Genomic DNA, 144,179 nt, shown 5'->3' on the forward strand with positions numbered 1-144,179 from the left:
TTTTTTGCGATATGGTGCTGCGTTACTTTGACAATTGCGAGGTCATACAAAGCTGCACCCAAATTAAATTTAAGTCCTTTTTTCCCCCACATAGAGCTTTCCTTCGGTGGTATTTGATTGCCCGTGCGCTTTTAATTTTTTTGCACTATAAACAAAAAAAGACCAAACAATTTAACCCCCCCCCCCCCAAAAAAAAAAACCAAACTACATTTTTTACTTTTTGCTATTAAAAAAAAAACCAAAAAACTAATTTCGTCATAAATTTAGGTGAAAATGTATTCTGCTACATGTCTTTGCTAAAAAAAAAAAAAATCCCAATACGTGTAAATGAATTGGTTTACGTGAAGGTCATAAATTACAAATGGCGGTACACACACACATGAATTATTTATTTTTTTAAAACTAGTAATGGCGGCGAGCAGTGACTTTTAGTGGGATTGTGGCGGGCATTCTGACAATAGGGGGGAACTGACTTGGTGTCACCGACATCTCTAGTGACACCAACAGTGATCAGTGCGAATAAAAAGCACTGACACTGTACTAATGGCACTGGGCAGGAAGGGGTTAATATATGAGGCATCCAAAGGGTTAACTGTGCGGTGTCACTGGGTGCGCTTTACACTTACGCTAAGCAGAGCCATACAAAGCAGTGTGCAGGAGCTAACAGGCAAGAGGTCTGTATCGTTTACATACGGGTCTCTCCCCCATCAGTAATACTCATATTTTGCAGTTCCAGGTAGGGGGCGTGAGCGCCCTACCTGTGCCACCATTCGCGGCTTTGGCTGTTAATCACAGAGTCCCCGCCGGTGATTCCCCGTTGGCACCCAGTGATTGACAGCGGAGGCCGCGAATGGTGGCGCGAGTGGGGCGCATCCCCTACCTGGAACTGCAAAAATCACACACGCCGACAGCCGCAAAGGATGTCGGTACTTGTAGTTTATTCACATAACTCTGAATGAATGATGCCGCCGTGTGGGCGGAGCCCCACACGGCCACGCTCTTTTCAAAAAGAGGTAGCTTGCATGGGGAGCTTCTCCCCTTACTGCTGTCACACAGAGGGTTTGGATCGCCAAGCCACTGCAGGAGCACATTACATGTTCCACCCTAAACACAGAATGTGAACTTAACCTTTAACCGCTTCCCCACTGCCCTATTGCAAAAATACTGCTACAAGGCGGCAGTGCTGTGCAAAATCATGTAAATATATATATACACACACACACACACACACACACACATATACGTAGACACATACATACACACGTGATTTGCATTTCTGGGTAGGGGGCAAGCGTGCCGCCCTACCTGCGCCTCCATTGACAGCTACAGATGTCGATCTCCAGGTCCTGGTGGGAGATTTCCCGTCGATTGCCGAGAAACAGTGACAGGAGAGACCTGTATTTAAAACACAGATACCTCTCCTGCCAGCAAGAACATGCTGCTTATTTCTCTGCACAGCAGAGAAATACACAGAAGCATGTTTCCCTAGTAAAACACACACAGCACATACAGTAAAACAGCACACAGTTAACCCTTTGATCACCCCAGATGTTAACCCCTTCCTGCACAGTGCCATTAGTACAGTGTCAGTGCTTTTTATTAGCACTGATCATTGTATTAGTGTCATTGGCAGTTATTTTCCACCCAGCGTCAGAATGCCCGCCGCAGTCCTACTATAAGTTACTGATCGCCACCATTACTAGTATATAAACATTTTTCTTTTTAGATTCCAGATGCAGACGCTATAACTTTCACGTAAACCAGTTTATTAACATGCATTGGGATTTTTTTATTTTTATTTTAGCAAAGACATGTAGCAGAATGCATTTTTGCCTAAATTTGATTTTTTTTTTACTGGGTGTTTTATAGCAAAAAGTCAAAAAAATTATTTTGTTTTCGAAATGGTTTTTTTTTTTGTAGTTCAAAAATAAAAAAATGCACAGGTGTTCAAATACCACCGAAAGAAAGCTCGTTTTGTGGGGGAAAAAAAAAAAAAGGACATACATTTAATTTATGTACAGTGTTGCATGACCGCGCAATTGTCAGTTAAAGTAATGCAGCACCGTATTGCAAAAAAAATAGGCTGGTCAGGAGGGGGGGGGGGGGTTAATCCTCTGGGAGGGCAAGTGGTTAAAGTGGAATTCCAGCTTATACCCAACTAGCCTTAAAACTGTCCCCTCCCTCCTCCTAACACCTATGCTACCTAGAGATGTATATACTTACAGAGTTTCAGGCCGCTCCAGATCCGGCTCTCTATTAGCCAATGCAGCTGCAAGGCAGAGGAGAAAGTGCTGACAACAGATGGAATAGAAGCCTATGGGTGATGACACTGCTCCAGGCTTGGGGTGTACTCATTTCTGTTGAGAACTGTATATGTAAGCTTCCTAAAATACCCTGTACAGCAGGCTGGGAGAGGAAGGTCAGTGTTTTTGGCTAAACAATTCTAGTATATGCATAGTGCTGTCAGCCTTAAAGGTTACAAGAGAGGCAAAAACAAAAGTGAGGTCATTAATGTGCTGCTGCCCCCTTTTTTTCAGTCACAGGCTGAGAGAGAAGTGGTGGCTAGAGAAGGTGAACTTCTGCCGACATTTTTCTTTTATTTGGACACCTTTTTAAAATAAATGAATACAGTTACCATGATCTCTTGGGAGTGAGTTTTTGAACTGTGAACAGGTGATACCTGCAGCTATAGTAAAGCAGGAAAACACATAGTGGAACATAGAACAGATCTCAAGCTTGCATTTTTAGCCTAGAGTTTTGATTTATGGCAAATTTGAATTACAGTGAAAATCATTTCAGAATTCTCCATCAACTGGGCTGACTTTAGTAAACTGAAATCCAATTACTGTAGTTAACACACTGTTCCACTCTGCACATTGCACACCGTTTTTTTTTTTGCATTTATTTCCAAAATGGAGAATTGTAGAAAATATTTCTAGGCTCCCAGAGCAAAATCACAAACACTTTGGTTCTCATTTTAAAGCATTCTAACATCAGTAAAATGCAGTAGTAAAATTGTTCAGAACTTACTTTGCAAGCTGTTTTGTAGTCATTGTTGTATTCCATACACCTTAAAAATCATGCAGCTACAAGAGAAAAAAAAAAAAAGTTTGGTTTTTTAACAACACAAAATATGGTCAAAGTTGAAAACTGCAACAACTATCGGCTTTGATCTGTTTCTGTTAGACAGATTGGAGCTCTGCAATCAGCAAAGTTTATACTTCCTGCTGAGTGGAGTGCTCTAGTGTCTAACTATGTCTCCATAGGGGACAAGATCAACCTCTGCAGAGAGACCACTGCTTCCACATAGAGAGCAAGGATTCTTCTATGCAGCATGCTGGCTGGGGACAGGCTTTTCTACTGCAGCATCCTGTAATGGAGTGAAAACCCAGCATGAGAATTAGAAACTGGCATGTTTAAAGCGGTATTAAACCCCAAACCAAGAATGTAATATATTGCAGCTTACCAATCATTAGATGTTGTGGCCACATTCTTTTTTTATTTTTAGGCTTTTCCCCCCATTCTGTTTTCACCTGGTAATCTAGCCAGTAACACCTGTATTACAGTGCCCCCACTCTGGATGAAGAAGCACAGGGGCACCTTGGGATGGCAGCATTGTCAGTCTGGACGGAGGGGAGTGTTAGATAGAACTGAAGCCAAACTCCAGCTCACACTTTTGAAGCAATTACAGCAACAGGTTTGTTTCTTTTGGGAAAAGGCTACATATGCATGGGCGACTAGAGCAGGTGCAAATGACTGCAGCAGGAATCTGCTGATTTCTGCAGCTGTTTCAGACATTTGTGAGTGGAAAGCCGTGACCCCCGAGCCCTGTACACTTCAATGACAGGTCAGTGGCAGCCACAGCTATCCATGGCAGTCTCCCCAGCCAGTGTTTACCTCCTATGATCGCTGCTGGAAGCACACAGTTTGCTCAGCAGTGATCATCACAGGTAATCACTTGCTGGGTGGACAGCCACAGATAGCTGTGGTTGCCGCTGCCCTGTCACTGAAGTGTACATGGCTCTGCGGCCTCTGCTAACCACTTACAGATGGCTGAAACAGCTGCAGGAATCAGGAGATACCTACCATTGATATTCACAGCAGCACTAGTCGCCTATGTGAATATAGCTTAAATGATTTACATAAATAAAAAAGCTGATCATTGTAAGAACCTGTCAGTTGTAAATATATTGTCTCAACTCTCTAACTGCTACATCTACAGGATAGCTTGTTCTGTTGAAAAACAATAGACTTACTGGCAGGATCACCAGGTGAAAAAAAAATAAAAAAGGAAACTAATGTAGCCATCACATCTAACAATTGGTAAGCTACAATATAAGAAGGATTTGATTTGGAGTTTAAAGAGAATGTAAAGCTTATTTTTTAAATAAAATAATACACATTATACTTACCTGCACTGTGCAATAACTGTACAGAGCACTCCCGAACCTCCTCTTCTTGGGCCCCCTGCTGGTACTCTAGGCTCCTCCCCTTCTTGGTATATCACCATAGGAAGCTGCTTCCTATGGGTGTGCACCTGCAGGCTCCATCCTGAGCCAAGCTGTGGGTGTCCATAGACACACACACAGTGTGACTAAGCCCTGCCCCCACTCCCTCATTACAGGATTTGATTGACAGCATCAGGAACAAAGGCTCCTGCTGCTCTCACTGAGTACTGCAAGGTGAGAAGAGAGAGAAATTCTGCTGTACTCGAGCACAGCGCTGGATCACGATAGGGCTCATGTAAGTATTTAGAACCAATAGGATGTTTTGTATCTTAATGCAGGGAACCTTGCCTTTAGAACCAATTAAAAATGTATTTGTAGGCAAATTTATTTATTTATTTTTCATGTTTTGCATAAAGTGGGGAAGGGTTAGACCCTCTATCAAGTGTTTATTGCTGTCTGTGTACCAGCTGGAGAGATGCACCCCTCTATGCATACTAGTGAAAAACATCACTGAGAAATAACTAGCGTAGTGTGTGATGGGACATGCCAAAAACATGGGTCATACTTTTACTGCCATTCTTTGTTAATGGCACACCAAGGTAGAGCCAGTTTTGTGCGCAAGAATGCACATAAAAACACGCAATCCTCAACAAGATACATGGGCTTCTTTGCCATATTTGTCATGTATACAGCAGTCCACTGAAATGATTGGGCTGGCCTAAGCACAAAGTATGACAAAACACACGTGTGACGCCTGGCGTCATGCTAGGGTAACGTGAATGGGGGCTTAGAGTTGTCCCCATAACAAGAAGCAATCTTTCAATGGGACACCTGTCCTTAGTTCCTGTATGCAGTACAAAGACGTGGAATGACTCAGTATATAGCTCACTGGACTACAGTCCCAGGTACAGATAGAGAGGAGTTTAGAGGAAGCAGAACGATTCTCTACCGCCTCAGTTGACGCAGTTTGAAATTTGAACACCCAATAACGCACCCATTGCGATAAGCTGCGCTTATGATGTGCTTTTAACACATTTGCTTTGTGTTATACAAGCTTTCCAGATGCCTCCTCTCTGTTGGTTTTTTATTGTATAGATTTTTGTACTATCATCTTGGCTAGTAATGCTTTCTTTTTACACTTGCCATTAAGAGATGGTAAAACCCTGCAATTGAGCAGTGTTTTTACTGCCCCCTCAACTGTTCCCCCTGTTGCTGCTGAGGCAGCGGCCTGAGAATGTACACATGCTGTGGCAGGAATTATACCCAGTCATGGTTGGTGGGTGATACAGCCTGCCAAATGTGATCCATTTAAGTGAATGGGGCTGCTCTGCAACTGCAGTAATTAGGGAGTTAAAAACCAGTGGTGAGGAGGTGATACAACCCCTCCCACATAAACAGTGATCTGAATGCGGACCCTGCTTCAGACAGCAAAGCAACTCTAAATGAGGCCTATAACACATCCTAAACGCGCTCTCTCTAATTTTTTTGATTTAATCAAATTTATTTTAATAAAATGCTTTAGGAGTAAAAATCTATCTAAAGATAGTTTTCTATTTAGAATACATTAATAATTTAGTTTATTCAGCATGAAATGGAGCTTCGTTATGTAGCATGAGGCTGTATATTCTGCAATATTTACATTTTTGGTAAACTCATTCAATGAATCCAAGCTGAGAAAACATGCACTGCATTGATGCATTCACACAATTTCACAGTAACCATGAGAAAAAACATGAATTAAAAGAATTTGCGTAGTTCTCCAGCTATGTGTGATTAACATAAAATCGGTTGTGATATCACTGTTTGACTAACCTGACAGCTTATTATTCTAAAAAGGAAACCTTCATTTGGTTTGCAAATATTAAAGATTGTAACTACCAGCAAGAATGAGTCAGATTCCTTACATTTAAAGAGCACCTGTGATTTTGAATCCATCATGGCAGCACCTGTTAGCGGGCATCCACTCACCTGCTGCCGCCACGTCCCGCACTTTGTTGTGTCACTGCCGCATCACCAGCCGTCCCATTAAAGTGAATGGGACTGTCAATGAGTCAACAGCCGATCAGAGGAGGAGCCACTGTGGGACAGAGATGACAGTTGCTCTTTAAAAATTATGATTTAAATCAAACCTTTTCACTAGTGATTTAACCACGCGAATACAGGGCACTTTTACCCCCTTCCTGCCCAGGCCAATTTTCAGCTTTCAGTGCTGTCGCACTTTAAATGACAATTGCGCAGTCATGCAACACTGTGTCCATATGAAATTATTTTTTTCACACAAATAGAGCTTTCTTTTGGTGGTATTTAATCACCAGAGTGGTTTTTATTTTTTTGCGAAATAAAACAAAAAACATCTGAAACTTTTGAAATAAAAAAAAAACGTACTTTTCTTTGTTTTGGTTATAAAATTTTGCAAATAAATAACATTTCTTCATAAATTTAGGTCAAAATGTATTCTCCTACATTGCTTTCGTGAAAATAATAATTCAATTTGTATTTTGTTTTCAAATGTTTCTATTTTTTTTCCTATTACATTTTTTCTTCTATTTTATTTTTCAGCACACTGTGACCAAAGCAATACAATGTTATCATAGTAACATTGAGCTACTCTGTGCAAGTGATCAGGATTTTTTTTTTTTAACACATTATGATTGCTAATACCGACGTATTTCATGTGATTAGCTGTGATTGGGCAAAGCTGATCACATGGTACAGATAGGCTGTGATTGGCCCTGTCTGTATCATGTGACTGCCTTGACCAGTCACAGCTAACACCATAATTGTATACAATGGATGGCATGAAAGGAAGCCATCCATTGTATACAATTGACATGTGATCTGCTGTGATTGGTTACAGCGGTCACATGACACTGGCAACAGGCCAGTGTAGTGATATGTCATCGGCTGTGCCACGTGGACACAGCTGGTGACAGATCGTGCCGCTGTGCTGCCCCGTGAGCAGCTCGTTTTGACAGGATGTCATAGGACGCCCAGTCACAATGAGGAGTGTCCCGCCCTGCCGCCAGTCTGCTATAGGCCGGGTGAGAAGGTGTTAAATCAAATGTACCCTGGTATATACATAGCGTTGAGTAAATTGACTTATATAGATCCGTCAATTTACGCAGCGCTTTACATATATATTGTACATTCACATCAGTCCCTAACCCTCAAGGGGCGTACAATCTAAGGTCCCTAACTCACATTCATACATACACATACTAGGGCCAATTTAGACAGGATCCAATTAACCTACCAGCATGTCTTTAGAGTGTGGGAGGAAACCGGAGTACCCGGAGGAAACCCATGCAGGCACAGGGAGAACATACAAACTCCAGGCAGGTGGTGCCATGGTTGGGATTTGAACCAACGACCCAAGTACTGCCAGGCGGAAGTGCTAACCATTTAGCCACTGTGCTGCCCCCATTGCTATACAAGTACCTGTAATAAATACAAGTTTACATCAATGCAAGTGTTTGGGGAGCAGTAAACACAGCCTAACTACACGCTGGTTGGCGCAATGCTTTGCAACACAACCATGTGAACAACACCATCCACTGCAATGCACATCATTTTGACAGATGTTTATGGGGCTTCAAAAACTCAGAGGAAATGCCTGCCTTTGATACCAATGCAAAAAAAAAAAATAAACCTCAATCTGTCAGGGATTTTAACCCTTCCACCGCCTATCCAAACATACAGACACATCCCCTTTAATAACAATGCTGACTCCCTCCATGCTGTCACACTAACGAAGCGTCCTGAGCCCAGTCCTCCGCTCCATGGAATGGCTGAGCCTGAGTTACAGCAGAGAAGCCCCAATGTCAGTGGAAGAGCTCCTCATACTCACCCCCTCCGGACGCAGACCGCCGACCCGAGGCTCTAGTAATTCAAATCCCCCGCTGCTATATCACTTCCGCTTTGTCAACTCTGTGCGACAATTAGGGAGTGGCTTGGAGTAGTGCGGCATACGGTGTGTGTGTGAAGGGGCTCTGACAGGCTGTGCAATCGATCGCGGCTGGAATGGATGTTGTCCAGAACACGTGCACATGCTTTGCGGAGTCTTCTTCCTTGTGTCAGTTCCTGATCTCGTGAGTGCCTCATCTATGATCGATGGGATATACAATCCTATCACCCCTCCCTGTGTGATCACAGTGACCTGGGTTATCAGAGAATGAGGGGGAAGACTATCAGGAACACAGAGAGGATCCCCAATGTTATGGGATGGCCATAGGAAACAGGCTTCGTGTCCAACCAGATAGGAAATGATACACATTATCCAGAAAAATCCAATTGCAATGACAAATCCTAAATGTGTCCCTTCCCCCTTCATGCAGGCAGTTCCATTCATGTCAGTTGGGGTGCAGAGGCTGCAGGCATACAATGGCTGCTCCCAATGTGACCCCAATGTGGGGGCATGTCTGGAGATGTCCACAGTCTGTGTTCAGGGCTGTGCATGCACATGGTTGTCAAACTGGGAGGGATGTAGATTGTAAACTCGAACCCCTTATGTATCGCATTGTATTGTTATCGTACTGTCGCATGTTCTGTCTCCCATTGTAATGTACAGCGCTGAGCGAACTGTTGGCGCTTTATAAATACTGTATAATAATAATGTACTAAACTGCATATTGGGATGATTGGATTATTGGCTGCAATGCTCAACATGCTCATTAGGGGTCAGTATATTTTCTCTCTCTCCCAAAGTATTGGGAAGCCTGCCTTTACATGCACATGAACTTTAACCACTTCCCGACCGGCCGTTGCATATAAACGGCCGGACGGTGGCACTGCAGGGTCGGGTGGCCGTTTATGAACGGCCTCCCCGCACCCTGCTTGTGCACGCTCCCTGGGAGCGCGCAGCACCGCGATCCGGTGCCCGCTGTGTCCTCCGGACACAGTGAAACACCGATCGTCGGACGGGACCTCTGTACGAGGTCCCGGTCATGTGATCGCTGATTGGCCAATCAGTGATCACATGCAAAGTAGTAAGCAAGATGTCACTTAAGGGGTTCTGATAAGAATCATCTTGTATAGTTATTTTTTTACATGGGGATTATGGGTGGAATTTCATGGTTAAATATGCCTAGGAACACATTTGATGTGTTTCTGATAAGAATATGAGATTAGTTATTTTCTTATGTGGGGATTATCGGTCAAATATTGTTGATGCACATTCCAGGAACCGTATTTTACCTGTTTCTGATAAGAATATGTGAATAGTTATTTTTCTACATGGGGTTATAGGTGGATTATTGTAGATACACATGTAAAGGACCATATTTGAGTGGTTTCTGATAAGAATATGAGAATAATTATTTTTCTACATGGGGATTATGGGTGAAATATTGTGGATACACATTGCAAGGACCATACTTGACCTTTTTTTGATAGGAATATGAGTATAATTATTTTTCTACATGAGGATTATGGGTGGAGTATCATGGTTACACATTCCAAGGAACATATTTAATCTGTTTCTAAGAAGAACATTGGTATAATTATTTTTCTTCATAGCGATTTATGGATGGAATATCATCGTTACACATCCCACGTAATGCATTTGACCTGTTTCTGATAAGAATATAGGTAAAGGTATTTTTCTACATGAAGATTATGGGTGGATTAGTGTGATTTAACATGCCTAGGAACATATTTGGCATTATTTTGAATATGAGAATAGCTATTTTTCTACACAAGGATTATGGGGGGAATATTGTGGATACAAATGCCAAAGACCATTTTTGACCTGTTTCTGATAAGATTATGAGTATAGTTATTTTTCTATATGGGGAGTATGGGTGGATTATTGTGGTTAAACATGCCTAGAAACACATTTGACTTTTTTCTAATAAGAATATGAGAATATTTTTTTTTCTACATAGGGATTATGAATGGACTTTCATGGTTAAACATGCCTAGGAACACATAGGACATGTTTCTGATAAGAATTTGCAAATAGTTATTTTTCTACTTGGGGTTATGGGTAGATTATTGTGGATATGCATGTAAAGGACCATATTTGACCTGTTTCTGGAAAGAATATTGGTATAATTATGTTTTCACATTGGGATTATGGGTTTAATATCATGACTACACTTAAAGTGTTACTAAACACAGGGCCCTGCATTCACTCTTTCTGGTCCCCCACAGTACCCACTACATGGAAATGCAATTTTAGTAAATATAAACTGCTAAATACATTTTTTCATCAGCAGTTAGATCAGTCTTGTGGCTTCTATCAGTGTTCAGCAGAGCACTTGTAAAAGCTTGTAGGAGGAGTTCTCTTTCTGCTCTAGAAGGATGCAGAACCCCTGACCTCTGTCTGTACAGTGGCGATTGGCCTTGTGCTGATCACATGCACTCTCCCAAGCAAAAAAAAAAAACCTCTCTAGCAATACAAACCAAACTGAGCATGTGCAGAGTGTCTCCACACAATATGTCTTATCAGGAGATAAGAGGGGGACACTGGAACAAGGGAACGATCATAGAAGTTAGGATCAAACAGCATTTTTACACAATGTAGAAGATTAACTCTTTAGGTTCCAGAGTAAGTATAAAAAGCATGCTTTACTGCATATACAGACTGATTTTACGGTTGTGGGTTTAGTAACACTTTAATAAGGAACATATTTAACCTATTTCTGATAAGAATATGCATATAGTTATTTTTTACATGGGGAATATCATGTTTACACATTCCAAGGAACATTTTTAACCTCTTTCTGAGAAGAATTTGGGTATAATTATTTTTCTTCATGGGGATTATGGGTTCAATATCATGGTTAAACATGCCTAGGAACGCATTTGTCCTGTTTCTGATACGAGTATGAGAATAGTTATTTTTGTACATAGGGATCATGAGTGGATTATTGTGGATAAAGGACAATATTTGTCCTGTTTCTGTTAAGAATATGAGAATAGTTATTTTTCTGTATGTGGATTATGGATGAAATATTGTGGATACACATGCCAAGAACCATATTCAACCTTTTTCTGATATGGATATAGTTATTTTTCTACATGGGGATTATGGGTGGAATATCATTTACACATTCCTAGGAACACATTTGACCTGTTTCTGATAATATGAGAATAGTGTTTTTTTTATTTAAGGATTATGGGGGGGGTTATGTCATAATTACACATCCTACATAATGTATGTGACCTGTTTTTGATTATGGAGGTATCCTCTACCTGGGGATTATGGCTGGCATGTCATGGTTATACCTAACAAGGAACATATTTCATCTGTTTCTGAGAAGAACATGGGTATATTTTTTTTTCTTTATGGGGATTATGGATGGAATATAATTGTTACACACCTGATGTAATGCATTTGACTTTTTGCTGATAATGTGGGTATATTTATTTTTTTACATGGGGATTATGGGTGTAATATCATGGTTAAACATGCCTAGGAACACATTTGACTTGTTTCTAATAGGAATATGAGAATAGTTATTTTTCTACATGGGGATTATGGGTGGATTTTTGTGGCTATAGATGCCAAATACCATATTTGACCTTTTATTGATAAAAACATGGGTATAGTTATTTATTATGGGGGAATATCATCATTCCACATCCTATGTAACATATTTGAAAATTTTCTGATAGGAATATGTGAATAATTATTTTTCTACATGGGGATTATGGATAGAATGTCATGGTTACACGTAACAAGGAACATATTACCTAGTTCTGATAAGAATATCCATATAATTATTTTTCTACATGGGGATTATGGGTGGAATATCATGGTTACACATTCCATGGAACATATTTAACCTGTTTCTGGGAAGAACATGGGTATAATTATTTTTCCACATGGGGATTATGGATGGAATATCATTGTTACACATCCCAAGTAATGCACTTGACCTGTTTCTGATAAGAATATAAGTATAATTATTTTTCTACACGGGGATTATGGGTAGAATATCATGGTTAAACATGGCTAGGAACACATTTGACTTATTTCCAATAAGAATATGAGTATTTATTTTTCTACATAAGGATTATGGGTGGATTATTGTGTTCTAACATGCCTTGGAAAACATTTGACCTTTTTCTGATAAGAATATGAGAATTATTGGTTTTCTGCATGTGGATTATGGGTGGATTATTGTGGATACACATGCCAAACACCATATCTGACCTGTTTTCGATAAGAATATGGATATAGTTATTTTTCTACATGGGGATTATGGGTGGAATATCATGGTTAAATGTGTAGGAACACATTTGACTTCATTCTGATAAGAATATCGGTATAGTTATTTTTCTGCATGGCGATTATGGGTGTATTATTGTGGAAACACATGCCAAAGACCATATTTGACCTATTTCGGAAAAGATTATGAGTTTAGTTTATTTTTGTACCTGGGGATTATGGGTGGAATATCATGGTTAAACATGCCTAGGAACCCATTGGATTTTTTCTGATGAGAATAGTTATTTTTCTACATGGGGATTATCGGTGGATTATTGTGGTTACACATGCCAAGGACCATATTTGACTTTTTTCTGATAAGAATATGGGTATAGTTATTTTTTTACAAGGGGATAATGTGGGGAATATCTTCATTACATATCCTACACAATGTATATGACCTGTTTTCTGAATATGGGTATAATTATTGAACTCCATGCGGATTATTGATGGAATATCATGGTTACACCTAACAAGGAACATCTTTACCTATTTCTGATAAAAATATGCATATAATGATTTATCTACATGGGGATTATGGGTGGGATATCATGGTTATACAGTCCAAGGAACATATTTAATCTATTTCTGATAAGAATTTGGGTATGATTGTTTTCTATATGATTATTATGGGGGAATATCATGGTTACACCTGACAAAATATTTAACGTACTTCCGAAAATATTTTGGCTTTAATTACTTTTTTTTACTGGGGATTATGGGTGGAAATTTATGGCTAAGCATGCCTAGGAACACTTTTGACCTATTTCTGATAAGAACATGGGTATCCTTATTTTTCTACAGATGGATTATTGGTGGAATGTTATGGATACACATCCTATGTAATGCATTTGACCTGTTTCGGTTAGGAATATTGCATTATTATTGTTCTTCGTGGGAATTATGGATGGAATATCATGGTTACACTTAACAGGAAACATACTGTATATTAAAACTATTTCTGATAGGAATATGCTTATAATTATTTTTCTGCAAGGGGATTATTCATTGAATATAATGATTACATATTCCAAGGAACAAATTTAAACTGTTTCTGATAAGAATATGGGTAACATTATTTTTCTACAAGAGGTTTATGGGGGAATATCATAATTACACATTACAAAAAATACACTTGACCTGTTTCTGATAAAAATATGGATAAAATTACTTTTATATATGGGGGAAATCTCATGCTTACATTTAACAGGGGACATAAGTATCCTATTTCTGAAAAGATTATGGGTATAATTTTTTTTACATGGGGATTATGGGTGCAATATCAAGGTTACACATGCAAAGGACAATACTCAACCTGTGTCTGATAAGAATATGAGTATAATTATTTTTCTTCAAGGGGATTTTGGGGATATCATCATTACACATTTTACATAAAGTATTTGACCTGTTTATTATAGGAATATGGGCATATTTGTTTTTACACATGATTATTATAGATATAATTATTATTCTATAGAAATCATGATATTCTATCTATTTCTGATAAGAATATGCATATAAATATTTTTCTTCATGGGGAACCAATTACCTTTAGAAGGTGCTCTGGTTAGATGAGACCAAAATTTTACTTTTTTTAACCATGATATTCCACCCATAATTCCCATGGAGAAAAATAACTATTTTAATATTCTTATCAGAAACAGGTCAAATATGGTCCTTGCCATGTTTAACCATGATATTCCACCCATAATCTCCATGTACAAAAATAACTATTCTCATATTATTATCAGAAACTTATCCAATGTGTTCCGAGGCATGTTTAACCATGATATTCCAGCCATAATTCCCATGTATAAAAATAACTATGCTCATATTCTTCTCAGAAATAGGTCAAATTAGGTCCTTGGCATGTGTATTCACAATATTCCACCCATAATCTACATATGGAACAATAACTATTCTCATGTTCTTATCAGAAAAAGGTCCAGTGTGTTCCTAGGCATGTTTAACTATGATATTCCAGCCATAATTCTCATGTAGAAAAATAACTATTCTTATATTCCTTGCAGAAACAGGTCAAATATGGTCCTTGCCATTTGTATCCACAATATTCCACCCATAATCCCCATGTGGAAAAATAATTATATACATTTGCTTACCTGAAATAGGTTAATTATATTCGTTATTAAGTGTAACCATGATAATTCCACCATAATCCCCATATACAAAAGAAATTTCTTATCTAAAAAGGTGAAATGTATTACGTTGGATGTGTAAGGATTATATTTCATCAATATTCCCCATGCAGATCAATAATAACCACATTGTTTTCCTTTGTGTTCATTTTTGAAACCTCTTTTTCCAGGTTCCTAATAAAACAGTTCAAAATGTAGTGCTGTACACATACATGTACTGTATAACATCAGTAAATCTGTTCCTAGAAATGTGTTGAGTAATGTTTCCATTATGTTTGTATAATTTACTATGATTCCATTGTACAGTTTCATATATATCAGCAAGTGAAGAATTAAACATTAGCCACTACTTCTTGCAACATAGTATCAAGCAGTGCAGAAAATAAAAACATATTTTAGTGTATATTTTATATATATATATATATATATATATATACAGTTGTGTCCAAAATTATTCAACCCCCACTGAAATTGAGTGTTTTGGCCAGTTTGACATTGCTTTTGATCATTCAGTCATCTTGCTTACATTTACATTAAAGAGGCACTTGTAGGTCAGACAAATATAACATAACAGTTATAATGAAATAACCACAAATGTCTTTTCTGTGCTCACAGCATTATCAGTTTTATTCAACCCCCAAGTGACATTCAATCTTAGTACTTAGTACAGCATCCTTTTACAGTTATAACAGCTTTTAAACGTGAAGCATAGCTTGACACAAGTGTCTTGCAGCGATCTACGGGTATCTTCGCCCATTCTTCATGGGCAAAGGCCTCCAGTTCAGTCACATTCTTAGGCTTGCGCACTGCAACTGCTTTCTTTAAGTCCCACCAGAGGTTCTCAATCGGATTTAAGTCTGGTGACTGCGATGGCCACTCCAAAATGTTCCAGCCTTTCCTCTGCAACCATGCTCTAGTGGACTTGGAGGTATGCTTGGGATCATTGTCCTGTTGAAAGGTCCAACGTCTCCCAAGCCTCAGGTGTGTGACGGACTGCATCACGTTTCCATCCAATATCTCCTGGTACTGAAGAGAATTCATGGTACCTTGCACACGCTGAAGCTTCCCTGTACCTGCAGAAGCAAAACAGCCCCAAAGCATGATTGACCCTCCACCATGCTTCACAGTAGGCAAGGTGTTCTTTTCATCATAGGCCTTGTTCTTCCTCCTCCAAACATAGCGTTGATCCATGGGCCCAAACAGTTCTAATTTTGTTTCATCAGTCCACAGAACACTATCCCACAACTTTTGTGGTTTGTCCACATGGCTTTTGGCATACTGCAGTCGACTCTTCTTATTCTTTGGAGACAGCAAGGGGGTACGCCTGGGAGTTCTGGCACGGAGGCCTTCATTACGCAGTGTGCGTCTTATTGTCTGGGCTGAAACTTCTGTACCCACATCTGACAAATCTTTTCTCAGTTCCTCAGCAGTCACACGGGGACTTCTCTCCACTCTACGCTTCAGGTAGCGCACAGCAGTCGAAGTCAGCATCTTCTTTCTGCCACGACCAGGTAGCGTTTCAACAGTGCCCTTTGCCTTGAATTTGCGAATGATGCTTCCTAAGGTGTCTCTTGGTATGTTTAACATCTTTGCAATCTTCTTATAGCCATTGCCCTTCCTGTGAAGAGAAATCACCTCTTCTCTTGTCTTCCTGGACCATTCTCTTGCCTTCACCATGTTTGTAACCACACCAGTAAATGTCTAGAAGGAGCTGAGTATCACAGTCATTTTAAAGCTGCCTAATTGGTGCTTATTATGCTTGATTGCTGCTCGGTGACATCCACAGGTGTTTTCAATACCTGATGGAAAGCACCTGTATGAACCTCTGTTCTTCAGAGTGGTAGTCTTTAAGGGGTTGAATAATTGTGGCAATGAAGAAACCACATAAGAACCATTTACTACTGTATTACATAAACAATTGATGTCATTTTAGTTGCATTTGGGTAGTTACAACGTCCTTGTAGGATTTGATTCTGAATACAATTCCAAATGTACACTATAGTCCCTAAACCCCTTTACAGCATTGGGGGTTGAATAATTTTGGACACAACTGTATATATATATATATATATATATTCAGAGTCATTACCATCTAGGTGTGTAAATATATACTGACACCTAATGAGAGTGTTGAGAATTGCAGCCAATAATCCAATCATCCCAATATGCAGATTAGTACGTCCCAATTGGGAGCACTAATCCCCCACCAACTCCCCTCCCAGCACAACTACCCCCCTCCTCAATTCCTCCTCCTAGCACAAACCCCCCTGCTCTGAAATCCCCACTCCTAGCACAATCCCCTGAATTCACCCTCCTAACACAAATCCCTCCAAGCACAACCCCCCTCCAAATTCCTCCTCCTCCTAGCACAACTCCCTCCCAAATCCCCCCTCCTAACACAAACCCCCCTGTTCACACATCCCCACACCTATCACAAATCCTGCTCCAATCCCCTCAAATCCAGCCTCCTCGATTAACACAAATTTGAGCTGTGCCCTATCCCCTCAAATCCCCCCTCTTAGCACAACACCCCTCCAGATCCCCTGGGGAAGGTGCCGCAAAGAGCCCTCAGGGGTGCTGCGGACACATCCTGGTCTGAGCGCTACTGTGTTAACTACCCTGTACTGCAACTCTGTGAGGAAAGAGGGAACACAGCCCCCACATGCCTCTCTCCTCCTACCTGCAGCTATGTATACTATTGCCGGCAAAGCAGAAAGCTATAGTGCCTCCTGCCATGTTCTTAACTGATGACATCATTGGTTGGTAGGACCCAGGCGGGCAGTCCGCACAGCCTTCTGCTTTACCGGCAATAGTACATGTAGCTGCAGGGAGGAGAAGAGAGCCGTGCAGGCTGTGCTCCCTCTCTCCTCGCAGAGTTGCAGTGCACAGGAGTTAACACAGCAGCATTCAGACTGGGATGTGTCTGCGGCATCCCTGAGGACTGTTTGCGGCACCCCACTTGAAAAACTTAGGAACGGTAAAACTACATTGAGTTTATTTTTTGCCATCTGTATCCTGTTGAGGAGATTACCCTTTACTTCCTTCCCTTTACAAAATTAAGGAAATTCCCTTCTTTTGGATAATTTACCTTCTCTTCTTTTCCTGGTCTCAGCAAATTTTTAGATTTTTCCCTTTTGTCACGGTGGCAAGGCTTTGGATATATTTTTTAACTAATTTGTATACTTTTCCAGCCATTACAATTCCATTACATTTGATAATCATTATTCTTTTTACAGGTCTGTAGCCTAAAATGAAGCAGGAAATTGTTAAGAAATATAAAAGGCCACACGGTGATGAAGAAAAACAGACAAGGAAGAAGAGAAAGATCCAACTAGAAACATCAGAAATGACCAACTTTGCCAAGGTACTCAATCAAAACATTTCCATTATATTAAAGCTGAACTCTGGGAGTCCAGTCACTTTGTACAGTGTGCTAGATTACTAGGGGTTAAGCCCAATGAGGTGCATGCCACCTTGTGGACTTATCTCTTTAACTTACAATTTAGGTTTTTACAGTCCCGAGAACATGGCTATCGCTATACTTCCAGCACTCTGAAGCTGAACCTTCTTTTCTTAGCTCAAGGATGTTGAATTTGTATTTGAATTCGCCCGATGCCTGGGACATGTAGTTACGGGCGTCGGGCAGGTAACTTTCCTTCAACCTTTAGCTCTGCTGGGGGCAAGCAGCAGGGCTCATCTGTCAGGTGGAAGCATTCGGTGTGTACCTCCCCCATGCTCGTTAAGTGTCCCTGGCTCCGATTGCCCATCTACAGGCCCAGGACTGGCTCTGTCACCAAAAAAATCATCACACGGGACTTTTTGCCCCCTATATGATGGGAAAAAAAAATGTTAAGTAGAAAAAAAATTTTTTTAATAGTAAAAAAAATCAGTTTGCACCCAATCACATAACAAGCCCTCAAAAAAAAAAATTGAGCACCCCCACATATATGCACGTACAAAATTAAAAGCACACGCCAGGGCGCCTACGCATGAAAACGACAATTGCGATTCACATGTTACATATCTCCTCGCACACCAGAATTAGAGCAATAATTCGAGCACCAGACCTCCTCCATAACGCTAAACTGATGACCTATAAGGGTCTTTAAAAGGGTCGCCTATAAAAAATATAGGGTACTGAAGTTTGTTGCCATTTCACGAGCGCACGCAAATTTAAGGTTTGACATGTTGGATATCTATTTACTCGGTGGAACCTCAACTTTTATATTTTACCAAAAAATAGGGTAATTTATTGCTTTTTTTGTGCCTTAAAATTAATTTTGTGTATTTTGTGGTAATATCATGCGACATAAAAAATTGTAACTACTGCTATCTTATTCTCTAGGGTCTCTGATTTCAGAAAATATATAATGTTTGGGGGTTTTGTGTAATCTTCAGGCCTAAAATGATTTTTTAAATGTGTGCAAAAAAACCGCAAAAACAGCTCTAGCGGCGAAAGGGATAAAGGATAAGCCCGACACTCCCCTTTCCTGACGAGCAGCCAATCAGTGCTCATTACACTGCACCGTCTCTCCCCTCCCTGCTAGTCCCCGGGAGACAGGCAGGGAGGAACAGAGGAGATAAACTGCGCAATTTAAAAAAAATTAAACGTTTAGGTCGCCATAAAGCCCCTTTTTGTTTCTAAAAGCCCCAGCCATTTCTAAAAGCACCTCAGATTTAAATATGGTTTTGTTTTGTTTTTTTTTTTTTGCATCAGGACAAGTAGATTGTCATGAGGGAGTAAATTGGGACACAGATTTAGTCCCTGGCTAAGTAGTTTTTTCTTCTGCAGCTGCAGAGTCACGCAGCCTTTTGCCCGCCCCCTCCCATTCTCCTGTCCAATTACAGAGTGTTTTGTATTATGTGAACACATTCACAAAATACAAAACCTTCTGTGAATGAACAGCAGAGGGGGAGGCGAGCAGAGCTGCTTCTGTATAAGAGAGCAGCATCTCTCCTGTCCGAGCCCTGGGAAAGTAAGGATAGTTGTACTCCCAGAGCTCCGTAAAACTGTCAGATATAAATAAAAGTGACCACAAGGTGCCATGCACGTCATTGGACCCAACTCATAGTTCCGTAAAACTTTAGTCATCCCTTCGTGTTCATGGAGGAGTAGGGGCAGTAGTTTATAATATAAAAATCAATAGCAATCTGAGTTCTAAATTTCAGGGTGTGAAGGTCCCAGAATAGATCAGAGTATTGAATACGACAATGTTGTTAGGCTTTAATGAAAGGAGGTGGAGCACCTTCCCGATCACGTGAGCGTTGTAATTAGATCTCACAGTGGTTACATGATCAGAAGTCCATTCTACCAGCTCCCAATAAGAATCTGTGACTAATGCCGGCCATACATGAGTCCATTTTCAAACGATTTTTCGTTTGAATATCTGACCTAAAAATAATCAGTCGATTTTTGCTTTAACTACATGCCGCCCAGCCACTGTATAAATACGGTGGCAGGGCGGCACGGCTGGGCAAAATCCTGTTTTAAAACGTGTGATTTGTAAACAGGTAGGGGGCGCGCGCGAGGCGCTCCGCCGCCCTACCTGTCCCGCCGATCACAGCCGCGGATGTCAGTCGCCGGGTCACAGCCAGTCGTTACCGGCTATGTCCCAGCGATCGGCGGCAATCGCTGACAGAGAGCTGCAGTAGCTGTGCTTTCTGTCAGTTCCCTGACAGCTCCAGGACAAGCTGATCGGGACAGAAGAGTTTATCTGTCCCGATCAGCGGTGTCCCGTGCAGTACACACCCCCGCCCCCTAGTAAAACACTCCCCTCACACAGTTAACCTTTCCCTGAAAAATAAACTTAACCCCTTCCTCCCCAGTGCCATTAGTACAGTGTCAGTGTTTTTTTTTTGCACTGATCACTGTATTGTTGTCACTGGGGATGTCAGTGACCCCAAGTCAGTACCCCCCAATGTCAGAATGTCCGCTGTAGTCCCACCATAAGTCGCTGATCGCCTCCATAAGTCACTGATCACCGCCATAAGTCGCTGATCGCCGCCATTATTAGTATAAAAAAACCCCAAAAAATCCCAGTATCTTTCCCGCCATTTGTAAACGCTATAACTTTCATGTAAACCAATTCATTTACACGTATTGTTTTTTTTTTTTCTAGCAAAGACATGTCGCAGAATGCATTTTGGCAGAAATTTATGACTAAATTTGATTTTTTAATTTTTTTTTACTGGACATGTTTTATAGCAAAAAGTCCAAAATATTGTTTTTTTTCCTCAAAATTGTCAGCCTTTTTTTTATAGCGCAAAAAATAAAAACCGCACAGGCGATCAAATACCACCGAAAGAAAGCTCAATTTGTGGAAAAAAAAAAGGATGTAAATTTCATTTATGTACCATATTGCATGACCGCGCAATTGTCCGTTAAACTACTCAGCGCTGTATAGCAAAACAAAAAATGGCGTAAATTGCAGTATCTATACCAGGGGTGGGCAAACTTTTTGACTTGAGGGCCGCAATGGGTTCATATATTGGACCCGGGGGCCGGACCAAGAGTAGATGAATTATGTGTATGTGTCATCCATAGTAAGTATAGTAATATTCCCCCATAGTAAGCATAGTAATTAATCCCCCATATAGTAATTCATCCCCCATATAGTAATTCATCCCCCATAGTAATTCATCCCCCCTATAGTAATTCATCCCCCCTATAGTAATTCATCCCCCCTATAGTAATTCATCCCCCCTATAGTAATTCATCCCCCATAGTAATTCATCCCCCATAGTAATTCATCCCCCATATAGTAATTCATCCCCCATATAGTAATTCATCCCCCATAGTAATTCATCCCCCATATAGTAATTCATCCCCCATATAGTAATTCATCCCCCATATAGTAATTCATCCCCCCTATAGTAATTCATCCCCCATATAGTAATTCATCCCCCATATAGTAATTCATCCCCCCTATAGTAATTCATCCCCCCTATAGTAATTCATCCCCCCTATAGTAATTCATCCCCCATATAGTAATTCATCCCCCATATAGTAATTCATCCCCCATATAGTAATTCATCCCCCATATAGTAATTCATCCTCCATATAGTAATTCATCCTCCATATAGTAATTCATCCCCCATATAGTAATTCATCCCCCATATAGTAATTCATCCCCCATAGTAATTCATCCCCCATAGTAATTCATCCCCCATAGTAATTCATCCCCCATATAGTAATTCGTCCCCCATAGTAATTCATCCCCCTTATAGTAATTCATCCCCCTTATAGTAATTCATCCCCCATAGTAATTCATCCCCCATATAGTAATTCATCCCCCATATAGTAATTCATTCTCCATATTAATTCATCCCCCCTATAGTAATTCATCCCCCCTATAGTAATTCATCCCCCATATAGTAATTCATCCCCCATATAGTAATTCATCCCCCATAGTAATACATCCCCCATATAGTAATTCATCCCCCCTATAGTAATTCATCCCCCCTATAGTAATTCATCCCCCCTATAGTAATTCATCCCCCATATAGTAATTCATCCCCCATATAGTAATTCATCCCCCCTATAGTAATTCATCCCCCCTATAGTAATTCATCCCCCATATAGTAATTCATCCCCCATATAGTAATTCATTCCCCATATTAATTCATCCCCCATATTAAGTCCCCAAGTCCCCCCTGTGTCAATTCACTTACCTTTGCTACGCGCGTTCCTCTCGCCGTGTCCCGCGCTGTTTCGGTGTAGCATGAAAATCTGTTTCCTAGGAGGATCTGTCCCCCTCGACGTATCTGCGCATGTGCCAGTTTCAGACATTAGCAGCCGATCGGCGATCTCCGGCACATGCGCAGATACGTCGAGGGGGACAGATCCTCATAGGAGACAGATTTTCATGCTACACCGGTCTTCAGGGCGGACTGTGAGAGGAGCCTAGCTCCGTGGGCCGGATTAAAAGGTCCGCCGGGCCGTATACGGCCCGCGGGCCGTAGTTTGCCCATTGCTGATCTATACCATAGTTTGTAGACGCTATAACTTTCACACAAAGCAATCAATATACACTTATTGGGATTTTTTTTACCAAAAACATGTAGCAGAATACATTTTGGCCTAAATTTATAACCAACTTTGAGTTTACTACATATTTTTTATAGCTGAAAGTAAAAAATATTGTTTTTCTTAAAAATTTTTGGCCTTTTTTTGTTTATAGCGTGAAAAATAAAAAGCGCACAGGTGATCAAATACCACCGAAAGAAAGCTCTATTTGTGTGAAAAAAAGGACGTAAATTTCGTTTGGGTGCAGCATTGCTTGATCACGCAATTATCAGTTGAATTAGTGCAGCGCCGAGTAGCAAAAAGTGGCCTGGTCATTAAGGGGGGTAAATCCTCTGGAGGTCAAGTGGTTAATGGGGCAATGGCACCGGCCGATTTTCGTGGTTCCTCCCCATTTCGTTTATTGGGCATGCTGGAAAATTTGTGAAAAACGAAGTCATTGTTGGCATCGGATTACAGAACGAATTATGTTTTCTTGCGATTTTCGATTACAAAAATCATTTGGAATTCGACCCATGTATGGCATGCTTAAGAGCTGCTGGAAACAACTTGGTCAGTGTGCTGAGTGAACTCTTAGCACATGACGTTAGATTACTGTGGACACATCGGCACTAAAGCCCACTTATCTTGCCACCACATATATGTGTTACAAAGTCAGAAAGAGGTTAAACAAACAAAAAAGGGAGAAAAAAGAGCTGGCCATACATGGGCCATTTTTTTCTCATGTAGCCAGAGGGCTGAAGGGAAAAAAATGAACAGACTCCTTCATCCACACACAAGATGTTGTATTCTGACTTTGGTATTTTCTGCAATCAAAATATAGTGATAAGCAGCTGAAGCCGCTGATTGCAAAGGTCTTTCAACAATCCAGTTTGACGAAAGTCGATCTAATGATCGACTTGAAGAACAGGAAATGGCCGCACATGAAGCGAAATTTGGCTGGTTCCTACTGAACTGGTCGAATTTTGATCCATCTATGGCCAACTTCAGAGAAGGTAATTTTTTTGGGTTTACGTACACTAAGGCACATCTAAAGGCTTCTGTTTGAGAGTCTAAACCTGTCCTAAATCTAGTTACTACATAATGCACAAGCCTTGTAAAGCAACAAAAGACTTTCTTGGCCTTCCCTGAAAGATCCAAATCCTTCTTCATTTGTGCCTTATGCGCTCCCCCTCTTAGAAACTGCAGCTCATAGTGGAAGGGTTTCAGCAGTAGAGACGGTGTTGTCAATCCAGAAAACAGTAGGCAGGAATAGGTGTGGCCAGGCGCAGATTGACAAATTGACAGATTGGCCAGGATTAATAAAGAGATTTTTTTTTCAGCCAGGTATACATGAAATAATGCATTTTAATACTTAGTCTTCTATCTAGCCAGTAGGTGGGGCTCTGGCCTCCTGCTAAGGTGGTCAGTAACATGATTACCTTTCAGCTGTGTTTTCAGAGTAGTGACTAATCCCTTATTAAACAGCTTAGTTTTCTTGAGACAAAGGGAGGTGAAAAGCATGCTCCACTGCTTGGCTGTCCCTTTAAATAACTTGTAGCTCCCTCGGACACAGCGGATCACCAATCACGGAAAGAGCCGAAGATGTCGGCTCGGTCATGTGATCAGCTGTGTCCAATCACAGCTGATCACATGTAAACGGAAATGCCGATTATCGGTATTTCTCTCCTCTTGAGCTGTCCTGCTGACAGCTCGAGAGGAGAGCTGGTAATCGGCTTTCTGCGGAGAGGACATGTACACTGATCATCAGGCCACTGAGGATCAGTGTGCCCTGATGATCAGTGTATCCCCAGCAGTGCCACCTGTCAGTGTCCATCAGTGCCTTATGTCAGTGCTCATCAGTGCCTTGTGCCAGTGCCCATCCGTGCCACATATCAGTGCCTACCAGTGCACATCAATACCACATAGTGCCCATCTGAGCTGCCTTTCAGTGTCACCCATCAGTGCCAGTCAGTGCCACCTATCAGTGCTGCCAATCAGTGCCACCTATCAGTGCCAGTCAGTGCTGCCTATCAGTGAGCATCAGTGCCGCCTATCAGTGCCTGTTAGTGCCGCCTAACAGTGCCAGTCAGTGTCGCCTATCAGTGCTGCCTATTAGTGCCAGTCAGTGCTGCCTATCAGTGCCCTGTATCAGTGCTGCCTTTCAGTGCCCATCAGTGATGCCTGTCAATGCCCATCAGTGCCACCTACCAGTGCCACCTCATCAGTGCCACCTATCAGTGTCCATCAGTGCAGCCTATCAATGCCCATCAGTGCAGCCTCATTAGCGCACATCAGTGAAGGAGAAAAATCACTTATTTATAAAATTTTATAACAAAAACTAAGAAAAAACGTTTTTTATTTCAAAATTTTCAGTGGTTTTTGGTTTGTTTAAGAAAAAATAAAAAACCCAGAGGTGATTAAATACCACCAAACGAAAGCTCTATCTGTCACAAAACAATTATAAAAATGTCATATGGGTACAGTGTTGTTTGATTGCGCAATTGTCATTCAAAGTGTGACAGCGCTGAAAGCTGGAAATTGGCCTGGGCAGGAAGGGTGTATAAGTGCCCTGTAGGCTACTGGTTAAAACATGCAGTTGAAATGCTTTTTAACCACCCCCCAAATGCTCCACCTTAAGCTGCAGACGGGGCTGTACACATGTTGCAACCACTATGCTTTGCTTATTGGCCACAGCAAGGACTAAAACCCCTGTTGCATTCAGTGGGCCAGTATTCAAGTGAATTGAGCTGCGATGCAATGCACATGGTTGCAGTGCTCTGGTGCAGGCTTTCAGGGGATAAAACAAGCGTTGAAGGACCCTCCTCAACACCTGTCAAACACCCTCTGAAGAATGATCCACTGTGGGCTTCTCAGGGTTGGAAGGATTACACAAGGTGTTGGATAAGATGTCTATCACTTCACAAAGCAGATGTTTGATAGCAACAATAATTTTCGTATACATTTTTTTAATAATGATATGTGTTTCAATTGTAGACAAACTTTGAATAAGGACTTACATCTAGATTATAGTTTGATATTTTTTCACTTATTTTTTTATTTAGTTCATTTTATGTAGTTAAGCACTGCCTAGATAGACAGACAGACAGACAGACAGACAGACAGATCATATTTTTTCTGTTGATTATTGAGGTGAGCTACTAACACACAGTCACTTAGATGTAGGTACTTACGCAGTGTTGGGATCTCACTTTAAATGTACAGTTAAAGAAAGGATACGTTTCAGCTATAGTTATGCTACAGACATACTAGGATTACTACAATATCTAGAGTTTGTGTTAAGATGATGGTTACAGGGTAATCATAATAAGTTCTGTCTTACGTGGTTCTGTTGGACTGCATTGGCTACTTCCTCCTGGCATAAAGCACTGCTAGAGACAGATCTTACACAACCCCAATAAAAAAAAAAAAACTCCAGTAAGTTCCATCCTGAACTCCCCAATCTCCTGACCCCAGTAAAATTCCTGTCAAATTTGTATTTGGAAGTTTGGATACAACTAAGGAATACTTCACAAGCTTGCCTAATAACCTACAGTGCACATAAAAAGTCTTCACACCCCTGTTAAAATGTCAGGTTTCTGTCATGTAAAAAATGAGACAAAGATAAATAATTTCAGAACTTTTTCCACGTTTAATGTAACCTATAAACTGTACAACTCAGTTGAACAACAAACTGAAATCTTTTAGGTAGAGGGAAATAAAAATAAAAACTAAAATAATATGGTTGCATAAGTGTGCACACCCTTCAACTAATTCTTTGTTGAAGCACCTTTTGATTTTATTACAGCTCTCAGTCTTTTTGCGTATGAGTCTATTATCATGACTCATCTTGACTTGGCAATATTTTCCCACTCTTCCTTGCAAAAGCACTCCAAATCTGTCAGATTGCGAGGGCATCTCCTGTGAACAGCCCTCTTCAGATCACCCCACAGATTTTCGATTGGATTCAGGTCAGGGCTCTGGCTGGGCCATTCCAAAAACTTTAATCTTCTTCTGGTAAAGCCATTCCTTTGTTGATCTGGATGTATGCTTAGGGCCGTCATGCTGACAGATGAAGTTCCTCTAAATGTTCAGCTTTTTAGCAGAAGTCTGAAGGTTTTGTACCAATATTGACTGGTATTTGGAACTGTTCATAATTCCCTCTACCTTGACTAAGGCCCCAGTTCTAGCTAAAGAAAAACTGCCTCAAAGCATGATGCAGCCACCACCATGCTTCACTGTGGGTATGGTGTTCTTTATGCTTTTGATGTGCAGTGCAGATTTTAGTTCCCAAGCATCGTATAAATAGCGTAGCACATTAGAATGGGAAGTAATGGCAGAGTCTAGCAATCGTTGATGCGGGTATGGACACGTTTAGAGCTTTGGACTTTTGAAGATTAACTTTAAAATTTGAACGTGTACCAAATTTTTACAATTCCAGCAGGAGGGAGGGCAGGGAAGTAAGGGGACTGGTAACATAAAAAAGCAAGTCGTCCGCTTAAGCCGCTACCTTATGATGGTAATCATTTGTGAGCGCACCTTGGACAGAACTATTGTATCCAATATGTTGAAGAAATGGCTCCAACTGTGAGGATGAACAATCAGGGAGATAGTGGACAGCCCTGTTTAGTTCCATTAGATATCCAAAATGGTTCCAAATTAAAACCATTTAAGCGGACAGAGGCGGACAGGTTATCGCAGGGGTTCTCAAACTTTTTAAACAGGGGGCCAGTTCACTGTCCCTCAGACTGTTGGAGGACTGGACTATAGTTTTAAAAAAAAAACTATGAACAAATGCGGACACAGTACATGAGATGACCAGAGACTGTGGACATAGTACATGAGATGACCAGAGACTGTGGACATACAACGGCGGCGGGAATACTGGGCCGGCCGCTCCATAAGACGCACAGACATTTCCCCCCAAGTGTGTCTTATGGAGCGAAATATACGGTAAATGCAGGACACCTTGTTGGGTCAGATCTGTGTACACTTCTCACACATCTGGGACCCCGGGCTGTCACCAGGATATGAAGGTGACTCCGGACTACACATCCATGGAGGGGGCATTCCATAGGAGGACCGACACACTCCTCATATATGGAGTCCATCCTCGTTATCAGTATTCACCCAAAACTCTCTGTGCTCTGCTTCATACATGGGGGGGTCAGTGTATATGGAATAGATGGGGGGAGAGGGGGGGGGTGTGTCAGTGTATATAGAATAGATGGGGTTATGGGGGGTCAGTGTATTTAGAATAGATGGGGGGGTCAGTGTATATAGAATAGATGGGGTCATGGGGGGGCCAGTGTATATAGTAGATGCTTGCTTTGTACTTCAGCAAGTTGTCTTCACCACGTCTAGATGCCTAAATGCATTGAGTTGCTGCCATGTGATTGGCTGATTAGCAATTTGTGTTACCAAGCAACTGAACGGGTGTACCTAATAAAGTGGCCGGTGAGTGTATATACAGTTAGGTCCATATATATTTGGACACAGGCACAATTTTAGTTTTTTTCAGGTATTTACCAAAACATATTCAAGCTATAGTTATATAATGGATATGGGCTGAAATGCACACTCTCATGTTTAGTTTGAGGGTATGTACATGCAAATTGGAGGAAGGGTTTAGGAATTCCAGCTCTTAAGAGTAGCCATCTCTCCTTTTTCAAGGGACCAAAAGTAATTGGACAAATGAATATAATCATAAATAAAATGTTCATTTTTAATATTTTGTTGAGAATCCTTTACTGGCAATCACTGCCTGAAGTCTGGAACCCATAGACATTACCAAAGACTGGGTTTCCTCCTTTCTGATGCTTTGCCAGGCTCTAACTGCAGCTGTCTTCAGTTGTTCTTTGTTTGTGGGTCTTTCTGCCTTTAGTTTTGCCTTCAGCAAGTGAAATGTATGCTCAATTGGGTGGAGATCAGGTGATTGACTCCGCCATTGCAGAATATTCCACTTGTTTTCCTTCAAAAGCTCCTGGGTTGCTTTTGCAGTGCGTTTTGGATCATTGTCCATCTGTACTGTGTTGCGCCGTCCAATTAACTTTGCTGCATTTGGCTCAATCTGGGCTGACAGTATAGCTCTAAACACTGCAGAATGCATCTGGCTGCTTCTATCTTCTGTCACATCATCAATAAATACCAATGACCCAGTACCACTGGAAGCCATGCATGCCCATGCCATCACACTGCCTCCACCATGTTTTACAGATGACATTGTGTGCTTTGGATCATGAGCTGTTCTAATCCTTCTCCACACTTTTTTTTTTCTTCCTGTCATTCTGGTACAGAGTAATATTCATTTCATCCGTCCAAAGAATGCTTTTCCAGAACTGGTCTGGCTTTTTTAGATTTTTTTTTGGCAAAGTCTAATCTGGCTTTTCTATTCAGGTTTATGAATGGTTTGCACCTTGTAGTGAACCCTCTGTATTTGCTCTCGTGAAGTCTTCTGTTGATTGTAGACTTTGACAATGATATGCCCACCTCCTGGAGAGTGTCTTTCACTTGTCTGGATGTTGTGAATGGGTTTTTCTTTACCTTAGAGAGGATCCTGCGATCATCCACCACTGTTGTCTTCTGTAGACGTCCATGCCTTTTTATGTTGCTGAGCTCACCAGTGCGTTCTTTCCTCAGAATGTACTTAACTGTTGATTTGGCCACTCCTAATGTTGCTGCTATCTCTCTGATGGATTGGTTTCGTTTTTGAAGCCTTACAATGGCCTGTTTCACTTGCATGGACCGCTCCTTTGAATGCTTGATGTAGGTTCACAGCAATAGATTCCAAATGCATATTCCACACTTAGAATCAACTCCAGACCTTTTACCTGCTTAATTGATGAAGAAATAACAAAAGAGTAGCCCACACCTGGCCATGAAACACTTTTTATTCAATTGTCCAATTACTTTTGGTCCCTTAAAAAAAGGGGGATTTCTTAAGAGCTGTAATTCCTAAATCCTTCCTCCAATTTGGATGTACATACCCTCAAATTTAAACCTGAGAGTGTGCTCTTTCAGCCCACATCCATTATATAACTATAGCTTGAATATGTTTTGTTAAATACCCGGAAAAAGTTAAATTGTGCCCGTGTCCAAATATAAATGGACCTAACTGTATTTTCTATATTGTCAGCACCACCTAGTGGTCATACTATTTTTTTCCCCGGAATGAGATATTTATGGGAAAAAAACAAACAAAAAAAAAACACAATTTCGCTACTAGTTGGTGGCACTGATGATATAGGAATGTTGATTGATCCGTCCAAAATCTTCTGAAATGCTCAAAGGTTTAATATTTTGTGTTATTTTCCAGAAAGCACCAAGATTATCCTCTGCACTGTTTAGTGATTCCTGTGAAATTCAGCATGGATCCTTGCACCAACTCATCAAATATGCAGTGCTGGGAAAAGAGCACACAACACAGGCAAGGTACATTAAGATGGATTTTGATGCTTGTGCTTAAACATTGTAGCAGTAACATTATTTTTATCATTTTATAATTAGGGCAATTCTGCCAGGACAGCTCACAGTAAGTGAAAGTGGAGAGACAGCTGCTATTTAAATATTATAACCCCAGTGCCCCATTGTTGAGCGTTTTTCAGATATGTTTCAGATATGCTAAAGTGTGAAATGTGGAGGATTGATCACACATAATAATGCACACACAAGCAGTATGTAATTGTCTCAGGCTATGTTTTTCTAAAGCATATGTAAACCCAAAAACAACCCTAATATATTGCAGATTACCAATCGATAAATGTGGTGCCTGCATTCGTTTTCTTTCTTTTAATTTTTTCCCCCTTTATTTTCACCTGCTGCTCCGGCTGTTAACTTACTTCCTGTATTAGGGTGGCTCCATTCTATGAAGAATGAGACCCTTAGATGGCAGCATTGTCAGTCTGTGGAAAGGGCAGTGTTAGATGTGAGAAAGAGAAAGTGCAGCGCTAAATCATTACAATAAAATATGGTACAAATATTGATATGAAAATCAGAAGGTGACTATAAATGTTCAATAATAATTATAGTGATCTGCAATTCTCCTTAGTTCGGTGCTGGTGCGATAAGATGTAGACAAAATGCGCACTCACCGGAACGCATATTTAAATGCGCATAAATATAAGTGAACTCCTGATGTCATCAGATGTCGTCCAAATTGGGGCAGGAATAGGGAGACCTTTATCCAAGTATGTGGGTCCTAGGATTTCTGATGCGGATCAAATGGAATGCCAGAGTCCCCTTTAAAGGGTGGATGGGTGCAGCTCCACAGGTATGACAGGAGGCTCCCTCTCTGGAGTCTGGAAGCTGTGTTATCTGTAAGTTAATACTCCCCAAGGGAGTTAAATAGAAGAAACCCCATGGTGTAGTATTTAAAGGTTTTAATGGGTAAAAATCAAGCAGCCAGAGTATAAGATCAAAATCCAGGTAATACGAAACACACTAACATTGGCATTCCCCTCAGAAGACATGCAGGTGCACGAAATGCGTCAGAGGGAGTCAATAACGCCGTGACCTCACGCCGCCGGAGCAACGTGGAGCTCCGGCGGCCATCTTAGACTGTGGACGGTCAGTCCCCGTTTTGTATGCTATACATTCAGTGTGTTTCGTATTACCTGGATTTTGATCTTATACTCTGGCTGCTTGATTTTTTACCCATTAAAACCTTTAAATACTACACCATGGGGTTTCTTCTATTTAACTCCCTTGGGGAGTATTAACTTACAGATAACACAGCTTCCAGACTCCAGAGAGGGAGCCTCCTGTCATACCTCTGGAGCTGCACCCATCCACCCTTTAAAGGAGACTCTGGCATTTCCATTTGATCCGCATCAGAAATCCGAGGACCCATATACTTGGATAAAGGTCTCCCCATTCCTGCCCCCATTTGGATGACATCTGATGACATCAGGAGTTCACTTATATTTATGCGCATTTAAATATGCGTTCCGGTGAGTGTTGTCTTGTGAGTTTTGTCTACATCTTATTGCACCAGCACCGAACTAAGGAGAATTGCGGATCACTATAATTATTATTGAACATTTATAGTCACCTTCTGATTTTCATATCAGTATTTGTACCATATTTTATTCTAATGATTTAGCGCTGCACTTTCTCTTTCTCACTGGTTATCTGAGGTTTGTTGGTTACCTTTAGTGCTTAGCTGCTGATATTACTTGATGTGCGCTCACTATTACTCACTTACTCATTCAGTGTTAGATGTACTAGCAGATTTAGATGGGGCTTATTAACAAATTGAAGCCAAACTCCTGCTAACAGCAGTCACTACTGTCTTTTCTTTCCTTTAGGGAAGGGTTGTACATAAAATGAATAAAAGCTGACAATTGTCAGTATGTAATGATTTTGTCTCAACCCTCTAACTGCCACTTTTGGTCTGTTAACCACTTGGTAGCTGCTCACCTACACTGCTGGCAAGTGGCTACTGTAGGCAAAACAATGTATGTCGCTGCTTACTTCCAGATTTAGGGCTTGCACATGCACGCCCCTTGCCCGGCTTCTGCTGTGATTGTACAAAGCAGGAGCCTGTCAGCAAGTCTCTACCAATGATTCATGGCCAGGACCTGCTGATCGGCTGTGTGCAATTACAGCTCAGAGCTCTGTGTTGCCGAACAACACAGAGCTCTGTACAGAGGGCGCAATCTTAATTTCTCATCCTTGCAGAGCAGGGATGAGAAACTGAGTGATCTAGTAGTAAATGCAACACACTTTACACACATTACACATAGTTAGGCATGCATTTAACCCCTGATCACCTTAGATGTTATTGCCTTCCCAGCCAATGTCATTAGTGCAGTGATAGGGTATAGTATTATCATTGATCACTGCATTAATACCACTGGTGATGTCATTGTCAGTTTTCCCCAGTGTCAGTTAGTGTTAGATTGTTTTTCGCGCTGTCACAGTCCTATTATAAGTCACTGATTTGTCTCCATTAGTATTTAAAAATAAAAAAAATCTAGTAAATATACCACAGTTTGTAGGAGCTGTAACGGTAACTCAAACCAATCAATATACACTTATTGGGATTTTTTTAATATCAAAAACATGTAGCAGGATACATTTTGGCCAAAATTTGATTTTTTTTTCTTTTTTTGTTGGACATGTTTTGTAGCAGAAAGTAAAAAATTGTGTGTGGTTTCTTTTTTTTTTTTTTTAAAATTTGAATTTTTGGTCTTTTTTTCATTCATATCGCAAAAAATAAAACACTCAGCGGTGATCAAATGCCAACAAAAGAAAGCTCTATTTGTGTGAAAAAAATTATATATGTTTTGTTTGGGTACAGTGTTGCATGACCACGCAATTGCCAGTTAAAGTAGCACAACGTTGTATAGCAAAAAAATTATTTGGTCATGAAGGGGGTAAAATCCTCTGGAGCTGAAGTGGTTAAAGGAAGTGGAAAAATAACAGACTTACTGGCAAGATCACCAGGTGAAAATATAGGAAAACAACATAAAAATAGAAAACAGATGCCGCAGTTTTATCTGTTTACCTGTCAAGTCTGTTATTTTTCAGCTTCCTTTAACAGATTAAGCTGTGAAGCAAAAGTGGCATTCAGAGGGTTGAGACAAACTTTTCAAAGCTCGACTGACCTGAAAATAAAGAAATGCGAATAGTCAGACTCATTATTGCAAAAGAGATAACTTCCCTGCCCATGCATGGATCAAAATTTGGATTTTGATCCTTGTATGGCTGGCCTAAGGTGAAAAAAGGAAGTGACTACTGTGGGTTTTTACTTAATGGCAACCTCCAGCAAGAACAAACCGCAATGCTGGAGGCATTTTATAGCACACACTCATTTTGGTAGCATAAATATTAATGTGGCATGTACAATATGTATGTTCTTTTGTGAAAGAATATTGTTACCAACCTAAAGTGATGCTTAAAGTTTAGTCACGTACCACTTTACTGCAATGGACAAAAGACCTTGGGAATCCACTGGATGTGCATTAATGCACATATCCTATTTTCTACATTACATTATTTGTCAAGATAAATATATTTAAACTAGTTTTCCTTTTCCCTTCTTCAAGCTGGTGCAGTATTCATCATCAAAAGCGTCTTCACGGTGTTGTTGTCATTGTGTTGGAGAACCTGAGTCAACATCACTTTTACCAGTTTTATATGCACTTTCATTGTCTCCGGAGACTGTTCCAGCATGTAAGTACACTGCTACAAAATATGGTAAAACTAAACTCCAGGCAAGCACATATACACTCTACAAACAGTATTTAGACATTGTTTAACTTGCCAAAGGATTTCTAATTCTTTTCAGTCAATTTCTTTACCTGGGTACCACTGCCAGGTATAACAGAGAGGCCCTCAACTACCACTACAGCAGCTGCACAGCTTGGTTAAAGCAACTCTGTTACCAATGAAAAAAAGTCCCTCTGTAAAAAATTTTTATAGTTTGCTGCAGATGGTGTAGTAAAGCTGTACTCCAGGATACCAATTATTTTGCACCATAACTTCCATCACATGTGTACTTTACATACGTGATGCTTTTTTTATTTTAAAACGTCCCCTGTAATGAGATGACTACCTTTTTGAAGTACATAAAGTCATAGTTTTAATTGAGAAAGAGTAGCTATGGCCAGGCACCCAGGGGAGGTTTCAAACAAGTGACTCCATCATTTCTATGTAGAAGCTACATTTCTCATTGTGCAATGGGAAGTTGTGAATAGCCTGTGGAGTTGGATATGTATATGATCTAAATCTAATCCTTATGTATACATCCACATTGCTGCACACTTAGCAGACGTGGGTGGGTCAGACTGGAAGTCCTTCTGAAATGAGTGGCAACACACGCTTCTTCTGATTGGGAATTTCTCAGTGGCTGAACATTTTTAGTGCAAAACATGAATAAATTGCTGAACGGTAAACAATGTCTGTTGCAGTGTGTTTAAACCTCTATAGAGTTCTGCTTTAAATCTTGGCTCCCATAAAGAGCTCTAGGAGCTGCTGCCATCTAATTAAATGTTTCTCTCCCTCCCCTTCTTTTCTGCTCTACCCCTTTCCCCCTATCTCCCCCTCTGTCCCTCTGCCTTTCCTTCTCTCCCCCTCTCGTCTGCTCTTCCCCTCTTCCTTTCCCCCCTTTCTCCCTTGCCCCCTTTTTCCTCTCTCCCCCTCTCCCTTTCCCTTTCCCCCTCTCTTCTGCTCTACCTCTTTCCTCCTCTCTCCCCCTCTTTCCTTCTCCTTTTCCCCCTCTCCCCCTTTCCCTCTTAATTCTTACTTTCACCCCCATGAATATGAAAATGCAGCACACTTTCTGCTGCGGGAAATTGCATGGGGCAATAGCAGCATATGATTTCCATGTGGCTGCCATTTTAAAAAAGCTGTGGGAAACTTTTTTCCTGCAATTCCTGTAGGTAGCACAGCCCATTCAAATGAATGGGCTCCTGTGCCCACGCAACTGCAAGCCACACTAATTGCATAGGTGTGAACCTAGTCTTATATTTGATTTGGTGGGAGTTATACCACCTACCAGTTTCCTTTGTATAGAAGATATGTCCAGGAGGACACATATTTCTAAGCCGCAAAAAGTTTTGCCAGGAGCAGAGGATCTCAGTCTTCACCAACAGTTTCGTACTGCATCTACCGACCAGACTGCTTGCTGCATCAGTTTATGATGAACCAAGGAGGTGATCCATGCTCACTCACTGTATATATGGAGCAGTATGGTTTCTGACTAGTGTAACACCTGTAACCTGAATTGTATTCAGTGCTGTGCATATTACATTTTTTTCTTTATGTTTATGTAAGAGTCTGTTGTACTCCTTTACACTTGCTGCTAACAATTTTCTTGGCACTGGGCGAAACTGAAAGAGAAACTACATCATTGTACAAGATATGGTATTATAAAATGAGATTAGAATAAAGTGCTCTCTCACATAAAATGACAAATATAACAAGAATAATCCAGTTATTTTACACTTTAATACATTGTTTCTGTTTTCTTTCCATTTGTATCGCCATAAAGAGGTTCAGCTTGCCGCCTCCTCCCAGTGACTTTATTGCTTTGCTTGTTGGGCTGGATCTTGATGACGACAAAGCCAGGACAGAAGAGCAGGCCAGTTCAAATGATTTCCATGGCAGGTTGAATGGTAAATGCTCTAATATTTCCAAACATTTTAAAAATGATCCTCTTCCAGGAGATTTGCATGCACAGGGCTAAGTATGTATACATATACAGTTGTGTTCAAACGTTTTGGAGAATTGGTAATATACCGTATGTACAGTTTTAAAGAAAACATAAGTGAGCAGGCAAAACACATTTTTTTTATTTCTTATGGGATTCATATTCAGCTGTAGGTCACAACAGAATGGTACAAACATAACACAAAACATGGTAACAAGTAAACAAATTAAATGACCCCTGTTCAAAAGTCTGCATACCCTGAGTTCCTAAAGTGTTACTAAAAGCAGAATTTTTTTTAATTAAAGTAACAAACATGTTATATTCAACTGCTCTCTGCAGTGGTATTGCACAGAGTGGCCCCAATCTTCTTCTCGGGTCCCTCATCGGCGATCCTGGCTCCTCTTTTTTTGTGTTTCCCCATAGCAAGCCGTTTGCTATGGGGACAAATGCTTCGTGCTCTCTCCCGACCTTTGTGTCTACAGAGGAGCCGCTCTCTATAGACAAACACAACAGGACTTGGCCCCTCCTCTCCTTCCTCTTCACTGCACTTGATTGACAGCAACAAGAACCAATGGCTCCTGCTGCTGTTCAAGTCCTTGTGTTATGAGGAAGCGAGAGGAGAATGGATGCAGACATGCTCAGCACTGATCTCTCCTCCTCTCTCTTCCCCTTCAAGCAGGGAATGGAGAGCACAGGAAACTCAAAAACGTTTTTTACCCTAATGCAAATAATGCATTAAGTTAAAAATGTTTTTAGGTTTAGTATCACTTCAATACTGTGTATTGCTCCTTTAGCATCAATGACTGCATGTAGTCTTTTGTAATATTATGAGGCTCCAATTTCTTACATAGTCTGGCTGAAAAAAGACCATCCAGTTCAACAGTTCAAAAAAAAAAGTTATAATTCTACACCCACATTTGATCTATAGGAAGGCAAAAAAAACCAGCAAAGCATGATCCAATTTGCTCCTGCAGGGGAAAAAATTCCCTCCTGATCCCCCGAGTGGCAATCGAATATTCCCTGGATCAAATGTACCTATAAATGTTAGTATCCAGTTATATGCTCTGTATCTTGGAAATAATCCAGGTCTTTTTTAAAGCAGTCCACTGAGCTGGCCAGAACCAACTCTTGAGGGAATCTATTTCACATTTTTGCAGCTCTTACTGTGAAGAAACCTTTCCATGTTTGAAGATTACATTTCTTTTCCCCCAGATGTAAAGAGTGCACTCTTGTCCTCTGTGATGACCTCAGGGTGAATAGCTCTACACCGAGTTCACTATTTGAACCACTGATGTCTTTATACATGTTGATCATATCCCCCTTAATCTCTTCTCAAGAGAGAATAAATTCAGTTCCTCCAATCTTTCCTCATAGCTGAGCTCCTCCATGCCTCTTTATCAATTTGGTTGCCCTTCTCTGTACTTTCTCCAGTTCCCCAATGTTCTTTTTGTGAATTGGTGCCCAAAACTGAACTGCATATTCCAGATGAGGTCTTACTAATGATATGTACAGGGGTAATATGATATCTCTCTCTGGAGTCTATACCTCTTTTAATACAAGAGAGGATTTTGCTCGCTTTAGAAGCTGCAGCTTGGCATTGCATGTCATTATTAAGCTTGTGATCTACCAGAACCACCAGATCCTTCTCCACCATTGATTCCCCCAGTTGCTTACAGGTGCTAAAATTTGCTCATTCCTTGTGGCAAAATGCCTCCAGGTCATGCAAAGTCTTTGGTCATCTTGCATGAACCCCACATTTGAGATCTCCCCAGAGTAGCTCAATGATATTAATCACTTGCCTAGTAGGCACTTTTACCCCCTTCGTGCCCAGGACAATTTTCAGCTTTCAGCTCTGTTGCACTTTGAATAACAATTGCGCGGTCATACAACACTGTACCCATATGAAATTTTTATAATTTGTTTCACACACACAGACCTTTCTTTTGGTGGTTTTTAATAATCACTGGGTGTTTTATTTTTTGCACTATTAACAAAAAAAAGGGCAAAACATTTGAAAAAAAAGTTTTTCTTTGTTTCTAGTATAAAATTTTGCAAACAGGTAATTTTTCTCCTTCGCTGATGTGCGAGGATGAGGCAGCACTGATGGGCACTAATAGGCTGCACTGATGAGGTGGCTCTGGTGGGCATTGAGGAGGCACTGATGATGTTGCACTGATAGGCGGTGCTGACTGGCGGCAGTGCTGGGTGGCACTGCTGGGCACTGATGGGGGTGGCACTGCTGGGCGGAACTGATGGAGGGCACTGATGGGGGGGCACTGCTGAGTGACACTGTTGGGCTCTGATCATCAGGGCACTGATGATCAGTGCCGATCTGTTCTGTGACATTTTCCAGTTATTGGCAGTACTTTCTTCACGCTGTGACAGTGTGAGGAAAGTGCTGTCAATAACCGGCAACTGTATTTACTCAGTGATCTGCTGTGTCATTAGGACACAGCGATCATAGAGCGCTGGTTGTGCACCGCTGGGGGTGCGGGAGGGTGTGTTCTGGGAGGATGTCATATGACGCCCTCCCAAAACTGGACAACTGTGCTGTAGCCGAATGACGGAATGTTGTGAAGTGGTTAAGGTCAGGTGACCTTGAAGGCAACTCCATCAATTGCTTCAATTTTCACAAGATTCCCTGTACCTTTAGAGCTCACACACCCAAAACATCAGTGAGCCACAACCATGCTTCACAGCTGGGATGGTATTCTTGTCACTATAGGCCTTGTTAACCCCCTCCAAACATAGCGATTAAGGTTGTGATCTTCACGCTCTATTTTGGTCTCATCACTACAGATTACAGTGTGCCCGAAGCATTGGCACAGTAAAGGCTTCTTTTTGGCAAATCGATCATTTTTGTTCAAGTATAGCTGTATTATGCTCCTTGAAACAGCGACACCGTCTTTTTACAGAGCAGCCTGTATTACTCCGTAGGTTACCTGTGGATTTTTCTTTGTATCCCGAACAATTCTCCTGTCAGATGTGGCTGCAAGCTTTCTTGGTCTAACTGACCTTGGTATCAAGAGATCACTGGATTTTCCACTTACTAATAAGTGATTGAATAGAACTAACTGCATATTCAAGGCTTTGGTCAACTTTTTATATCCTTCCATCTTTATAAAGTTCTATTACCCTGTTACACAGGTTTTTTGACAGTTATTTTCTGTTCCCCATGGCTCAGTATCTAGCCTGCTCGGTGCATCCACATGAGAGCTAACAAACTCATTGACTATTTATACATAGACACAAATTGCAAGTTAAAAAGCCACAGATGTGGGAAATTAACCTTTAATTACCATTTTACCCTGTGTGTGTCCCCTTGTGTGTCTGTACCAAGGCCAAACATTCCAGGCTATGTAAACTTTTGATCAGGGCCATTTGTGTGATTTCTGTTATCATTATGATTTAAAAGGAGCCAAACAACTATGCAATAATACATGGCTTCACATGATCACTAGCCTTAAATAAAAGGCAGATTTTTAGCATGATCAGTCATATTTTCAATATCAATGCCACAATTTCACGATTTCTGCCAGGGTATGCAAACTTTTGAGCACAACTGTATTATCTGCATTTAAGGGTCAGTTTCCTGAATAACTCTTATGGCTTAATATAAAACAATTAAACAAAAATGATTGATAAACACTCTTGTCATCATATAACACACAGGCAAGAGACTTCAATAATACCTAAATGGTAAAATAATCATGTATCAACTTTAGGATGGCTATTGATGGACTAATATTGAGAATGACAGGTGCAGGGATACAGTATCTACTCATTCCTGAACCAGTTGTATGAGTTGTAGGATCCATTATGACACTTATGCATTAACATCAGCTTATACTTGGTTCTTTCATTGCTTCCTTAGCTTCAGAATAGGAGAAGGGATTGGTGCAACTTGAAGGATCATTTTCTAACTTCCGTAGTTTTAGGATATCACCCTGTGTCCATACTGTTGGCCAATTATTGCGTTCCTGGAGTTTAAAAGCTTCCCAAATATCACAGGTGATGTTTACTTAGAACTGGGATCATTGATCGTAATTATTGAGTCATTTTATGGCCTCATTTAGAATATATATGCCACCAAGCACTTATAATAGTAATGTCCAACATGCTGTATGTGTGTTGCGTGGGGGGTATGTACCCTACCAACAACAGTACTGACACCAAAGCATCCAGAAGATCTGTGACCTGAAGCATGCATTACTCGTGGTTAAGCATAGTCTGTAGAAAACTTCTGCACACCTCCTTGCTTCTAGGCCACTTTAGTAAGTTTTTATCTGAAATAGTATTGCACATTGCTTGGATAAAAATGCCATCACAAATCTGCTGCTTTTTAAAACTTGTTTTTAGAAGCTTTCAGTCTGAATTTCTGTATACTTAGACTAATTGGACCATATGCTTCAGGAACACTTGGGGGCTTTATTAAGATACTGGTGTTTTATGCACAAATAATCTTTCTGCTGATCTGTTCTTCAGAGATTGACATGTTTTTATTAAAACTGAACCCCATGTGTATATCAAATGTTCAGATTAATGCAGCTCTGTAATCAAGATATCTTTAAATTAAAGATTCATTTTCGGAATGCAAGCAATATAAGCACCTGCCTTTTACTTGGTATCAGCCTTTTGCAGTCCTTGTACAGCCAAGCTGAACAGATGGGTAGGGAGAAGAAGCACAAGGAACCAGTTATGTTACAATGCAAGGGGCATGTTGAAAGGAAGAGGGAACAGGGTGATGAAGAGACAAAATAATCTGTGTGCTGGTTCTCCTTTCACTTTCATGGAGGTGAAGTGGAGATCTGTAAGTGAAAGTGGCAGAATTATGTACATTTTGGGAGTGAATGGATATAAATTCTTGGGTAGGTAAAATAGTTTTTGTGAACAGAATATTTATTTCTCCTCTTTTGAGAGTAACAGGAAGTCTGTTGAGTTATATTGCTGCCTAGGAGAATTGGACATTGCCAAACAAAAAAAGAAGTCGTAGACCAGCTCAGCATAACGTCTCCTATTCTGAGCATGCCGTGCTTTTTGCTAGTGTCCTAGGGGAATTCATTTTTTTTTGTAGCTCTGCTGGGAAAAATCTTTCTAAATTTTTGCTAGCAAATTTTCTCGCTAGTCAAAATCTTTCTACACCACTGCTTGATTTGGTTTCTACATTGCTGCTCTCCAAGTCAGTCTTTCCTCAGCCTAGCTTTGGAGTGCTGTTCCCAGACTCGGCAGGATATTGTGAGGTTAGCCAGGAATTGACCTTGGGGTTGAAAATCCAGAAAGGTTCATTACTCCACAGTCTTGACCTCTACGTTAAAATGCAAGCCAGGATCCCAGGCCTTCTGCAAATCCTGGAACTCCAAGTCTGCTAAACCCTCAGACTAATCTACTCAGTGTAAGGTGTGCCCCTACTTTTCAAAGTGTGTGTAGGGATGGGGGGGGGTTGTCCGTTTTTATGGAGGTGGTTTCCAGGGGCTACAAGCTCACGTTTTCCCCTATCCCCCACCTCACTTTATCTGTTTCAACCTTCATATGTCAACTAGCAGATTAGCAGACCTCCAAACATCTCTAATGGGTCTTCAGAACCTGTGGCAGAATGGTTTCAGTGGTTCTACTCAAATCCTGTTCATGGTTTCCAAACTAAAAGGGAGCATTCATTGCATTTTGGATTTTCCGGCCTTTAATGTCTTCATTTGGGCCCAAACATTCTGCATGGAATCCACCAGATCTATAATAGTTTCCCTCAAAGGAGACTTCCTGGCCTATATGGACTTCAAGGATGTGTACCTACATGCCCCCATCGTTCCAGTGCACCAGCAATTTTCTGCGCTTTGTTGTGGGTCCTCCAATTTAAATTTTTTGGCTCACCAAGAAGCTGGCTCCAGTAGTAGCCTTGCGACAAGGGGCAGATCCTCATCAGAAATATTTTTGCATACACAAATATAGTATTCGCAATAAATACGTCTGATTGGACAGTTAAAGTAGAACTGAAGGTAAAATATTTTTTTCATTTTGAATAGATTAAGGGATGGCTTTAACCCCTGTCAGGTTTTTGCTATATGTATAGCCTTGGGGAGATTTCCCTTCACTTTCTGTCCCATAGACAAAACAGAATGCAAGATGAATTTTCTCCTAAGTGATGGAATCCCTGGTTGACACCAAGGTCACAAGGAATTAATGTCCCCAGTGGAAGATTTCCCTTATATTCCTGTTCTGGTACCAAACCCAAAGTTTGGAATTTTCTTTTACTTTCAATGATAACCGTTAGCATGACAAATAAAGAAGGCAAATCTCCCTAATGGGGCACAGACAGCAATAAAAACCTGACAGGTGTTCGAATCTGTTGCCATTCTGTCCAAAACTAAAAAAAAAAGTGCCTTTGGTTATAGTTTAAAGGAGAAGCAACAGAATGATAATCTCTTCTCTCTGCTTGTTCCCACTATCATCCTGCTCCTTATTAGCTCTGCAGCTGTGCTTCTCCCTCCCCCAGTCTGAGCTCTATTGTACAAGAAATTGCCAGAGGCTGATTCCAAATCAAATACATGTTCTTTCACTGCTTGGAAAAAAAAAATAAATGTAATGATTTTTACAGAGCATCATTAATTTTTCACTTTTATATCTGCTTGGGGTTCAAATGTGTCAGTTTCCTTTTTGTTTATCAAAATATAGTCATCCCCAAAGTACTCTGAACTTTCTCTGATGAGAAGTTATTTTTTCATTTCTGGGACTTCCCTCCGTTCACCCACATCCTGATGTTAAGACAAGATCATAAACCCGAATGGAACAAGCACAATAAACTGTAGCAACTTCTGAAATCTGAGCTGTTTCCCTGGAATACGCACCCGACACTGCAGTTTTTTCTTTTTATTATGGCTTGCTTACTTATCACTAATAGGAAGGAATGACATGACCATCGCTTTTTCCTCAGAAGTGTTTAAAGAACAAGTGTAGAGGGAAATTATTCCAATGGGGGACATCTGTTCCTCTGACAACTTTACAAACTGAGATTTCCCTCATATTGGAGAGATTTCCTGTTGTGTCTCTGGGACAGGAAGTAAGGGAAAGCTTCTCCAACGGTTGGCTGGAGTTCTCTTCACTGCCTGGCATTCCACTTAATGAGATGTATAGTGCTGGACATGACTCATTTATAGCATTGGCCATATTTTATTAACCAAAATTTTCTTTCTTCTAGATCCCGTTAACAAGCTCAATAGTTTTTCAGCAACCACATATAACCTGGCATGTAACCCCATCCTACGAAAATATGGAAAGGAAAGGCATGGCCTGACAAGGTATCTACTTACTGAGGAAGAGATGAGGAACAATGATTATCCATGTGTAGGTCAGTTTTCATCCCTAAATGTCAGTTAATCCAGTCCCAGTGTACATAATATGTGAATGAAGAGAAATAAAAAACAATCTACAGTGCCTTGAAAAAGTATACCCCTTGAAATTTTCCACATTTTGTCATGTTACAACCAAATTTGTAAATGTATTTTATTGGGATTTTATGTGATAGATTAACACAAAGTGGCACATAATTGTGAAGTGGAAGGAAAATTATAAATGGTTTTCAATTTTTTTTTACAAATATCTGAGAAGTGTGGCGTGCTTTTGAATTTAGTTTCCCGAGTCAATACTTTGTAGAACCACCATTCACTGCAATTACAGCTGCAAGTCTTTTTGGGTATGTCTCTACCAGCTTTGCACATCTAGAGAGTGAAATTTTGCCCATTCTTCTTTGCAAAATAGCTCAAGTTCCGTCAGATTGGATGGAGAGCGTCTGTGAACAGCGATTTTCAAGTCTTGCCACAAATTCTCAATTGGATTTAGGTCTGGACTTTGACTGGGCCATTCTAACACATGAATATGCTTTGATCTAAACCATTCCATTGTAGCTCTGGCTGTATGTTTAGGGTTGTTGTCCTGCTGGAAGGTGATTCTCTGCCCCAGTCTCAAGTCTTTTGTAGACTCTAACAGGTTTTCTTCTAAGATTGCCCTGTATTTGGCTCCATGCATCTTCCCATCAACTCTGACCAGCTTCCCTGTCCCTGCTGAAGAAAATCATCCCCACAACATGATGCTGCCACCACCATGCTTCACTGTGGGGATGATATGTTCAGGGTGATGTGCAGTGTTAGTTTTCTGCCACACATAGCGTTTTGCTTTTAGTTCAAAAGGTAAATTTTAATCTCATCTGACCAGGGCACCTTCTTCCACGTTTGCTGTGTACCCCACATGGCTTCTCGCAAATTGCAAACGTAAATTCTTATGGCTTTGTTTCAGCAATGGCTTTCTTCTTGCCACTCTTCCATAAAGGACAGATTTGTGGAGTGCATGACTAATAGTTGTCCTGTGGACAGAGTCTCCCACTTGAGCTGTGGATCTCTGCAGCTCCTCCAGAGTTACCATGGGCCTCTTGGCTGCTTCCCTGATTAATGCTCTCCTTTCCCGGCCTGTCAGTTTAGGTGGATGGCCATGTCTTGCAGTTGTTTCATACTCTTTTTATTTTCGGATGATGGATTGAACAGTGCTTCGTGAGATGTTCAAAGCTTGAGATATTTTTTTTATAATTTAACCCTGCTTTAAACTTCTCTTGTATGTAATTCCTTGCACAGTCTCCAAAAAACAAAGTGGCCACACTTCAATATCACTTCCAAACAAACTTTATTGATTCAGTCCAGCAAACATGGACATTCCCCCCTCCCCACAGACCATCCCTTCTAATGTTGTTCACCCACCATGGGCTTAATCGTAGCCCAGCATCATCCAGACAAGAAAGAGGGACGGCCATCACTGATACAGCCTAGATTGAACATCTGGAGAGTGGAGGTATGACTTCTTCAGTGCATTGTTGAGCCAAAGGCTGTAGTAGTAGAGGTTCCAGAGAAGAAGGTTTAAGGAAACAGAACTTTAGTAGCCATTCTAACTGTAGTCGCTTATCAGATGAAACTGGGAGAGAGAAGGTCACCTTCAGAGCCAACCTGGACATATTTCTTCCCTAAATCATACCATTCAAATATCTCAGGAGAGAATACATAGATAACTTGCTCAGTGTGCTGTTTGTCCTTTACTGTCCACTTGGTTGGTGACCAACCTGCATTGCGTAACTGCAGCATAATCACCAACGTGATTATGGTGTCTGCAAGGGTGCCTAAATCACAACAATGGCTGAACACAATTACAACTTCTTTGACAGGTAAAACGGTATGTATTTCAGCAGTAGAGTCTAGATTGAACATAGAACCCACTTCTTACAGTACTTAAATTTCCTTGTTTCTTTTAGGATTTTTAAATTGGCATCTCATAAATTATGGTGTGAGGAGTCCCAGGACTGAGGTTGTGTGCCTAATAAATTGTAGATGCTTACATAAATTGTTTGCCTTTTTCTGTTGTGGACATCTCCTTAACCACTTTCCCTCCAGAGGATTCAGCCCCCTTCCTGACCAGGCCATTTTTTGTGATACGTTGCTGCGTTCCTTTAACTGACAATTGCGCGATCATGGAATGCTGCACCCAAATTAAATTTATGTACTTTTTTTTTTCCCCACAAATAGAACTTTCTTTTAGTTGTATTTGATCACCTGTGTGGGTTTTATTTTTTATGCAATAAACAAAAAAAGACTGACAATTTAAAAAAAAAATTTTTTTTGCTATAAAACGTATCCAATAAAATATGGAAAAAATCAAATTTCGCCATAAATTTAGTCCAAAATGTATTCTGCTAAAAAAAATCCCACGTGTAAATTAATTGGTGTACGTGAAAGTTATAGCGTCTACAAATGGCAGTATGTATACTGGAATTTTTATTTTTATTTTTTTTATACTAGTAATGGCAGTGATCAGCGACTTATAGCAGGACTGTGGCAGGCATTCTGACACTGGGTGGGAACTGACTAACTGCCACTGGCATCCCCAGTGACACTAATACAGTGGGTGATCAAAGGGTTAACTGTGCTGTGTGTGTTTTACTATGTGTGCTCTTTTACTAGGGAGGCATGCTGTTTTGTATCTCTCTGCAAAACAGCATGTCCATGCTGACAGGTGAGAAATCTGTGTTGTTTACACACAGGTCTCTCCCCCTTCAGCTTTACACGGTGATCACCGAGTGCCGGCTGGGACTTGGCGATTGACATCCCTAGTCGCCAATGTGTGATTTTTGCGTAGCCCTGCCGCCCTGTAGCAGTACTTCTACTATAGGGCGGCAGGCAAGCGGTTAAAGAGCAGTCCTCTCTGTAGTGACTCGCCCCCCCACCCCCATAGGCGCCACCATTATGGCACATACACAGATGTGCCAAAAGGCTCTGCCCATTCTTCGAGTCCTGGCCAATCTCTTCGAAATATCTCTGCACGTGCAGGTGATTTTCCACGCATGTTCTAACAGTGAAAATTTGGGACTACCCAAGTAGCCGTCTTTGTGCATGCTTGGGAAACTGCATGTGTTTGCAGATGTTCGGGGGAACCCACACATATGCGCTGCAGGGCGTATCCAAAGCCTTGTGGCACACCTGGACACTCTCGGGGGCGGGGGGACAGAAATGTAATTTTCACTTATGTGCAAAATGCGAAATAGAGCTTTCTTTTGGTGGTATTTGATCACCACTGGGTTTTTTACTTTTTAATATATAAATGAAAAAAGACTGAAAATTTTATAAAAAAATATTCAATAAAAAAAAATCAAGTTTATTCATAAATTTAGGCTAAAATGTTTTCTTCTACATGTCTTTGGTAAAAAAAAAAAATCCAGTAAGTGTATATTAATTGGTTTGTGTGAAAGTTATAGCATCTACAAACTATGGTATATATGAAAATTGATCTTTTCTGATGTACAGATGATCTCATTTCTTGAGGCTCTTAAAAAACCAGGACAATACAAATACCCCCCCAAATTACTCCTTTTTGGAAAGTAGACAGTCTGAGGTATATAGTAAGAGGCATGGCGAGTTTTTTGAAGTTGAAGTTTTTTTGTCACAATTTTTTGGAAAACCGAGAAATTAAATACATTTTTGTTCACAATTTTTGGTTTACATACTGTCACAAGCGCAGTACAGCATCATCATTTGACTGGTGTGGCAGTGATCAGGGACACTGACTGGTAACAGTATGTTTAAAAAACAAAAAAAAAGTTTTTACTCCAATTTTTTTAAATAAATATAACATTTTCAACTTTTTTTTAAAGTTACATTTATTCACCAGAGCAGTTCAGTGTCACCATAATAACACTGTACTACACTGGGAGGTGATCAGGGATTTTATTTTTTTACACTTTGATTTCTGATACAGTGAAGATCATTGTACCAGTAATGGTTTGAACTATCATGAATAAGTTTCATTCTTGACAGCTGTGATTGGCTACAGCTAATCACAAGGTACAGGGTATTGTGATTGGCCCAGGTACCATGTGATAGCTCTGGGCCAATGACAGCTTATTAGTTTCGGAAGCAGAGCTGTTATGAATGAGATTTAATCATAACAGCTTTGTTTACATTGTGATCATGTGAGCTGCAATCTCAGCAGTTGCGGGGAAGGGAAGGGGGGCACTCCACTTAGCCCGAGTAGGCACAATGACGTATAAGTATGTAATTGTGCCTGCTTTAAACTAATCCACTAGTCCTGTTTTGGTCTTATTGACTACTGATTTATGCGTTCATTTGTTTTGTTTTAATGTTTTATGATCTATCTATATTCTTTACAGGCTCCCCAGATACAGAAAACTATGTACATTCCAACTGCATGGATGACCCTACTGATAGTAGTCCTTTATTTGGGTTGGACTGTGAAATGGTAAGTGACAAAACCGCCATATTCAAGTAAATATGGACCTGTGCGCCCTGATTGGTTCATACCGCTACCTCTACTATATATGCTGTTGCTTCTACTGCTGTTTAACTGGTTATCAGTTACGGCAATGGATCTGTGCATTGTATTTTGCCACTAGCAGTTATGCCTGACCAGTACAGGAAAATGCTATGACTTATATGACTCAGTTGGTGATAAAACTATTTACTAAGGCTGGTCACATGAGTCATTTTCTTTTCTTCAGCTAGGGGATTGAACAAAAGAATACAACTGGATTCCCCTATCCTCACACTGGAGGTGAATGAGGGAATCCCTCCCACTGAGCCTTTGTTTTCCGCTAGCAGAGAGACTTCCCCCTTGTCAGAATACACTGATCAGAATAGTCGGCTATAGCCTGGTGCACCGATAGATCAACTTGTGTACAACCAGCCTGCCCATACATGGATTGAAATTCAGCGTGTTACTTCTGAACTGGCTAAATTGTGCTCCCTGCATGGCTGGCTTAGCTTTATTCCAGTGGTTCACTAAACTTTGTGTGTGCGTTGAATATGATGTTAAAGCAGATCTAAACTCCAAAACAAAAATATAATATATTGCAGTTTACCAGTCCTTAGATGTGGTGGCTGCATTAGTTTTCTTTTAAAGCTTTTTTCCCTTTTTATTTTGATCTGGTAATTCTACCAGTTTACACTGGTAGCCTACACACTTTCTGTCCTTGGGTTACCACACTTACTGCACTGTATCTTTGGTGGAGCAGCTGATCACCCTAGGCTGTTGTCCCTGTGTGGACTACAAACATCTTCCTCTCTTCTCATCCCAGTTTTATAGGGAGGATGCGTTTTGCCGTTTGCAGAGGGATAGCTGGAAACGCTGATAACATTGTTTGAGATTTCAGTTCAGTGCACAGTAATTTACAAGGACACCAAATTCCTATCAGGGTATACAGAATTTTTTTTCTACTATTGGCAATAAAAAGGAAACCTAATGCAGCCATCACTTCCAAGAACTACTAACCTTCTATATATTACAATTTTGTTCTTGGGTTTTGAACCACTTTAAGGGCTATTTCTCTGATTCTGACACATAGCTAACTTTATTTGCAGTGTTTGACCATTCGAGGGAACGAGCTGACCAGAGTCTCCTTGGTGGATTCCAGTGGTTACTGTGTTCTGGATGAACTAGTAGTGCCTGACAATCCCATTAGACATTACCTAACCAGGTATTGTTAACTGTCGGATGATCTCTGTACTATATTGCAATAAGTAGCTAAAGTAATTACTGGTAATTAAAATTATATATGGAAACATTGCTGTATACTGAAAAAAATAGAAGTATGAAATACCAACTTTAAGGGGGTGTATACTTATGCAGTCCCTTATTTTGTATTTTCTCATTGTAACAGTTTAAATCACTTTGTTGAGATCTGTTTTCATTTTGTCATGTTAATCTGTTTCTGTTGCACTGTGTCAAAAGAAACAATGAAATGCACTGGGATTCATTAAAACATTAAAACCCAAGTGAGTGAATATTTTTGAGTGGAACTCTGTATATACACCACTGGTCAAAATACAGCAAACAAAATTTTGACTCATCAAATTAGCCACCATTTTCCTATATAACAGTAGAACCCACTCATAGTGAATTTTTTACAATGAAAGTCACATTTTTCAGAACATTTTTCTATCACTGTTGCAGAAGTTCCCAACAATGTTGCAGTTGTATGTTGATGCTCTTTCACCCTTCTAAACAGTTCCTTCTAAATCACTTTTGGTGAATGTTATACATGATCTCTTTTTTTTAAGTAAGTAATGTAAAATCTATACTTTTCTTTGTTGTCCATGGAGGACACAGGAAGTCTTTGGGTTATATTACCATTTGGGCACTGGCAAACAGAAAAACTGTAGTCAAGCCCAGGATACGCTCACCCGCTACCAGAGTGCCTTCAGTTTTTCTACAAGTGTCCTAGGAGGATAGACATCTTTACTATAACTCTATCGCGTAAAAGCCTAACTTATTTTTTTTCTAGAATCCTATATTTTTCTTTGATTTTTTTTTTTTCTTAAATGAAGACTCATCTCTGCATCACTACTGGAGCTTTGTTTCTTTGATTGCAGCTATCCTGCGTGGCTGTTTTCAGCCTTGTTTTTGGAGTACCATGTCTGGACCCTGCTGGGCTGGACATTGTGGGTATAGCTCTGAATTGACCTTTGGCACTGGGTTCCGCATAAGGTGCTTACAAAAATTTCTGGTAAGTTATCTGCAGAGCACTCTCCAGATTCAGAGTTTCTGGTTTTACTACAGTGTTTGCCTGGTCTCTGAAGAGAATGATTTAGGTTTATTTTATTCCCCATCATGGTGTGTTGCGCACAAGCTCTGTCCTAACTCTTTCCTGCCATGCAGCATTTCCCCGTTACTGGCCCTATTCGCAAAGAGCCACATGGAACTTTGATCTTCAGTCCATTTCTTCTGTCTGCCTAGAGTGACTTTTGGCCATCTGACCCTCACCTGCAACCAGCTGTCTTTCGAGTACCTAAAGCCTTACCTTATACCTTTATTATGTTGCCATACCCCCATGCTGTTGCAACTTGCTTGAGACCTCTTCCTTGTCTATTTCACAAGATAGAGACTAAGGGCATTCCAGTGATCTTCATGGCTCTGGACTGGCACAGGTGAATGTGGTACACCAACCTGGTAAGGCCCCTGGTGGACACTCTGTGGGCTTTACTGGATCATCAGGATCTTCTGCCCCAAGGACTTATTTGCCATCCTGTTTATGATCGCTGACTTTAACAGCATGGCTGTTACCGCCCAGGAGGCAGGGGCATCTTTGAGTTCGTGATTCTTATGATGCCTAAAGCGTGATAGTCTCTCAAATCCTTTCAAGGTTCATCATTGGACTTTGAAGGCCGATGTCATGTGGTGTGAGCCTCAAAGCTTCCACCCCTGGAGTTTCTCCATGGGATGAATTCTCTCCTTTGCAATGGTTTTGCCTTTTTCTATTCTGTTTCAGAGAGTGATGAGGGTCTGGGTGGATTCTTTTGGTCTCAATGATCAGGTTTCACCCTTTCCTGGCAAGGCACACTCTACTGGATCTGTGAGTGCTCCACTGGCTTTTTAAAATTAAACAACTGTTTTCCAGATTAGCAAGGTTGGTACCTGAGTTTGTGTTCACATTTTCTCTGTCACATGAGCAGCAGACAGTCCTCAGTTGTCTGTTGTTTTTCTCGGACCTCTTGGTGTTTAGTTGGACTGTGTTTGGGTGTCCCAAAGGTGAAAGGCTTCCTGTGTCCTTCAGTGGATGAGAAAGAAAATAAGATTTTTGTTTTTCTTACAGCAAATTATTTTTTCTTGGAATCAATTGAGGGAAACAGGTCCCTCCCCTGTGTATTTGTGATCATTGTTTCAGTACTGCTTTGCTACAAGCCTGAGGCATGCTGGTAGTGGGAGGGGTTGTCCTGGGCTGGCCATATTGATAAACCTCATTCCATGAACATATTTAAAATTCAAATGATCATCACAAAAAGTGATAAGGCTACCATTAATAAATATAAGTAAAAAATATATAAGTATGTGATATGTGTATGTGTCTTAATCACAGTAATACTCTCTAAACATATTGATATAGTGCAAAACTATCTATTTACAGTACCTGATCATTATGGCTCTTTATTTGTTTCTGTAATTGTGAGGTAGTAGAAAATATGTATAATTTACTACCACTTCATAGCCACGAAATTAGAACCAGGTGTTCTAGATTAGGTTTCAATGAGCAGAAAATCCTTAGGGAGTATGCAGGTGGAATTAGAGAGGGTAGAGGTTCATAAATATGCTGTATCACCCAATATATGGTTTCTGCCCAGTAACCAAAAAACATGCATACAAAAAAAGAGGGGTTGTGAAAAAGAGATTCACAGAAAAGTGGTTACATCATAGACAGAATGCGATACTCAGAATAATTCCCAAAAATTATGCTTTATTACACAATAATTATAGACAATAGGGTAAATACCCTGGTTCACCATCACCTCAGTATGAGATAATACACAAAGACCTAAAATCACATAAAAGCAACATCAAGACCGGTCTTAATATTAATGTGCTGCATATGCAATGACAGAAACCTGTCTAGTGCATTTGCAGCACCAACACATTGGTTACACCACCAGCAGGGGGTGTGTCAAAAAATTGTACCATCAGGTATAATACTGTGCAGCGCTATGCAATAATGGCTGATAACAGGCACCATGTGTTAATGAGATTACCCATAATCCAATCAAGGCAATGTGGGTGAAAAAATTGGAAATGTAAATGGGGTACAGATGCTCCTAAAATACCAGGATATTTACCAGGATCCTGGTATTTTAGGAGCATCCGTACCCCCATTTATATTTCCAATTTTTTCACCCACATTGCCTTGATTGGGTTATGGGTAATCTCATTAACACATGATGCCTGTTATCAGCCATTATTGCATAGCTCTGCACAGTATTATACCTGATGGTACAATTGTTTGACACACCCCCTGCTGGTGGTGTAACCAATGTGTTGGTGCTGCAAATGCACTAGACAGGTTTCTGTCATTGCATATGCAGCACATTAATATTAAAACCGGTCTTGATGTTGCTTTTATGTGATTTTAGGTCTTTGTGTATTATCTCATACTGATGTGATGGTGAACCAGGGTATTTACCCTATTGTCTAGAATTATTGTGTAATAAAGCATAATTTTTGGGAATTATTCTGAGTATCGCATTCTGTCCATGATGTAACCACTTTTCTGTGAATCTCTTTTTCACAACCCCTCTTTTTTGTAAGTATGCAGGTGGAACCTGTCTTATTTATACCTCAGAAATATATGGTCTTTTTGAACAAAGATCTAATGTTTGCATATTCAAATACATTGAACAAAAGGCAACAATTTCCATGGTGTACACTTTTGTGACTGTATGCCGTAAAAGAAACCAGATGTTTGTGTCACACAGGTTCTCTGGGATTACCAAAAAAATGCTTCTTCCAGTAAAAACAAAGTTAAAGGATGTCCAGGAAAAGCTGAAAGAGATCCTACCCCGAGATGCTGTATTGGTGGGTCACTCCTTAAACAGTGACCTCCGAGCTTTGCAAGTAAGTAGTAGTTGCAGCAGCTAACATATGAAGAGCTTGTGTAATCTACCCTTTGTAATGATCATTGTGTTTTTATAGATGATACATCGAAATGTCATCGATACGTCACTACTTTTTACTCGAGAATTTGGAAGGAGGTTTAGATTAAAGTTCTTGGCCCAGGCAGTATTACAGTATGTACCTGTGTCTAAATGTGACATTTTCCATCTCCTGTGCTTACTAATTTAACTTTGAATGTAACATGAAGTTGTTCTTTATTTCACTTGAAATAGCACTAAGAATTTAGGATAGATCACCTTTTACAGTGCCTTGAAAAAGTATTCATACCCCTTGAAATTTTCCACATTTTGTCATGTTACCACCAAAAACTTAAATGTATTTTATTGGGATTTTATGTGATAGACCAACACAAAGTGGCACATAATTGTGAAGTGGAAGGAAAATGATAAATGGTTTTCAAACTTTTTTACAAATAAATATCTGAAAAGTGTGGCATGCATTTATATTTAGCCCTCTTTACTCTGATACCCCTAACTAAAATCTAGTTGAACTAATTGACTTCGGAAGTCACCTAATTAGTAGAGTCCACCTGTGTGTAATTTAATTTCAGTATAAATACAGCTGTTCTGTGAAGATTTATTAGAGAACATTACTGAACAAACAGCATCATGAAGGCCAAGGAACACACCAGACAGGTCAGGGATAAAGTTGTAGAGAAGTTTAAAATAGGGTTAGGTTATAAAAAAAAAAAAAACTATCCCAAGCTTTGAACATATCACGGAGCACTGTTCAATACATCATTCGAAAATGGAAAAAGTATGGCACAACTGCAAACCTACAAAGACATGGCCGTCCACCTAAACTGACAGGCCGGGCAAGGAGAACATTAATCAGAGAAGCAGCCAAGAGGCCTATGGTAACTGAGGAGCTGCAGAGATCCACAGCTCTGGTGGGAGAACCTGTCCACAGGACAACTATTACTTGTGCACTCCACAAATCTGGCCTTTATGGAAGAGTGGCAAGAAGAAAGCCATTGTTGAAAGAAAGCCATAAGAAGTCCCATTTGCAGTTTGAGAGAAGTCATGTGGGAGACACAGCAAATGTGGAAGAAGGTGCTCTGGTCAGATCAGACCAAAAGCTATGTGTGGCGCAAAATGCTATGTGTGGCAAAAAACTAACACTGCACATCACCGTGAACACACCATCCCTACTGTGAAACATGGAGGTGGCAGCATCATGTTGTGGGGATGCATTTCTTCAGCAGGGACAGGGAAGCTGGTCACAGTTGACGGGAAGATAGATGGAGCCAAATACAGGGCAATCTTAGACGAAAACCTTCTAGAATCTACAAAAGACTTGAGACTGGTGCGGAGGTTCACCTTCCAACAGTACAACAACCCTAAACATACATCCAGAGCTACAATGGAATAATTTAGATCAAAGCATACCTATGTGTTAGAATGGCCCAGTCAAAGTCCAGACCTAAATCCAATTGAGAATCTGTGACAAGACTTGAAAATTGCTGTTCACAGATGCTCTCCATCCAATCTGACATAGCTTGAGCTATTGTGCAGAAGAATAGGAAAACATGTCACTCTTTAGATGTCCAAAGCTGCTAGAGACATACCGAAAAAGACTTGCAGCTGTAATTGCAGCGAAAGGTGGTTCTACAAAGTATTGACTCGTGGGGGCTGAATACAAATGCACGCCACACTTTTCACATATTTATTTGTAAAAAATTTTGAAAAACATGTATCATTTTCCTTCCACTTCATAATTATGTGCCACTTAGTGTTGGTCTATTACATAAAATCCCAACAAAATACATTTACATTTTTGGTTGTAACATGAAAAAATGTGGAACATTTCAAGCTATGAATACTTTTTCAAGGCACTGTACTTAAAGTAAACCTTGATCAGAAGTTATATACAAGTCTTAACTTTCCCTGTGACTTAAGCTGTTTTTAGGGTGAAATTAAGTACACAAGATGAGTTCAAGCGTAACTAAAAAAAAAAAAAAATTACATGTCTGCTTATAATTTCAATCCCCATTTGTTTCATCTTGCTTCTTCAAAATTCTGTGAGCAATTAAAATGATATTAAAAAAATAAAAAATGTAACCTTTAACCACTTGCTCTCTAGAGGATTCCCCTCCCCCTCCTCACCAGGCCATTTTTTGCAATACAGCACTGTGTTACTTTACATATAATTACCTGGTCCTGCAATGCTGTACATAAATTAAATTGATGTCCTTTTTTCCCACAAATAGAGCTTTCTTTCAGTGGTATTTGATCACCTCTGCGGTTTTTATTTTTTGCACTGTAAACAAAAAAAGACCGACAATTTAAAAAAAAAAAACCCAATATTTTTTACTTTTTTTGCTATAAAACATATCCAGTAAAAAAAATTAAAAAAAAAATCAAATTTCATCATAAATTTAGGCCAAAATGTATTCTGCTACATGTCTTTGCAAAAAAAAAATCCCAATACATGTAAATTAATTAGTTTACATGAATGTTATAGCGTCTACAAATGGCGGTATATATACTGGAATTTTTTTTTTTATACTAGTAATGGCGGTGATCAGAAACTTATGACGGGATTGTTGCGTGCATTCTGACACTGAGGGGGGAATTGACTAACTGCCGCTGACATCCCCAGTGACACTAAAAGAGTGATCACTGCTAATAAAAGTACTGACACTGTACTAATGACACTGGTCAGGAAGGGGTTAACGTCTGGGGCAATCAAAGGGTTAATTGTGTGCTGTTTTACATCATGTGCTCTGTGTTTTACTAGGGAAACATACTGCTGTGTATTTTTCTGCTGTGCAGAGCAATACACAGAAGCATGTTCTTGCTGGCAGGAGAGAGACCTGTATTGTTTACATACAGGTCTCTACCCTGTCAGTGTTACTGGGCGATCGCTGGGTGCCGGCAAGGAATCTCTGTCCGGGACCTGGAGATGGACATCTGTAGCCGCCAATGGCGGTGCGGATAGGGTGGTGCACTGCGCCCCCTATCCAGAAATGCAAATTATATATATATATATATATATATATATATATATATTTTTTTATATAATATTTGCTTTTGCTCAGCAATACGTCTGCTATAGGGCGGAGGGGAAGCAGTTAATAACTAACATGTCATACTTACCTGCTCTGTGTAATGGTTTTGCACATAGCAGTCCCAAACCTCCTCTTCTCAGGACCCCGCCAGCGCTCCTGGCTCCTCCCCTATGACCAGTGCCCCCAACAGCAAGCATCTTGTAGCAGCCCCGCTCTATGCATCCATAAGACACAAAGCCACGGCTCAGCCCCACCCCCCATTCTATCCTCACTGGCTGTGATTGCCATCAGTAGGAGCCAATGGTTCCCGCTGCTGTGTCTCATCCAATGAAGAGAAGAAGACCTGGGACAGCTGAGGCTCCCGTGCACGGCTTAGGTGACTATTGGGGGCGGGGGCTGGGCTATGGGGGAAGCAGCACACAGAAGGTTTTTTACCTGCATGCATTGAATGCATAAAGGTAAAAAAAACCTTCAGCCTTTACAACTACTTTAATACCAAAAAATACCTTTGAGTCATTCTAGAGATTCATATTTGCATCCATTTACCTAATATCTGTGTTTTTTCAATTCATTCTGCTCTTTCACATCTCCCCTTTCAGTCACACATTCACAGAGAGCAAAGAGTGTTAGTGATAATGGGTGGTGAGCTTGAGTGAAATAGCACTTCCTTGGCATTCCTCCCTGCTTACCCCTGGGTGGTGCAGACTTTAGTTGTGCTGCTCAGTTGTTTGATTACTGTTCAAGCAGCAGGTCTGAGAATGTAATCAAGCAACTGATGGGCAGACTGCATAGCTAAAGTCTACACCATGCAGTGTCCAGCTACCTCTCTGGAACATATGTCTTAAAGGGTGCCCAGGGAGGTGTTCTTTCACTTTTGGCATCAGCAAAAAGATGATGTATCACTCCCCCCTGGTGTCTGTTATGAAGAGCTAAAAAACAGCAGCTGCAGCTAGAGGGATAGGCTGTAAAAATATGTGCATGTCCAAAGTAAGGAAACATATTTCAACAATACTAAGACAATGTTTTGTGTCAGTGAATAATTGTTAATACTTATAGCGTAATTAAACCAAAAATGTTGTATATTGCAGATTACCAATCATTAGATGTGGTGGCTGCATTCGTTTTCTTTTCTTAGGCTTTTTTCCCCCCTCTGTTTTCACCTAGTGATCTGGCCAGTAACACACTTCCTGTATTAGAGAGTCCCCACTCTGGACAAAAGGAGCACAGGGGGCACCTTTGGACAGCAGCATTCTTAGTCTGGGGAAAGGGGAGTGTTAGATATACAAGCAGATTTAGATACACTTACAAACTGAAGCCAGACTCCAGCTAGTACTTTATAATCAGTTACAGCAAACCTTTTTTTTTTGGGGGGGGATAAAGGTATTATATGAATAAATGTATTTATTTCTGATACTTATACAGTGCCGTCAATTTACGCAGTGCTTTACATATATATTGTACATTCACATCAGTCCCTAACCCTCAAGGGGCATAGAATCTAAAGTCCCTAACTTACATTCATACATACACATACTAGGGACAATTTAGACAGGATCCAATTAACCTACCAGCATGTCTTTGGAGCGTGGGAGGAAACCGGAGTACTCGGAGGCAACCCACGCAGGCACAGGGAGAACAAATGAAAGCTGATCATTGTAAGCACCCCTGATAGTGTTAAATGGTTTGTCTCAACACTTGTAAAGTGGAGTTCCGGCCGTTTTTGTGTGTATTAAAAGTCAGCAGCTACAAAAACTGTAGATGCTGATTATTTATGAACACACACTTACTTGTTTCGGGGTCCGGCGATGTTCTCACCTGTGCCGTCCCTTCTCTCCTCCACGGCATCAGCATTTCTACTCTGGGCACCAGGCTATGACAGCATGTGTCTTCACAGCCTGGTGCCCACTGCACATGCGTGAGTTGCGCTGTGCCTCCTAATTGGTCTGCCAGTCTTCTGGGACCTGTGAAAGTTTCCAGGAGACTGCAGGAGAGAGGAGGGGGACGAATTTCCGGCTCACTTAGCCACGGCGTATTGAGCTGGAGGTTGGAGAGGGTATCTGTCAAAAACAGGTATCCGCTCCTCCCCAAAAGGTGCCAAATATGGCAGAGGAGGCAAATAATCGGAGCTTCCACTTTTGAGTGGAACTCTGCTTCCAGTGTTACATCTGCAAGACAGTTTGTTCTGTTGAAAATTAACAGATTTACTGGCAGGATTACCAGGTACAGATAAAGGAAAGAAAGCCTAAAAAAGAAAACTAATGCAGCCACCATATGTAAGAATCAGTAAGCTGGTAACTAAAGGATACCCACTCCGATGCAATGAAAAAAAAAGAAAAAAAAAAGCATTTCTGCTTGCACATGGGATTGAATGATGGCAGGCAGCAGAGTTTCTCTACATTAACTAAAGCTAAAAGTGAGAATTCTCTTGCAAAGCTAACTGGCTTTTTGCCTTTAGTACATTTACCTGTAACTTCTCCTTGTGATTTTGACTTTTTATTTTCCCAGTTGAAATTGCCCTTACTTGTGCCAGGTTTACTTTAATTGGACTAACGTTGACCACGGTAAAGAGAATTGACATTGGACAAGGGATACTAGACATGAAGCTTGACTGAATGTAGATATCAAGTATATGCACTACAAGTGTCTTAGGTGTAAAGAATGCAGACTGGACTTCTGTTTAATCTCATTGTATTCACAGGATCGACATTCAGAGTGAAGATTTGGTTGGTCACAGGCCTTCAGAGGACGCCGTTACAGCTTTGAAATTGGCGCAGTATTTTATTGAGTTTGGTCCAGAGAAGGTATATGGCATTTAGAGAATGTACCATTATTTTTCAGTAGTATGCCCAAAGGTCTGGACCTTCGTGCACTGCCATCACCCCTCTGCAATGACAAAACAGATCATTCACCAGTAAATTATACCACACACCCCACCAACGAACACTACTAAACCACTATTCACTGACTTATTCCAATGTTCTCTCACTAATTCACTCTTTTCAGATCCTTGTGTAATACTGGAATACATTGCTTACAGCGGTATTAAACCCAAAATCAGGTATTTATTATATTGCAGCTTACCAATCCTTACATGTGATGACTGCATTTGTAAAACCTTTATCCCAAAAGGAAACAAAAACTGCTGTAACTGCTTATCAAATATTAGCTGGAGTTTGGCTTCAATGTGTAAGTGTATTTAAATCTGATAATACATTTAACATTACCCTCCCCCCTAACTGACAATGTTGCTGTGCCTCCTGTGCTTATTCCAGAGTGGTGTCTTACTAATATCGGAGGTGTGTTACTGGCCAGATCCCCAGGTGAAAACGGGAAAAAGTCAAAGAAAAGAAAACTGATCCAGCCACCACATTGAATGATTTGTAAGCTGCAATCAATTAAATTTTTGGATTTAATACTGCTCTAAAAGTGTATGTCCAGTCAAAACTTGTTTTGGAAAGAATGGGGAAGGATTAGAACCCCTGTCGGGTTTTTATTGTTATGTGGGGCTCCAATACAGAGATTTTTCCTCTTCTGTCCACAGTGCCTTAACTAACAGGTTGTAATGAAAACTCTGCAACAGCAACGCAGAGAGAGTTCAGAAGCTCACAGAAAATGTTACTGCATTCTCCTGCCTTATTGTAAGAAATGATTTCATAAAAAATAGATTACTGGCTCTTGGTTGCCCCTTTGCAGTTGTAATCCAGCTTCTGTTAAAGTGTTACTTAAACCCACAACAGTAAAATCAGTCTGTATTTGCAGTAAAACATGCTTGTTATACTCACTGGAACCTAAGGGGTTAATTCTCTGCATTGTGTAAAAAGGCTGTTTGATCCCGTCTTCTCTGTTCCTCCTCTTCTTTCACACTCCCCAATCCATCTGCTGATAGTACAGAGCCCTAGTAGGCACTCTGCTAAATGGTCTTAATGGTGCTTAACCACTAGCCTACAGGGCACTTATACCCCCTTCCTGCCCAGGCCAATTTCCAGCTTTCAGCGCTGTTGCACTTTGAATGACAATTGCACGGTCATGCAACACTGTACCCATATGAAATTTTTATCATTTTTTTTTGTGACAGCTTTATTTTGGTGGTATTTAATCACCTTTGGGTTATTTCTTTTTTCTTAAACAAACCAAAAACCACTGAAAATTTTGAAAAAAAAAGTTTTTGTTATAAAATTTTGTAAATAAGTGATTTTTCTCCTTCACTGATGTGCGGTAATGAGGCTGCACTGATGGGCACTGATAGGCTGCGCTGATGGACACTGATAGGAGGCACTGATGAGGAGGCACTGGTAGGTGGCACTGATGGACAATGACAGGCATCACTGATGGGCACTGAAAGGTGCACTCATATATGGCACTGATAGGTGGCACTGACTGGCGGCACTGACTGGCACTGATAGGAGGCACTGACTGGAACTGATAGGCAGCACTGACGGGAACTGATGCACACTGATAGGCGGCACTGTCTGGCACTGATAGGCGGCACTGACTGGCACTGGTAGGTGGCACTGATAGGTGGCACTGACTGGCATTGATAGGTGGCACTGATGTGTGACACTGAAAGGCAGCTCAGATATGTGGCACTGATGGGCACTGAAATGTGGCACTGATGGGCACTGGCAGGTGGCATGGATGAGCACTGAGAGCTGGCACTGATGGACACTGACAGGTGGCGCTGCTGGGGCTACACAGATCATCAGGGCACACTGATCATCAGTGTCCGTGGGGAGAGAAATGCCGATAACCGGCATTTCCCTTTTTACATGTGATCAGCTGTGATTGGACACAGCTCATCACATGACCGAGCCGACATCTTCGGCTCTTTCCATGGATCGGTGATCTGCTGTGTCCGAGGGACACAGCGCACCGCCGATCGCCCCGCTCTCCGGGAGCCGCGCATGCGTGGTTAGAATGGGAGGACGTCATATGACGTCCTGCCAGAACGAGAGAACTGCCTTGCGTCCGTCATTTTACTATATGGCGGGTGGGGGGCGGTTAAAGGGACACTAAACAATGTCCTTATTATAGAAAAATATTCCATACACATTCACTACTTAAAGTGTTACTAAACCCAGGACCCTGCATTCACTATATCTGGTCTCCCACAGTACACAGAACATGGAAGTGCAATTATGTTAGTAAATATAAACTGCTAAATACCTTTTCTCATCAGCAGTATATAGCAGTCTTGTGACATATCAGTGTCTGGCCAAGCACTGATTAAAACTAGTAGGAGTTTTCATTCTGCTCTGACTGTCCTGTGAGGCTGCAAAACCTCTGACCCTCTGTCTGGACAGCGCTGACTGGCCCTGTGCTAATCACATGCACCTTCCCATAGGAAACCCCCCGCAAACAATACACACCAAACTGAGAATGTGCAGAATGACTCCTAGAGCTCTGTATGATCGGCAGATGGATTGGGGACAGTAGAATAGGATCAGAGAAGACCGGATCATACAGCCTTTTTACACAGTGCGGAAGATTAACCCCTTAGGTTCCACAGTGAGTATAACCAGCATGATTTACTGCACATACAGACTGATTTGCTAACTTTTATTGCTATCACAGGGGATGAACAACATCCCTTGTGATAGCATGGGCTGTGATAGGTCTTCTTTATGGAGACTTCTGGGGTCTATGAGACTCCAGATCTCTCTTCTGGCCTCCAAAGCAGCAGATCAAACTGAGATCAGTTTTACTGGCTTGCTTCACAAGCCAGTAACGACTAGTAAACAAAGAACTGGAAACCGGAAGTGACAAAATCTTGATGCTTCTTGTTTCCAATGTCACGCAGTGTGAGGAACAACATCAGTTCCTCACTGGATTCAGGGAAGCTGATGCCAATGGTCACATCTTTACTGGGCTTCCCAATCTCATGGCGGGAAGGGGGCGGGACCTCCCTCTGCCTCCTATAAAAGCAGTCCAGTGGCTCTAGAGATGTTAGGATTACTTTCACAATGTGCAGAATCACCAAACCTAAAAAACAAGTCCCAGGATCCATGATCGTAGCTGTAACCAGTAGCTGCAGTCCAAGTGTCAAAGAGATCAAAGTATATGGATTCATCTTGCAGAAAATTCACAAAAATGTCTATCTCACCAAAACCTAAACACAGCTGGAAGCAGATTACCTCTACATCACTTCCCCCTAGAAAAACAACACCTTTGTGGGTGTTTAACAAGATTTATGCTTTTTCACCATTTCTAAAACACGTCAAAAACACATCATAAATGCTATAGGTGCATTAATGAACATTGCTTTGTTCTTCATAATCAAGTGTCTCTGAGCCCTCAGTCTATCCAAAATTACAAAAAAGTAATTTGCCTTTAGTTCTACTTTAATATGTAAATATGCAATGCGCATAACATGGAAAACAATCATTCAAGCACACCACGCGGTACAGTTTCAGGACCAAGCACCACTGCATGCAGTCACAAGACAATTGAATTCGAAAGAAGAAACCTTGTAATCATTGGAAGATATGTGAGCACCTTAGCATGCATTTTTTTTTGTCTTTTTTACTTTAGTTATCATTAACCGCTTGCTCTCCAGAGGATTTACCCCCCTTCCTGATCAGGCCATTTTTTGTGTTACGGCGCTGCGTTACTTTAACTGACAATTGTTCAGTCATGCAAAGCTGCACCCAAATTAAATTTACGTACTTTTTTTCCCCACAAATAGAGATTTCTTTTGGTGGTATTTGATCGCCTGTGCGGTTTTTATTTTTTTGTGCTATAAACAAAAAACCTGACAATTTTGAGGGAAAAAAAACAATATATTTGACTTTTTGCTATTATCCGCTTGCCATCCGCACTATAGCCGAATGACAGCTACAGCGTGGTTGTCCAGTTCTGGGAGGGCGTCATAGAAATTAAAAATCACAAGTTTCCGTGTATTCTGATGTACAATCTCATGGTTGCCTGATGTACTAATAGGTATGCCATCTTGTTTTTCTTTTTAGGTAGCTGATCTTAATCTGGAATCAGTATTTTTACGTGCAAATAATGAATTAAACAAAGAAGGTGAGAAAATCTCAGAGATCAAAGAGAATGGGCTTGTTCCTCATCTGCAATCACAGCACACAGATAAAATCAGGTAAAATCATGGCATATGAATAAAAATGGATGAAACAAAGCTGTCTGAATTCCCATTACCCACTAGAGCCCAGAGCTCAGCTGTTATATATACTGTATACATATTTAGTATGATTAGTCTAGTACAGGGGCGGACTGACCATTTGGAAACTTGGGCACTGCCCGAGGGCCTGGGGTCAGTAGGGGGCCCCATGAGATGCCCCTGGTACCTTTTTCATAGGCTTTTTTGAGTTTGGGCAAGGACACAGGGGCCCCATGATCCCCTATTGCCCGGGGGCCCCATGAGTTGTCAGTCCGCCCCTGGTCCAGTATTGAAGATTATATATGCATTCTCCTTTTATAAGCATCGGGAGTTCTAGTCTGCTTTCCACATATTCAGTTATTTCGACTGTTAGCTGTGCTGAAAGAGTACTCTTGTATGGTTTATTAGAATTCTAGAGGACTGACTTACTAAGGGCAAATAGTATGTTCACTCTGCTAAGGAAGTTGTACTGTGCATGGGAATTTTCCCCAGAGCTTAGTGAATGAGGCAAAGCTCTGCTGACTACTGTAATCCAATCATGTGCAACCAAAAATGCATTTTTTTTTTAAATTTTCCTCGCATATAAGTTTAGATATTCTTGGCAAAGTTAAATTACACCTCATTCACTAAGCTATGGGGAAAATTCACTTCCAAAGTGAACAGCCTATTTGTTCTTCATAAATCAAACCTAGTGAGACAGTGACTCTGTGAAACCATTGTGTCCATGGTTTCAATTAGAAAAAATAAGGCACAAAGCAGGCCTCCTCTGGAACCCTTTGTTATGCAATGAATGTTTACTTGTGAAACAAGCTTTAAAACTTGGAAACAAAAAACACCAAAAAAAAAATGTAGACAGATTAGTGAGAAAATCTGCACTTTCCTCTGTGTGCTTGAATTGTTCTTCCTGTTCCACCCTGTATCTCACTGTTTATTTACCAGTATCAGGTAGATGCTACAGTGAGAGGCTCAAGGTGCCTTGAAATGCTCAGCATAAATGAATTTATTTTTTGAAAGCCCTTTTGAAAAGTAAGATTTTATGCAATCTCTCAATGAACACAATAACAATTTCCAAAATTTTGACAAAACTGAGTTTTTAAAACATTTGTTTAGCTTTTTAAATGAAAGTAAGGTTAATAATAGAACTTAGATTACAAAATCTTCATTTTTACTCAAATTAGTTGATGCAAAAATGAATAAACCCCACAACAAAAACTACTACATCTAGTACTTTGTATGACCTCCATGATTTGTAAGGACAGCACCAAGTCTTCTAGGCATGGAATGAACAAGTTGGAGACATATTGCAACATTTCTATTTTTCCATTCTTCAAGAATGACCCCTATTAGAGACTAGACGTTGGGTGGAGAGTGATGCTCAACTTGTCTCTTCAGAATTCCCCATAGGTGTTGGATTGGGTTCAGATCAGGAGACATACTGGGCCACTGAATCACTTTCACCCTGTTCTTCAGAAATGCAACAGTGACCTTAGATGTGTGTTTTAGATCATTGTCATGTTGGAAAAGTGCACGATGACCAAGGGCACGGAGCGATGGTAGCATCTTCTCTTTCAATATAGAGCAGTACATCTGTGAATTCATGATACCATCAATGAAATGCAGCTCACTGACACCAGCAGCACTCATGCAGCCCCACAGAAGGACACTGCTACCACCATGTTTCCCTGTAGCACCATTGCTTTTTCTTTGTACTCCTCATCTTTGCGATGTCATACAGTTTTGAACCCATCAGTTCCCAAAAACATTTATCTTGGTCTCATCACTCCAGAGTACAGAGTCCCAGTAGTCGTTTTCTTTTTCAGCATGGGCCCATGCAAATTCTAGGTGGCCTTTTTTGTGTATGTTCTTTAGGAGAGGCTTCCTTTTGTGGATAATACTCAGACATGCCATTCCTCTGCAGTGTACACCTTACTGTATCACGGGAAACAATCACTTCAGTTTGGCTTTCTACTTCTTTAGCTAACTGTAGTGAACTTACATGGCGATTTTCTTCAACCCTTCTTATCAGAAGCTGCTCCTGTCGAGTTGTTAACAGCCTGGATGTCTCTGTGAGATGGTTGCAGTTTCATTTTTGTTACATTTTTGTATCACTTTTGCTACAGTATTCTGAGTAAAGCTTTGCTGATCTTCTTGTAGCCTTTACCGTTCTTGTGTAAATAAATTATTTTCTTTCTCAGGCCTTGTGATATTTCTCTTCCATGTGGTGCCACTGCTGACAACATGAAATGGAGTTTTGTTTAAGTAACGCACTTTTATAATCAACTGTCTGCTGGACACCTGTTTATTGAATAATTAAATTCTTGTTAATTAGCATTTAGTTTTCTAAATTGTAGCGTTGCTCCTAAGACTTTCATTGGGTGTATTAATTTTTTCAACATGGTCTAGAATGAATTTGTTAGGAAAAATACTTTTTTGTGTGTGCAAATTAACAAATCTTGTTTGCAATCAATGGCTACATTTGTGGGAGTATTTTGTAGTATAGTGTCCCACAGAAAATATGGATTCTGAAAGGAAATTAAAGGTTTTCTGACATATCTGTTGGGGTGTACTCATTTATGCTGAGCATTGTATGTCATCTCTCAAGAATAGAGTGTTAAACTCATTAGACCAGTGGTGGCCAACTGGAAAATTATAGAGGGCCTCAAGTGCAGCCCCCGACACCTCCAGAGTGCTGCACAATAGCAGCACGTTTGCACATCTTCTCCAAAAAAATGTTATCCTGTTGCATTTTTTTGCAGTGTATACCAAGTTGGAGTACAATAACCCGTAAAATTTGGTCTCAGTGGACACAATAACAACCTCCAACATTGGTGTCAGTCAGCGCAATAATACACCTGAACATTGGTGTCCGTGGGCACAATAATAACCCCCAGCATGGCTGTCAGTAGACGCAATAATATATCTCCAGAACTGATATGAGGGGATGCAAAAACCCCCAACATTGGTGTCAGTGATCATAATAATGGCCCCGAGCATTGGTGTCAGTGGTTGCAATAATCGCCAACATTGGTGTCAGTGACTGAAATAATAGCCCACAGCATTGGGGGTAGTACTAATAACCCCTCACTTTGGTGGTCACTAGCAGTGAAATTTAACCCTCTCCCCTCCGCATTGGTGGTTAGTGGCAGTGAAATTTAAGCCCCCGCCCTGTATTGGTGGTCAGTGGCAGTGAAAGTTAACACTTCCACCCCCCTGCATTTGTAGCGAGAGTTAACGCCACCCTCCCATCCTTCTCTCTATTGGTGGTCACTAACAGTGAAATTTAACCCCCCCACCCCATCCTGCATTGGTGGTCAGTGGCAGTGAAATTTATCCCCCCAGTTCCTTGCATTGGTGGTGATGGCAGTGAAATGTAACCCTCCCCCCTACACTGGTGATCACGTATCCATAATACGCTCCCACGCTGCTCCCCCCCAGGCTGGGATGTTTTGTGTACTGTGGGCAGAGATAACTGACAGAAAGTGTTCACCCTGTTGCTTTTTATATGGTGCCCAACAGCTTGCAGTCCATATGAAGCCCACACCAAGGCAACAGGCCAAAGCTCACATATATGAGATTTATGATGTCATCTGTGGGCAGAGTTCAGAGTTGGTAATGTGACACAGTGCTATGTGTAACACAGAGTGAGGATTTAGGGGACAATTTAAAAATACAACAGACATTTTTGCCTTAAAGTAACTCAGGGGGGTTGATTTAAAAAAGGCAAATACTTGCAGTGCAAGTAAACGGTAAGTGCACTGAAAGTGCTGTTGCTATAGATCTGAGGGAAACATGCAAGGAAAATTTAAAAAACAGCATTTTTGCTTGAACATGATTGGATGAAAGAAATCAGCAGAGCTTCGCCTCGGATCTAAAGCAACTACACTTGCAGTGCACAGCCTATTTACCTTTAGTAAATCAACCCCATAGTATTTATCTCAAAAGTTGCCAATTCACTAAAAAATACATTATTTAAGGAATGCCTCGAAAAATTAGAATATCGTACAAAATTTTATTTATTTCAGTAATGCAACTTAAAAGGTGAAACTAATATATGAGATAGACTCATTACATGCAAAGCAAGATAGTTCAAGCTGTGATTTGTCATAATTGTGATGATTATGGCTTACAGCTCATGAAATCCCCAAATCCACAATCTCAGAAAATTAGAATATTACATGCAATCAATAAAACAAGGATTGTACATAGAACAATATCGGACCTCTGAAAAGTATAAGCATGCATATGTACTTAGTACTTGGTTTGGGCCCCTTTTGCAGCAATTACTGCCTCAATGCGGCGTGGCATGGAAGCTATCAGCCTGTGGCACTGCTGAGGTGTTATGGAAGACCAGGATGCTTCAATAGCAGCCTTCAGCTCTTCTGCATTGTTCGGTCTCATGTCTCTCATCTTTCTCTTGGCAATGCCCCATAGTTTCTCTATGGAGTTCAGGTCAGGCGAGTTTGCTGGCCAATCAAGCACAGTAATCCCACGGTCATTGAACCAGGTTTTGGTGCTTTGGGCAGTGTGGGCAGGTGCCAAGTCCTGCTGGAAAATGAAGTCAGCATCCCCATAAAGCTTGTCTGCAAAAGGAAGCATGAAGTGCTCCAAAGTCTTCTGGTAGACGGCTGCATTGACCCTGGACTTAATGAAGAACAGTGGACCAACACCAGCAGATGACATGGCTCCCCAAATCAACACAGACTGTGGAAACTTCATACTGGACTTCAAGCATCTTGCAGTGTGTGCCTCTCCATTCTTCCTCCATATTCTGGGTCCTTGGTTTCCAAATGAGATGCAAAAGTTGCTCTCATCAGAAAAGAGGACTTTGGACCACTGAGTAACAGACCAGGTCTGTTTTTCTTTAGCCCAGGTAAGACGCTTCTGACGTTGTTTGTTGTTCAGGAGCGGCTTGACAAGAAGAATACGACATTTGAAGCCCATGTCCAGGATCCGTCTGTGTGTGGTGGCTCTTGATGCACTGACTCCAGCCTCAGTCCACTCCTTGTGAAAGTCCCCAACACTTTTGAATGTTTTTTTCCTGACAATCCTCTCCAGGCTGCGGTCATCCCTGCTGCTTGCGCACCTTTTTCTTTCACACTTTTCCCTTCCACATAACTTTCTATTAATGTGCTTTGATACAGCACTTTGGGAACATCCAACTTCTTTTGCAATTACCTTTTGAGGCTTTCCCTCCTTATGGAGGGTGTCAGTGAAGGTTTTCTGCACAACTGTCAGGTCAGCAGTCTTTCCCATGATTGTGATTCCTACTGAACCAGACTGAGAGACCATTTAAAGGCTCAGGAACCCTTTGCAGGTGTTATGGCTTAATTAGCTGATTAGAGCGGGACACTTTTAGCCTAGAATATTGCACCTTTTCACAATATTCAAATTTTCTGAGATTGTGGATTTGGGGTTTTAATGAGCTGTAAGCCATATTCATCACAATTATGACAAATCATGGCTTGAACTATCTTGTTTTCAATGTAATGAGTCTATCTCATATATTAGTTTCACCTTTTAAGTTGCGTTACTCAAATAAATGAACGTTTGCACAATATTCTAATTTTTCGCGTTTCACCTGTACATATCCTGAAATGTTTGGCCTTGCTACTGACAAACAAGGCGGCACACTCAAAATGGCAATTAAAGGTTAATTTCTCACATCTGTGGCTTTTTAAATTGCAATTAGTGTCTTTGTATAAATAGTCTATGAGTTGACATATCTGCCTTGCACCACACAGCCAGCAGTTGAACTTTATGAGATCTCTGTGTGACATCTCAATAAAGTTTGTTGCAAAAAAAAGGTAACCGTGTGATGTGCATCCTCACTGCACTGATCTTGCCCAGGCCACACAGCATATGTGAACATACTCTTATTATTTTGTACATTCCTAAAATATCGACTTCCTACACCATGAGATAAATTGCAACATTTGTCTTTCTTTTAATGATTTATTTTACATATATTTCACATTTGCAGAATTCACAGCAAATTTGATATTTTACGTTGATGAACGGACTCTTTTATTATCACGTGCTATATTTTTAAGTGGATTAAAAATAGTGCATGTGATAACCATTAGTGAATGGACCACTTGGTGATCTCTCATGTCATTTTACTTGCCATACATGCTTAATTATTGAATTATTTGACTAGTCTATTAGTAATATTTCACATGTATTTTCAGTCTGGTAGACTCATTGCAAAAAGTTGGACAAAAGATTACTTATGTAACCAGAATGGACGCGGTGAACAGCCCTACCTGTTTAGCACAATTAGAAAATGTTTTGTGTGCATCAAATGAGGAGGTGAGCGTATTGTTCTATATCTGAGCATCAAAATAAATTAAACCGCTTTTGTTAAGTGTACATGAATCCCCATATTATGAATCCAAGCTTGGTGGGTGATTATATGTGACTGATAACCATTTGTGTTAAATGTTGAAAGGAATTTCTGGTTTACCGCAAGATTTCTGATTCTAAAACATATAATCTAGGTTGGCACAGTGCCTTGAAAATGTCATTCCTATTTGATTTCCAATATTATTTAAAATGTTTCTATTCAATAAATTTCTATTGAGGGTAAGTCAAAAAAGGAGGTTTATATTACAGTACTTTTCTGGTCAACCATGAGAAAACCTGAGACAGCAGATGTGAAAACTTCAATAATGATGAATAATGAACATAAAATTAAAAAAAAAAGCTTTCTGTAACCTCAAGGTGCTGGTGGGCTCTGACCAGGAGATACAAATCTCAATTATTTCTAAAGTATTCTAAGTTTGCATCAATTAGTTTTGGGTGAGAAAAGTCATGTTTTTATGTCTTGAAGTGGAAGGGTATAACGTTGAGATGGAAAGGGTGCAGGGAAAAGAGACTAAAAGATATGAGGATAGAAAGGAAATGAGAATGGACCCAATTTGTAGGTGAGTCAGTAACATTTATTATACTTATGTTAATTTGTTGAAAAAGCATAGTTATTATTATTATTATGATTATACAGGATTTATATAGGGCCAACAGTTTGCTCAGCGTTTTAAACAGCACTGTGTAAAAGATGACTTGTCTCTATTAGAATCTACTAATTTCAGCCTGACCTGACTATAGAAAGCTCAGTTCAACATATGGTTGGCAGATAACGGACCAGACATGGTGGTATCTTCCTGTCTTTACAGGAGACGCTGCAGTGCCGTTATTCCCAATCAATGCTATTAGCATCACAACTGGTATTTTTATCCTTTCCTCTGTCCCATACCAGCAGAGAGAACCAAGCCTGATCACAAAACTTTTTTCCAAGGCAACCCTAAGTCTCACTTACTTTGAACTTTTTTCTTCAGGCCAAGTTACAAGAACTTACCAAGATCATGAAATTTTGTAAAAAGATCAAAAAAGATTTTTAGTTAGTGCTTTTTACAAGGCTCCGACTACTGAATCAAGCATCACCACCTTCATTTCTCTATTGACAGTAATCTTGAATCCAAATTGAAGCCCCCGAATACGTTTGTATAAGTTGTATACTTTATACTTGTTATTCAGCCAGGATGCATAATAAATAAAGAATATTGCATTTTGTTTTACTATGAATATGTGATTTAAGTGTTTTCAGCTGTCTTGTGTTAGCAGCATGCTGGAGAGCTGTACCACTGCCCTCATACAAAGCACAGCCATTCTATACACCCCTGAAAGTGTAATTCAGTCAACAACGCTCATTCTTCTTGTGCAGCATTGTTCATTGGAGATTAGTGCATTGGTTTTGTTGGATCACTGGAGATCCAACCCATTGCGCTCTGTGTGAGAGTAGTGGTCCAATTCTTCAGTATGCTGCTAATGAAGGGCAGCTTAGTACACCTAATTACATACACAGAGGTCACATAATTTAAAACAAATGCAATATTCTTTGTTATGCAACCTGATTTCAACCTGTAAAAAATGGCTTCTTCACCTGGGGTTTAAGGCTACCTAAACAGTCCTATTTGATTGGATTGTAGTTGACACAGTTTAGACCTGAAGTCTGGGAAACCATTCCTCTAGTTGAAAAAATAATTTCAGAGAGGTAAACACAGAAGGGTTTTCTGGCTAACAAAGGTAAAACACTTGGAATAGTAGTAAATCTTATCAAGAGTGCCCAGCTTTCCTGTAAGTCATCAGGGAAGTCATGAAACTCAAAACATTTGTAATGATCAAGGAGATGAAAAAGGGACGCTTTTTCATAGCTCAGATGCATACTGGTTTCATCTAGCATTGTAAAAAACTGAACAAAGATCTTATTTTCAAAGGGTAGTAAACCTTTATTGCACAATGTAACTAAGCTAATATGAAAGGGGGGAATTTCCATTTAAAGTAGAAAATTCACATTTTATATGAAACATGTTTCTCTATAATGACAGATTTTTGTTTTTAGATTCTGAATAGAGCTGGTGATGTAGTGCCTCTGTCTCCGCTTACTATTGTTAATTATCACCCTGGAAATATTTTCAGCAGACACAGTAAGGACACTAATGAAAAAGTAAGTTAATGCATTGTGTCCAGTGGTGCCATTGCTGTACGTGTCACTAGGTCCTTTTAGGAAACCTTAGCATCTATCATTTTATAATCTTTTGTAATTAAAAACATGAAAAGTAGCTGTCCTTGTAATGGTTTGGGCTCTGAGTTAGAACTCACATACTTAACATACAGCTTCAGGGTTCTCTTCTTACCCACTCCTAATAACACCTCTCTGGACTATAGGAGGGTATACCAGAATCCCTTTTTTTGCAGTTCCGAGCTGATAGCAATGCTGGACATCATATTCTTTTCAAGTAAGCTTCATGCATTTCTTGTCTGCTGCAACCAGTTTCCATTTAGGCACTGTATTGCCAGTCAACCTTGTAACCTTGGGTTACTGTAGATATCAATATTGTTTTTGTGCTAAAACATTATAACCCACAGTTGGTAAAAGTCTTATGCATGTATTAGAGCGTTAATCACCTCATATCTGTGAGATAGAATCAATAAATCACTTTTAATAGATCGATTGGGGTCCAGGAGGTATGGTCACCTAAACAATTCACTTTTCGGACAGTAACTAAGAGACCTGTGACTGGATGCTGTTTCTGTTTGATGTAAGAGTGAGTTTCAAGAAAGCAAAAACAATTGTTCTTTTATATCCGATCCTAATCAATGCATATACAAAACATTGCATCTGCATTATATATAGTCTTTTACCCAGCCATCTTTATGCTCATTTTTTTTTTCATAAAAACCCTGTTTTTTACAAAGCTCAGTAGCTCAAGTTGAAATTAATACACTCTAGTTATTGAAGTAGGGTTGTGACTGAATGCTTATCAGATGGCTTTGAGGTTTCAGCTAGACAAAGTGAGACAGACGTTATTGCTTTGCTGTCGCTTTAGATGACACATAGTGCCTTGGAAAGACAGAGCAATGGATAAAAAATGTAACATGTATAACTGCCCTTTAAAAATGGTTAAACTTTAAAACGTAATAAATGTAACTGTTTTGAATAAAATTTACCCCAAACCCATATACCGTATATACTCGAGTATAAGCCGAGTTTTTCAGCACATTTTTTGTGCTGAAAAACGGCCCCCTCGGCTTATACTCGAGTCAACGTCTGCAGATGGCTCCCCCCCCCTTCCAACAGAAGGGAAACTACGGTAAGTACAGGGGTGGGCAGGGGGCTGCTGGTTCGTCCACTGGATGTTTGCGCGGCTGCTCGGCTCCGCCTTCTCACCGGTGATTGGCCGCCAGAACTGTAGCTCAGGAAAGGCACACAGGCGGCCAATCACCGGCGAGGAGGCGGAGCTGAGCGGCCCCGCGAAAATCGAGTGAAGGAGATGCAGGTAAGTGTGCCGTGCTTAGGTGCTGCTGCAACCACATATGCTGGCTGCAGCAGCACCATACTGGAACAGGGGTCAGCAAGTGTCAGTGGGAGGAATAGTGCCCCATCATTGGTGTCACTGATACCAATGATGGGGCATTATTCCTCCCACTGACACCAACGATGGGGCACTTTTCCTCCCCCCCACTGACACCAACGATTGGACACTATTCCTCCCCCCCCCCCACACTGACACCAATGATGGGGCACTATTCCACCCCCCACTGACACCAATCATGGAGCACTATTCCACCCCCCACTGACACCAATCATGGGATACTAGTCCTCCCCCCCACTGACACCAACGATGGGGCACTTTTCCTCCCCCCCACTGACACCAACGATGGGGCACTATTCCTCCACCCCCCCACTGACACCAGTGATGGGATACTATTCCTCCCACTGACACCAAAGATGGGGCACTATTCCACTGACACCAATAATGGGGTGCTATTCCCCCCACTGATACTAATGATGGGGCACTATTCCTGCCACTGATACCAATGATGGGGCACTATTCCAACCACTGACACCAATGATGGGGCGCTATTCCTCCCACTGACACCAATGATGGGGCACTATTCCTCCCACTGATACCAATGATGGGGCACTATTCCTCCCACTGATACCAATGATGGGGCACTATTCCTCCCACTGATACCAATGATGGGGCACTATTCCTCCCACTGACACCAATGATGGGGCACTATTCCTCCCACTGACACCAATGATGAGGCACGATTCTTCCCACTGGTGTTCCCATCCTCGGCTTATACTCGAGTCAATAGTTTTTCCCAGTTTTTTGTGGTAAAATTAGGTACCTCGGCTTATATTCGGGTCGGCTTATACTCGAGTATATATGGTAGTTTCCCTTTAGCAATGCACCTATGCATATGTAATCTACAGAAAAAAAAATTATTACTGTGTTCTGTTATAGTGTGTTGTGTTCATATCACCCAGGTTATACGGAAGTATGAGGAGATGATTACAATATTTGCTGGACCCTTCAAAGAGCCTGTGTGCCTAAAATCTGTGAAGGTGCATTTTCAAAGTTGTGGCCCTATCCATTCACTAAATATTATATTAGACAATTATCAGGTAAGACTGTAATTTATAGAAGGTCTTGGGAGACTATAGGTGGGGAAAATCTACCTGCACATATAAGTGCCATATATACTACAATTGCTGATTCTGGCTGTATGAGATAAATCCCCTTGAAAGTGCAAATTAAACTAGTGAGGATCATGTGTAAGGGATTTTCTAGAATACTTTGTGTTTCATAAAATGCTTCTGGTCTTGGTATTATTCATAATACTAAATTGGTCTATGTAAATAGGCTTTTTTTTTTGCTCTAAATGGGTTTTGCATTCCTGTTGACAAGAATGCCAAACCTGCTTGCAGCATATCAAATACAGGTAATAAATAGGTTAACTGTGGGCCAGATGCACTTGACAGTAAATTCTGAATGATCTCAAGAATGTCTCAAACTGATGCCACTGAAACAAGACTGAAGCATGTCAATGCAGGACCTGTGAATGACAAAAACAAGGCTTATGGTGAAAAAAATGTAATAGAACATTTCATTTTAACCCCTTGGTGAATGAGGGTAAAACAAATGTTAATGCCTGAACAAAATTTTGCACAACTGTACATATTTTCGCACCTACTTAGCGTATCCAGGTGAATTATACCTTGGTTTTGTTAGGACAAATTGAGCTTTCTTTTGGTGGGAAATGGTCATGAATATCTCCTGATTTTGTTTATTAACAAAAAAAAAGACTGGCCCAAAATAGTAAAAAAAAAAAAATTTTTTTTAAATGTAGCTGTATATATCTCGTTATTACCATAACTTAAAGATCAACAGTGTATCTTTCTCTCCGTTCAGAAGAGAGAGAAAATACATGGGCAGGCTATACAGTGACTGATCACTGTGATAGCCAATCAGAGGCTATCGCAGCAATCAGGTAACCAGGAGTCGTGGGTCTCAATAGTTAGTATGAGACCCGAGGCTCTCAGTGAGAGCTTGATTTTTGTGCTGGGAGCGCGCTACAAAAGCGTGTAAAAAAAAAAAATATATATATTTACAGTGTACCTCTCTCTCTGTTCAGAAGAGAGAGAACACATATGGGCTGGCTATACAGTGACTGATCACTGTGATAGCCAATCAGAGGCTATCACTGGGATCAGGTAACTAGGACTCCCGGGTCCTGATTATTATTATGAGAACCAGGGCTCTCGGTAAGGGCCCAAGGTTTCTTGTTTTGGCTTTCAGCAAAGTGTGGCCCGCTCCCAGCACAAAGGCATGTACGCATGTATGCAGCCTCACAAACAGATGCACTTCCATGAGGCCCCATATCTCTGTACTGTTGGCAGGAAAGTGTTTTCTATGTTTAAGTTTATGTGCTTTGCAGTGTTTGATATCAGTTGTATCCACATACACAGTACTGTGTAAAAGTCTTGGCCATTTTGAAAATTTCAATAGAAAATATTCGTATGAAATAGTCATCTATGTCTTCTCCATTGGTATGTCATAAAAAAAAATTTCAAACACTAACGTAGGATGTATGTTTTGTCTTGTGAATTTTGCATTTTTGGACTTTGATGGTCATGTGTTTTACTATTGTTTTCCCTCTGAACAGTGTTTTTTCTGTAATGTCTTTGAAAGCTGATTAATAAAGAATTTAAAAAATAAATAAAGTAAGATACTTAAAGCGGAGTTCCACCCAACAGGGGAGGTTCCGCTTTAATGCTTTGTCCCCTGCTCCCCATTAAGGATTGTACCTTTGGGGAGCGGGTACCCGAATTTGATAGGTACACACTCTGACTTCTGCAATCGCCTAGGCGAACGGAAGCTGTCCTCCCTCCCTCCCTGTAGTCTTGTGGGACACATGACAGGTCCCAGAAGACTACGGGGCCATTCACAAAGAGCAGCGCTTCTCGCACATGTGCAATGGGCACCCGGCTGTGAAGCCGCAAGCTGTCACAGCCGGGTGCTCACACTAAAGATGCCGGCGCCAGGGAGAGAAGATAGCCGGTGAAACAAGCAGTGGTGAGGACACCGTTGGACCCAAGGGACAGGTAAGTGGCTGTATTTTAAAAGTCAGTAGCTACAGTTTTTGGAGCTAAAAAGTTCCAAAGAATCCAAAGTGCTGTGGAGGGTGTAATGATGAAAGAACCTCACCAAGAGGCAATACTTTGCAGCCTCTTGTTTTAAAGAATAATAAATGCACATTTTTTTACCTGCAAAAAAAACCTAGCCTTTAATATCATTGAGGCTGTCTGAGGCAACAAGTATGTTATTGTGCCAACTTCACCAGAATGCTTGAGACAAACTGTCACGCATTTACCTCCAGAAATTTCAAACAAGTGTACCTAATAGAAATAAAAAAAATAAAAACCCTGTTTCAATTCGGGACAGTAAATTCCTTTTATCAACTTTCCAGGAGGTTTATTAATTAGTAAAAAAAAATATTAATTTTCTTCTTCAATTCAATTGAAAAAAGAATTGAAGAATTATTCAATTCTTGCTTTGTACCATTTTTCCTAAATGCCTAAAACTTTTGCCTAGTATTGTATGTATATTAAACTTCTGTAAAGGTCATTTCTTATGACAGATGGTGAGGAGATACAGGAAAATGTAAAAACATGAAAAAAGTTTATTAAATGAAATATGATATTCAATATTTCCCCAATTAAAAGATTAAAATATATACATTTTAGCCCTGACCATCATAGAAAATATATATGAAACTGTTATATATTATCTTTTAAAGAAGATATTAAAGTTCCTAATGGAACACAGGGTTGAACAAAGTGTACTATGTCTATCGAAAGCTGAACATTGTTAAAAAAAAAAAAAAAAAAGGTGATACTTCTTTAAAGAGCAATGCCTTTACCTCTAACATGTACTGTACATGTTTATTTAACAGAACAACAGAAAAGCCATGATTATGTGCCATTACCAAAAGCAGCTTTCACTTAAAAGATACACTGTACTGCCAAAAGTATTGGAATGCCTGCCTGCCTGCCTTTTGTGAAGTCAGGCACTGATATCGGATGAGAAGGCCTGGCTCGTAGTTTCCTCTCTAATTCATCCCAAAGGTGTTCTATTGGGTTGAGGTCAGGACTCTGTGCAGGCCGGTCAAGTTCCTCCACCCCAAACTCGCTCATCCATGTCTTTATGGAACTTGCTTTGTGAACTGGTGCGCAGTCATGTTGGAACAGGATAGGGCTGTTCCCAAACTGTTCCCACAAAGTTGGGAGCATGAAATTGTCCAAAATATCTTGGTATGCTGATGCCTTAAGAGTTCCCTTCACCGGAATTAAGGGGCCAAGCCCATCCCCTGAAGAACAACCCCACACCATAATCACTCCTCCATCAAACTTTACACAATGCAGTCAGACAAGTACTGTTCTCCTAATAACCGCCAAACCCAGACACATCCATCAGATTGCCAGGCAGAGGAACCTGATTAGTCAGTCCAGAGAACACGTCTCCACTGCTCTAGAGTCCAGTGATGGTGTGCTTTACACCACTGCATCCAACACTTTGCATTGCACTTGGTGATGTAAGGCTTGGATGGAGCTGCTCAGCCGTGGAAACCCATTCCATGAAGCTCTCTACAAACTGTTGTGCTAATCTGAAGGCCACACAAAGTTTGGAGGTCTTTAGCTATTGACTTTGCAGACAGTTGGCAACTGCTGCGCACTGTGCGCTTCAGCATGTGCTGTCCGCGTTCTGTCATTTTACTAGGCCTTACCACTTCATGGCTGAGTTGCTGTTGTTCCCAGTTACTTCAACTTTGTTATAATACCACTAACAGTTGACCATGGAATATTTAGTAACAAAGAAATTTCACAGACAGTGCCACGCTTGAATTCACTGAGCTCCTGAGAGCGACACATTTTTTCACAAATGTTTGTAGAAGCCGTCTGCATGCCTAGGTGCTTGATTTTATACACCTGTGGCCATGGAGGTGATAGGAACACCTGAATCCAATGATTTGGAGGGGTGTCCCAGTACTTTTGGCAATATAGTGTAGATGCTTTTGCTTTCTGTAGTTTGTATTTTGGCAGTTTTGCTTACAAAATTAAAGCTTGGCATTGTATCAAGAAGATACAAGCAAGATAGGAAAAAGTTTTCGGACAAGATTGAATGCATTTTCATTCAGTTACATACAGTAGTTTGGTTATAAAAAGACCAGAATCAATCTAATTCAAACAATTTAATAGCCTATCTTTTTTTCCTCAGCCTCATGTCTGCATTAAGTACAGTCTTTTGGAAGCTGCTCAACTTGCTGTGAAACATTTGAATGGCACATATGTTAATGGATGCTGCATTAAGGTAAGCAGACCAAGAAACAGACACAGACAACACTGAGGCATTTCAAAAGTGCCATAAATCATTGGAATAAATTATTTTTATAGTAGAGGTTAATCATTCTAATGGCCAGATAACTTTACTACCCCCCCAGTTTTGACCAGTTGTGCTCGTTTAGTTTTCTATCCATGTAACCATAAGAAAAATGTATTCTAAAAAAGGCTATGCCCTCCCATAGCTTTTTGAGGAGATGAAAAGGGAAATGAGATCAGACATCCTGCACTGCATTTCTGGGTGTTGCTGTTGGTATACATGGCACAGATGATGTTGATTGGAAGCTTAAAAAAATAGATTTTTATTAAGACAAGTTGTTGCTTACATTTGATAACCTTTGGTTAGCCTACTTGGTTGCCCCTTTGTAGCTGTAATCCAGCTTCTATTAAAGTGTTACTAAACCCACAACAGTAAAGTCAGTCTGTATATGCAGTAAAGCATGCTTGTTATGCTCACCGTGGAACCTAAGGGGATAATCCTCAGAATTGTGTAAAAAAAATTGTTTGATCCTGACTTCTTTGATCCTCCCCTTCTTCTACTGTCCCATGCTGCACATGCTCAGTTTAGTGTGTATTGTTAGTTTTTTTTTTTTTTGGGAGAGTGTATGTGATCAGCAGAGGGCCAATCAGCACTGTCCAGACAGAGGGTCAGGGGCCATGCAGCCTCATAGACAGCCAGAGCAAAATGAAAACTACAAGATTGACCAGTGTTTAGCCGGACACTGATAGAAGTCACAAAAATTATATATATTGCAGATGAGAATTTTTTTTTAGTTAGCAGTTTATATTTACTACAATAATTGCATTTCCATGTTCTATGGAAGACCAGACATAGTGAATGCAAGATCCTTGGTTTAGTGACTATTTAAAGGCTAGCTGCATTCTGAAATAGCATTTCTGTTTTAGGTGAATGAGTTCAATTATGGGAAACAATGTAACTATGTACTATAGCTGGTCTAAATCATCACTCTCCTGTTCTGCTTGTTTAATTTGATAATATTTAGAGCACACAGCTTCACCAGCCTTCTGCTCCCTGGCTATCAACTGGTAAGGTTGTTGTCTTTCCACAACTGCGCATACGTCACAGGTTAGGCACCCTTCTGAAATTTTCACCATTGCCATGAGATTTCAGTAAACTGTGATGAAATCTATGATGCGATCTATTGGTGATTTGTGTTATTAGTGTGTATTTATGTTTTTATTTCATGGTATATCACATTGCTGTAATTTGGAAAAAATATTTAGGGTGCTGTACTGAATCCTGTAGTCTGTAATGTGCGGTGAGCTCGATTTGGCAAACATATACAACTCTGTCCTCTCCATGCACACCTGAAGTGTTTTCAATGCTAGGAGAAAATTAAAGCCTATAGTATTTTTTTTAACCACTAGCCCTCCAAAAAGATTTAGCCCCCTTTCCTGACCATTAAGAAAAAATTAATAATAGCGCCTATGGTCAAAATTATATAACTTACTTATAGTGTACCAGCTGCAAAAAAATCACCATATATAAAGTGTAACAATTAATGCAATAAATAATTTGCGCTAGTAAATGTATATAAATATATAAAAAATATAAAAATCATCAAATCGTAAGTCCAAAAAAAATATATATGCCAATACCACAAAAAAAGTGCAAAAAAACTTTTAAAGTGCAAAAAACTTTTGTGCAAAAAAATGTCTAAATATGAAAAATTTCACCAAAAAAACCTTGATAATATGATGGCAGATCATCCATAGATATATTTTCAGAAACGAAACTCTGCAACACACCAATCCTCATAGATCAAATAACAGGATGAAAGAAACTTTGCAATTAATCGGAAATCCACTTCTCCAGAAGAAAGAGACCACCTTCAATCGTATCCATGGGGGGAAATGCCAGACACTCGAGAGAAACAGAAAGACTTCATGGTGCAATATTATAAAAGCCAATTCCTTTATTAGGTACTCATTGCACTCAAGAGGTGTCCCAGCCGACACCAGCATCAACAGCATGACAGCAATCACATAAAACGAGCCTAGCTACTCAGCACATGCGCAGTAGCTGGCAGCCAAAAACGTAATGACGTCACATCAATCAAGCTCCGCCCTACGCGTTTCGTCATCGACGTCCTCACGGCTCCGTTTTTGGGTATTGGCATATATATTTTTTTTGGACTTATGATTTGATGATTTTTATATTTTTTATATATTTATATACATTTACTAGCGCAAATTATTTATTGCATTAATTGTTACCCTTTCCTGACCAGGCCACTTCTTGCAATATGGCGCTGCATTGCTTTAACTGACAACTGCACGTCATGCAACGTTGTACATGTATTAAATTTATGTCCTTTTTTTGCCACACAAATAGACCTTTATTTTGGTGGTATTTGATCACCATAAAAAAAAAATAAACTATAAAACATGTCCACTAAACATTTTTTAAAAATGTCATCATTAAATTTAGGCCAGTATGTATTCTGCTACATATGTTTGGCAAAAAAAATCCCAATAAGTGTATATTGATTAGTGTGTGCAAAGGTTATAGCGTCTACAAACTCTGGGACATTTACTGGAATTGTTTTAATTTTTTTAAACTAGTAATGGTGGCGATCAGCGACTTACAGCGGGACAGTGATATTGCGGTGGACATTTTTACACTAACTGAGCTCAAAATATGCACTGATCACTGTACTAGTGACACTGGTTGGGAAGGGGCTAACATCTAGGGCAATTAATATGTTTACATAGGCAGAGCTCTGTTCTTTTCCCTGCCCCACGATGGGTGCTGGCAAACATCTGTTTTTCCTGCACACGCAGATCGGCTTCTGCTGTGAGTGTTCACAGCAGAAGCAAGCCACTGGTGGCACGTGCTCACTATGGCGGAAGTGTAATATCACGTGTATACATACGTGATTTTGCACAGGAGAGCCATCCTGTAGCAGTAAAACTGCTATAGGGTGGTCTGCAAGCAGTTCAATTTAGTGCTTTGGTACATGGCTCTGCCTGCAGAGATTTATGAATGGAATGACTACAAGTCGCATCTGCTACTGTGGCAGTTCTCAATGGAACATAAGTGTAGTGACATCTTTGCACTTGTATTCCTTTGCTACTACATATGGCCCTGTGACTGAAGGGTCGTACCTTAGTACGTACCTTGTATGGTGGAGTAGTCTGCAGGAACCTGAGCAGTTGGAATGCATTGCAAGCTCAAATGCAAAAAAATAATACATGCACATCTTTTCAATCAGTGTGGGTAAACATATTATTTTTTTGTGAAAGGTGGACTATGCCTTTAAACTGAAAATGTGCTTGTGCTTTAAATAGTGTATATCTGAAAACAATAACTAAATTCTTTAGTATAGAAACACATGATGTCACCATTTTTATTACTCATAATTTAGACTTTATTATGGGTGCAGCTGTAGTGAAAGAGACTAACATTGTGTCATGGCCTTTTATTAGAAAGAGGGAGCATAGTGCATGACTTTGTGCTGATAAACTCTAACATCTGGAGATACAGAAAAACAGTATAGAGGTCCCATTTATGAGAGGCAGGGCATTTAAAGTATGAAAAACGTTTTGCTCCTCTTGAAGTTAAGTGTCGCATACAGACTACCTTTATTAACCACTTGAGCTCCAGGAGATTTTACCCCCTTCATGACCAGGCTAATTGTTTTGCTGTTCGGCACTGCTTTACTTTAACTGCTAATTGCACGGTCATGCAATTTTGTACGTAAACAAAACCTTTATATTATTTTTTTCACACAAATAGAGCTTTCTTTTGGTGGTATTTGATCACCACTGGGTTTTTAATTTTTTGAGATATAAACGAAAGACCCAACATTTTGAAAAGAAAAAAAAACAATACTTTCTGCTATAAAACATATCATATAAAGACATTTAAAATAAAATTTCTTCGTAAATTTTGGATGAAATTTATTCTGCTACACATCTTTGGGAAAATAAAAATCTCAATAAGTGTACATTGATTGGTTTGTGTGAATGTTATAGCGTCTACAAACTATGGTATAGATGCTGGAATTTTTTTTTATTATACTAGTAATGGCTGCAATCAGCGACTTATAGTGGGACTGCCGGAGGAAATGATTAACTGACACGAATATAGTGGTCAGTGCTAATAATATACACTGTCACTGTACCAATGACACTGGCTAGGAAGGGGTTAATATGTAGGGTGATCAAGGGGTAAATGTGTGCTAAACAATATTTAGTGTGTGTACAGTTTTAGTAGGCACTGTGCCAGTGTTTACTACCTGCTTTGCATGTGCGAGCGGACCCGGCAGAAAGTCGCAACGTTCAGGTACGTGATTGTGCCTGTACAAGCTGACCTGCCATAGTAAATATACTGCGACGGGTCCGCAAGTGGTTAATAAGCTGACTGCTATTCTAAATAACACACGATAGGTCCCTCTCGACTTGGCAGCCATAGCTTGATTATTCCACACCCTCTCAACATACTGCATGGTTATCGAAACTCTGTAACTTGCTGTTTGAGCCATGTCAGTTATTCCTGACAGCCTTGCCCTCCGTGTCCCTTCCTTCTCTTCCCTCTCTCTTACAGAGGCATTGATTCTTATCCACTCACCCTTGTTACAGTCAGTACACAGCTTATCCGTCAATCATGGGACTGTAGGAACTAAGACTGCCAAATTCACTTTCGCAACCATCTTCTAGTATGCTGTAATCTCAACCTATCAACACAAACTTGTGCTTTGAGACATGTACTCGCTACCGTAAATGGGCAAATGCGATCTCCTTCTTTAGCTATGATAATGCCCATATCTCTTGCTTCAAAATGTTTGACATTTATGTATTTAAATCTCTTTTATCTCTCTGTACATGATTTGTGATCAGATACTACATATACCCTTGGGCCAAATTTGTCAACTTCTTATCAATATAAAAAAAGCATTGCTCCTTATCTTCCCTATCTCCCATTAGAGTTCATTTTTATAGGGCCCACTGTATTTTTCTGCTTCAGTCATTATGGAAATTATACACTATGTGCTCTACAGGTAGTTGAAGTGAATTTATAGTAGTGGTGCACCGAAATGAAAATTCAGGATGCACTTGGCCGAAAACCAAAACCGAAATGGACAGTTTTAAAAAAATTAATACATTTTTCAAATGCTATTTTTTTTATCGATGCTTATATTCATATCGGCCAATAGGGGTGTTTTCGGCCAAAACGTTTCAAAATGGGTGCATCCCTAATTTATAGGGTTCTGATGCCTCACTGCCCAAATTTACTTGAGTAAGATGGTGTGAAGAACCCATGTCTGCTCCCTCTTGCTTCCCACTAGTGCTGCTTAGTTTAGTCCCTAATAGGTTCTGAAGGCTTCCTGACAGTAGTGAAGATGGCAATGTCTGCTTCAAACTCTGTGGCATTCATTTATGCTACTATATGAGGAGTCAAGAGTCTTGAGGAATAGCTGTTGTGTCTGGCAAGCTTTATTGCTGCTGCATGGTAAGAGATGCCCTTGTCACATCATAGACATGACCAGGCTTGGCTTTTTTGAAGTGAAATTGATAGAGGCCCTTGCACCTCATACCATACATTGAATGTGTTGTGGACTTAAACATTATATAGGAAATATGATAGTCCTAATTTTATTTGATATCGTCTAGAAAGTAAAAAATCTGGATTCATTTTTATTGTTGTAGAAAAGATTTACCCATGGGACTAGAGTCACAAAACCCAATGTATTTATTTTGAAAGGATGTCAGTTGGTTTTAATCCTTTGTGACCTTTTTAAACCTTGATGATTCTTGACGTCTGAGGCATTAAAACCGAAGAGATCTGAGAAGGTGTTTGGGAAGGGAACATAGAGTTTAGGCAATTGTCAAAGTGTAAGCAATTACTACACTGGGTATCAGATTTTAAAAAATGAGCTTATCCCTTGTAAAGTGAACCTGCCAGAACCAAGTACTGGCTGCCCAAAATATTTTATAGGTAGGCAATGCCAGATACAAAGATTTAAAATAATTTGACTTGTTCCTCTCTAAAGTGGCAAACCTTTACACCAACAAAAATCGAGAAATAAAGTATTTTTTAATTGCTAGACATAAACTTGGCATTAGATTTTGGTTCCAATCAATGGATATAGCAGTAGATACATCTTAGACCTCCATGTAATTTCAGGGATCGGTTTGACCATGTCTTTTCCTGTTTGACAGGTTCAGAGGCTGATAACCAGGATGTCACTTGATTATGAGGACATTATAAAGGAGTTGGAAGAAGATCCAGAAAACAGGGATACTATATATGTATCTGGATTTATGAAACCTTTAACTGAAAATTTTCTTCAACAGCAGTTCAGTAATTTTAAAGAAATTAAAGCAATTTTTGCACCGAAGAATCCAAGAAGCCAACAACATGAAAAATACTGTTTTATAAGTAAGTAGTTGAAGCTGGTGGCAAGTAATACAGTGGGTATAGAAAAGAATCGCCCCCTTTAAAATAATCACATTTTGTTGCTTTGCAGCCTGAAATGAAGACAGACACAGTTATTGTTTTATCCATCTGTATTTACTCAGTGCAACTTTTTAAAACCTAAGTGAAGGAACACCAACATGTAAAAAAAAAAAAAAAATTCAAAAAGAATTTGGAGTTGGATCACCCCCTCCTAAAAATGACTTGTTAACTTAATAAGGTGTAGCTATCACAAAGCCTTTTGACTTTCAACTGTGGTCATTTTGATTAACTCAGCATGAAAAGAGCTTTCCTGGAGCATTTCAGTTCCTGGTAGTGCAACAGACGCAAACAATCAACTATGGGTGGCAAGGCACTGTCAAAAGATCTCCAGGATAAGGTTGTGGACAGGCACAAGTCAGGAGATGGATACAAAATTTTCAATGGCTTTATCAATGCCTAGAAGCAGAGTGAAGTCTATTTTAATAAGTGGAAGGTATTTGGTACAACACAGACACTCCCTGGATCAGGACCTCGCTCCAAACTGGATGAAAGAGACAGGAGGAAACTGGTCAGCGTGGCTACCAAGAGGCCTAAAGCAACTCTGAAGCAGTTGAAGGTATTTATGGCAGTGTGTGCGCATGTTTTAACAATGTCATTTTGCTTGAGGTGATTGTAGCCGTATTAGTGCATATGCGACAGAAACAATTGAGTACTGTCCGTGATACTTTTTTTATTTGCACTAACATACAATTTTGATGTGAGTGTTGAGGCCACATGAAAAAAGGTGCTATGGTCAGATGAGACTAAAATTTAGTTATTTAGCTTCAACACAAAACAATAGGTCTGGTGGAAGTCCAATACAGCTCACCATCCAAATAACACCATTGCTACAGTAAAGCATGGAGGTGGTAATATTCTGTTATGGGGGTGTTTCTATGCAGCAGGGGCTGGAGCGCTTGCCAGGATACATGGATGGGGAAACATTTTGTTAAATTCTTGAGGAAAATCTGCTGCTCTCTGCCAGAAAGTTGTCAATGGGAAAAAGGTTTACCTTCCAACATGATAATGACCCAAAGCACACAGCACAAATGACCACACAGTGGTTGAAGGAGAAAAAGGTGAATGTCTTTGCATGGCCTAGTCAGAGCCCAGACTTTAAACGCCATTGAAAATCTGTGGAACAACTTTAGAACTGCAGTCCACAAATGGTCACCATCAAATTTAACTGAACTTGAGCAATTCTGCAACGTAGAGTGGGCAAACATTGCAAAGTTAATAGAGACATATCCCAACAGACTAAAGGCTGGAATTAAAGCTAAAGGTGGTTCAACACAATACTGACAAGGGGGTGAGCCTTTTTCCAACTCAGTGAATCTGTTTTTGAATTTATAAACATTTTTTTTGACATGTTGTTATATCTTTCACTTGTATGTTATAAGTTGCACTGAGTAAATACAGCTGGATAAAACCAAAACTGTGCCTCCATTTTAGGCTGAAACGCAACCTGCTATAATATATTTATATGCTATAATCACTTTTTAATGTGTGTGGCCTAAAGAATGATTCAGATGCATTTTAATTAAAAGTAATTTATTGCAGACATCTTATATAAATATGAAAATGCTGGAATTCTGCAAATCTGTGTAGATTTCCTTTACTCGTTTTATTGTCTGTTAAAAGACCAGTGCTGCCTCTTCAGACCAGTCAGTGCTGGAGTGAATGCTGAACTCGGGAGTTCAATGCCACAACAATACACAACCACGCACGAGCAGAAGTCCTTTCTTTTTATTTTTCAAGGAAATGAAGCATGACAATACATGATATGGGTACATTTACATTCCAAGTAGCCAAGACAGCATCTATATAAATTTTTTGTATAGCCCACGTTTCTTTGCTTTAACCACTTTCTGTCCACCCTATAGCAAAAATACTGCTACAGGGAGACACGGGTGTGCAAAATCATGTAAATATACGTGATTCTGCATTTACCGGTAGAGGGCAGGCGCGCCCTACCCGCGCCGCTATTCGCAGCCATGGCTGTCAGTCACCGGGTCCTGTCCGTTGATTACTCGCTGGCACCCGGTGTTTGCCAAGGATCTCCAACGGGGAGAACTGTTTGTAAACAAAACAGTTCTCCTCCCTGTCAGCTCGTGCACACTGCTTTGCATGTCTGTGCACAGCCATACAAAGCAGTGTGCTTACAGTAAAGTACAAACACACGGCCCCATAATAAAACACACCCAGCACATAGTTAACCCTTTTGATCACCCCTCATGTTAACCCCTTCCTGCCCAGTGCCATTGGTACAGTGTCAGTGGGTTTTTTTAAGCACTGATCACTGTATTGATGCCATTGGGGATGTCAGAGACACCAAGTTAGCTTCCCCTAGTGTCAGAATGCCCGCTGCAGTCCCGCTATAAGTTGCTGATTGCTGTCATTACTAGTACAAAAAATTCCAGTATACCGCCATTTGTAAATGCTATAACTTTCACGTAAACCAGTTAATTTACATGTACAGTGAAGGAAATAAGTATTTGATCCCCTGCTGATTTTGAATGTTTGCCACTCACAAAGAAATGATCAGTCTAAAAATCGAATGGTAGGTGTATTGTAACACAGAGACAGAATAGCAACATAAAATTCAAAAGAAATGCATGTCTAACAAATTATGCACTGATTTGCATGTTCATGAGGGAAAGAAGTTTTTGATCCCCTTCACAAAACATGACTTAGTACTTGGTGGCAATTCCCTTGTTGGCAATCACAGAGGTCAGACGTTTCCTGTAGTTGGCCACCAGGTTTGCACATATCTCAGGAGGGATTTTGGCCCACTCCTCTTGGCAGATCCTCTCCAAGTCATTAAGGTTTGGTGGCTGACGTTTGGCAACTCAAACTTTCAGCTCCCTCCACAGATTTTCAATCGGATTAAGGTCTGGAGACTGGCTAGGCCACTTCAGGACCTTAATGTGCTTCTTCTTGAGCCACTCCTTTGTTGCCTTGGCCGATGTGCACGAGAGCCTCAGCTCTCCAGGGACTGTCCATCCTAATTGGCTGAGACAACAGTGGGAGCCATTGTCCTCACAGCCAGTGAGGAGGGGCCAAGCCTCATTTCTGTGTGTAATAGGACATGCAGAGCAGTGGCTTAGGAGGGAGATTGCTTGGGTTCCCCCATTGTAAGCTACTTGCTCTGGGGGCACTTATCAGGAGGGAGTGGCCAAGTGCCTCGCAGGAGACCTGAGAAGAGGAGGATCGGGGCTGCTTTGTGCAAATCCACTGCACAGAGCAGGTTAGTATGACGTTTATTTTTTAAAAAATGCTCTCAATATTACTTTAATGTCTGTATGTATCTGCTAAAAATGAACATATAGATGACTACACATTGATAAACTTGGTCAAACATTTTGAGCAGTCAGGTGGCAATTTAGGCTACACGTTCAGCTTCCTTGCAAAGTCATAGTAATTTATATAAAAACACAAAGGGGATACAACAGGGTAACAATATAAAATGGTAGCAAAGCGGGGTATAATCAACCATCCCTAAAATAGGCATTTTCGCTCTACCAAAAGGGGGTCCTTTGTATAGCAAAATCCAGGTGAGTTGGAAAGAGAAAATAAATTGAGGGGTAGAAAAAGGAAATCTCCTTGCAATGTCAGTGTCTTGCTACATCTGCGATGTTGAGTCCATCCTTAAAACCTGAGTACACGAGGTGCAAATACAGAAATGTACTTATTCGATTAAAATACAATGTTCCAGTAGAACCACTTCTGCCAGAACACCTCAGGAGAAGGCAGAGAACAACTTCCACTCAAAAAAGAACCAGTAACTGGTTCTAATTTGGTATGAGCAGCTGACCCTTTTTAGCTTATGATCTAAATAATTGAAAACATGGAGCTAGAAAAAGGGATGGCAGCATTCTTTCAATGATCAATAAGGTGGCACAGAGGAATTTAGCTGTTATTAATGGAGTCATCATACCAGACATTTACCAGGAGCTGAAAGGTCCACTTAATAAAAAGGGTAATTGAAGTACTGACTATTTCTCCCAGGTCAGCTCTTTCCCCTTAGGCATTTATCTCTCTGCAATACATGTCCAAGATTGTCATATACTCATTTTGTGAAAGGCCCTAACTCTGGGGCTGTACCAACTGAATGAATAGATTTTCACAAACAAAAACGGCATACGCTGTCAGAAATGTGTTCTTTCCAGAAAAAAATTCCATCCTGCTTCTTTAAATTTTCTTGTCACTGCAGTTGAACAAGAATATCAATTTGATCCCACTAATAATTAGAAAAGCTAATGAACCAAAAAATGTAATATTTTGAAATCATACTAGTGTATGGCCAGTCTGGGTCTCTGCATCACCCTCCATTGTTTTTATAGAGGAATGTTGACCAGTGCACAAATATGTTTTTCCATCCAGCATCATTGAAGAGACAGTCTTACTGAATCTGGATGCAATGGAAAATTGCGTGAACTAGTTGTTTTGCGGGGGGGGGGGGGAACGGGTACCTCCCACTTCCGGCTCAGTTTGCCATGGTGAACTGAGCCAGAAGTTCGGTCCCCCCCTTCTTTCCTCTGCCGCCTTTTGGGAGACTTCAAAGGTCCCAGAAAACTATGGGACCAATGGCACAGTAGGAAACTGGCTGTGAAGCCGCAAGGCTCCACTTCCAGTTTCTCTTACTTGCAATGCCGACGCCGGGAACTCGGAGGTTATTGAAGAACTAGCCTGGGTGACGAGAGTGCTGGACCCCTGGACAGATAAGGGTCCTGATAATAAAAGTCAGCAGCTACAGTATTTGTAGCTGCAGATCTCTAATTTTTTGGGGGAGCCTGGAAATCCTCTCAACTTTTGCACACTGTTTTCTGGGCAGCATTTCCTGTTGTCTGAAATCCCTCTTTAAGGATTGTTATTTAACAGACTGTGTTGCTGTTGCAGTTTATAAGGGTGTTTTCTGACTTCTTGCAGAATTCCAAAGCCCATGTAGTGCTGCTATGGCTGCTGCTCATATAAGTATCCATGGTGGATTGCTGTGTCAGAAGGCAGTCACCTCTAGCCACTTTCTTCACTGGTTTCAAGAAGCAATGCTTAGTACCCCCTCTCACACAGAATCTATGCTTGAAAACGACCCTCAGGTAAGAAATGTCCTGTAATCCTATAAGCAATAGCTCATGTGGACGTGTACCTAGACCAGAGCATTTTTACTATTCAGTTGCAGTTTTTCACACAAATAGAACTTTGTTGGTATTTAATCACCACTGGGTTGGTTTTTTTTTTTGCTATATAAACGAAAAAATACTTAAAGTTTTGAAGAAAAAATAAAACATGACGTGCTTAGTTTCTGTTAAAATGTTTTGCAAACAATCTTTATTCATACATTTAGGCCAAAATGTGCTCTGCTACATTTCTTTGGCAGAAATAACCCAAATCAGTGTATATTAATTAGTCTGTGTGAAAGTTATACAAACTATGGTACATATATTTGAAAAATTATCAATCTTGATGTACTGAAGGCCTATTTCCTGTTTTGAGGCCCTAAAATGCCTGGACAGTACAAATACCCCCCAAATTACCCCTTTTTGGAAAGTAGACCGTCCAAGGTATTCAGTAAGAGGCACAGTGAATTTTTTTTTTTCTTTACATACTATCACCAGTGCAGTGATATTGTACTACTACCCTGTTATTGCTTATAACTGTTATGATCACTGTTATAAGCAATAGTTTTAACTGGCAAGAATGTTTTTTTCATCATTATTATGAGATATTATAACCCTCATCTTTTATTTTCAGGCTAATCTTTCAGAAATTATAAAGAACACAGATATGAATATTAATCAGATTTATAAGAATCTTCCAGTGAACACTCTGTGTCTCATCCTTTTCCCTGGTAACAATAGGTGAGAAAAAAAAAAATAACGTGTGCAATAATTCAGTACAGGTCAGAAGGATTCATAGTCTTGCCTAACGCTGTACTGGAGAGAACTGGCTGAACATTCTTAGCTACTATTTATAGCAGGTAGCACTGTTTGTCTACACTTGCATTTCCTATAACTAAATTATAGTCCGTAACTACTTCAGTACTAGCTTGTAATACCCCTTCACTACCAGGCTATCTTTCCAGTTTCAGTGATGTAATAGTTTGAGACACAATTACTGAGTCGTACTGTACCCAAATGCATTTTTGTATTATTTATTTTAGAGGGATAGAGATTTTTCTTGGTGGTATTCAACAGGCACCTTTTTTTTTTTTTTTTTCTTCTACTATGTAAAGCAGGGGTTGGCAACCCGTCGGAGCTACCTGTCAACTGCCAACAGGTAGATCATGAAGATGTTCCCCTTTTGCCGACCCTGTTTTTTCCTCGGTGCTCAAGAGCATTGCATGCACACGCTCACCTAATCAATGTGGCAGTCCCTGCCCCTTGCATACCTGCGGCTGTGGGACAGGGAAACTGCTACATGATTCATCCACTCAGCATATCATCCTTCCTCATTTGTTACAGAAAGGGGAGGGGGTTTCTGATGTAAACACTACATGTTCACACCTGTGATTGTTTATCACAGTGATCATAAGGTACAGAGCCACTCCAATAAGCTATGTACAGTTGTGTTCAAAATAATAGCAGTCAGACATCACTAACCTGATCAATCACTGGTATTGGTAGAAGTTATATTTCTACATGGCAAATAATTGACTAGCAGGTGTAGTAGAGTAATAGAAATCCAACAGACCCAACAGTCATGACATGCATGCTGCTGATTCTGTGTAATTGAATCACTAATTGAAAGGGGCATGTTCAAAATAATAGCAGTGTGGAGTTCTATTAGTGAGGTCATTCATTCTTTGAAAAACAGGTGGCAATTATTGCCCTTAAGGAAGGAAGGCAGCAAATGTTGTACATGCTGGTTACAGTGCATTTCTCTCTGAAATTCTGAGGAAAATGGGTCGTTCCAGACATTGTTCAGAACAACAGCGTACCTTGATTAAAAAGTTGATGGGAGAGGGGAAAACATATAAAGAAGTGCAGAAAATGATAGGCTGCTCAGCTAAAATGATCGCAAATGCTTTAAAATGGCAACCAAAACCTGAAAGACGTGGAAGAAAGCAAAAAACTACCAGTCAAATGGATAGAAGAATAGCCAAAGTGGCAAGGACTCAGCCAACAATCAGCTCCAGGAAGATCAAAGGTGGTCTAAAGTTACCTGTGAGTACTGTTACAATTAGAAGACGCCTATGTGAAGCCAAGCTATCTGCAAGAAGCCCCCGCAAAGTCCCACTGTTGAAAAAAAGACGTGCTGAAGAGGTTACAATTTGCCAAAGAGCACATTGACTGAACTAAAGAGAAATGGCGCAACATTTTGTGGACTGATGAAAGTAAGATTGTTTTTTTTGGGTCTAGTGGCCGGAGACAGTTTGTCAGACGACCCCCAAACACTGAATTCAAGCCACAGTACACTGTGAAGATAGTGAAGCATGGTTGCGCAAGCATCATGATATGGGGATGTTTCTCATACTATGGTGTTGGGCCTATTTATCGCATACCAGGGATCATGGATCAATTTGAATACATCAGAATACTTGAAGAGGTCGTGCTGCCTTTTGCTGAAGAGGAAATGCCCTTGAAATGGGTGTTCCAACAAGACAACGACCCCAAACACACCAGTATTTGTGCAACATCTTGGTTCCAGACCAACAAGATTGACGTTATGGAGTGGCCAGCCCAATCCTCGGATCTTAATCCAATAGAAAACTTGTGGGGTGACATCAAAAATGCAGTTTCTGAGGCAAAACCAAGAACTAGAGAAGAACTGTGGAATGTAGTCCAATCATCCTGGGCTGGAATACTTGATCACAGGTGCCAGAAGTTGGTTGACTCCATGCAACACAGATGTACAGCAGTTCTCAGAAACAGTGCTTATACAAGTAAATATTAATTAAGTGATTCAAAGGAAAGCAAAATCTTCAAACATTTTTCAGTTTATATAGTGAATGTTTGAGTTTGTAAAGAAGAATACAAACACTGCTATTTTTTTGAACAGTCTAATACTCACTTTTCTTCAATTTGTTTAGAGGAACAACACAAATTTGATATATTTTTCTTCATGTTTTGATTTGGAATAGAATGTGTAGTGTTCCCAATGCATTTGTGTGTATGGAAATAAAAGCTATTAGAAGGATTTTGAGCTTTATTCACTTTTTTCAACACACTGCTATTATTTTGAACACAACTGTACATTGTCTCTGATCGGAGCTGTCTAATTATTTGCTCAGGTCACAGTCATTCATGGGCACACTGGCCAACCAAGGGTATTTTTTTTTTTTTTTTGGAATGCTGTCTTATAAATGGCATTGCAAAAATAACATCTGCCAAATCATCCGGGGGTGGGTTTATATCATTCTTAAAAATATCATTGCAATGGGTATCATCTCTTTATTATACAAGGAAAAAACTACCACATAGAAAGAAAACAAAGTTCCATATTGTATACTTATCCCCTCTTTTGTTGGGCTGAGTCACCGGTGGTTCCATTGCAGAAATAAATCCACAATTCCACCGAGTTTAAAGCGTATTAAACCTAAACCCAGAATTATTATATATTGCAGCTTACCAATCATTAAAAGGTAATGGCTGCCTTAGTTTTCTTTTTTAAACTTTTCCCCTCGGTCTTTGTCTAGTTATTTGGTTAGTAACACACCTCTTTTATTATACAGACACAACTCTGGAGGAATGAGCACAGGGGGCAGATTTGAACAGCAGCATTGTCAGTCTGGGGGAGGGGAGTGTTAGAAGTACTAGCAGATTTAGATACAGCAACATATTGAAACTGAACTCCAGTTAATACTGTGTTGCAGCAAACTATTTTTTTTCTTTTGGGATAAAGGTTTTCCATAGATAAATAAATGCATTTTAAGCACCTTTGCCGGTGTTTAAGTGGTCTGTCTCATCCCTGTAACTGCAAGAGAGCTTTTCTGTTTAAAACCAGCAGGCTTACTGGTTGGATTAGTAGATAAAAATAGAAGAAAGGAAGCCTAAAAAAGAAAACTAATATAGCCATCACCTCTAAGATTTGGGATGCTGCAATATAATGTTTGCTTTTGGTTATAATAATGTTTTAAATATATACAGCAGTAGTGAAGTGGTTAAAGACTGTGTATGCAAAATACTTGACCACCGGGGCATTGTTCTATATGAACACTGCGTTTAATCAAAAGAGATGCATTATTTTGTATATAATCTATAGGGGTGGGGGATATATAGTTTTCTGCATAAACATGACTGAATTAAAGAGATGGTGATGCCATAGTTTTATGAGTGTTTGTTTATATTTCTATTATAGGGACAGTGGAATCCTTCCAGGCTTTGGTTTGATGGAAATCAAAACTGACCACATGTGATTTATAAATATTTTCACCATTGTAAATTTAAATTTTATTTATCTAATAAAATATTTTTCAGATTGGTTTATGCATTACTGTTTTATTATACAGTACAGTTGTTTGTTTTCCATTGTTTTTTCGGAAAAAAATCTGAATGAAGTTTAATCTACCTGGATGATTTAGGATTGTACAAAATACAAGATAGGAGGTAAGTAATGCAGGAAGGGAAGATGATACCAATTCATGCCAAAAACCTTTTGCAAAGATCCAATCTGACTAAACTTTCTCCAGGCCTTGCCTTTACCACCAAACCCTAAATTTTACTTGACCATGATACTGTCAGTCATGTAGTTCTCAGTTCAGTGTTTTTACTAAGGAAATATAAAGAAATTGTCCCCCTGACTCCTAACTGTTAGTCTTTCAGTACCTCACATGAACTTAAAATGGTTGTAAAGGCTGAAATTGTTTTACCTTTATGCATTCTATGCATGAAGGTAAAGAAAAAAAAAACCTTTGGTGAACTGCAACCCCCTCCCCTCTAATACTTACATGAGCCTGATCTCGATCCAGTGAGGTGCCCGAGAGCAGCGGCTCTCTCCCTCCTCATTGGCTCACTCTGCTGTCAATCATAGTCCGTGAGGAGGGAGGCAGACCTGAGCCCCACTCTGTGTCAGTAGATACACAGAGCTGGGCTTGGGAGTGAGCATGTACCTTACTATGAGAGCACTCAACTGGGGGGGGGGTCCAGAAGCACAGCAGGGGGCCTGAGAAGAGGAGAATCGGGATTGCACTGTACAAAATCATTGCACGGAACAGGTAACTATGACATGTTTGTTATTAAAGGCTCTCTTTTTTAACTTTAAAGCAATAGTAAACCGCAAAAAAAAAAAAAAATCTCAGTGAAAGTTAAGAGAATAATGTCTTTCTTCTTGATTGACGAGCTGTGGCCATATAATTGGCCAGGTCGCGATGTTGTTTAGTTTTTTTTTTTTTTTTAATTAAAAAACAAATCCACTTTAAAGCCTGGTAAGAAAAATAAGTGTTTTTTTTTTGTCTTACCATAAAATCTTTTTCGTGAAGTCTATTGGACACAGCAATGAAGTAATTCAAAGACTGGTTAGGGCGCTGCCATCAGGAGGTTGACGCTGACAATAAAAAAAAAAAAAAAAAAAAGGAGAAGTGGGTAACTCAGGATAAGACGGGCTACAGGGGAAGTGTATGAACAAAGTTACTGTAAATGCCACAGTCCCATAGGCTGTACAAGGGTTAGTTTCATATTCCATAGAGGAGATGATACATAGAATAGAAAAGAAAACTCTCAGAAATAAGATACTGAAAACATTTCAGTGAACCTGGAAAGCATTTCACAAAGGCAAGCAGAATGCACTAAAGCAGACCTAAAATCAGTGCTATAAAAAGGAGACTCCAATGTTTGGAAACTCAAGGAGATGGGCATCATCCATATAGGTTGAAAAATACACCCCTGAGAGAGTCAGGTCTAAGGGGTTGAAGCCACAGTAGAGTGCAGTGATACGAAGATCAGAAACTCTTGGATAACTCCAAGAGTGAACGTGGGGATATGGTTTTAGGGCCATTTCACACTACATGCGTTTCAGTGTACTTTTTTTTTCTGCATCCAAAATGCACAGAAAGTAGGCCGTATGGTTGTCAATGTCATAGTTCACATCAGTGCTTGCAATTCCAGTGCGTTCCAGTTACAGAAAAAAAAAAAAAGTAGAACGTACTGTACTGGATCGTACACGTTCCTATTTAAATTGAAGAAAAACAGGAAAAAAATGAACTGGAATGCATCAAAAATGCACCAGAAAGTGTCAAACACCCACAAGCAAAAAAGCATCTGGACTGCGTTTCTATACTGTTTACCCAGCCCTAAAACAGAAGGTTTTCAATTTGAAAATCTGTGGAAAGTTTTGCTCATTTACAAAGTAGCATAGCTGTACCAGAACTAGGCTGGAATCCTTCCACAAGATTAACAGATTTCCTACAATGCCAAATCAGTATCTAAGGGGCACCTGCTTAAACCTATGCAAATATAAACATGAATATCGTTCTAGGATTTATAGAAAACATCCATCAAAAATATAGTCCATAAATCCTACCACTGTTGTGCTGATAAAGTGGAATTTGAAAACACCTAGTGACTAATTTCATAGGACAGCAGCTCACTGACACAATCAACTCCAAAGATTACTGGAAGGCCTGAAACACTTTTGTATAATCCACTCCAAACTACCATCTTCATATATGAATCCCAATCACAGACATATACATCATTCTGGATGGAAATCCCATAGGCATTGATATAGAGGCTAACAATAGTGAGGTACCACGTACTTTTTATTGAAAACTGGTTACACTCACATAAGCAGAAATAGGGCCAGCATGTTATAAACCCCATAGAACTCTATGGATCTACACTCCAGTGCCACAAACCAGGCACTCCTGTAGCTGAAAGGCAGCTAACAATTGACCGTGGAATAATTACTAGCAAGGAAATTTCACAGATGGACTTATTGCACAGATGGCAACCTATCACGGTACCACACTTGAATACACTAAACTCCTGAGAGCGACCCATTCTTTCACAAATATTTGTAGAAGCAGTCTGCATGCCTAGGTGCTTGATTTTATATGTCTGTGGCCATGGAGGTAATTGGAACACCTGAATCCAATGATTTGGAGGGGTGTCCCTATACTTTTGGCAATATAGTGTATTTATTTAGACCTCCTACAATGAAGTAGGCAACCAGAATGTGAATCAGGAGAAAATCGGGTATGCCAATTAAGAGCATCAAAGAGAGATCTAAAAGGTACAATCAGTAACCTGTTGTTTAAAGACACCAGCTATGTCTCAATTATGTAACCACAACGACCTCCACATATGTGCAGGCACTATTGCCAAGGGCACACCAATTTTGAGGCTTCTGAGAGACAAGCAGAGGTTAAGTAAAGTCCTTTAGGTACAGTTGTGTTCAAAATAATAGCAGTCAGACATCACTAACCTGATCAATCACTGTTTTTGGTAGAAATGATATTTCTACGTGGCAAATAATTTACTAGCAGGTGTAGTAGAGTAATAGAAATCCAACAGACCCAACAGTCATGACATGCATGCTGCTGATTCTGTGTAATTGAATCACTAATTGAAAGGGGCATGTTCAAAATAATAGCAGTGTGGAGTTCTATTAGTGAGGTCATTCATTCTTTGAAAAACACGTGGCAATTATTGCCCTTATTTAAGAAAGGAAGGCAGCAAATGTTGTACATGCTGGTTACAGTGCATTTCTCTCTGAAATTCTGAGGAAAGTGGGTCGTTCCAGACATTGTTCAGAACAACAGCGTACCTTAATTAAAAAGTTGATTGGAGAGGGGAAAACATATAAAAGAAGTGCAGAAAATAATAGGCTGGTCAGCTAAAATGATCGCAAAGGCTTTAAAATGGCAACCAAAACCTGAAAGACGTACAAGAAAGCGAAAAACTACCATTCGAATGGATAGAAGAATAGCCAAAATGGCAAGGACTCAGCCTACAATCAGCTCCAGGAAGATCAAAGAAGGTCTAAAGTTACCTGTGAGTACTGTTACAATTAGAAGACGCCTATGTGAAGCCAAGCTATCTGCAAGAAGCCCCCGCAAAGTCCCACTGTTGAAAAAAAGACATGTGCTGAAGAGGTTACAATTTGCCAAAGAGCACATTGACTGGCCTGAAGAGAAATGGCGCAACATTTTGTGGACTGATGAAAGTAAGATTGTTCTTTTTGGGTCTAGTGGCCGGAGACAGTTTGTCAGACGACCCCCAAACACTGAATTCAAGCCACAGTACACAGTGAAGACAGTGAAGCATGGTTGTGCAAGCATCATGATATGGGAATGTTTCTCATACTACGGTGTTGGGCCTATTTATCGCATACCAGGGATCATGGATCAGTTTGAATACATCAGAATACTTGAAGAGGTCATGCTGCCTTATGCTGAAGAGGAAATGCCCTTGAAATGGGTGTTCCAACAAGACAACGACCCCAAACACACCAGTAAACGTGCAACATCTTGGTTCCAGACCAACAAGATTGACGTTATGGAGTGGCCAGCCCAATCCCCGGATCTTAATCCAATAGAAAACTTGTGGGGTGACATCAAAAATGCAGTTTCTGAGGCAAAACCAAGAAATAGAGAAGAACTGTGGAATGTAGTCCAATCATCCTGGGCTGGAATACCTGTTCACAGGTGCCAGAAGTTGGTTGACCCCATGCAACACAGATGTACAGCAGTTCTCAGAAACAGTGCTTATACAACTAAATATTAATTGATTCAAAGGAAAGCAAAGCCTTCAAACATTTTTCAGTTTATATAGTGAATGTTTGAGTTTGTAAAAAGAATACAAACACTGCTATTTTTTTGAAGAGTCTAATATTCACTTTTCTTCAATTTGTTTAGAGGAACAACACAAATTTGATATATTTTTCTTCATGTTTCATGTTTTGATTTGGAATAGAATGTGTAATGTTCCCAATGCATTTGTGTGTATGGAAATAAAAGCTATTAGAAGGATTTTGAGCTCCCAATTGTCTAGCCGAATTTTCGAGGGCGGAGCCTGAACATGGCGGCAATGTAGGAGCTCGTGGACGGAGCTCCGTGGTCTGACCTCCCCAGGCCTCCAAGCTTATCCCCTGGAGTATGTTAGAGCCTAGCGGTGGGGGACTTACCCGGTCTGACGGCTCCCGGCGGAGGAGAGACTGATGCGGGTGAGGGAAAAGAAAGGAGCGGCTGGCGATTGAGGAAGAGAGAGTCCCTGGACGCTGGGAGACGAGAGGGGCCGGCGCGATCACGTGACCGGCCGCAAAGCACCTCTGGGAGACCGGGAAGCCGGCCGGCCGGCGTTTTGTGGAGAGAGAGCAGCGCTGACCTGTTTGCCGGGGGCCGACACACTCTCACACTCTCCCACTCTCCCCCTACCCCCCTAGTAACCCTGGAGCCTAAAAGTAGGAGAAAGGAGAACTACTGAGACCTGGACAAGGAGTCTGAAGAGACCCTGGGGAGTTCCCCCCCATGAACAGACCCTCAGAGGAATCGACCGAAAAGGCACTCACTGGAAGAAGACATAGGAGGAGGGTGAGTGACACTTATGAATAGCATTTTTTGAAGATCTATCATGCTGACCTCTAAAAAGTGTGTATAAGAACGGGGGACCCCTAGAGACTGTATAAAAAGTGGAAGAGGTACGCAGAGAGAAGAGGAGAGGTTCGGGGAGAAGAAGGGGGAGAGGGGGGAAGGAGGAGGAGGAGGAGAAGAGAAGGAGAAAAAACCAGCAGGGGGACAGAGCAGAGACTTGAAAGATTTAAGAAATAATTTCCCGCCCTACCCACAAACTTATAAAGGACTATAAGAAGGATAAGTGCCACAGAGAAAAATGAAAAACAAAAATGTAAAAGGAAGTGGGCTTAAAGGGTCCCAGACTGGCACAATTAAAAAATACACATCCCAAGGAAACGTAACCCCAGAAAGACCTCAGAGCAGATCTGAAAAAGGAGAAGCAGACCTTAGTATGGAAAGAAGCCCTAGAGTATCAATAGGCCCGGACACTAGTAACCAGCAAATATCAGGCAATACAGAGGCGGAAAAAGACCTACAAATACCTAATAAAAGGGAAATGGCAGAAATGTTTAAAGAACTGGAGAAAACAATAAAACAAGAAATGGTAAACATTCGCAGTGATCTGGGGCACCTCTTGGAGAGAATTGAGGAAACGGAGGAGAAAGTTAAAGGTCAGACCCAGGCTATCTCTGAACTTGAAAAAGAACTAATTAATATAGGGAAAGTCCAAGAAAAACTGTTATATAAGGCTGAGATACAAGAAAATAAAGATAGGAAAAGAAACATCTTGATACGTGGGGTTTCAGAAGACCTAAAGGGAGAAAGCTTGCAAGAGGTGGTTTGCAAAATATTTAACATTATAACAGACAGCTCTGAAATGGAAAGCTCTAAAATAGAAGGAACCTTTAGAAAAGGGAAAATCCTGAGAAACCTGGGGAAAGAAAGGCCGAGAGATATAATTGTCAAATTTTATGAATTTCGGGACAAAGAAAAAATCTGGAGGAAGACTAAGGGAAAATCAGTAATTAAGTATGAAGGAGGAGACATACAGATATACGCGGATCTGGCGCCAGAGACTTTGTGGAGAAGGAGAACTTTGAGACCCCTATTGAAAAGGTTGAAAGAACAAAAGGTGCAATATAGATGGGGGACTCCCGAATGCCTAATAGGATGGAAAAATGGGACTACAGCATACCTTAGGTTTCCAGAAGATATGAAAAATTTTTGTGACAGTTTAAAAATTCAAAGAATGGAAATCCCTGGCTGGGAAGAAGAACGATGAGAAAGTAGAGCGAAGAGAAAAGAGGACTGGCAATTTGTGAGGGGGAGGAGGTGGAGGGGGCGAGAGGGATGGAGGAAGAGAGAGGTGTGTGTTTTTTTTTTTTGGTTTTTTTTTTTTTTTTTATCTCCTTCTTCTCCTCTCGCCACCTACCCCCACTCTATTGCCTTTGTTATGGATTTTTTCTTCTTTTTTTTTCATTTTTTTCTCTCTCTCTCTTTTCTGCCGGTGATAATATCCAGGTGGGGCTTGGGAGGTTATGGGGAGGTTAGTCAAGGGGAAAGTCGTCCATGGACGGAGTTTTAGCCCAAGGATCAAATCAAAGGTGGATTTTTAATCCATAAATGATTAGTAGGCAAATGTTAGGCCTAAAAAGAGGGGGGAGGGGAGGGGGGAGGGAGGGGGTTGGAAGGTTGGCAGGGTGGGAAATGGGGGGGAGGGAGGGGGTTGGAAGGTTGGTAGGGTGGGAAATGGGAGAGGGAGGTTGTTTTCTCTGCAAAATAAAAGATGATATAAAAACAAGTGAGAAGGGAGAAGGAGAGAGAAATAAAAAATATAGATGGAGGAGAAAAGAGGAAATTTAAGGAAGATGGAAGAGATTCAGTTTATAACATATAACATAAATGGGTTGAACTGTCCCGGGAAAAGATATAGATTATTTAAAGAATTACATCATAGAGAAGCCTCAGTGATATTTTTACAGGAGACACATCTTGAGATAAGCTCAAATGTTAGACTGAGGACTAAAAAATACCCAACATGGTACTATGCAGATTCCCCGGTTAAAAGAGCAAAAGGGGTAGCAATAGGCCTGGCAAAGAACGTTAGGTTTGAGTTGGAAGATAGAAAAACAGACCCAGATGGGAGATTTTTGTTCTTAAGGGGCAAGTTACAGGAGATCGAGTGTACACTGGCCAACATCTACTGCCCTAATAAAAAACCGGAGGAGTATCTGAAAAAGGTGTTGAGGAAGTTGATGGACTTTAAAAAAGGACGTTTGATCCTGGCAGGGGATTTTAACTTCTGTATGGACCCACAAAGGGATGCCACCTCCCATATAAAGACAGAAGGAAGTAAGGCCCTGAAATTATTGAAAAAAGAATTACACATAAGTCAACTGGTAGATGCCTGGAGAATTACACACACGCAAGATAGAGATTATACTTTTTTCTCAAATATGCACAAGAGATATTCAAGATTAGATTATATATTAATAGAACATCAATTAATCGACCATCTGACCCAGGTAGATATAGAGACAATAACTTTATCAGACCACGCTCCAGTTACTATGAAAATGGAATGGGGGAGAAGGAAAAGCGGAGGGCTGGGATGGAAATTGAATGAGACACTTTTAGTGGAAAGGGAAATAGCTCAGAAAATAGGGGAGGAGATCGAACGCTTTTTTAAGGAGAATGAGACAGGGGAGGTGTCAACAGCCACAGTGTGGGAGGCTCACAAAGCTTATATAAGAGGAATATTAATGGCGATTGGGGCTAGAAAGAAAAAAGAAAGAAGGGAGAAAATGAATGAGCTCTTAGAAGAAATAGATAAATTAGAACAAATACATAAGAATAGAATAACAAAAGAAATAGAGCTGAAGTTAAAAAAACAGAAGGAAGAACTGAAAGAAATGATAGAAGAGGAGAGGAGAAAAGTATATAATAGAGTTCTAAGTGAGAGATATAGATGGGGAGAAAGACCTGGAAAGTATCTGATGAGAGCCCTGAGGAAAAAGAAAAATAGAAATTATATAGAAAAAATAAAAGATGCTAAAGGAAACATGAAACACTCAAATAAAGATATCACCAAAGCCTTCATAGAATATTACAGGAAACTGTACAATATAAGCCCCTCGGAAAGTTCAGAAACTATAGACAGTGAGAAAAACCAGAAAAGAAAGAAATATTTGGAAATGGCTAGGTTATTAAAATTAAGTGAGGACCAACTAAACTCCCTAGACGCAGATATCTCACAGGAAGAAATAAAACTAGCATTAAAGGGGACAGTGTCGGGGAAAAGCCCAGGCCCAGATGGTTATACAGTGAGATACTATAAAAAATTCAGTGAAATCTTAGTACCAAAACTCAAAAACTACATGAATGCACTAGGTGGAGAGATGGAAGTAAGAAGAGAATCATTACAAGCCCAACTCGTGCTCATTCAGAAAGAGGGAAAAGATCCCTCTCAGTGTTCTAGCTATAGACCTATTTCACTACTGAACACAGACACTAAGTTGTACGCAAAGGTCCTAGCAAACAGATTGAAAGAGCTAATGCCTGGATGGATACATGAGGATCAGGTGGGCTTTGTTCCAGGTAGGGAAGGAAAAGATAATGGGGTACGATCATTGATGCTAATCCAAAAGAGTAAAAAGGGAAAAGAACCGGCGGTACTACTGTCTATAGATGCTGAAAAAGCGTTTGATAGGGTAAATTGGAGATTCATGATGGACACTCTGGAAGCTTTGGGAATCGGGCCTAGGATGAGAGAATGGATAGGAAAGCTGTACAGATACCCCTCGGTGGTCATCGGGGTAAATGGGGAGAGGTCAGAACCCATTGAGATGTCAAACGGAACAAGACAGGGATGCCCATTATCCCCATTGCTGTATGTTATATCTCTAGAACCTCTACTATCAACAATAAGACTGAATAGAGACGTAAAGGGAATCCGAATAGGAGATACGGAACATAAAGTTGCTGCTTTCGCAGACGACTTGTTGTTCTATGTAGGAAACCCCAGGATAACACTTCCAAACTTAATGAAGTCACTAAAGGAGTACGGAGAACTATCAAATTTAAAGATAAATCCAACAAAAACGGAGATTCTAAATATAAACATCTTAAAAAACGAAAAAGAAAGGATACAAAAAGAATTTCCCTTTAAATGGAAAGATAGAGATATAAAATATCTAGGAGTAAAACTCACAGCCTCACATAAACATCTATATAAACTAAACTATATTACACTGATAAATGAGATTAGAGATGAATTAAAAAGATTGGAGGGAGGAACCCCGACATGGATGGGCCGTATTAATCTGGTAAAAATGGTAATAGTACCAAAAATCATATATAGATATCAAATGATCCCAATTAAACTCCCAGAGATTTTCTTTAAAATAATTAAGAAATTGATAACAAGATACATATGGAGGAATAAAAAACCAAGACTGTCATACGAACTGCTAAGTAGGAGGAAAGAAAGAGGGGGTTTAGGGCTCCCAGACTTTAAAAGATATTACAAAGCGGTAATACTGGCAAGAACCATAGATTGGATATTTAATAATAAAAAAAGCTGGGTGAGAATAGAGAATGAACTCAGCGGAATAGACTTGGGAAGAATGATATGGGTACCAACACAGTATAGGGGTTTAAATGACAATGTAAATACATACACTTTGAATGTTTTAAAGATTTGGGATAACTTACACAGAAGTATGAAATGGACTTTTAATTCTACACTGATTCCACTAAAAAATACAGAGTTTTTCCCCCCAGGTAGAGAAGAAATAGGAGGGAAGTGGTTTAAAAAAGATAAGGTGCAATTAGGAGATATCTTGGTGGGAGATGAAATAGGAGCATATGGCGAATTGAAAAAAAAAGAGGGAGAGATTTTCACTAAATTAGACGAATGGCGGTATTTCCAATTGAGGTGTTTTGTCGGAAGTTTGCCAAGACCTTTAAGGACAAGAGACAATTGGAACTTGTTTGAAAAGACATTGGGAACACAAGGTGATGGGAAACACGGGATTGCTAGAATTTATAAAATACTCACTGAACTAGACACAAACACGAAACCAACATATTTAACAAAATGGGAAATGGATATGGGAGTTGTGATAGATGAGGAAAAGCAGAGGAGAATGTATAGATTAACTCACGAAAATGTCTCTATGAGAGAAGTAGAAATGAACTATAAGTGTTTGACAAGATGGCACATTTCACCAGTAGTAGAAAATAAGATGTGTGGAGAGAGTACACCGCTGTGTTGGAGGGGATGTGGAGAAATAGGCACAATATACCATATATGGTGGGGATGCCCAAAAATCCAGATATTCTGGACAACAATAATCCACTTAATAAGAAAATTGACAGAAATAGATATAAATCTAGATCCAGAAGTATGTATTTTGCACATCACGGATATAACGGTAAATAAATATAAAAAATCAGGGATATGGAACTATATAAATGCTGCAAAAGCCCTGATACCCAAGTTCTGGAGGCAAATAGAGGCACCAAAGGAAGAGGACTGGATTGAAAGAGTTGAGCAGATTAAAAAGATGGAAAGGCTGTGCCATACCCAAGAAGATAAGATGGAGGTTTATCATGGGAAATGGGAGAACTGGGAAAAAGCCAGATTATATATGAGGTGTAGGAAAAATAAAGATAACAACAGAAAAATTCCACTTGCTGATATAAGAAGACGTAGAGAAAAGATAGAATAGGCAGAGGGGACATAGGGTGGGGGGTGGAGAAGGGGGGAAAAGGTTGCATAGAGTATATAAAGTAGAAATGTTGGTTAATATAATATTATAGAATATATTTTATATATATATATATATATTTATATTGTGATGATGAAATGTAATTGAAATGGAAAATTAATAAATATTTGAATTATAAAAAAAAAAGAAGGATTTTGAGCTTTATTCACTTTTTTCAACACACTGCTATTATTTTGAACACAACTGTATATGTGTAAACAGCTGTAAAACTGTAGGATCAAGAATTGAGATAGAGAAATCCCTCTTAAGAGATGTTATTCCTTAAGACTTGGTTTCCACAATTAGGGCCACTGCTGGATGGAGTCATTCTAGCTAGCTCAAACTGGAACTTAAGGAGTCCAGCTGACCATCAGTGGATTATTTAAATGTAGAGACATTAATTTTCCAGTGTGAAAAGACTACTATTGAGGTGAATTGCTGGGGAGTTCACCAATTTTCCAGGAATTCCCCCTCCTGGGAAAAAGTTGCCTCACATGATCAGAAGAAGGCTGTGACTTCAGATAGGAAATTACCCAGCAATGGTTGTACTCAGGAAATGTTTGTGGCAGTTGAAGCCAAAGAACAGCTTGTAACTGAAACAGCAAATACTACCATAGGAGTTGGCTGAGTATACAGCATTAGCCAAATGGGACATGAGATCAAGCATGTCAGATTCAATAATGGAAAAATGGAAAACAGATTCCATAGAATGCTGTGATGATTCTTGGTCAGATATAGGATACTTGAGCACATTTATATAAGAAGTGCCAATATAAGCATGCTTTGCTGATGAGATAACAAGTGCAAAGGACTGGATGTTTGTGAGCAGGCTGTTCATTTGTGCTCAAACTGAGAGGCTCAGGCAGCTAAACCAGAGAGGACAGTGGTGAGGCCAAGTTGCACCCTGTTGTCCGCAATTACAGCGGTCAAATCGGACTTAGAGCCGCACCAATTTCTAAAGTACTACTTTTGGTGCAATTAACAGACTTCTGTGTCAGATGTCTTACAAATCGGCATTTCCCCTGACTTTGAAATCATGTGATTTCACTATAAGTAAGAGCTGATGATGGATCAGACAGGTGAATAAATGTGTGTCCAGTAGGAAATCCAGAAGGTGGGAAAGACAGTGACATGCACGTGCATGCATGGCTCAATGCGGTAATGCCATGTAGATGGCGAAACCTCATGACAAAAATATGGGAAGATTTAAATTAAACCTCTCTGTCACAACTCTGTTGAGAGGGAGGCACATTCCAGACCTGAATGCATTAGAGTACTACATAGGTATCTAGAAGAAGGTTCTGGGGACCAAGACCAATGTTTTGCAATAAAATGTGTAAATTGTGACAGGCATCTTGCAATAGTCAGTGTTCACCAATCCAGGCACTGAGAAATTACAGCCTGAGTATAGAAACAGCGGTTTGCTACTAACAGGCAGAGTACAAAGACTATGGGATGCAATAGCAGAACGGAAAGACCACAAAAGTGATTAAAAGAGAATGGGTATACTAAGGTAATACCACTGCTCATAAAACTGATAACACTCCAATGCCTAAAGGATTCTGCATGACATATTATATACATGGTGACATACCAAGATGCCTTTGTTCTTTCCTGAGGTGAATGAAGTGGAAAAATATTGGAAACTGGGTACACTAAAGGAATACCTCTAGCAGAATAACAAGAGTATTGTGAAAAGACCCAGGACAGTGTAGAGTGCAGAGTTCAAAGACAACAAACCTTTGATCCTAAAAATGAGAGCATTCATATTGCTAAGGATTTATTAGGTAATATAAAGGATGTAATTTCCTGGGGTAATTTCATACATGAAAAAAAGAGACTGGGTATATAATAAAGTAGTGCCCCTACTCCTAAGGAGAGCACTCATATTGCTAAGGCTTCAGCCTAATGTGAAGAGCAGAGTGTTTTCAGGGACTTAAATACACCAGAAGCTGGTATGGTCCTGGACATATAAAGCACTTTGTTGCTAACAAACCAGTTCACTGTGTGTCTGAGGAGCTCCACTACCACCGCCTGATGGTCACATTACAGGTTGGTATCGCAGTCGTCAGTCCTGCAGGGTATGGATATGGCCTCCAAAGCTGGTCTGAGGATCAGCCAGTCTGGATAGCTGATGTGTGGAGGACTAGCTCAAGCAGCATATAGAAATCTTGAAAATAAAATATAGGAGATCAATTATTCTCAATAGCTCTACTGTAAATTAGGCTACAGCTAAACCAATGTTTGGAGATAGGAACTGCTGTTCTGCACAATCACAGGCTCCTAATCCCAGAACACAGGGTTACTTGCAACCATAGAACATTTACAAAGCTAAAATGGGAATCCAGAATCCTTGGGCAGGGGAAGGGTATTTTCCCACTTAAATTTTAACATGAAAAGAGATCATTCTGTACGGCTATCTTGTGTTCTTTGAAACAGGGTTTCAGCTAATCCGACAGTGCTGCAGTCAGAATTATTTTGTAGGCCAATTACTGCAGGATCTGACATATGAAATAACACAGGGCATGGGAGTAGCTAGAACTGCTTTGTACTAGTCTGACATTCTTTGTTCAGAGCTCAACAATAGAATTCTTTTCTCTACACACAGCAGAAACTCAGAATACTCCCAGTTTATTGGCCTGATACTGCAATGAATGAATCACTTGCTCACTTTGCTGCTGATACTGTGGAAAGCTACAGAAGAATAACCAGAGCTGGATCAGTTCAAAAGACAAACGGTTAAGAAATAATCCAGATGTAGATGTAAAGCATTCTTCCTTTGAATTTCTGAAATCATTAAGGTATACTGCAAGTTCAACTATAAGTAATAGTTCTAGGTCTTATGCCTTGTTCACAAGTTCTTCAGCTTATGTAAAAGCAGTTTGTAAATGTTTAGGAATCTTTGGGTGGCTCTGTTAAAGCCTTTAACCACTTGACCACCAGAATGTTTTAACTCCCTTCCTGACCATGGCATTTTTTGCTATTTGGCACTGCGCTATTTAATTGGTAATTGCGCAGTCATGCAATGATGTACCCAAACAAACCCGATCACCACTGAGTTTATTTTTTGCGATATAAATGAAAAAGGATGGAATAATTTGGGAAAAAAAAAAGTCTACTTTCGTTTATAAAAAAACTATCCAAACAAACTCAAATGTGACCATAAATTTAGTGTACTCTGCTACATGTCTTTGGTAAAAAAAAACAAAAAACTTTTTTGCCATTTTTTTTTCTTGGGGTGTTTGTACTGCCCTGGCATTTTAGCACCTCAAGAAATTTGATAGGCAGTCAGAAAGTAAAAGCTGTGTAAATTCCAATATATCTACAATAGTTTGTAGACACTATAACCTTCACACAAACCAATTAATATACATGTATTGAGATTTGTTTTTGTTTTTTTACTTAAGAGAGGTCATTTTGGGGGGGGGGTTGTACTGCCCTGGTATTTTAGCGCCTCAAGAAATGTGATAAGGCAGTCAAAGTAAAAGCCGCGTACAATCCAGTATATAGTTCATAGTTTGTCGACGCTTTAATTTTCACACAAACCAATCAATATACACTTATTGGGATTTTCTCACACATGCCATTGGTATATGTGGAATTACACCCCAAAACACATTCTGCTACTTCTCCCTAGTATGGGGAAACCACGTGTGAGAGACTTTTTGGGAGCCTACCTGCGTATGGGCTCGAAAACCAACGCCCACCTTCAGGTTTTCAAAGGGCATAATTTCCTCTTTTCACATCCTGAATACCTATCACAGTTTCAGAGGCCCTGAAATGCTAGGATAGCAACCCCCCATCCCCCCAAATTACCCCTTTTTGGAAAGTAGACACCCCAAGGAATTTAATAAAAGGCATGGTAATTATTTTGCAGATCTTAGTTTTTGTCACAAGGTTTTGAAATAGAAAAGAAAAAACCACCATGTCTCTTAGCAAATATCTTGGAGTGTCTACTTTCAAAAAAGGGGTCATTTTGGGGTGTTTTGTACTATCCTGGCATTTTAGAGCCTCCAAAATTGTGATAGGTAGTTAGGAAGTGTAATGAAGAAATAACACCCATTAAAAGCATGAAGGCGCTTATTGGATTTTGGTGGCTAACTAGCCACTAGGATTGCTTTACATGAAAGCTGATCACCGGCTGAAAAAAACAATACCAACTTCAGGTATCATCCAGGTATAACCACTCAAAGTACTGGTACGTCGCTGGTCCTTGTTGGGCATATATGTAATGTTCTTTTGTTGATTAATGGGGATGAAGACATCTCTGCCAGAAAAAGTTTGTGCTATAACCACTATTAGAATCCACCACCCTGTATATTCCCACTTCTGATGTTGGGCGTTCCTCAGATTCCTCCATTCACATCAATAGATGTGGATGAAGAAATGTCTGCCAGAAAAAAAAAAGGTGAAAAAATATATGCCGAAACATCCGCCCACCGATCACCCCAGGCCCTCATGCTTGGGCATATACATTTTTTAATAACTGCAGATGAGAAATCTCCAGCAGCACTGCACGCACTGACATTTGAATTCTGAACACAAACCCTGCTGCTGTCAGAATAGATTAGTGCTGCAGCTGAATGGCGTCCCTGCAAACAACAATGGTTAACAATAAAACACAGTAACAATTTAGCATTAAATCAATTAAAGCTTTTTTTTTTATTGAAATTTGTGCCCCAAAAAATTATGAAAAAATATATGCTGAAGCATAGGAGCGATCCACACACTGACCACCCTGCAGCTAATTAGTGTTCATGCAAAACAAACAACGGTTAATAACACTGTTCAACAGGTAAAAAGTTTTGGGCATACAATTAGCTAATCTTACATAATTTTGGGGTGCTGAAAACGAAAATGACCCTAAAAAATATTGATTGGCTCTAGTTTCCATGATATATTCACCCATCTAATGACGTAAGCCATTCAAAATTATGATGCAACTTCAGCTGCATATTGCGCAATTGATACTGGTGACCAATAGAAAATTGCATGTATACTGAGATGATGCAATATTAGCCTTTAATTGCATCACTTCACTGCATAAAAGCTGCAGTATCTGTAGCTGATTGTAGTTCGACAGCGTCTTTACATTTCGTTTTATGCTTATATAGGCTACTCAGTAATGCCTCAAACTTGTGTGAATAAAGCAGATAATTTCTGCTATATCTGCGGTGAAATAACTTTTATCTCACAAAAAAGGAGGATAAGAGGAATGATTAAGAAAGCCTACAACTTGTATTTTGGCTGCAAGATAGGAGACCAGGACAAGAGCTGGGCACCACATATATGCTGCAATTCTTGTGGGACGGCACTGGAGCAATGGTTGAATGGAAAAAAGGCATCTATGCCTTTCGCTGTGCCAATGATTTGGAGAGAGCCAACAGATCATGTTAGTAATTGTTACTTTTGTATGGTGCCTCCAACAAAAGGGCTAAATAAGAAGAAAAAGTTATCTGTGCACTATCCAAATATTCCATCGGCAATACGTCCAGTTCCTCATGGAGAGGGGCTACCAATTCCTAAAGCACCAGAATCCTTCGTGGTTGAGTCAAGTGAGGAAGAACCTGAAGCGTGTAGTCATCAACCGTCAACCTCACATGACCCAGACTTTCTTCCATCCACACCCACTGAACCACACCTCATTACACAAGTGGAATTGAGCGATCTTATCAGAGACCTGGATCTTCCGAAGAACAAGGCAGAGCTTTTGGTGTCAAGACTACAACAGTGGAATCTCCTAGCAAGTGATGTTCGTACGTCTTTCTACCGTCATCGTCAGAAAGATCTGATCCCATTCTTCGTCCAGGAAGGTGATATTGCTGTATGTAACAATGTTCATGGTTTAATCTCAGCCATCGGCGTATGCTATGATCCCGATGAGTGGAGGCTGTTCATTGATGCTTCAAAGGCGAGTCTTAAAGCTGTTTTGCTCCATAATGGCAATCAGCTGCTGTCAGTTCCAGTTGCTTACGCAGTTTCAATGAAAGAAACGTATGAAAACTTGAAAGAGCTTTTAAGGTGCATCAACTATGATGAACATCAATGGTCGATTTGTGGTGACCTGAAGGTAATTGCTATCCTACTTGGACTTCAAGGTGGATATACTAAGTACTGCTGCTTCCTCTGTGAGTGGGACAGTCGTGCGAGAGAAATGCACTATGCCAAAAGAGACTGGCCATTACGCCAGTCATTGCAGCCTGGAGAAAAAAATGTTAACTATCCAGCACTTGTAGACAGCAATAAGATCTTATTACCTCCATTACACATCAAGTTGGGATTAATGAAAAACTTTGTTAAAGCAGGTTTCAAGTACCTGATTAGCAAATTTCCAGCACTTAGTGCTGCAAAAATAGATGAAGGAGTCTTTGTTGGGCCACAGATTCGTAAACTTATTCATGATGATGAGTTTCTTTCTCTGTTGCGTGGAAAGGAAAAGGCTGCCTGGACAGCATTTGTATCAGTGACATCAAATTTTCTTGGAAACAATAAAACACCAGACTACAAGAAAGTGGTAGAAAAACTCATCCAGACTTACAGAAATCTGGGTTGCAACATGTCTCTAAAAATTCATTTTCTACATTCGCATCTGGATTTTTTCCCACCAAACTGTGGAGCAGTGAGTGATGAACACGGAGAGCGCTTCCATCAAGACATTGCAGCTATGGAAAGAAGATATCAAGGTAAATAGAGCCCATCAATGCTTGCTGACTATTGCTGGACAGTTGTAAGAGATAGCCCTTTCCTCGAATACAAGAGAAAAGCCAAGAGAAGCAAAACCGACACAAACTGAAGACAAAACTAGTGAGAATCCTAAGTATTAAAATAATTCAACTTAGCTTATGGCTATAATTTTTCTTGGTAATCCTATGCAATATATTATGCCATTTAGGCTTTGTTATGTAGTCAATATCACTTGCTTTATATTTGTGGAAAGACATCTATCTATATAATTATTGTGCATTATGTAGTCATTACGCCTATAGTAGAAAACTTTCCGTTTACAGAAAAACTAGAGCCAATTGACAAATTTCATTGTTATATTTGAACTCAGAATGTGAAATTCATTAAGAAATGGATCCTTTTGTTTCCAAAACTGGCAAAAAATTAAAATTTGTTGAACAGTGTAATAAAACACAGTAACAATAGAATAACTCAACTTTTCTTTTTATGCAAATATGAGCCAAAAACAAAAGAAAAAATATATGCCAAAGCATAGGAACTATCCACCCACTGACTACCCCAGGCATTCTTGGACATATATGTTCTTTTTAACTGTAGCTGAGAAATCTCCTGCGGCAGCACTGCAAGCGCTTATATATATTTCCAGACTGTGATTTTAGATAGATAATACAATAATTTCCTATCGAACATCTTTTGTGTGGTTGTGTACCCTAGAGTGTGTTTGCTGATCCCTATACTAACACGCCACTAGTGTATGGCAGCGACAGAAGCAGTCCTTGAAGCAGAGACCAGGTTGGCCAGGACAAGAGTAACATGAGGGGAAAAAAAAAAAGCGCGTGTCATGCCTAATTCCATGTCTGCTATATACAGTACAAACGATACAAAACAGCTGTGATGATCTCTTCCTGAAATTTTAGGAAGGATCCACTTCTTCCAGTTGGTTTGTAAAGTACAAAACTATTGTACAGAGCCAATTGAAAAATATACAGACACTTTTTCGTACCAACATCTGGCTTTATGGGAAACCAAATACGGCAGTGCACTGATTTTCTCAGTGAATGGCTTTGCAAGAGGCATAGCAGGACAAGTCTGATCATTGGAGAAGAGCAGACAGAGTTCCAGCACAGCCAGAAAATTGACCACGCTGCATAGTGTGGTCAGTTTTTGATAGGAAAGCAGTGGGACTGGCAGGAACACCAGCGATTTCACACAAAGAAAGCAATACAAAGAGAACAGGATACTTTTTCTTTTACAATGGATTATATTAAAGAAAAGACAACATCAGAGAAACAAACAAGATCACTGACCAACAAAAATGAGACATACACGTTTTCTGATGAATAGTACCATGAATGCACTGAAGTAGAAACAAGGAGAAAAACTGAGTACACAAGCGCAGTATATGAGGTAAAATAAAACATGTTAGTTTGCAAAAGTGGCAGACAATTTGAAACCAATGAATTAGTAAACAGAGCCAAGATTATCACAAAGTCCACAAACACAAAGCAGGAAAAAACAAACAAACACGAAGCCTCACCGAGTGTACATTGGTACTCCACACCCAGGACTCCCAAGGAAGTCCGACAAGTAGATACAATAATGCTGGCACAGTTCTTAGAGAAAGAAGTCACAATTAGCGCAAATATCATAAAAACTGGCAGAACAGAGAAGAGAAAAGGAGGAACGAATAAAGAAAAGACAAAAGACAAAGAAAGGGCTCTAGGGGATCTCGATGGAAAGAAAAAAAAAAAAAAATCTTATAATCAACAAAAGGGACCGGTCAAATCTAGACGGTTGGGCTATATCAAGCCAGGGGCGCCACATCTGCAGAAACTTTGTGTGAGTGTCTAACAGCATAGCCGTCAGTTTCTCATTAACTAATATAAAATTCATCCGATTTTTGACTGCGTCGAAGCTGAGGAGGGGGGTCTTCCAAGCCCTCACGATCTTTAAAAGAACAGGATGCTTTTTCATACAAGTTTATGATATAGCAGGCACATATCAGGAATTTGAATTGTTGGGTTTATATATTCTTTAAGACTTAAACTGTGAAGGGTAGGTGCAGACTGGCATAGAGCCCACTCACACTCATGTAGCAGATGATAAATAAGATAATAAAATGGAGAGGACAGCACCCCTAGCAGCTGCTCAGTTTGCCAGAACAAGAAATACACACGTTCTATCTGCTGCTTTGAATGAAATGCTTGGGAATATATTAAATAACTTAATTGCCAGCCTTAACAAAACCAAAACAAAACAAAAAAATCAAACAAAAAAAACCCACCACATGTAGTGAATACATATCTTTGCTCACCTCTCCTTGTGAATATTCTAGTTCCCTGACCTTTATACTAATTCAGTGGCTTCAGGACTTCATTTTGACATTCTTGATTTGCAGGCTTGTCCAAGGTCAGTGTATCCCAAGTATTGAAACCAGAGACAATCAGGAAACTAGCCTTTTCATAGTTACAGGTGTGCTCAAATGTTGAAATTCTTGAATTGATGTTGAAAATATGACTGATCATGCCAAAAAACTGTAGTGATCAATTGAAGTAATTTATTATCACATAGTTGTTTGGCTCCTTTTTAAATCATAATGATAACAAAAATCACAAAAAATGGCACTGATCAAAAGTTTACATACCCTGGAATGTTTGGCCTTGGTACAGACAAAAAAAGGTGACACACACACACATTAAAATGGTAATTAACTGCTTCTCCGCCGCCCTATAGTAGAACTACTGCTACAGGGCAGCAGGGCTGTGCAAAATCACATATACATACATGTGATCTGCATTTTCAGGTGGGGGGAGCGTGCGCGCTGCCCTACCTGCACCGCCATTGGCGGCTGCAGAGGTCAATAACCGGGTCCCGGCCGGCGATCGCCGAGTAAAACTGACAGGGGAGAGACCTGTGTGTAAACAACACAGGTCTCTCTCCTGCCAGCAAGGACATGCTGCTGTGTATTTCTCTACACAGCAGAGAAATACACAGCAGCATGTTTTCCTAGTAAAACACACACAGCACATGATGTAAAACACACACAGAACACAATGTAAAACACACACAGAACACAGTTAACCTTTTGATCACCCTAGATGTTAACCCCTTCCTGCCCAGTGTCATTAGTACAGTGTCAGTGCTTTTTATTTGTCTCACTGGGATGACAGTGGCAATTAGTCAGTTCCCACCCAGTGTCAGAATGCTTGCCGCAGTCCCGCTATAAGTCGCTGATCGCCGACATTACTAGTATAAAGAGTAAAAAAAAATTCCAGTATAAATACCGCCATTCGTAGACACTATAACTTTCCCAATTAATTTACATGAATTGGGATTTTTTTTTTTATCAAAGTCATGTAGCAGAATACATTTTGGCCTAAATTTATGAAGATATTTAATATTTTTACTGGATATTTTTTATAGCAAAAAGTAAAAAATATTGTTTTTTTTCAAAATTGTCAGTCTTTTTTTGTTTATAGTGCAAAAATGCACAGGTGATCAAATACCACATAAAGAAAGCTCTATTTGTGGGGGGGAAAAAAAGGACATAAATTTCATTTATGTACACTGTTGCATGACTGCGCAATTCTGAGTTAAAGTAACGCAGAGCTGTATCCCAAGAAATGGCCTGGTCAGGGAGGGGGGTAAATCCTCTGGTGGGCAAGTGGTTAAAAGTTAATTTCCCACATTTCTGGCTTTTTAAATTGCAATTAGTGTCTGTGTAAAAAATAGTGAGTTTGTTGTGGATGCACTGATGTTTGTTGTGGATGCCCTCATATGGATGCACTGAGCAGGCTAGATACTGACTCATGTAATCTGGAGTGACGAGACCAAAAAAGACCTTTATTGTCACAACCATAAGTACTGTTTGGAGAGGGGTCAACAAGGCCTATAGCGACAAGAATACTATCCCCACTGTGAAGAGTGGTGGCTTACTGATGTTCTGGGGGTGTGTGAGCTCTAAAAGCACAGGGAAAATTGATAGCAATATGCATGCAGCATGTTATCCGAAAATATTAGCAGACAAATTGCATTCTTCTGCACAAAAGCTGGGACATTCCTGGACTTTTCAGCACATCATTGACCCTAAGCACAAGGCCCTCCAGTGGTTACAGCACAAAAGGTGAAGGGCCCTGGAATGGTCATCCCAGTGTCCTGACCTTATCATCCAGCTACTCTGGGGAGATCTCAACCATGCGGTTCATACAGAAAGACCAAAGATTTTGCATGACCTGGAGGCATTGTTCCAAGACAAATGGGCACCTATACTACCTGCAAGAATTTGGGGCCTCATAGACAACTATTACAAAAGACTGCATGCTATCATTGATGCTAAAGGGGGCAATACACAGTATTAAGAGCTAAAGGTATGCAGACTTTTGAACTGTTTACTTGTTGCCATGTTTTGTTTTTTGATTGTACCGGTCTGTTGTGACCTACAGTTAAATATGAATCCCAATATGGAACATTTATGTAAGAATTATAAGCAGAAAGGATTTATATCTAAAATCTATGTCCTATTACATTCCAACTCCTCTAAATTGCCTTACATGGACAGATGGGAGTAGATGGATGAGGTTGAGTGGAGTAGACTGGCTCAATATGCTTCTCAGTCTCTGATAGAAAAAAATGATAGGTCCTCTTGAGATGGTACATGGTACCTGTGCAGGTGGCGTCCTGTGTTCTGGATGCCTCACCCCTCTGCTTTTGTGGCTGTGGCTAAACAGAGACAGTGCTCCATGTTTGGTGGTTGTGTCTGAAAGTCTGGTGGTTTTGGATATGCACATATAACTTTATCCTCTCACCCAGATGAATCTCAGGAAAAGCCCTCAGCAGGCCCTACTGGGTAACCCAGTGGAGGGGGCACCGAGACCTGTGAGACGGTCCGTAACATTGATTTTTACGGCAGCTAGAATTTCCATTGCGCGGTCTTGGAAGTCTCCTGTGATCTCGTTCTACCTTTTGAAGGCCAAACTGACATGGATCATGATGAATGAACGCCTGTCGGCGATCCTTCAAGAAAAGATGGCCCTTTTTGAAAGGATTTGGGACCCGTGGATTAGATATCTGTTGAGCTCTCCATGACTTGGGACTATCTACCTGCCGAGAGGTGAGGAGGGCGTACCTGCAGTTTCCCCCCTCCCCCCCCTTTTTTTTTCCTTTTCTTCTTCTCTTGTTTTACTTCCATTTATCTATTTTCTCCTCCTTTTTTCTTTGTTGAGCTTATTTGTGGTGGGCCGTTATGCACTGTTAGACGGTTATCGCTGTGCCTTTACCTATGCCTGTTACACTGGAATGTGCCTATATGGTTTCATTCTAGGAAATGCTATATATGTTTCTTTTCCTCTCTTCCTCCTGTGTATTTCAGGGACGTGTTTGTATTTTATTGAAGGTTAATAAAAACCTATTGAAAGAGAAATATAAATCCCATAAAAAAATAAAAGAAAGGTGTTTTGCCTGCTCATTCCTGTTTTCTTTAAAATTGTAATGTATATTACAAATTCACCAAGGGTATGAAAACTTTTGAGCACAACTGTAAGTCAACAATGGCAGCCTCCACGTATCTCAGTACACATATCCTTCTGGGCCCCATTTACACTACGCATGTGCATTAGGTTCCACTGCATTATGGCAACCCATTCATTTTTAACCACTTGCAAACTGGGCTATAGCCGAATGATGGCTACAGCACGGTTGTCCAGTTCTGTTAGGGCATCATATGATGTCCTCCCAGAACAGGCCCTCCCCCGCACTCCCAGCAGCACAAACCCGGCAATCTCCGTGTTTGCTGTGTCCAAAGGACACAGCTGATTACATGATGTGGTAAATGGCTAATCACAGTGGCCTTTTACCACGTGATCAGCTGCGTCCAATGACACAGCAGATCCTTGGGTAAATACAGTTGCTGGTTATTGGCTGCACTTTCCTCACGCTGTCACAGCATGAGGAAAGTACTGCCGATAACTGGCAATTGTCAGAACAGATCGGCACTGATGATCAGTGCCTAGCAGTGTTGCATCAGTGTCACCTCATCAGTGCCCATCAGTGCTGCCTAATCAATGCACATCAGTGAAAGGGGATATAAGGACCCGGTAGGCAAGTGGTTAAATAGGACGGCAGTGCACCTTATCTTCACAAAAACTGGACATGTAATAATTTTCTTTAAAGGCAGTGCACAATAACGCATGCCATGTGTGTTGTGGTGCGCTGCACCGCCAGTTATGGTACATTGTGTTGGGGTGCCATTCAAAGAATTAGGGAAACACTGTGCACACTTTGCAGCAACATGCGGTAAAATGTGCGATTTATAACAATGCAAATATGTAAAGGAGCCTTAAAGTGTATTTAAAGCCTAAATCTCATTTTTCAGTAGGCATAGCATCATTTCTCACTGTATATAGTTTCTTTGAGCAAATCATAATTTTGTGAATCCATTTCAAAGTTTTCTGCTTGAGATCCTGCCAGTGACAGCAATTTTGTTTATTACATCTGACAAAGCTAAGCCACTCTCAATTAGCAACGGCTAAAGCCTGCTTTGCAAGCCGCTTAAGACGCCATTAAGCTATCTTTCAGATAGATGCATTTCTTCTGCTCACCAGAAAGCAGTCCAACTGACAAATGGAGGATTTTGAATGGCACAACACTTGCTTTTTGAGAGGCGTTAGCTTCGTGTCATCAGCCTGCAACAGGAATTGCTGTTACTGGTGGGATCTTCAAGCTGAAAAAATGTAAACAGATTTACGAAAAACAAAATTGCCTAAGAAAGCTGTACATAATGAGGCATGATGCTAAATTCGCTGGAAAAAAATTAGGGTTTTACATACACTTTCAGGTCTTATGGGCAAAATAAAAGATCCTGTAAGAGTGTCATACTCATTACTCCATTATACTAGTGCATATACAGTAGCTGTTGAAGTTTAACAGTATTTTGTTTTCTGTGCAGATTTTGAAAAGGAAGGAGTATTGGGTTGCTGTGGGCAATACAGTCTATTCCAATTTTCATACTCCTCTATACACTCTTCTTTAGAGTACACTTGCAGACCTTCTGAGCTCTATTTAAATGTGAGTTCCAGGTAAACAAACATTTAGCATTTTTTGCTCACTCTTTATAGCTGTAGTGTATGTACCTGATACATAGCTTTAGTTTTAATCTTTACATTCATTTTGTGCTGCTGGTTCAGCCATGTTAAAACATGCAGTAATGCACCATGATATGTGAAGGGGCCCTCTCAGTTTTCATTATGAGAATGACCGTAAATCAAAGCATGGGGAAATGTAATACAATGTTCCATGCTTGTAGACCCAAACTTTCTCTGAGTCTATTCTGTCCATGCCCACCACCCTAGTCCACACAAACACACACATATTGGAGCATGAGAGGGAAATTGAGCAGCAAAGAATTGTGTTACACTCACCTAGAACTGAGAAACACCTAGTGAATTTGTCCTGTTATAGAAAACAACCAGAAAACCTAGCATGGATAGAAGTTTCTTGGACAGCATTGGTCTCGAAATATAGTTACTGTTTAGGTCATGAGAAAAAAAAAAAAAAGAAATAGAACAAAAACAGCAGATTGTAGACCTTATTCTGTAAGGACATTTATTCCAAAAATTAAAATTTTAAAACATCTTTATGCAAAATTTTTATCTAAACAATATAGATAACTGCACCAATGTTTAAACATAAAAATATACATAATGATAGTGCCCCTTTAAAATAATTGGGATAAGTCCCAGCCAAGTAGGGACTTTAGATCTGTATATGTTAGTAAAATAATGTGAAGAGGACCTTTTTTGTATAATGCTAGTAAGCTGAATAGAAGCAGTGTCACGTGCCTCAGTTATCGGAAAATATGGGTAAACCTTGCATCAAATTGTTTCAAAGTCCTCACTAGCCCTGATAATTATTTAGTGTGCTTCCCTGACAAATGGGAAACTCAGAAAATGGAGGTAGTGCTACTATTCTGTAAATTAAGATTGGAGCATCCACAGGAATTCTGTGCAGCAACTATTTTTATGTCTTCTAGCCTTTGGGTCAATGTAAGATAGCCATGTACCATCAATTTCTACAGCTTTTGCAATGGAACGTGTAGAATACCTTGTACTGACTAAGCTGTAAAAGATCTAGCAGGACTTGAAGCTCCTTGTAGCATTCCAGGAACCAATGGGCAATGTGGTTACTGTGCACACACACACAGTGTGTTAACATGTGGAGGGGGTCTTTTTAGAAAAGGATTCACAGTGCAAATTGCACAGTGAATCATTTCAGAATATTTGCTGGACATTCGTCCATATGCATTTTTCAGCATTCAGCTTACATTTACAGAAGATTTACTTTATGTGTAATTCCTGTATGATGGAGGAATCTTGTTTGCAGTTAGAATCTCTCTATTGTGTTTTATGTTGATGGGCAAAGCTTGTTTGATTTTAAAAGTTTGAATTTAAATATCTAAGACAAATATTGTGCGTGATTGAAATCTACTATGTTGCATGCTGATGGATGAATTTTGTTTGCTTTTAAAATATGAAAGGCGAATCTTGAAATAGGAATCACTCTAATATGTTGTATACTGATGGTCGAGTATTCTTTGAAAATGATAGCCGAATGCTATCAAATACAAATGGAAGAATGCCCAGCAAACATTCGTTGTGTGCATCACACAGTGAATCTTTATAAATAAATGCTAGGTGTTGAAAGTTGACAGGATGTGCTAATATAAGCCTGTCACAAGCATTCAATCAAATCTGATCACATCAAAGTAATCAGATTAGATCAGATATAGGTGGCTGAAATCATGTGCAAATCTCAGCTGCAAAATTCTAGCTTGGCCCTGCTTTTTATCTCCTGAGCATAATGTTAAGTCAAAGCAGACCTTTCAGTGGACAAAGCTTAGCTTTTACATTAAGGACCCTTCACACCTTTCTGTTCTGCTGCAGTGCATTACTATGCAGATTTTTTTGTGTTGAGCTACAAACACACTGCAGTGGATGAAAAAATTATGTCCTTTTTATAGAATCCTCCAGGAATAGGAGAGATGGCTCCACCCACACAAGTCTGAGAGAGTTTAAAAGGACTCCCAAGTGCATGTAGCTTCAATAATTCACAAGAGGACTACAAAATCAGTAAATCTATCTAAAATGTACAAGATTTAGAGAAGGAGCTCAGCATCCTCGAGGAATCTAACTAAAGTAATTGAGTAATAATTCAGGTTTCTTTTATAATCATCCCCCAGGATGGTTCACTATAGAAGCTAAGCAAAGTGTTATCTAAGGTGGGACTTCCGCTTGAAGTACTACCAAATTCCTGATCCTGACTGGAGAGAAGGTCAATAAGACAGTATTTCACCCAGGTTTTAAAGGTTTGACCTTGTAACAGCCTCAATTATCTGCTCTGTAAAGGCACTGGCTTTTCCGCCTCCCCCACTGAGGATGTTGATAGCACATGTGGTGTGAGCAGTGAATTTTTAAATGAACAAGGTTCATCAGCAAAAGCATTGATAAAGCTGATATTTGCATGTATTTGACTATGGTGGATTCTGAAGCACCCTCCCCTCCACCTTAATTAGGCCTGCTGCAAATCACAAACAAGGCTTTGGTCTTCCTAAGTCATTGGTTGCAGTATACTTTGTACCCGTGGACGCCAAGAGTAACAAAGTTGGGTTCTTTAATATTTAAGATTCTAGTAAAAGGCAGCAATGCTCCATGGTTTCTATGAACATTTGAAACCACTTTAGAAAGAATTGCAGCAATTGTTCTTAGAATAACCCTGCCTTGCAACAAATAAAGCGAAGTCTGTGAGATTCAAACTGTAGCATATTGAGCTCTTGCAAAACAATTAGTAGGTCCTACAGAGGGACTCTTGGGGTAGAAACCCTAAACCTTGCAAGAAGCAGACTTCCTAGCTTTTAGCATTGTAGGCATCACAAACTCAGACGTCCCTGTCTCTCAGAACTTGGTTTTAACAGCCATGCCATTACAGCCAGCAACTGAGAAGCTGGATGGCAAAACAGTGCCTTGGGACAAAAGGCCCTGATGATTCGGCAGAGCCCATGGAGCATCAGCATACCCCATCCAGTCCAGAGCACTGGGGGCTCTCAGACCCCCAACTTGATCTTGCAAAGTATCCATGGGGGAATGACAAAAGACTGGGGTGATATGGAACCACTGCAGCTTCCGCTAGAGGATCCCTGTACCTGGAAACAAACCAGTCCAGTTAGCAATTAAACCTAGTGGCCAGGAGGTACACATTTGGTGTCCCTCACTTGTGACAAAAGGGGCTAAGACACTTCTAGGTGTAGAGACCACTCTCCCTAGTCCTAATGTTGTCAGCTTTAACTTTGCCTGCGATTGTCGACCCCTGGTTGGAACCTAAAGGTCTGCTCTGGATGGGAAATAAAGCTTACCTTTTCCCATTGAGAGACATATGTTGCTTCTCTCATAATTAATGTATGCCACTGGTGTGGTGTTATCCATCTGAATCCAGATTGCATTACTGTCCAATACTGTCAAGTCATCTGCAGTTTCAGATGTCAGTCGGGAAGGGGGGGGGGGGGGGAGAGACTTCAATGACCAAGTTCCCTGTACTGTGAGGGTGGTTAAGACGACTCCTCAGGCTGACTGGCTGGCATCCCCAAAGAGGAGACTTCAGAAGACAGGAAAGGAGAAGTTCCCCTGACATCATAGCCAACCTGGTTTGTAGTGTTAGAGGAAACCGTCTTTCCTCCAGCAACGGAATGTTGCGTTGTCAAGGTCTGATGTCAAGCTAGGAAAAAGGGAATGTCTTCAAAAGAGACCAACATCAGGATTTTTATGCAACAGTGAAGAGTCTGATGACTCCTGGACAGTACAGTTTGGAGTGCTTGACATTTCTCCTGTAGAAGGATGTGGTGGTTTATGTAAGGATTTCTTCTATTTATAAAGGGCGTGTCCCTTTCCCTTAAATGAAATATTACAGTGCCTCCAGCCGTTAAAATACGGCAAATATTTAGTAAACCAATAATTTGGACACCTTGATAATTTGATCACCACTTATTATTATACCTTGAATTCTTTTAGCCAGTATGATTTCGTACCATACACACAAAATTTGCCTTAATAAATATAAAAATTTATTTATGTACAAAAATTATATATATATTAACACAAAATGCAAAAGACTGGTGATAAATGAATATTGGTACACACAATCAAAGATATACCCTACCAATGTAATACACAATACTAATGTTTCAAATAATTAAATCAAGATCACAATTTCTAAATGATCTGATTAAAAATTAAATTTATTAATAACTAATAATTTCGAGTATCTCAAAGGTTATATTCTCACAAGCCGTGGCCATAGGATTGCAAGAAGCTATTCCTTGATAAATTATACTCTGGTTATTAATATTTAATAAATTATGAAATAAGAAAAATTTTTATAATATGGCACCAAACAATTTTTAACAGTAAAACAGGATCTCTTTACATATATATAACTACCCAATATAGTTGTAATACGCTAAGGTAATTCTATGACTCTACACAACAGAGGAAATAGGCAATGCAAAATTAAATTAATAGTCTCACCACACCCGGAATTCAGACTATGAAACTCTCCCGTGGATCAGCCGGCAATGGAACGCCTTTAGAAATGATATTATAGGGCAAGTGATAGAGATTTAGTATGGGAGAATGTAGGAAGTTAGGAGTACAGAGGTTTAGCAATTTAGTAAAGTTTGGAAGTTTGAAAGTATGGAAGAGGGGTTATAGAGAGGTCTCTTCAGATGTCTTCCGATTTTCTTCCAATGAGGTCTTTCTTCAGTCAGGTTTTTCTTTTGATGAGGTTTTTCTTTTGATGAGTTTTCCTCCTTTTTTTTAAAGGTGCATGGGCTTTTATATCCACTAATCCATTGTTCTAAGATACCTTCCCACCAGGCTTCTCGATTGGCTAGTTGAGAAATGTGTGTACATAAGCTATTTCTCACCTGCCCGCCAGATGGCAGTCATGTATCATAGAACAATTTGAGTATTTGAGATGACTCATACCTCGGGTGGAATTTTAAGGTAATTACAGGGATTAGATATACGTCTTTTTCTAGATATATAAGTGATCATACCTATAATATTCTAAATAGGGACCATGGAATATATGTGTATATTCAGTTATTCCTTCTTGAAATACCATCCTGTCTGTTTCCTGATAAGACATATAACTAATGCTAGTTTATAATACATCTTACTTTTCATCATCTCAATACTCAAGTTAGTGATATATAATTCCCATTGCTGAATATTTGGTGGTGTGTAAAACCTATCCTTTATAACATCTCATTTATGTTTTTGGTATACCTCTGTGGATGGATATATTCAATTCTTAGCCTTTTGATTTTAGAACCACATTTTCTATGGGTAGGGAAAAACTCTCTGTTTGCCTGGCTCTTGTATTGGAGTCACAGTAAACAACTATTAATACTTTCACCCTTGGTGGACAATAGCATATTGTGATAGTTTGAGAGGTCTGTTGGTTTATCACACTCTGCAAGGTTTGGGTAAGCTCTCAGACAATCAGTTTGGTTCCTCTATTGTCCTGTCCAGACCTTGTATATGTTTACCTGCTATAGAAGTCTGAATAATGGTGTTTGACCACCTGTAGAACTTCAAATAGTATATTTGTCTCTAGGAAGAAAAAAAAATCCCTTCACCCATCGTTTACATTTCTCTAGCTAGATGGTCATTTGACTTTCCAACCAAGACAAATTAACCCTTAACATCCGGCTATGTTGACTTGATGTTATATAGGATTATGTCTTGATAAATCATGTTTTTGAGACATAATTTCAAAAGGTCCACAACAAACCCCCCTTTTTTGGGGTACAGGCACGTGTAGATGGGTGTCTGTGTCGCAAAACATGAGTGGGACTTTTGGCTAGAGTGATCGTTCGTCTTCTCCGGTGAAGTGAATGAAATTCAAAAAAAACATTTTTTTTTTTTTTTAATAATAATAAAATGGCAGCGGTGATGCTGGTTGGTCCTCAACTTGACTCGGCGTCTTTAGATGGACACTTCCGATGACGATCCTGGTCTTGTGATGAGGCCGGCCTGGCCTGGCACATCCACCTTGGGGTCCATGGGTCCTCCGCACGACAGGTCTCTTAGACGGTCTCCTAGGCGGGTCTTTTCCTCTGGACTGGCCCTTGGTGGCCTGGGACATCAGGTTATCGTCTACGGATCGATCTCTGGCATCTAGTGTTTCCCACAGGACATTATAGCTTCCTTCTAGGGTCTGGTCATTGACACCTCCGATCGCCGGTCTAGTCATTGTCAGGGCCTTCCTTTCTAAATTATTAAAATGAACAGTTTAAGTATTGGATATACATAAAATTATATTACTGGATCCTGTAAGGAAAAAGATGAATTATATGTTCAAAGGAAATTTAATAATGATCTCAATATCTCCAGATAGGAACTGGTGGGTTAGTCTTCCAACAACTGCAATTGAGACTTTGGATGGCAAGCACGTAATTGGTTGATGTGCACCCATCTATCACTGATTTCACCATACCGGGTAACCTGCAATTTATATGCGACCGGAGAGATTTTATCAATGATAGAGAACGGACCTTTCCAAGATGGAAGGAATTTCCGTTCCTTGATCTGGTCTCTTGCAAAGTTGTATAGATAGACCTTGTCACCAATCTCATATTCCTTCTTGGAGGTTTTGAGATCATAGTATGTCTTAGCACTAGTTGCAGCTCTTTCCAAATTTCGCTGGGCAAAGGCAAAAGCATATTGCAAATGTTTACGTAAATCCTCTATGTACTGGTGTGTGGTGGTGGCGTTGATCAAATTTTGATCTGTAGTGCGATACAATAAGTGCTGGGGCAGTACCATCCGTCTACCTGTCATCAGTTCAAAAGATGACATTTTTGTAACTGTATTCGGAGTAGCCCTCAACGCCATCAGGACCAGCGGGAGTTTGACATCCCAATCTTTGCCTGTTTCCTTAACAAATTTCTTAAGGACGTTAACGATGGTCTGATTGTATCGTTCTACACCACCACTAGAGGCTGGCCGGTAGGCGATATGCAATTTCCTTTTAACCCCCAAAACTTTCCACAATTTGGCCATCACTTCGCTAGTGAAGTGTGATCCTCTATCAGACTCTATCCTCTGTGGTAGACCAAAACGTGAAAATACATGATTTATTAGCAATGCAGCACGTCTCGGAGCTATTATTTGGTGCTGGTATACACTTGACATACTTGGTGAATAAACATGTAACTGTTAACATATACCGATTTCCTCGTGAAGATTTTGTTACGGGCCCAATAAAATCCATTTGAAGGTCTGACCAAGGCATACATATCCCCCTTTTCTGGAGAGGTGCTCTGTGAGTTGGCTTGGTAGGTTGAAATTGGGGACATATTAGGCAACCTTGGCAGTACTCCTTCACATCACGTAACATATGAGGCCAGTAGGCATAATCCCGCAGGATCTCATACGTGATCTTCTCTCCGCGATGACCGGAAGTAGGAGCGTCATGGGCATGCTGTAGCATCAAACCTCTAAATTTAAGTGGGACGACCCATTGTTGTACGCCACCCTTTGAGGTTCGTATCAACAATCCCTGGTATAAAGAGAATTGGGATTTGGATTTCATTAAGATACGTAAATCCTCCTTCCCACTACATACCTCCTTATTTATGGGATTTTGGTTGGGATCTTCTATATGACTATAAAACAAGCCAATTATTGGGTCTTCTTTTTGGGCAGTAATTAAATCCTCACTAGGAGAATCGTGACTCCACTGTAATGCATTTGGATCACCAGCTGTTCTGGCCTGTTGCCTGGTGACAGCTTCAACCTGTACGGTACCTAAAAATTGATCAATGTCTAACAGTTCACCGGTGATTGCCCCTTCCTTGGCTAGAGAATCGGCCAGATCGTTCCCTTCTTTCTCGGCACCTAGAACCTTGGAGTGGCCTTTGGTCTTCTTGAAGTGCAGGGTGAGATCATTGGACCTTACCAGTTCATCGATGTGACAAAAGAGCTTACCATGTTTCACAGGTTTGTGATTACTCTTGTTCATGTTGTTTCGCTTCCACCTAGGGAAATACTCCACAAAACTATTCCTGACATAATTGGAATCGGTTATGATGGCACACTCTCCAATGTTGAACTCTATAGCCATCTCAACTGCTCTAAGGATTGCAGTAAGTTCAGCAACCTGACTGCTTTTTGGTCCAAGTTTGTATCCCACAGAAATTGGGGTGACACCTTGGGTCCAAACGATTCCAATACCTGCCACTAGTTGGAGCTGTTCCCCATCCTTGTGATGAAAAGCACAACCATCCACATATACACACGGCAGCTGTTTACAGTATTCTTCATCATAAACCTTGTAGGGAGAGAACAGTTGTTCTTCCAGAAAGTCAGTGTCCGGGGCCTCCATAGCAGGTGTAGCTGCGGAACAATCATGGAGCTCGGCTAGGCCCTGGGCTACTGGACTTTCCTTGTTCTGTTTGTACCGAATTTCAAGAGGCCACCCTTGCAAAGACAAAGTCCAAGCAGTGATGCGGCTATTAGACACATTTCCTCCCTTGATACGTTCACTCTTTAAATACTGTAAAGGCTGGTGTGCCGTTTCAACAATGATTCTCTCTCCCTGAATGTAACTGCGGAAATTCTGTAATGCCCACACGGTGGACAATAGAGCTTTTTCACAGTCACTGAACTTTACTTCAACCGGGGACAAAGTTTTACTGGCATAGGCAATCACCTTACTGACATCATCACGTTTCTGGTAAAGAACGGAACTCATACTTACCTGCGTAAACCCTGTCTCTAGATAGAAATTTTTACCCCCTTCGGGATATCCTAGACACGGCGCTTGTGTGAGACGTTCCTTTAACTCCTTCATGGCGTCCTCCTGTTTCTTACCCCACGACCATCCGACATCCTTCTTCAGTAGGTGAAGCAGTGGCTTGCTTATCTCGGCGTAATTATCAATAAACTTACGCGAGTAGTTTACCATACCTAGGAATGATCTCAATTCTTTAAGGTTAGTAGGGACTTTACAGTTCAGAACCGCCTCAACCTTCTTCTTTTGTGGGTTCAAACCTTCAGCAGTAACTTCATGGCCTAGGAAGTTTACCTTCGTGCGACACCACTGGGCTTTTTGTAAGGACAGTTTTACTCCTGCTGCTTTTAATTGGCCCAGAACATGCCGAAGTTCTGTAATGTGTTTGGCCATATCAGTACTTTTGATCAGGATATCGTCCACATATGCCAACGTCCCCCTTTCGAAGGCGTCTGGCATGGCCTTGTGCATGAACACAGCAAATTCATGTCCGGAATTTATGAATTTGAAAGGCATTCGCACCCAACAATATTGTCGATTCCCAAAACTGAAGGCCAGTTTGTATTGGTCTTCCTCACTCACCTTAATGGTCCAATACCCCTGTGCACAATCCAAGGCTGTAAAAACTTGGGATCCTTGGAGCTGGGCTAGACACTGGTCTATGTATGGGACCGGCCATCCTGACATGTACACACGTTTGTTCAGCTGACGGAGGTCAGCACACAAACGCCATTGTCCATTGGGTTTTAAAATACCCAGGATCGGGTGGTTATAGGAGCTGTGGATGGGCCTAATTATACCCCTTTCATGTAACTTCCTGATAATCTCAGCCAGAGATTCATAGGAAGCTAATGGTAACCTATACTGTCTTACGAATACTGGTGGGGCATCTGGATCTGTTTGGATCCTAGCGATGTGTAGGTCAGTAGTCTCACAATCGTAAGAATCCTTGGCAAAGATCTCTTGGAATTCAAGGAGAAGCTCTCGGAGCAATTGTCGGTCGAGATCACTGGAACACGCATCAGCGAGGACTACCATCTCTTCCACTAACTCCTTGAATCCAGGAAAGCTTTCCGGCTGACCTATCTCATATGCCTCTTCAAGTTTTGTGGTGAGGTCATTGGGTATGTGATGTGTGTGTGTGTTCTCCTGCCATCCAGGTTCTTTGGGGTACTCTTGTTCTTTGATTGGGTGATCAAAGACAATTGATGTCTCTTCGATTCGACAGGTGCCATCTTTAGAATCGAATGGATAAATGGACTCTATGGTGAAAATACCCTCTGGTAATGAATGGAATGTTGTTTGTTCAATTAATTGTTCCTCCGACAAATATTCATCGGGGATGAGTCCAATCACCTGGTTAGTGACCCCAAAGGTGTAATATTCAGTCTCTACCGCTAGACCAATAAGGGTCTCTTTGGGTAAGACGATGTCCTGATTGGACAGATTATGTATGTAAATGTACATCGGGGATTGATGTGTGTTGACTAGGGGTGTGTGTGTAATGTTCAGTCCTTCCCCCTGCATTTTATGGGAGAGGCATACTAATGCATCTGACCCCTTCAGTCTATGTCCCTTTTTAACTTGGATGGGGAGTATGAAATTATTTATGCCCTTAGGGATTGTAATCTTTTGGGCTACCTGGACTTCAACAGCATAAGGCATCTGTTGCTGGGATTTTAAAGCTAAGTCCAGATTTTGGTATTTTTCGGGGGCCCCCTTTAGTCGACTCCATAAACAGTCATTAATTAAGTCGACTTGCATTGCAAAGCGATGTAATACATCGTTGCCAAAATAAATTTTAGTTTGGGGATTATCCAAGACTAGGAACACATGGGTGGCTGTTTTGTTTCCTACAGTGACGTTTAAGAAACACCTAGCCATTGAATTGTAATCATCAGAGTCATCAATGGAGTCTGAAATCCAATGACGCTGAGGTATGGAGAAACGGATCATTTCCATTTCGGTCAGGTGTTTTATCAGCCCATGGCTTACAAAGCTGTGTTCCTGTCTCAAATCTAGTTTGGCATATTTTGACCTATTAAGACCATTTATCCGGATGGGGATAAACAAGTCGCTGTTAACCCTTTCAATACCTGTCAAGAATTGGGTGTGATCTCCCCCTTTTCTTGGTTTATCCTCCTGATGAAAAGATATTGTAAGGATGTCATCTTGGAGGGAAATATCTTTTATTTTATCTTGGGGAATTCTAAAAATGTGTTCCTCATCTCTTCTGATAGGGTTATGGTCATCAGGTTTGATAACCGTTACATCAGGAAGTTGACTGTTCCTGAAATGGATTTCTAATGATCCAGGCCTTTCTTCCACCAGGTGGCAGTGTTGTCGGGAATGGGGAGTTTTAAGTTTCCCATATTTAATCGGGGTATTTACCTGTGACCACAGTACTTGGTTCACACAGTCAACTATTGTGTTCAGCCTTTTTAGGAAGTCCATCCCAATTATCATGTGGTGCTGGGAGATGCTGGCAATGATGATGGGGTGTCTCAGTTCCTTATTACCCAGTTTCAGTTTAAGCCAGGCGGTACCCATGACTTGTAAAGGGTCTCCACCTACACCAATCAATGAGCTGTCAAAGCTTTTAAGTCTCGGCTTGGTGGGCATGACATTCGCCACTTTATAAAAATGTTCCTGTGACATGATGGTTGCTTGGGATCCAGTGTCTATTAGGCCGACAATAGAAAGATCACTGGCATCCTGCACCTGTACTGTGGCATAATATCTCCCATCAGATTCAGTCAGCTCACACATGAAATTGGTGTGGTTGAAGATCTGTGGGCCCTTCAATGACATATGACTGGTTCTTATCTCACCGCATGTGGTGGACACATCACCCTTATCCTCCCTGGTGGGATTCTTGGACTGTCTCAAGACAGAAGCACAACTAGAAGTTGGTGCTCCGTCTGGCTTGTCAATCCTGACGACTTCCGATGCCGCGACTATATTAGGGGCAATAGATGGACACTGAAAAGCAGGAGAATCGTTAATAACCAACAAATGGTCCCCCGTTGCCTGAGAACTAGATTCTCTATTAGTAGGCGTGTCAGGGACGGGACACACATCTCCTGTCATTTGACTCAGTGTTCTCCCCTGTTGGTTTAAGGCTTGGTTGCCTGTTAATTCTGTGACCCTTGGTTGGTCACAGGAGCTGCTCCTAAAAAAGGATTGGATGGAAATTGAGTGACAAGCCTGTCCATTTGTTCAGCCATTTTGCTGATCTGTGCCTCTATTTGTCCAATACGCTCAGAGGAGTCATTCTGTTGATTCTCCCTTTTCCTATACTTGCGCTTGTATTTTGGACGAGACTGGTAATGAGACTCAGAGTCAGAACTACTGCTCTGGTCCCGACGCCATTGTTCTCTCTGAGGTTTTGGGGTCTCCCTGTCATTAAAGGGAGCCTGGGGTACTGTATCCCCCCTTTGAGCTTGAGGGTGTTCTTGGCGTGGAGGAAATCTTTGGAAGTCGGAGTTCTTATTAAAATTGGGATTCTTATAAAAATTCCCATGTTGGTTTTGGCGAGGATAATAGAACCTCCGAGGATACCATTGCCCCCTTTGATTCTCATCACTGTACTGACCCTTACCATACTTTTTATTCTTCTCACTTCCACTACCGTAGTTTCCTAGCTTTTGTCTATCCTTTCTCACCCACTGGTTTTGGGGTGCAAAGTTATGGACCTCCTTCACTTGCTGGGTTTGAGGTACAAATCTAGGGGAACCATTGGTTTTACCCCCACGGACTACTTCCGCATATGATTTCTTCTCTGCCTGCAAATTTGGATTTGGAGGGGAAATGGTAGTGGCTGCTACTATCTTGGGGCTATTTTTTGGGTTCTCTTTTTATCCCGCCCTCACTAGACTGTTGGATTGAGAATAAATAGTCACTCTCTCTCACCAACCAATCAAGAGAGCATCCCTTTCTGTAATCCTTTGCAAGTCCCAATTTTATGTAAGCAGGTAATGCTTCATAGAATAGGGTTTTGAATTCTGGCTGGTTAGGATTGGGATCCTTTTCAGCCAGGAAATAGGCATTTCTGAGGACAGCCAGAAATTCTGCAGGGCTTTGGTGAGGACCACACTTTAAATTGTAGGCCGCAGCCTTGGCAGAGGTTACAGTTTTATAAGGCCCAAATTCCATGTGGCACTTATGTTTAACCTCTCTCCAGGACTGATTGGAATAGGCCCTCAAGGTATCAAAGAATTGCCGGTATTTCTCTTCAAATACCCATGGCAGCAATTCTATTTTGGTGTGGTCATCTCTAATGCCCAGAATTTCTAACGTCTGTTCATATGTTTTCATATGCTCGGTGATCTCAAGGGACCCTTTCTTAGTAAACATAGGAACAGTGTCCTTCAGGAACTTAATGACCTTTGGGGTGTCATATCTCCTGGATGACCCCTGGGATTTCCCTTCTTGCCTATATGAAACCTCATACTTTTCTTCTGAGCGCTCTGGAGTGTATCTTAGAAGCCTAGGAGGCGACCTATATTCTGACCCTGCCTCACTATCAGATACTTCGCTGTGATGCGGGTATCTCCGCTCATCAGCCTCCGGCTTGACTGGGTTGGTCCGGTTTTGGACCCCAGAATTTATTTGGGCCGTCAACCTCATAATCTGCTCCTCCAAAGTTTTCTGCTCAGATTTTATCAATGTAAGTTCTGACTGGTCATGCTTATCCCCTGGGTGAACTTTAATTTTGACAGGAGATAACCTTTCTGATCTGAAGTACTCCACCTCATCTTTTAAGTCCTGATACTTCTCTTGAAGTTGTTTTAATTCCTGAAAGTTTCTTTCATACAGGTCCTGAGCACTTCGAAAGTCTCTGACCAATCTATCATAATATTTCTGGGATTCGTCTAAACGAATACCGGCATGACCAAGCTTCCCTTTCAAAGACTCAATGTCCTGATTTTTGCTTTCTAACAAGAGGCGGGCCTCTGACAACTCTTCCCTTAAAGTCATGGTTCGCTGGGCAGCTCCAGCGGTCATGAACCATAACATGGGCCAAGCTTCTAGGAGAAGTCTGTCACGGCTTTTATCACTTTCTGCTCCAGCAAATGCTATTAAAAACCCAACAACCTGGCCCTTTTGGTTGAACAGGTCCTCAAAGGTGCTCATAGCCTGCCTTTTCTCTTCATCCACAAATTCATTATTGCTATCCCCCAGACCTAATCTCTTGCGGAGATAATCTATTACTCCACATTCAACATAATTCTGCCAAGCATTGACAGCTTTCCGGGCTGGCCTCGGAGTTTCCTCCTCAATGCCTTGAGCCGCCATATTTTCCTCGTTATGCTTGGAAGAGGTGGATCCGTGATTACTGGATGCCATTTTGATATAAAATATATGTTTGACAAAGTGTACAAATATACAATCACCAGTGCGTTTTGTATTATGGTACGATTTCTATGGCTCTCAGCAGCGCCTCCAAATTTATCCTGTGGTGGTTTATGTAAGGATTTCTTCTATTTATAAAGGGCGTGTCCCTTTCCCTTAAATGAAATATTACAGTGCCTCCAGCCGTTAAAATATGGCAAATATTTAGTAAACCAATAATTTGGACACCTTGATAATTTGATCACCACTTATTATTATACCTTGAATTCTTTTAGCCAATATGATTTCGTACCATACACACAAAATTTGCCTTAATAAATATAAAAATTTATTTATGTACAAAAATTATATATATATATTAACACAAAACGCAAAAGACTGGTGATAAATGAATATTGGTACACACAATCAAAGATATACCCTACCAATGTAATACACAATACTAATGTTTCAAATAATTAAATCAATATCACAATTTCTAAATGATCTGATTAAAAATTAAATTTATTAATAACTAATAATTTCGAGTATCTCAAAGGTTATATTCTCACAAGCCGTGGCCATAGGATTGCAAGAAGCTATTCCTTGATAAATTATACTCTGGTTATTAATATTTAATAAATTATGAAATAAGAAAAATTTTTATAATATGGCACCAAACAATTTTTAACAGTAAAACAGGATCTCTTTACATATATATAACTACCCAATATAGTTGTAATACGCTAAGGTAATTCTATGACTCTACACAACAGAGGAAATAGGCAATGCAAAATTAAATTAATAGTCTCACCACACCCGGAATTCAGACTATGAAACTCTCCCGTGGATCAGCCGGCAATGGAACGCCTTTAGAAATGATATTATAGGGCAAGTGATAGAGATTTAGTATGGGAGAATGTAGGAAGTTAGGAGTACAGAGGTTTAGCAATTTAGTAAAGTTTGGAAGTTTGAAAGTATGGAAGAGGGGTTATAGAGAGGTCTCTTCAGATGTCTTCCGATTTTCTTCCAATGAGGTCTTTCTTCAGTCAGGTTTTTCTTTTGATGAGGTTTTTCTTTTGATGAGTTTTCCTCCTTTTTTTTAAAGGTGCATGGGCTTTTATATCCACTAATCCATTGTTCTAAGATACCTTCCCACCAGGCTTCTCGATTGGCTAGTTGAGAAATGTGTGTACATAAGCTATTTCTCACCTGCCCGCCAGATGGCAGTCATGTATCATAGAACAATTTGAGTATTTGAGATGACTCATACCTCGGGTGGAATTTTAAGGTAATTACAGGGATTAGATATACGTCTTTTTCTAGATATATAAGTGATCATACCTATAATATTCTAAATAGGGACCATGAAATATATGTGTATATTCAGTTATTCCTTCTTGAAATACCATCCTGTGTTTCCTGATAAGACATATAACTAATGCTAGTTTATAATACATCTTACTTTTCATCATCTCAATACTCAAGTTAGTGATATATAATTCCCATTGCTGAATATTTGGTGGTGTGTAAAACCTATCCTTTATAACATCTCATTTATAATATGTTTTTGGTATACCTCTGTGGATGGATATATTCAATTCTTAGCCTTTTGATTTTAGAACCACATTTTCTATGGGTAGGGAAAAACTCTCTGTTTGCCTGGCTCTTGTATTGGAGTCACAGTAAACAACTATTAATACTTTCACCCTTGGTGGACAATAGCATATTGTGATAGTTTGAGAGGTCTGTTGGTTTATCACACTCTGCAAGGTTTGGGTAAGCTCTCAGACAATCAGTTTGGTTCCTCTATTGTCCTGTCCAGACCTTGTATATGTTTACCTGCTATAGAAGTCTGAATAATGGTGTTTGACCACCTGTAGAACTTCAAATAGTATATTTGTCTCTAGGAGGAAAAAAAAATCCCTTCACCCATCGTTTACATTTCTCTAGCTAGATGGTCATTCGACTTTCCAACCAAGACAAATTAACCCTTAACATCCGGCTATGCTGACTTGATGTTATATAGGATTATGTCTTGATAAATCATGTTTTTGAGACATAATTTCAAAAGGTCCACAACAAGGAACACTCAGGCCTGAACTGTGTTCAGGACTAGACCCGATTCTCCAACAGATCATGGAGTCAGATCCAATGAAAAATGCTAAAAGGTTCAGGGTTGAACTGAATTGCTGTAGTCTGTGCAGAAAATGTCAAAAAAGTCTACACTGACTTTTCACTCCCATAGTGGGGATGTCATGAGAGTACAAATGGGGCCAATACTGGAGAAAACTCCTCGTGAGCGCTGGATTTGTATAAGTAAGGCCGAATAGCAGTGTAATGAACTGGTAGTGCAGTGGCACTACATCAAACCTCCAAATTTTAATGCGTCTGTTCAGGACCAATCCAAACCATTGTAATGTCTGAACTACAGTGTCAATTGTTCCCTCAACCAGAGGTTATGTCAATGGGGATCTCACAAGGCAGGGCTGGCACTGGCAATAGCCCCTAGGAAAATATCAAGAGGTGCAGATGAAAGGACACATGAATTAGTAGTGCAGGTGCTCCCTTATCAATACATAGGAAACAGTGGTGTGCTGTTCTGGGTAGACTCCTTTGAAGTCCACAGATGCCAGAAAGTCACCACAGTGAAGGAAGATCATGAGAAAACTGGTAGATTACTTCAGGAATATCTTGACGCAAAATGAAGGCATTTGGAGCTGCAAGGTCTAGAATGAGGCAAATGTCCCCTTTGGTCCAGGGACGGTGGACAACTTTGACTAAAATCCCTGGAATTTTTCTACTACAGAAACAAAGGCAATGTCGGATTCAAAAGACTCTAGAGAACTTGGTAGATGCAAATCTGTGTGGTGACTCAACAGGGTTGGAGGTGGGGAACAAAACTTCAGATTATAGTCCTGGGATACCGCCTCCTGCACCTAAGCACCTGAGAAAACTAGCTGTTCAAGTGTCTGCAGAAGGTTATCAGGTTTCCCTACTTTAGAAAGTGGTGGCACCCCTCCATACAGAGGATTTGTCTGAGGCTTTGACCAATTTCGAGTGCCAGAACTTGTGGGTGGATAGGGAGCCAAGAGCATGCACATTGACAGAACAGAGAAACAACAGGGATGTTTATTACCAGAGAGGGAGAAGACTTAGGCCTCTTTTGCCCAGGAAGATAGTTGTTCTTGCCTTGGCATCCTTGATGAGGCTTCACACCTGTTAGCCAGTTGTCTCATCACACAGAGGAAGCAAAAGAATGTTACATCACTTTCACTGCAAAACATGTAGTCACTTTCACACCTGCAAATCATGTAGTGTTTCCATTTTTTCATCCAACACCTGCAACTCAATAGTGATCTGCCCAACTGTCACCACCCCCAGCATGCTCCATAAGAGAATGTTCAACCACAGCAGTCTGTTTAAAGGGATTTTGACCTGCCAGACATAGTTTTACAAAGATAGGTGAAAACAGAGCACAAAAAAGGGTTTCAAACCACAAATTGGTTGGGTCATAAATATAGGTATCTCCTTTACTAGAATAGTAATCATGTAAAATGGGACACCATTGGATCCATGGTGTGACTAGACTAAGCCTGCCCAAATGCACAGCATCAGTTATCAGGCTAATACGCATGTAGGGGGAATAAAACAGCTGGTCTCTGGGCTCAAATCTCCTAGAGAAACCGTGGTAAAAATGGGTGTAACGGGAACGTCTTTGCAGCATTAGGAGTTTAGAAATAGATCCATAAACTGGAAACCACACAGGCAGAGGCAATAGGTTGGTTTGTCCAATGTCAGAGAAGCACATTGAATTGAATCAAAGTCGAAACCCTCTCCTAATATCTGAAAGTAATAATAGAAGACAGACTCCTGGGAGTAAGCTCTTTCATCAAGGATAGAAGGTACTCAGAATCCAAGTCTCTGTGGCCAGTGATTCAGAAGACACTAGAACCATGGGGAAATCAAAGACAGTATTTGCAGGAGAGGTGTGGGCGTGCGCCTGTGGTCACTGCAATCAAAGTCAGCAAATAACTAGGCAACTTGGGTCAACATAAAAACCTTAGACAGAGGGACACCGATATTAGAATAAAATATGACCAAGCGCCTGATACCCTTCCCATGGGCCCCTCCACATTAGAACCAAAAGACCTACAGGTCTGCACGCTTACCGATGACTGGAAAGGAGGGGCCATCTGACCACTGCAGCTTAGCTCAGGGAAGAAAAACAAACAAACCAGGAGGCCATATTGCGTTTGCAAGAGGCAGGGACCACACAAAATGAGGATACTGGATCCTGGAAATTATTTAAACTGCCTAAGAATTGTGTTTCCTCCAGGTGGCCATAGCCATTTCTCAGTGAACCATCATGGAAGATGATTATGTGAAAATATACCTGAAACATTTTAGCAATGCAGTGCATCACAACACACAGTATGTGGATTGTGGTGCCTTGCAGCATGGGTGTATTGCCAGCTACTGTGTTTGAATCTTATTGAATTATAACCCAACAATGTGATATGTGCTGTGCCAATGCACGGTAAAAACATGTTCTACTAAGATATATGTCTGCCCACAGGATTTTGAAACTAGCAAACAAAAAGTGATCAGCATGGTTTAACTCCTCCACCAGTTTTTTGCTAGTGCCCTTGAAGGAAGGATGTCTTGTCTTCTGAGAGAAGTATAATTGATTTTACTAGCTACACCCCCCCCCCCCCAAGATTATTTTCTTGAATTAAGCCTTTTGCACATGCTGCTTGAGCTGGTCTAAATGTACCTGTCTGGATTGGCATATCCTTAGCAATAGCTAAGCATATACCTGGACGATTGCAGGAGTTGCTTGAAATGTGACCTTTGAACAGTAGGCTCTAATGTGGTGCTTTCCTTTTGTACTGCGTTTGTTAGCCATGGAGTGCTTTCCAGGTTAAGCTATGGCACAGGCTCTGGTGTGACCTGGTTTCTGAGGACTCAGTTTGCGAGTAGGCTGTGTGGGCAGAGCACCAGGAGCTACTGCACTTATGAGAACCATTGGGCATTATTTTATACATATTTAAGTTAGTTGTCCAAAAAAAGGGTTAAAACACTAAGGGACTGAGTACTGCATTACTAAGTGGAGTGTTGTACATTCTTGTTCCTACCATTCAGCGTGAGGTAGCACCTTCCTGCCACTGATCCTAATCAAGAGATATGCGATTTTACCATGGTAAGCCCTTGCTGCTGCCTAGTGATCAGGTAACCTCTAGCAGGTTGATCCTCTCCAGCTTCCAGCAACCAGCTCCCAAGTACCCAAGGTTTTATCTTGTATTCTGAGCTACAGTTGTGGCCAAAATTATTCAACCCCCACTGAAATTGAGTGTTTTGGCCAGTTTGACATTGCTTTTGATCATTCAGTCATCTTGCTTACATTTACATTAAAGAGGCACTTGTAGGTCAGACAAATATAACATAACAGTTATAATGAAATAACCACAAATGTCTTTTCTGTGCTCACAGCATTATCAGTTTTATTCAACCCCCAAGTGACATTCAATCTTAGTACTTAGTACAGCATCCTTTTACAGTTATAACAGCTTTTAAACGTGAAGCATAGCTTGACACAAGTGTCTTGCAGCGATCTACGGGTATCTTCGCCCATTCTTCATGGGCAAAGGCCTCCAGTTCAGTCACATTCTTAGGCTTGCGCACTGCAACTGCTTTCTTTAAGTCCCACCAGAGGTTCTCAATCGGATTTAAGTCTGGTGACTGCGATGGCCACTCCAAAATGTTCCAGCCTTTCCTCTGCAACCATGCTCTAGTGGACTTGGAGGTATGCTTGGGATCATTGTCCTGTTGAAAGGTCCAACGTCTCCCAAGCCTCAGGTGTGTGACGGACTGCATCACGTTTCCATCCAATATCTCCTGGTACTGAAGAGAATTCATGGTACCTTGCACACGCTGAAGCTTCCCTGTACCTGCAGAAGCAAAACAGCCCCAAAGCATGATTGACCCTCCACCATGCTTCACAGTAGGCAAGGTGTTCTTTTCATCATAGGCCTTGTTCTTCCTCCTCCAAACATAGCGTTGATCCATGGGCCCAAACAGTTCTAATTTTGTTTCATCAGTCCACAGAACACTATCCCACAACTTTTGTGGTTTGTCCACATGGCTTTTGGCATACTGCAGTCGACTCTTCTTATTCTTTGGAGACAGCAAGGGGGTACGCCTGGGAGTTCTGGCACGGAGGCCTTCATTACGCAGTGTGCGTCTTATTGTCTGGGCTGAAACTTCTGTACCCACATCTGACAAATCTTTTCTCAGTTCCTCAGCAGTCACACGGGGACTTCTCTCCACTCTACGCTTCAGGTAGCGCACAGCAGTCGAAGTCAGCATCTTCTTTCTGCCACGACCAGGTAGCGTTTCAACAGTGCCCTTTGCCTTGAATTTGCGAATGATGCTTCCTAAGGTGTCTCTTGGTATGTTTAACATCTTTGCAATCTTCTTATAGCCATTGCCCTTCCTGTGAAGAGAAATCACCTCTTCTCTTGTCTTCCTGGACCATTCTCTTGCCTTCACCATGTTTGTAACCACACCAGTAAATGTCTAGAAGGAGCTGAGTATCACAGTCATTTTAAAGCTGCCTAATTGGTGCTTATTATGCTTGATTGCTGCTCGGTGACATCCACAGGTGTTTTCAATACCTGATGGAAAGCACCTGTATGAACCTCTGTTCTTCAGAGTGGTAGTCTTTAAGGGGTTGAATAATTGTGGCAATGAAGAAACCACATAAGAACCATTTACTACTGTATTACATAAACAATTGATGTCATTTTAGTTGCATTTGGGTAGTTACAACGTCCTTGTAGGATTTGATTCTGAATACAATTCCAAATGTACACTATAGTCCCTAAACCCCTTTACAGCATTGGGGGTTGAATAATTTTGGACACAACTGTAAGTTGTCCTCGCTTTGCAGTGCAACATATCAGATCTCAGACACTTGGGGAGAAGTCCAGCTGTACTGGATCCTTCCAGTTCACAATCCACCAACAGTTCTAAAGGCGGCCTGCAATGCTCCTTTAAGGGTCTGACACTGATGGGCTGAAAAAGTGTGAGGTGTGTGCCCCTCAGTTTTAACCTGGGAAGATTTCAACACAGTTCTTCAGGATTTAATGGGTTAAATTGCAACTTTGATTACTGACTGCAAAGGCCATAAGCATACCTCAACAATGAATGTCTCTTTGGAGCTGCTTTGACACCATGATCAAGCATGTCACTGGGGGCATCCCATCTACCCCAGCAGAAGCCACCTAGGCCTAAACCTGGGAAGACTTTGAGGCCAGGGGTTCCTTTTGTTACTACATGGCTCCAAATTCTAAGATCAGACAAAAGTCAGTAACCCAAACCATATCTGAACTGGCAGCTTTGTTTTGTATAGTACCCTTTCTAGTCTTACCTCCAGACAAAGTAGTGTTGAGGGCTTCCAAAGGTGGTTTCATCCTTCTCATTCAACAAAGTTATTGTACTCCCATCCCACTGGCTGACCCCAGAGTACATCAAAAGATTTCCCTTCATTGTCTGAATGTAATGCAAGCTGTTTGTATCTACCTTGCAGCCACTATTTTGTCATCCCAGCTGCTATACACAATGGGAACCAGCTTCTTGCTCCACCTTTCATGGTGGCTCTGACAGATCATCATTCAAGCCTATGGTCTTAAGGATCGGGTTCCAACCTTTCTTATCAAAACTCTATTAAAACTGTGAGTGCTTCTTGGCATCAGGCAACTGTTTCCCCAATTTGCAAGGCTGCCACCCGGTCTTCTGTTCATTTGCTCTCTACGTTTTACAAGGTGCATGTTCAGGCCTCATCTGAAGCCAGCTTATGCACAAGGTCCTTTAGGCACCTCTGTGAGCTGAGCTGCAGGCAATCCACAGTTTGCTTTTTCTTTTTAATAGTGAGCCTGTTAGCATTAGGTTTTCTGTGTTGCCTATTCCTCAGCTGGGCTGCTTTTGGATGTCCCAATTATCTCTGAATCCTCAGTACTTCAATGATCTAGAAAGAAACCTGGATTTTTGTACAAAAAATATAAAATCCTTTTCCTAAAAGGTTATTGAGACACAGGACCCTACTCGTTTATGTTTATGGTCTTTTGCTCGGTATGGTTTTTTTTTTAACAAACTGAGTCATGCCGGGAGTGGGAGGATTTATGTCAGGCTGGTTGTGGATTTTTTTTTTTTTTGTTTGCCAGTGCTCAAATCTTCTGGTAGGTGGCAGTACAACCCAACTGTCTCTGAAATGTGTCCTAAATAAGCTTAAAAAAAAAAATACATCGAGTTCCAAATTTTAACCCACCCTCAGTGAAATGCATAGGTGAAATGCCAGCCTAAAGACAAATATTTGATATAACGCAGCTTCCTGTATACCTAAAACTACTGAATGATTTACCACTGAAAATAACCCACACCTATACTTTTTTCACTCAGGTTTGAGTTGCCCACATGTGTGTCTGGGTTATTTTAACTAGAAATGCAAACTACACCTGCATGAGGATACTCTGTAATCCCCAATTTCAAACAATACAAACTGCAACACAGTGTTCCACCCCCAGCTAATTCCTTTACTTCAAATTGCTCTGCAAAAACCGCAAAAGAAATGTATATAGGGATAACTTCACAAATTGGTCAGTACAGGATTACTTTAACAATTAAACTATATAATTTAAATACTTCGACAACTAAATTAAAACGGATTATAAATATCAGTAACAAACATTAATCAAGTGGCACATTTGTAGTAACAAATAAATTGTTAATGATCGAATCACAAAAGTAAACCAGCAAAACACAAGCCCATTTATAAACAGTGCAAAGTCACAAAGTGAGTAAAACCTCCAGCAGATTGTTCTCTTGGCCTTAGTTGGTTAATATGTGGAGCAGTCCTGCTATAAGGCTTACCGCATTACCATACAGATTAAGCAAACAAATATCAGCAATCCTTAAGTTTATCTTGATTTGCATATGGTTGTAAATGTAGTACCTGTGTATACACTATGTGTGTGGTCCAAGGGGTTTAATGAACCCAGTAAACATAATTCCTTGTGACTTGCACCAAACAGAGCTTGATGTACAGTATTCTTATGCTAAAACTCACTACATCAGTTTAAAGTAGGAGTCAGAGGGGAATAGATATGAGCTAATCAGATGAAAAGGGATATTTTATTAAAAAAAAAAAAAAAACATGGAAACTAACAACACAAATTGAAGATAGTATTAAAGCTGCACCTCAGCCTCAAAAATCCCTATATACCCAATAAGAAAGTACACACATACCTTGAAGGTTGTGTCTTTAAGACTTCAGTCTCCCTGTAAATCATAATTCTGTTCGGTAAGCAACAATCCAATAGCTGCTGGCCTCTGAATCTGTAACAAGTCTGTCCACAGGCATACCAAGTGCAGGTAGGCAAGTCACCAATTTCCTTCTAGTTTGCTGGTGTTGGCAGGCTCCAAATAGTGACAAAATCATGTTTCCTAGGAAAGCTGCATGTATCATCTATGCTCTATACATCTTACAACCCTGCCCAGTAAATGGCATCAACCCAAGTACCTGCTGGAAAATGAAGCTTGCAGTTGGTTACCTAATCAGCCTGAGAAGCCTCCGCCATTCCAACACTCCTGTATAGGCACCTTTTGAGAACTGGTATGGTCTTTGACTATCATGGAATGCCAGTATAACAGACACTCTGGTAGGAGCTTGAAGTTCAACTGTAATATGTGGCGCAGAATGTGGGTCAAAAAGTCTGTACTTTGTTTCTACCAACACACAACATAGTTAGGTCCATATATATTTGGACACAGGCACAATTTTCATACTTTTGGCTCTGTATGCCACCAGAATATATTAAAACGAAACAATCTAAATGAATTTGAAGTGCAGACTTTCAGCTTTAATTCTAGGGGTTGAACAGAAGTATTAAGTACAAATTTTAGGAACTGCAATCATTTTTATACAGTCCCTCCATTTTCAGGGGCTCAAATGTAATTGGACAAATGAATATAATCATAAATAAAATGTTCATTTTTAAATATATTTTGTTGAGAATCCTTTACTGGCAATGACTACCTGAAATCTGCAGCCCATGGACATTACCAAAGACTGCAGCTGTATTCACTTGTTCTTTTTTTGTAGATCTTTCTGCTTTTAGTTTTGCCTTAAGCAAGTGAAATGCATGCTCAATTGGGTTGAGATCAGGTGATTGACTCGACCACTGCAGAATATTCCACTTTTCCTTCAAATGCTCCTAGGTTGCTTTTGCAGTGTGCTTTGGATCATTGTCCATCTGTACTGTGAAGCGCTGTCCAATCAACTTTGCTGCATTTGGCTGAATCTGGGCTGACAGTATATCTCTAAACACTGCAGAATTCATCTGGCTGCTTCTGTCACATCATCAATAAACACCAATGACCCACTGGAAGCCATGCATGCCCATGCCATCATACTGCCTCCACCATGTTTTACAGATGCTGTAAAACATGGTGGTGTGCTTTGGATCATGAGCTGTTCCAAGCCTTCTCCACACTTTTCTTCCCGTCATTCTGGTACAGATTAATCTTAGTTTCATCCCTCCAAAGAATGCTTTATCAAAACTGGTCTGGCTTTTTTAGATGTTTTTTGGCAAAGTCTAATCTGGCTTTTATATTCTTCAGGCTTATGAATGGTTTGCACCTTGTGGTGAACCCTCGCTGTACTTGATGTCGTGAAGTCTTCTCTTGACTGTAAACATTGCCAATGTACGCCCTCCTCCTGTAGTGTCCTTCACTTGTCTGGATGATGTGAATGGGTTTTTCTTTAACATAGAAAGAATCCTGCGATCATCCACCACTGTTGTCTTCTGTGGACGTCCATGCCTTTTTATGTTGCTGTGCTCACCAGTGCGTTCTTCTTTCTTCAGAATGTACCAAACTGTTGATTTGGTCACTCCTAATGTTGCTGCTCTCACACTTAGAATCAACTCCAGACCTTTTACCTGCTTAACTGATGAAGAAATAATGGAGTAGCCCACACCTGGCCATGAAATAGCTTTTGATTTAATTGTCCAATTACTTTTGGTCCCTTGAGAAAGGGGGGGGGGTGGCTGCTCTTAAGAGCTGTAATTCCTAAACCCTTCCTCCAAATTTGATGTACATACCCTCAAATTAAACCTGAGTGTGCACTTTCAGTCTATATCCATTATATAACTATAGCTTGAATATGTTTTGGTAAATACCTGAAAAAAACTAACATTGTGCCTGTGTCCAAATATATATGGACCTAACTGTATTTTCTTCAAAGGAATGAGA

General features: G+C 40.4%; 2 protein-coding genes across 3 annotated transcripts in view; one reads left to right on the top strand and one right to left on the bottom strand.

Moving 5' to 3' along the window:
- The window catches only part of LOC149463757 (ERI1 exoribonuclease 2-like), a gene marked incomplete at its 3' end in the record, with an annotated part of 14,210 nt that extends 11,123 nt beyond the window's left edge, over positions 1–3,087 (bottom strand). The window contains exon 1 of the mRNA XM_089674816.1: positions 3,031–3,087. Coding sequence (XP_089530942.1) covers positions 3,031–3,053 — 23 coding nt within the window. The remainder of the gene's footprint in view (positions 1–3,030) is intronic.
- A 5,310-nt stretch (positions 3,088–8,397) lies between these two features.
- REXO5 (RNA exonuclease 5) lies at positions 8,398–117,081 on the top strand. Of its 2 annotated transcripts, XM_089674780.1 has the most exons (20): positions 8,398–8,536; positions 18,053–18,180; positions 30,134–30,249; positions 33,867–33,993; positions 35,813–35,936; positions 43,161–43,310; positions 47,664–47,752; positions 48,871–48,986; positions 52,750–52,888; positions 52,967–53,061; positions 58,657–58,759; positions 62,921–63,054; positions 69,264–69,384; positions 71,474–71,578; positions 73,910–74,047; positions 78,201–78,293; positions 84,509–84,728; positions 89,715–89,881; positions 90,537–90,643; positions 94,083–94,206. In XM_089674780.1, exons 2-20 carry the CDS (start codon positions 18,067–18,069, stop codon positions 94,138–94,140), a joined length of 2,316 nt encoding a protein of 771 aa, XP_089530906.1. In that variant the 5' UTR covers positions 8,398–8,536; positions 18,053–18,066; the 3' UTR covers positions 94,141–94,206. The 2 variants fall into 2 exon arrangements, with proteins under 2 accessions (XP_089530906.1, XP_089530905.1); XM_089674779.1 differs by lacking the exons at positions 90,537–90,643; positions 94,083–94,206 and adding an exon at positions 116,499–117,081.
- Positions 117,082–144,179: the final 27,098 nt, after the last annotated feature.

This window comes from Staurois parvus, unplaced genomic scaffold (genome assembly GCF_062004578.1).
Source record: "Staurois parvus isolate SC_StPar_1 unplaced genomic scaffold, SC_StPar_1.0 ptg000152l, whole genome shotgun sequence".
Lineage (NCBI taxonomy): Eukaryota > Metazoa > Chordata > Amphibia > Anura > Ranidae > Staurois > Staurois parvus.

Bases quoted from the DNA above. Each gene is read 5' to 3' on its own strand.
- REXO5 (XM_089674779.1), top strand. From the start codon at position 18,067: ATGAAGCAGGAAATTGTTAAGAAATATAAAAGGCCACACGGTGATGAA. The intron at 43,311-47,663 runs GTCAGTTTTCAT...TATTCTTTACAG, and splicing joins CAATGATTATCCATGTGTAG to GCTCCCCAGATACAGAAAAC. The intron at 53,062-58,656 runs GTATGTACCTGT...TTGTATTCACAG, and splicing joins TTGGCCCAGGCAGTATTACA to GATCGACATTCAGAGTGAAG.